The sequence below is a fragment of the Eubalaena glacialis genome, chromosome 5 (assembly GCF_028564815.1).
Source record: "Eubalaena glacialis isolate mEubGla1 chromosome 5, mEubGla1.1.hap2.+ XY, whole genome shotgun sequence".
Classification (NCBI taxonomy): Eukaryota; Metazoa; Chordata; class Mammalia; order Artiodactyla; family Balaenidae; genus Eubalaena; species Eubalaena glacialis.
The window spans coordinates 121,645,854-121,790,032 of NC_083720.1; the positions used below are offsets into that span (position 1 = coordinate 121,645,854).

The 144,179-nt window shown below is 36.4% G+C and overlaps 2 protein-coding genes across 2 annotated transcripts; one reads left to right on the plus strand and one right to left on the minus strand.

Annotated features, from left to right (window-relative positions):
* Positions 1-2,325: 2,325 nt before the first annotated feature.
* Positions 2,326-37,077, minus strand: ABCE1 (ATP binding cassette subfamily E member 1). The gene is made up of 18 exons (XM_061191630.1): positions 36,968-37,077; positions 31,551-31,683; positions 30,444-30,529; positions 27,667-27,764; positions 26,535-26,652; positions 26,037-26,174; positions 25,807-25,876; positions 25,492-25,588; positions 24,479-24,568; positions 19,823-19,944; positions 16,969-17,190; positions 15,903-15,962; positions 15,745-15,803; positions 14,356-14,466; positions 14,123-14,265; positions 13,882-14,004; positions 4,414-4,525; positions 2,326-2,842 (listed from the first exon to the last, which is right to left on the minus strand). Exons 2-18 carry the CDS (start codon positions 31,651-31,653, stop codon positions 2,795-2,797), a joined length of 1,800 nt encoding a protein of 599 aa, XP_061047613.1. The 5' UTR covers positions 31,654-31,683; positions 36,968-37,077; the 3' UTR covers positions 2,326-2,794.
* Positions 37,078-37,204: 127 nt separating this feature from the next.
* ANAPC10 (anaphase promoting complex subunit 10) lies at positions 37,205-118,288 on the plus strand. The gene is made up of 5 exons (XM_061191631.1): positions 37,205-37,311; positions 38,738-38,864; positions 54,149-54,239; positions 65,320-65,440; positions 118,002-118,288. Exons 2-5 carry the CDS (start codon positions 38,750-38,752, stop codon positions 118,230-118,232), a joined length of 558 nt encoding a protein of 185 aa, XP_061047614.1. The 5' UTR covers positions 37,205-37,311; positions 38,738-38,749; the 3' UTR covers positions 118,233-118,288.
* The last annotated feature ends 25,891 nt before the right edge of the window (positions 118,289-144,179 follow it).

Genomic DNA, 144,179 nt, shown 5'->3' on the forward strand with positions numbered 1-144,179 from the left:
AAATGGAGACCAGAAACCAGAGGGCACAGACATGAAGTGACACTAATGCTCTGCTCCACGAGAAGGGACAGATAGATAGATGGTCATGGTTGCCAGTCTCATTAGCTGAAAACTTGCAGATACGGGAGACAGACGGGCACATGCAGGGTTGGGAGCTGGATCTATCCACTACAATCTGCCTGTATTATCCTTTCCTCTCACTAAGCTCTTCAGTGCGCATGCTGACTTGTCTCTGACCTGTGTTCTGGTTCACATGGATTTTCTTACCATTTTTATCATTATAGGTGCTCCTTTCCCTGGGAGCTGCCTCCTTCATGTAGCCCCTCTGACTCTCCCACCCAGAACTACGTCTCTTCTGAACCACGTGGTGCTCATAATACACCAGGCACTGGGGTTGAGGGCTTGACGTATGTGTATCTAAATGAATGAGTGAAATGATAGAACTAAGTAGTTATCCAGTCTTCCTACAGAAACACAGAACCTCTATGGCGAGTAGATTCATTCCTTCAATACAGTAGGCAAACTACAGGCCAGACACCAAACTGCACACTGAATCTGTAAGCAAGAGAGAAAGCACTGGACGACTTCAAGATGCTATGGTGTAAAATTAGGTTAACTTAAATTACATAGATAACACTTTTTGTAACGATTGCTGCACACTAGGTGGACTATAAACAGTTTATATGTACAAAATTTAAATTCAAAAGGTAATGGGTGTATAATATATGTCTCCTTTATTCCCTGTTCTTAACCATCAAGTTATCCTTCCCAAAGCATTAACTTTCTTGAGTATCCTTCTGTGCATTTTAGTATTTTGTATATTTTCATATAAACAGTGGTGTATTATAATAAATTATGTTGCACCATGCTTTTTTGCTTAGAGATTTTCTCTAATCAGGATATACTGAGCAGTCTCATTCTTTTCAATAGCTAACATCTGCATTGATGTATTTGAGTTGGTAACAGATTTTATAAAAAACACCCTTTTCCTTGTGTTAACAATTTTGTCCTTTTCTACTGCTATACAAAATTTTAAGTAACATGTAAATCTTTTAAAATTTTCATTTACATGAAAAATAATACAATTGATACATATTTTATCAGCAATAAGTAGAAAGAACTGTGCTCTTATAATACAAATATTTTAAGGACATAATACAGAATCAGTAAATAAAAATAGCTTTTATCTTATTTTATTCAATACATTTGAAATAATGACTCACAAATTTAACCTATCTTTAAAAATAGGCAATACTTATTTTACTATAATCCCATATATGTACAAAACAAACCCTTTACATATTCACAGTTAAGTGCACAGAAAAAAAGCATGAAAGGATATATATTATTAAACATAAACACGGGTAACATTTGGGAGGGTAAAATAAAGGGAAATCGTAACTCTATTCCATATATTTCTGTAATATTTGAAAATTTCACAATAAACATGTATTTATGGATTACTCAGATAAAGCAATATTTTTAAAAGGCCTAATGGGGCTTACTTAGTTAAACCATACTTTCTATCCACTGTTTGCATATTAATTAAAGCTTCTATTGTTTCAAGAAGCTCTAAATTTTGTTTAATAATTTCTAATTTTCCTAAACTCTTTTCCTCACCTGTAGTATAAGTTAGTTCCAGCTCAGCGCATTAGGCAGAAGTATAATTGAAAGTGGTTTCACACTACAGGTATCCCACTGTTCAAGAAATTTTGATAAGTCTTTAGAACTCCTGCTACACACTATCCAAAACTAAGAAAAAAAGTCAAATAGATAATATCCTTTATATCCAAACCTGGAAATGAATATATCTGGTACCAAGGGATACTCTGTATTGCTATCTGGGGACCGCTTTGCGTTAATGTTGCCTTTAGGTAAGTGGCTCACAGCCCTTGGCTGCCCATCAGAAATCTGTGGAAGTTTAAAAATACACAGATGCTTAGGCTTAGGGGCCAACTCTAAAGATTTTGAACCTGTACTGTATTTTTAAGGGAAACAAATATTCTTTAAAATGCTTTTTCTAAAATCTTGATCAGTGATTACATAAAGGTATGTTTATAGAATGACATTACCTTGAGAATAATTACAGAACATAGAATCTTATGAAATGCTACATCTAATTCAGAGTAAAGTTAGGATTTTTTTTTTGGGGGGGGGTGTTGAAATGATTTTTTTGCTAAAGATATTCAAAAGCACCAAAAACATTGTCAACAATGCTTAAGTTGGTAATAGTCTTTTCCCAGCAGTGGTGTTCTGTAGTAGATAATCTACCTTTGGAAGTCTAAACACACTGACAATTTAATGCAAAGACTGAAAACAAATATATATAATCCTGATGTTTATTTATCAAATTTCATCAGTGGCGTCATTGACCGGTTTTTAAAATAAGTTTCATTATAGTGGCATACTTGGCAAACCATGTAAGTACAGAAACTTTTTTCAAGATTTTTAAAAGGGGGCAACACTGCTCAGCATTTGGTACATGAATATACAATACACCTACTGAATATCTTCCCCATACATCATGAAAACTTGGAGGTAATTTGTATAGCCTGAAATGTCTTCATATTAGAATGTTATGCACAAAAAGGGCCTTATCATCAAGAACAGAAAAGTGGCATTTGCCGTATTCAGACTACAATTTAAAACACAACTGGCTTTATGTTACAGTAAGTAAATTATACTTCAATCTCCAGAGCATGTGGGGCATAAAACCTGATCTAAGTTTTATATGACAAAAATCCCAGTAAATGTTTCTTTTAATAAATGGCTTATCGATATTCTCAGATTCACTCTAATCATCCAAGAAAAAGTAGTTTCCACTCTTCTTTTGTTCTACATCCTAAAAAATAAAATAGAGAAGCAACAAAAATCAACACCATTCTCCTATATGTAAGGGTAGGGTAGACTTTCACCTGCAGAATTACTTATCAGTGTTTGTAAGTGTCTATACAACCTCCTCTGCACTCACTGGCTGCTTCTGGATATGCCTGGTTCCACTACTTAAAGGCAAGATTACTACCTCTGCTACCCATCCCTACTGCCTGGACACCTTCCTGCTGCACACCTCACACAAAATTCCTTTACATAAAATACTTAAACATATAAAATTTTGTTATATAAAATAGTTTCCAAAAAAACTATTAAATTCCATTTTTATCATTTTAACTTTAAGCTTCTGGTAAAAAAGTAACACTGTCAGTTTGAGAACTGCCTATTACACAAGAAGTATATAAAAATAATTTTTCCCAGCACTGTCTACAGACTGGCCAGTAATGATCCATCTACCTACTTGCCTAGCTGCTTGCTCCCTTATTAGGATTGAGGTATGACTGTCTAGGATGAGTGGATATAGAGAAAATGATAAGTGTACCTGGGGACTGAACTAAGTCTCTACCCAAGAAACCTACAACACAAAGTGTTTGTAATGCTTCAGAAGAAATTCTTATGAAAATTAAGCTGTGCATAATAAGTGTTCTAACATTTAGTTCCTCTCTTCTGCTTAATATGCTTTTCAAAACTGAGAAAACTCTTCAAATTTAATTTAAAACTTGCCATTTCATTATCCTGGCCAGAGAGTAAACATTTATAAACAAAATATATAGTGAAGGCTAAAGGCATCCAGATATTATGTTAGGTGCTTAAGAATACATGATGTGCACCATGTCTCTGCCTTCTAAGAGGTCACGTTTTAGTAGCAAAGCTAGAGGAGTACAAATATGAAAGGACAGGTACGTGTTAACATACTTCTAAAGCTTCTAAGTATTAAGGACGATGGCTAGAGGGCCATGAAATGTAAGCAGCATTTTAAAGAGGCATTGCAGGGATACCAGAAACACAGAAATGCTTTTTTAGCATTCATTTTTCTTTTTTGAGCAATGAAGAAATGACTGCCTTCTAAAAACCATATTTCACACACTACATCAAGTGTAGGGTACAAAATTATTTTACATACTACAAAGAAAAAAAAAACCACTGCCAATTTAACTGACAAAATGTTTTTTCATTGTTTAGAATTTAATGCTCATTGAAGAAGTTTGTTTAGACTCTTAAAATATGCATTTTAATCATGTGTTGCTCTTCTGCGTGCACAAAATGTGTAAGAAATATTAAGGTATTTGTAAAAACTTCTGTTTCAAGTGTAATCTTTCTGAAGACACTAAATGGCAAACTCAACACAAGCAGTACAACAATGGGTGCAACTCAAACAGACAATGCAGCAATGGCAGCTACATCACAATTGCTGCCTATCAGACTGAAGTATGCCATCAGATACTAAAATGTGAAAAACATGAATCTTAGAATTAATGAAATGACATAAGATTTTAGTGACACAGCCTTCAATTTAAAACATGCTTTTCAATTATTTACACTGAGAAGTTATCCGTGATTTAAGGTAATTTTTCTACATACCTTAATCGAATTGAGTTTGTTTATTCTTGGCCTATAGTTGTTTGGATCTCTTCTGAATGTAATTTCAAGCTGAGACAAAAATTTATTCATGCCAGCCAAAAGGGTTTGAGGACTAGAGGAAAAATAAAATCTATCAGTTGTGACTGAATTTTACCCCCCCAGTTTAATTACTTTTTTAGGATGAAGAGTGTTACGAATCACTGTTCCCTCTAATTCCCCAATCAAAAGTCATCTGGATCATAGTATAGTCACAGTACATTATAAAGTCTATATTCAGAAATGTCTTTGCTTGGACTATGTAGTTTGTTTGGCTATATTTTTATGCAAAACAAACACAGTTTAAAGTGTTTCTGATCTGGAAAAAAAGTCAGTGAGAAGTACTGCTTTAGAAAAATTATTTGATTGAAGAATTTCAAATCTAAGATTTTTAGGGGAGAAGAGAATTTAACAGAAAAGGTAATATTTATGTTAGAAATTTGGCACAAAGCAGTATGTACAACATAATGGTGTTTAGTAATAACACCTTTTAAAATTTCTATACTTTATTCATCTTTTCTCACCCAAACTAGTTCTTAAATCATGTTAAGTCATATCATACATGTGGAACATTTTAAGCATTTTGTAAATACAAAGGGAGGATCACTATTTGAATAGCTTTATATAGTCTAAGAAATTTCCCTAACTCTCAAAGAAGTTGTGTTATTTTCAGTAATTGATATATAAATTTTAAATAGGAAAAAAAAAAAAAAAGGAAATCTAAGAAGTTTAGTACGTCTATTCCTTGGATGTATTCAAATAGCAAATCCATTCCTCCCTAAACCAGGAAACATTATGTTGGAATCACATGAACTTGCTGTTTTTACAGGTCAAATGGCTGAATATCAGGAATTTCATACAGTTCAACCTAATAAGGTTTCAGCACTAAAAGTGTAAAAAATTTCTCATAAAAATTTCTCATAAACTAATGTGAAAGTTCTTTATATTACAAGTACTCTCAATCAAGCCAATAAGGAAAAAAGGGGACGGAGGAGGTAAAATCATTCATTTTTAACTCTGCTGTACATTAATACCAGATATTTGGGGTGTAGTGAGCTTTACCACTAGCGGTGTAAATTGGGCAAATCATGCATCCAAATAATGAAACAGACAAAACTGAACCTGAAAGAAAAGGTGAGGGGCCCAAAGCTCCGCATGCTTATTCCCCTGGATCAGGAGTTCTATACCATAGTCTAAAAACCGCTATTCTACCCAGGGCCATCCAGTACCGAATATGAATAATCTTGGGAGTTACAAAATCATTTCTAGAATTTCTGGTTATCTCTTTCCTTATTAAAAATTAAAACGGTATGACATGTCTATATGTTGATTGGAAAATTTAAAATAATTTTCTGGGGAGATTCAAGATGGCAGAGAGTAGGTGGACGTGGAGTTGATCTCTCTCCACGGATGCATCAGGAATACATCTATAGATGCAACAATTCTCACAGAACACCAGCTGAAAACTAGCAGAAGACCTTGGACACCGAAAAGGAGTATAAAGATCCCTGTATAACTGGGTAGGATGGAAAAAAAGAAGGGAGGAGAAGAGGAAGCCGGATGGGACCGCACCCTGGGGCGAGGGAACTGAAGCAGAGGAGAGATTCTCGAATTTGGGGAAACCCCCTCTCTGACGGGGAAATCGATTGGGACAGAAGGGAAGCATCTCAGGCTGTTGGAAGAGGGTGAAGGTGCTGATCCGTAGCAGACAGGACAGAGTAAGAAATACACAGATGGCCTGTACAATGGCCCTACATGACCCAGACTGGGATGTGTGTTCACAGGTGTGCAATGGGGCTGAGAGCTGGTGTGTGGGGATTGGAGAACAGGCCCAGAGCGAGAAGTGCTGTTGGCTGTGGGAAGACGGACTGAGGGGACGGGAGGGAGGAAATCCACAGCAGGGAATGCCTATGGAGGAAGACTGCACTGCCATGGAAGCAGGGCGCTATTGCTAAGTCCCACGCAGGGGGAGGAGACACTATTGTAACCTCTCTCTCCCCACATGTCACCGCCTGCCAATGACAATAAAAGAAGCCCGCTCAGGGCTGGCTCTTGTGTGCTGGCTGCTGAGACATAAAAAAGCCCCCTCAGAGCTGGCCCTCACGTGCCGGTTGCGGGGCAATTAAAAAAAACAACCACCACCCTCTCAGGGCTGGCCCTCACATGCCTGCTGCTGGGTGCCAGAAAAACCCCGACCAGGGTTGGCCCTCACGTGCCTTACGCTGGGTGCCGGAAAAGGCCCTCACTCAGGCCGTATCTCTTGCACCCATGGCCGACGGCTCCCCTGTGCATTTGGTGCCGCTGGGGCTCCAAATGCAGATCCAAGCAGTCATACCACCTCTGTACCCGGTCCTCACAGGGCCAGACCCAAGAGCTCCAAGGCAGCCTCAGGACCAGACTCCTGTGGGCGGACCACATGTAGAGGTGGGGATAAAACCAAAGCTGAACCCCAGGGACGGGGTGACTAAGGAAGAGGATGGAAAATCTTTCCACTGGCAGCACAAGCTGCAGATTAAATCCCCACGATCAGCTAGAAGACCCTGCGTCTATGGAACATCTGAGTAGACCAATGAGTGTTCCCACAAATGAAAACGGTCCAGCTCTGGCAGCTGTGGACTTTGGGGGCAGCACACGTGGGAACTGGGCCACATCAGAGTCGGAGGGGTCCCCACAGGGCCCACAGCAGGTCCAGAGACCAGCCCAGAGGCAGAGGAGGGGCTCCTGGGGAGGTGGAGGGGGGCTGTGGCTCACAGTGTGTGCAAGGACCCTCACAGCGGAGACCCCAGGGAAACATAATTATTACTATTAATTTTATTGTTTTGATTCATTCTGTTGTTGGTTCTTTTTTTCTTTTTGGTTTGTTTTACTTTCTTTTTTTGTTTGTTGTTTTAGATTTTTATTTAGTCTTTTGGGATCTTTTTTTTATAACATTTTTATCTTTCTTTGGTATATATTTATATTTTTACTTTGCTTTTCTGTTGTTCTGTGTTCTTGTCCCGTATTTTTGTCAATATATATTTTTTAGTATTTCCATTTCTTCTTTGCTTTTCTGTTGTCCTGTGTTTTTCCCTTTTTATTTTACTATTTTTTAAATCATTTTTATAGGTTTGTTCGGTTTCCTTGCTTTATTCTTCAGTGGGCACACTGCTTTGCTTTTGTTTTTAGGTTATGTGTTTTTGTTAGTATTAATCCTAATTGTTTGATTTCATTTTTGAATTCTTCTATTTGTCTGGTTTTTCTCTTGCTTTTTTGTTTTATTTGACTGTTTTTCTTTTACATGTGTGTGTGTTTCCCTGTTTCTGTTTTTTTTTTTGGTTTGATTTTGTTTTTACCATTTCTCCAGGGTTTCGTTTGTCTTTTTTTTTAATACGTTTTCTATTTTATCTTTTTTATATTTCTGTTTCTACGCTGCTTTTCTGTTGTTGTCTTCTTTCCCCTTTTTCTTTGTTTTTTTAATATCATTTTTGTCAGTTTGTTTTGTTTCTTTGCTTCATTCTTCAGTTGGCACTCTGCTTTGGTTTTGGGTTCTTGTCAACTTTCTTCTTAATTGTTTGATTTCGTTCTTGGGTTCTTTTGTTTGTCTGGTTGTTCTCTTGCTATTTGATTTATTTGGTTCTGTTTTTGTTTCTTTTGTGTGTGTGCACGTTTCCTTGTTTCTGTTTCTGTTTGATTATACTTCTTACCTGTCTGGGGTTTTGCTAGTCTTTTTTTTTTTTTTTTAAATCCCCATTATTGCCAGGATGAGCAACTTGCGGGGTCTGGGTCCCTTGAGCAAAAGTCGGGCCTGAGGCTCTGGAGTGAGAGCACCAAGTCCAGGATGCTGGACCACTAGAGAATTCCCAGCCCCAGGGAAGATTAATCTCTGAGAGCTCTCACGGAGGCCTCTATCTGAATCCAAGACCCGGCTCCACCCAACTGCCAGCAGCTCCCAGTGCTGGACGCCTCACACCAAACAACAAATAAGACAGGAACACACACCCACCCATCAGCACACAGATTACGTAAAGTCATACTAAGCTCACAGATGCCCCAAAACATACCACCTGACACGGCCCTACTCATCAAAGGGAAAAGACTCAGCTTCACCCACTAGAACGCAGGCACCAGTCCCTCCCATCAGGAAGCCTACACAAGACACTGGACCAACCCCACCACTGGGCAGAGAACAGAAGCAAGAGGAACTACGACCCTGCAGCCCAGGGAAAGGAGACCTCAAATACTGTAAATTAGACAAAATGAGAAGACACAGAAGTGTCTTACAGGCAAAGGAGCAAGATAAAAACCCACAAGACCAAATAAATGAAAAGGAAGTAGGCAAACTACCTAAAAAATAATTCAGAGTAATGATAGTAAAGATGATCCAAATTGTTGGACACAGAATAGAGAAAATACAAGAAACATTTAACAAGGACCTAGAAGAACTAAGGAGCAAACAAACAGTAATGAACAACACAATAACTGAAATTAAAAACACTCTAGAAGGAATCAATAGCAGAATAACTGAGGCAGAAGAATGGATAAAAGAGCTGGAAGACAAAGTGGTGGAAATAACTGCCGAGGAGCAGAGTAAAGAAAAAAGAATGAAAGGAAGACAATCTCAGAAACCTCTAGGACAACACTAAACGCACCAACATTCGAATTATAGTAGTCCCGGAAGAAGAAAAGAAAAAGGGTCTGAGAAAATATTTGAAGAGATTGTAGTTGAAAACTTCCCTAACATGGGAAAGGAAATAGTTACCCAAGTCCAGGAAGCACAAAGTCCCATACAGGATAAACCCAAGGAGAAACACACCAAGACACACACTGATCAAACTAACAAAAATTAAATTCAAAGAAAAAAATATTAAAAGCAGCAAGGGAAAAACAAAAAATAACATACAAAAGAATCCCCATAAGGTTATCAGCTGATTTTTCAGCAGAAACTCTACAGGCCAGAAGGGAGTGGTAGGATATCTGTAAAGTGATGAAAAAGTAAAACCTACAACCAAGATTATTCTACCCAGCAAGGATCTCATTCAGATTCGACAGAGAAGTCAAAAGCTTTACAGACAAGCAAATGTTAAGAGAATTCAGCACCACCAAACCAGCTTTACAACAAATGCTAAAGAAACTTTTCTAAGTGGGAAACAAAAGAGAAGAAAAAGACCCACAAAAACAAACCCAAAACAATTAAGAAAACGGTAATAGGAACATACATATCGATAATAACCTTGAATGTAAATGGATTACACCCCAACCAAAAGACATAGACTGACTGAATAGATACAAAACAAGACCCATATTTACGCTGTCTAGAAGAGACCCACTTCAGACCCAGGGACACATACAGACTGAAAGTGAAGAGATGGAAAAAGATATTCCATACAAATGGAAATCAAAAGAGAGCTGGAGTAGCAATACTCGTATCAGGTAAAATAGACTTTAAAATAAAGACTGTTACAAGAGATAGGGAGGGACACCACATAATGATCAAAGGATCAATCCTAGAAGAAAATATAACAGATATAAGTGTTTATGCACCCAACATAGGAACACCTCAATACATAAGGCAGATGCTAACAACCATGAAAGGAGAAATCGACAGTAACACAATAATAGTAGGGGACTTTAACACCCTACTTATACCAACGGACAGATCATCCAAACAAAATAAATAAGGAAACATGAGCTTTAAATGACACATTAGACCAGATGGAGATAAATGATATTTATAGGTCATTCCATCCAAAAACAAAGGAATACACTTTCTTCTCAAGTGCACACGGAATGTTCTGCAGGATAGACCACATCTTGGGTCACAAATCAAGCCTTGGTAAATTTAAGAAAACTGAAATCGTATGAAGCATCTTTTCTGACCACAACGCTAGGAGACTAGATATCAATTACAGGAAAAAAAAACTGTAAAAAATACGAACACATGGAGGCTAAACAATACGCCAGTAAACAACCAAGAGATCACTGAAGAAATCAAAGAGGAAATAAAAAAAAACCTAGAAACAAATGACAATGAAAGCATGATGACCCAAAACCTATGGGATGGAGCAAAAGCAGTTCTAAGAGGGAAGTTTATAGCAATACAATCCTACCTCAAGAAACAAGAAAAATCTCAAATAAACAACCTACCCTTACACCTAAAGCAATTAGAGAAAGAAGAACAAAAAAACCCAAAGTTAGCAGAAGTAAAGAAATCATCAAGATCAGATCAGAAATAAATGAAAAAGAAATGAAGGAAACAATAGCAAAGAGCAATAAAACTAAAAGCTGGTTCTTTGAGAAGATAAACAAAACTGATAAACCATTAGCCAGACTCATCAGGAAAAAAGGGAGTAGACTCAAATCAACAGAATTAGAAGTGAAAAAGAAGTAACAACTGACACCACAGAAATACAAAGGATCATGAGAGATTACTACAAGCAACTCTATGCCAATAAAATGGACAACCTGGAAGAAATGGACAGATTCTTAGAAATGCACAACCTGCCGAGACTGAACCAGGAAGAAATAGAAAATATGAACAGACTAATCACAAGCACTGAAATTGAAACTGTGATTAAAAATCTTCCAACAAACAAAAGCTCAGGACCAGATGGCTTCACAGGTGAATTCTATCAAACATTTAGAGAAGAGCTAACACCTATCCTTCTCAAACTCTTCCAAAATATAGCAGAGGGGGGAACACTCCCAAACGCATTGTATGAGGTCACCATCACCCTGATACCAAAACCAGACAAAGATGTCACAAAAGAAGAAAATTACAGACCAATATCACTTACGAGCACAGATGCAAAAATCCTCAACAAAATACTAGCAAACAGAATCCAACAGCACACTAAAGGATCATACACCATGATCAAGTGGGGTGTATCTCAGGAATGCACGGATTCTTCAATATACACAAATCAATCAATGTGATACGCCATATTAACAAAGTGAAGGATAAAAACCATATGATCATCTCAATAGATGCAGAAAAAGCTTCTGACAAAATTCAACACCCATTTATGATAAAAACTCTCCAGAAAGTGGGCACAGAGGGAACCTACCTCAACATAATAAAGGCCATATATGACAAACCCACAGCAAACATCATTCTCCATGGTGAAAAACTGAAACCATTTCCTCTAAGATCAGGAACAAGACAAGGGTGCCCACTCTCACCACTATTATTCAACATAACATAGTTTTGGATGTTTTAGCCACAGCAATCAGAGAAGAAAAAGAAATAAAAGGAATCCAAATTGGAGAAGAAGAAGTAAAACTGTCACTGTTTGCAGGTAACATGATACTATACATAGAAAATCTTAAAGATGCCACCAGAAAACTACTAGAGCTAATCACTGAATTTGGTAAAGCAGCAGAATACAAAATTAATGCACAGAAATCTCTTGCATTCCTGTACACTAACAATGAAAAATCAGAAAGAGAAATCAAGGAAAGACTCCCACTTACCACTGCAACAAAAAGAATACCTAGGAATAAACCTACTTAGGCAGGCAAAAGACCTGTATGCAGAAAAGTACAAGACACTGATGAAAGAAATCAAAGATACAAAACAGATGGAAAGATATACCATGTTCTTGGACTGGAAGAATCAACATTGTGAAAATGACTATACTACCCAAAGCAATCTACAGATTCAATGCAATCCCTATCAAATTACCAATGGCATTTTCCACAGAACTAGAACAAAAAATTTCACAATTTGTATGGAAACACAAAAGACCCCGAGTAGCCAAAGCAATCAAGAAAGAAAAACAGAGCTGGAGGAATCAGGCTCCCTGACTTCAGACTATACTACAAAGCTACAGTAATCAAGACAGTATGGTACTAGCACAAAACAGAAACATAGATCAATGGAACAGGATAGAAAGCCCAGAGATAAACCCACGCACATATGGTCACCTTATCTTTGACAAAGGAGGCAAGAATATATGATGGAGAAAACCAGCCTCTTCAATAAGTGGAGCTGGGAAAACTGGACAGCTGCATGTAAAAGAATGAAATTAGAACACTTCCTAACACCATACACAGAAATAAATTCAAAACGGATTAAAGACCTAAATGTAAGACCAGACACTATAAAACTCTTAGAGGAAAACATACAAAGAACACTCCATGACATAAATCACAGCAAGGTCCTTTTTGACCCACCTCCTAGAGAAATGGAAATAAAAACAAAAATAAACAAATGGGACCTAATGAAACTTAAAAGCTTTTGCACAGCAAAGGAAACCATAAACAAGACAAAAAGACAACCCTCAGAATGGGAGAAAATATTTGCAAACGAAGCAACTGACAAGGATTAATCTCCAAAATATACAAGCAGCTCATGCAGCTCAATAACAAAAAAACAAACAACCCAATCCAAAAATGGGCAGAAGACCTAAATAGACATTTCTCCAAAGAAGACATACAGATTGTCAACAAACACATGAAAAGATGCTCAACATCACTAATTATTAGAGAAATGCAAATCAAAACCACAATGAGGTATCACCTCACACCAGTCAGAATGGTTATCATCAAAAAATCTACAAACAATAAATGCTGGAGAGGGTGTGGAGAAAAGGGGAGCCTCTTGCACTGTTGGAGGGATTGTAAATTGATGCAGCCACTATAGAGAACAGTATAGAGGTTCCTTAAAAACCTAAAAATAGTACTACCATTTGACCCAGCAATCCCACTACTGGGCATATACCCTGAGAAATCCATAATTCAAAAAGATACATGTAAATATTCCTGCAATTAACATTGTGGTACAACTGCCATGATATGGAAGCAATCTAAATGTCCATAGACAGATGAATGATTAAAGAAGATGTGGCACATATATACGATGGAATATTAGCCTTAAAAAGGAACGAAACTGAGTTATTTGTAATGAGGTGGATGGACCTAGAGTCTGTCATACAGTGAAGTAAGTCACAAAGAGAAAAACACATACCGTATGCTAATGCACATATATGGAATCTAAAAAAATGGTACTGATGAACCTAGTGGCAGGGCAGGAATAAAGACACAGACGTAGAGAACGGACTTGAGGACACAGTGGGGGTAAAGGGAAGCTGGGACGAAGTGAGAGAGTAGCACTGACATATATACACTACCAAATGTAAAATGGATGGCCAGTGGGAAGCTGCTGCATAGCACAGGGAGATCAGTTCGATGCTTTGAGATGACCTAGAGGGGTGGGATAGGGAGGACGGGAGGGAGGCTCAAGAGGGAGGGGATATGGGGATATATGTATACTTATAGCTGATTCAGTTTGTTGTACAACAGAAACTAACACAACATTGTAAAGCAATTATACTCCAATAAAGATTATAAAAAAAAAGAGCCAGCCAACTTGAAATAAATAAATAACTAAATAAAATAAGTTTCTAAGTGTTGGAACTTATAATTAGGTTTGAATAGTTTACAAAATAGTTTTACCTGTTTGCAACTGTGTTCTTGGATGGAACACCATCAAAAACAATGACTCGATCTGCTAGATAGGTGGCCATGATGAAGTCATGTTCCACAACAAAGGCTGTCTTCTTAGCATGGAGTATGAAACTAAAACACATGATTTTGAAATCTTAGTTTTATATCATCATATTCAAACACTATATTAAGCACTTTTGTCTGCCACTACACATGATCACAGGTAATACACTTATGAGCGTGACATTACCGTTTGACAACTCGAGCAGCCATCAGTCTTTGCTCAGAATCCAAATATGCAGATGGTTCATCAATTAAATAGACATCAGCAGGTTTGCCCAAACAAAGAGCTAAAGCTACTCGCTGCAGTTCACCACCAGATAATGTCTGCACCTATTTGCAAAAGAAGTTCAGTAAACCATGTAGAGACATCCAAAGTTTAAAATAATAAAATGATAAAACAACAAAAATTATTTAGAGTACCTCTTGATCGATGATGTTTTCAATTTGCAGAGGCTTCATTACATCAGTCACAAATTGTGGATGAGTGTAAGCATCTCTGATCTTTTCATGTAGTAGCTGGCGAACACTTCCCTGTTTTTAATGGAAAAGTATTGAAATTTTATTTCAGTAGAGAACTACTCTATGAATCTTGAGAAAGTTAAGCTACACAGCAAAAGTATATCAATTTGCCACCAACAGATATCGATAGTATTTTGATGCTTATCCATCAGCTATGACATGTTTTTTGAGATTTTAAAAATTAAAAACCCACCATGTCCAAGTTAAAAAAAACCAAAAATCTTAAAATTTGAAAGTAGTAAATGATGAATGTTTCAGGGAAGAAATCATTAGAGACTAGGAATACTTCTAAAGGTCAATATGGGTATCAAGTAATCTTTGGCAATCTGTGAGCTAACACAAAATGCACAATAATATGATAGGGATGAATTTAAGATGTCTTTTAAGTTGTTATTTGAGGAGAGGGCTGAGTTTGAGAACTTAAAAGCTAAGCTTATAGAAAGCATCAATGATAAAATTTTCATTGTAAGCCAAGCCATCTCAAATATTCCCAACATGAGTGAGTACTGAGGTACTGAGCATAGATACTGTAGTTAATTAGTTCATTACAACACCGCAGAAATCAAAGGAGGTTAATTTCATAATGTTTTAAGGCTCATCCATATTGTATCATGTATCAGTGTTTTATTTCTTTTTATGGCAGAATAACAGTGGCTCTACCATTTTTCATTCCCACCAGCAACGTATGAGGTTCTAATTTCGCTACATCCTCAGCAATACTTGTTATTGTCTTTCTGCTTTAAGTCATTATAGTGGGTGTGATGTGGTATCTCAATGTGGTTTTGATTTGCATTTCCCTAATGACTAACGATGCTGTGCATCTTTTCATGTGTTTATTGGCTATCTGTATATTTTCTTTGGAAAAATGTCTATTCAAATCCTTTGCCCATCTAAAAATTGAGCTGTAAGAGTTCTTTATATATTTTGGATACGAGTACCTTATTAGATACATGATTTGCAAATAATTTCTCCAGTCCTGTGGGTAGCCTTTCACTTTCTTGATGTCATTTGCAGCACCAAGACACATTAAGTTTTTGAAGATTTATTTTGGAAAAAGATGCCAAACAGACTTTAATAGAGTTTCCTAGTAGTGGAAATGAATAAAGGACTGTAGTAGTCCTAAGATCTTCCTTAGCCACCTTATTACACCTGTACAGAAACTAATTTGGAGAAAAATTTTGATATAGTGTAAGATTAATGATCTAGATATATATATATATATATATATATATATATATATATATATATATATAAACTCTTCTTCAATAACAAAATAACAGAATAACTCACGGTTGATTTGGGACTGATTTTCTGTGGCTTATAACTGACATTTAAAACTGGTACTTCCCCTGCAAAGTAATGCAAATAAATAAGACACTGAAAACGGCCCAGATCTTCAAAGTTTACTATGTGGAACAGAGTAAAAAGACTCAATATTACAATAGTACCTCCTTCATCAGGTTTAAGTCTCCCAGCAAGCATTCTGATAAATGTCGTTTTACCAGTACCTGGCAACACAACATACAAAAAATTGACTTGAAAGATGCTTCACATTTACAGTAAATCACTAATGTACTAATGGGTTTTAGCTGAGAAATTAGTTTTGAACAAATACACTGACACTACTGAATTCTGAAGGTTATATAGAAAAATACTTGAACTTTCATGATTCATCTCTCAAGTATCATTCTAAACTAATTAGGAGGAATATAGACTATTTAAAACTTATGACGGCCATTTTAACAAACGGTGGGTCTATAAAGTCTTGGGTTAGTTCTTGAAAGACTTACTTAGCTAAAATATCAATGCACACAATTTATTGTTAAGACAGGACAATAACTGTTATGATTGATACCATCATCATAAACGCCAGTTACATGAAATATTTAATTGCAACCAAGCTCAAAATTCCTGTTAACTAAAAACTGATACATTGCAACAATCTTCATAAAATTTTTTTCTTCTACAGTTTTGTAAGCTGTAAGTACACAATTCAAATCTTTTTCTAAAAATCATGAAAGCAATACCAGATATTTGGCACTCAAATTCATTTCATAACTATATTTATGATGATAATCTATTACTAAAAAGTGTTGGTAATACAACTATTTACAAAGTTAGATTAGCCTAAATTTAAATTAAGAAAGGTTCCAAGTGGAGGAATGCAAGGAAAACATTTTAAACTAGACTGCTTCAGAACTACCAATTTATCCTTTCCTTCCTAGTCAGTTTCTAAGATGAATAAGTGCTATTCGTATCAATTTATACATAGAAAAACCAGCTTAGAAAAAATCTTATTCTCACTGAAGGTTATGAAAATAAGAAATATGAACTCGATTAAATGACAGATTAAATCATATGTTGTCACAAAATGTGAACTACACTGAGAAATGTAGGAATTCAATCCAGCTCCCAGACCTATAACTGAGTCAAAGTTTTTCACGGAGTAACTAACACTCAGTTACTGGATAAACAGAACAAACTTCCAAATATCACAAAATAAGGAAAACTTACCATTTTCCCCCAACATCACCATGATTTCAGAATCTGTAAACTCTCCAGCTACAATTGCTAGCTCAAACTCTCCCATCTTTTTCTTCATTCCAGGATATTTATACATACACATCTTTTTAACTTCTTCTTCATTTGCTGTCTCAGCTACTTTAAAAACAAGTGATGAATCTCTGAATCTCAAGTTTTCTGTTGGAACGTAGCCATCCAAAAAAATGTTTATGCCTGTTGGAAAGTCATTGAAATAGATTAGTAAAGATCACTTAAAGACTAAACTTTTTCCACAAAAATAAATTATCATATAAAAGCCAAAACCCTAGGCTCTCTTGTGAGCAATCTATGCATAGATTTAAATTTCTGTGGATTTATAGCATGCAGTGTGACAACAGTGTTTCACGTACCTAATGCCAAGTTTAAATAACTCATGCATACAAACATGTCTACATACACAAAGCATAACTTTTCATTATTACGTGATTTTTATAAGATTTTTTCCGTCAGATTTTATGTGAAAGCCTATAATGCCATTTCTTCTGTATTTTAAAATAAAAAATTGTAATTTTTCTCTACAAAATGACAAGTAAAATGGAATATTTTCAGATTGACATAAAATAAATTAAAATAGTTTGAGCAATAATTTTTTAAAGACGATTTAAGTTATGAATATTCATTTTCATGTGAGACATAACCATACATTGAAGTTACGATTTACTGCATTTGTTTTCAGATTGACTTCGCAGGTTTGAAAGAAATTTATAATAACAAACTAATTTCATTAACCTTTTTTTTTGGCTTCACTGTACAAACACCATTATCTAAACAGATTTTAATAACTGAAAGTAAACTAACATACTGTACATGAAAATTCCTCCATACTGAAGTTGTTAAGAACCACAATGGCAGGTGCACAGAAATGGAAAAGTGGATTATTTGGGAAACAGTGAAAAGATCTGTTTTTAAAGTGTTAACTATTTATAAGAGAAGGACAGTAGGTGAAGTTTCAGAAGGTCTTGAAAGAAAGTCTAAGGATATTATTCATGTCATCTGCAATTAAGAACCACATCTAGGCCTTTTCAGCCTAGAACACAGGTGTTCAATAAATATTTATTGACAGAATAAACATGTGTTTATTCTGCCCAAATTAGCATTTTTATATCTTAAACTATTTAAAAATTACAAATGTGGGGTTAAAAAGATTAAAACCAAAAATTAAATAAAAATATAAACTTGAAGGAACCTTAGCGGCCATTTAGTCCAAGTGCCTAATTCATCAGGTAAGAAAATGAAAGCTCAGAGAAGTGACTTTGTAGAAAAAACACTAACAAGTCAGCTTTATACATTAATACTGCAATGTCTCTCTTGCCAATTTAAAAGTGAGTTCAAGCTAAAATTCCTTTACAGTTCATAAAGAGCTTTTACATATAATGTGTTAATTTCAGTATATTAAAGGAAAGCAGAAAGATTAAGTGCAGTTTGTTACTTGAATTGTTTTAACAGATAGGGTACATTAAAAACCTCACCAGGAACTACTTCTTGGCATAGGCTTTAGACATGGCATCTATAAATGGAATTATGAAAAGTGATTGCCAGGTACCCATGTCATTATCATCAATGTGATTCTAGAACTACTTTAGGCAGAGTCGGCATTCAATAAATACTTGCTAACTGAGGAGAATAAAACATTAATTGCTTCTGATATCATCTCTTAAAGACTACTGGAAAGAAAACTGGGCAATCTCACAAATTTTCCCTTAAAATGCCTACCTATCTCAAATGTATAGATAGGGACGTGAGAGCAATTCCTTCCCCACACCTTAAACTATTTATATACTTTTTATAAATTAAAAAAGCTACCACCACCTTTTATGCAGAGTATGATGCAATATAATTTCTTTCTCCAAAAGTTTCTTAGGTAACTCAAAAGCAATCTCTTTGAAGAGACAGCTTTAAAAAAAAAAAAAGAGCCTGTTCAACCTAGGGAGCTATAACGCTACATGAATAATTATTCTTGTAGAATATGGTATTTTTTCAAGATATGGACTAAGTAGTCCTTTTAGGTGTTCTAGATTGCCAGCTTAAGGCATAGCTGGAGAGAAGAAATGTAAAAAAGTAAAAATAGGAATGAGGAAGCAGTGAAGGGGAACAGGAAAGAAATTAAAAGGAAGAAGGTGTACCAGGTAGCGAGTGCACTGATTCTGTTTCAAGAGCCACTTAGTGGTAGGCTAGTTTTTACTTTTGCCTAACTTGCTTAAGGAAGAGACATGGAAAAGAGAGACCAGAGAGTCCTTCTTTCCTGAAAGTAAAAGGAGTAAGTGAAAATACACTTACTAAGCTATTTTATTAGAATTTTAGTCACTTACTAGACTATAATATACTTAACTATCTTATTAGACTTTTGTATAGTCTTAGTTTCACAAACTTAGGATACAGATTACAGATAAATTTGAAACATGAAAACAAGATGCACTAAACGAATTTTAAGAGTTTTCCTACTGGTATTGGCCCGTCAAAGATAAAGCTGAACATGACAAATAGTACACAGTAGTGATGCTGCAGAGGCCAAAATATAAAAGAAACTTTTAATATAGCAAATAAATAGAGCAAATAAATAGAGTGAAATTGAGAAAGCATTTTTACCCACAACAAAAACTTCTACAAAAAGACATAGGTTATGTTTAACAACTGATGTATATAACCTCATATATGTATATTCTATTGCGAGATTAAATTCCTTAAGGCCAGAGTTTTGGATAAGTAATATGAGAGCAACACTTAACTACTTAGCATCAACAGCAATACATTTTCTAAGCATTCGAGTGAAAGAGAATACAGCATTGTGAAAAGTTTTTCAAGTTACCTTCTCTTACACTAAAAGGCATAGTGACAACACCGTAAGCACTTGGTACGCCATATAAACAGCAGATGAAGTCAGAGAGATAGTCTAATACACTTAGATCATGCTCCACCACAATGATATATCTGAAAATCAATATAGATTATTTTAAAATGTAATATATATCATTAAAATTATATTTAATTATAATTAAAACTTTTACATAGTTTTTTAAAAAACTACAGTGTAAATTTCAGGAAGATAAATATATTTTTTAAAAATTAACCGTAAAGACCATATTAAGCCTAAGTTATAAAACATTTTCTTTAAGACTCATTATCAACGTTCGTACTTCAAATTGTTTTCCTAAACTAAAAGAAAAAAGTTAACATGAAATAGTGTATGAATATATGAAATAAATGTTTTGCTAATAAAAAACATATTTTAAAATAAACTTTACAAAGCAGAAACAATTATAATAGATTTAAATCAGACCTATTCTAAACTGTTTATTATGCTCTTCAACTTATGCATTAAACCCTTCTACTTGTCCTGTCTCATGCTAGCTGTAGTAAGGAATGCATAGAGAATACAACAGAATCCTCAACCCGAGAACTTTCACTTTAGCTGTGGAGACAAGGAATAGATATGAAACTATACCAAAAAACACTACGTTAGCAAAATGTTTTTACAGGTAATAAAAATCTAGTGACGGTAAGAAAGAAAATAGATTAGTGTGTGTACTGGAGCACTTTATGAACGGGATGGGCTATGACATGACTTTTCAAGTGGTAAGAAAAAAGTATTGCTAGTATAGAAACTATTAGGCAAATAATAATCATAAAGCTTTTATGCATCTTATTCCTATTCAACTTAGCTCAAGATGTTCAAAAAGCAATGTCCTACAGACACCTAAAATTCTAATTTATCAGCTTCCTGTACAAATAAAAACCAGCCATATTTTTATTGATGGAATCACTACTCCCATAAAAAAAAGACTCAATTTTATTTGCAATCATATATTGTTTAAATTGTCAAGCATGCCTAATTCATTCTTTTCTTTCTTTATCTAGATTCTAATTCAGGCTGTCATTTCTATCAATATTTTTATAGGCTTTTAACAAACCTCATTTTCTTCAGGTCCCCAGATGTGGCTCTCAGTTCCAAATGAAACACATACCATCTTCAGACTTTCTTTTAAGACCTTCCAAAACTTTAGCTACTATAGATCTTCCTCAATTTATAAGGTTACACCCTGATAAACCCATCGTAATTTGAAAATGCATTTAATATGCCTAATCTAACAACATCATACTTAGCCTAGCCTACCTGAAATGTGCTCAGAACACTTATATTAGCCTACAGTTGGGCAAAATCATGTAACATAAAGCCTATTTTATGATAAAGTGTTGAGTATCTCATGTAATGTACTGAAAGTGAAAAACAGAATGGTTGTAAGGGTACCAGCTGTTTACCCTCGTGCTCATGTGGCTGACTTGAAGCTGCGGCTTGCTGCCATTGCCCAGCATCAGAAGGCAATATCGTACTGCCTATCGCCAGACCGGGAAAACATCAAAATTCAAAATTTGAAGTACAGTTTCTACTGAATGTGTATTGCTTTCACAATACTGTAAAGTCGAAAAATTGGTCAACTGAACCACAGCATCTGTACTTCTTTTATTTCATTTATATATAGGACACACTGAAAAATGGCTCTTTCCTTGTTTCCTGAATAATCTACCCTTTCATCCCTGTGTGTCTAAGGGTGGTCTATCATCTCAATGGTCTAAAATCCTCACCTGCTGAAATTCTACATAACCCTTTCATGGTTCACCTCCAATTCTACCTCCAGTAGGAACACCCTTCTTAATATGCAAATAAACTTTTGAGCATCAATAAAAATGGCAAATCACCCAAGTGGGCCAATACTTATCCTGCCTTGGTATCTTTATTGGCAATGTTCCATTATTTGGAATAATTCTCTGCTTTTTTACCATTAAAATCTTCAAGGCCCAGTATAAGGCAGCATAGTTATTATCTAGTGGCTTTTAATGTGCTTTGAAAAGAAGAAAAAAATAAGTCACACCTCCTGCCTTCCCTACTTTCAAATGGAGCTTATGCAGAAGTCCAAAATGTTAAAAAAGATTTAGGGGAGCCACTCTGTTTTCTGAGGGTTTGGGAAGAAACAATAATCTGCATCATGAGAAATCTATGCTATGAAAATTTACACCCTACACTTAATTTTGGGTTATCTGTTGGTTTTTAATCTTCCTCTCTCATTACTGTTCCCCTCTCTAATCCATCCTCTATTTCTTGTTGTTTATCAGAGGGTATGAGCTTCAAAATCTTTTTACAGCATTAAAGACTAAATGTATGCCTTGATATGTTGTAGAATTTCAGGATGCAGATATACTTCCTGTAACTTTTTATTATCAGTCTATCACTACAAAGAGATTATTTTGACCCTATACCTATAAAAATGAGACCCAGCATATCTGAGAAAATGTCTAACAATCATTTTCTTCGCTTTGTCAATCTAACCTGTTTTGGCATGTTATCCCTTTTACAACTATGGTTACTGCCCTCTCATAATATAGAATGTAGTGATTTGGCTGAATATTGAAATACATGGCACCTGGTTGTAAATTATTATCCTTTTAGCTTTTTTATTACGGTTAAAGCATTATATAGTATTAAAAAAATTATGTGTAAATGTAGATAATATCTATGATATTCATTTCAGTAAAACAAAGGAATATAAAAATGTTTTATAAAAAGGTATTAGGGTTGAGAACTACTGACTTGACTGCGTGTGTATTCTTTAATTTACCTTATCCTGAAGTCCCTGAATATTGGGACATTTTATACTCTTACTTTCCCCAAAGAGGCTATCATAATGCCCTGGTCTATGTATGAAGTGAAAATTATGGCTACAGTTTGGCTCAACTAAGACTGTCTCTTTACCACTGATATTCCAAGTTTTACTTCAAGGTATGTACATGGATCATTTGCTCCTTGAATCTATGGAGTCAAGTTTTCCAATTCTGGAAAATACCCAGCCATGACCTTTTCATAGCTTTATTTTTCAGACTCTTATTAAGATATATGTAAATCACCTTCTCATTCTATTCTCTCTTATCCCATTCTCCATGTCTCTGAACCTCCCTTCTGTATTTCAATCTCATTCTCTCTCTGCTGTATTCTGGTAGCTTGCTCAGACCAACTTTTCAAGTTTCTCATGCTCTTTTCTGTTGTACCTAACCTGTCTAATCTGTCCAGTGAGTTTTCAATGTCATGACTATACTTTTAATTTCTAGATGTGTTTGGGTTTTTTAAACATTTAACTGTTGCTTTTTTGTAGTATCATATTCTTAGAGTTCTAAATCTTCATGTTTTAAATTATTTCAAATATTATTTTACAGTCTCATTGAGAATGTCACTCGAAGTTCCTGAAGTCTAAATCCTGCTGTTTGTTGTGTCTACTGACTCATTTGTAGACAGTTTCCTCCTATCAATTATAACCCTGGGCTTAAAGCTCTTGAGCCTTGACCTGTAGAAATCCTGTGTGACCAGGGTTGCGGGCATCTGCTTCCAGAGTGGTTTTGTATTTGCTTCATCTAGGTGCCACAGAACTGAAGACTCCAGGGCCCTCTTGTTATATGACTCTCTTAACACGGATGGCTCTTAGATGGCCCTGATTACATACATTTCAATTCCACACCCCTGTGAGCTGCCGGTCCCTAAAGAGATCCGAAGGGGAGCCAGCCCTCCATGTCCAAGGATCTCAGTGAGTGACAGGTGTATGTTTCCTTGACATCCTCCTGTGTTTGCTCTTTTGCTGAGAAAGCAGTCGTTTGAGAGTCCCGGCACTTTGTGTGATAATTCAATACAAGGCCTTGCTTCTTGCCCACAAGTGGTTGTTAAAGCTCAAGACTTACTACAGAGACAAGCAACGTCCCCTCAGGAAAGCCATCCTTGTTCTTCTCCTGTAATTTACAGTTCTCTCTTTGGTCTTTGATCCCTAGGGATTTCTCTTGCTCTCTTGTAAGATTAGCTATGAATTAAATCAGCTACTAAAGAGAGGAACAGACAAAAGCCCTGGGTTCTTGCCATATCATAAATTTGAAACCTAGAAATAACTAGCTTTTCTGACCTTAAAACATCTTCATCTGCAAAATGGGAATACCACCTAAAGATTCTTACTTACAAGATTACTGAGGCGCAAATGAGATAATGGATATAAAAACTCTGCAAACTACAAAAGCACCCTACAAATACAGGATGTTGTGATTACTTAACAGACGTTTTTAAGAACTCCCTTGTGCTCAGTAAGACCTGGGAAACGAGAATTACTCTGTTCTAAATTGTGTGTATGAGTGACATATCCACTTGAGGATCTGGTAAAAGTTAAGGATCTGCTTCCCAGAAATCCATACATATATGCCAAAATTTGCATATCACTACAGAGTATTCTTAGGCTCCCTGGAAACAGGTACGGTAGTAAATGGACCTTGCATTAAGAATCTCTTTTCTAGATAGAGGAAGGTTAAGTTCAAGCGATAGCTCCAAAAACCAAGATGGAAAACACGCACATGTATGTGACATTGATGGTCCCAGTGTTTAAACTTTGTGAAACTCCTCAAACAAAACAGCACAGGCATATACCAAATCTGTACTTACCTATCTGGATTTATTAGAGATCGTATAGTAATAGCAGCCTTTAAACGCTGCTTGACATCTAGGTAACTAGAAGGTTCATCAAACATTAAACTATGAAAAAGAAAAGCAAACATAATAATTTGAAAGGCAAGTATGATAAAATTCTATCTTGCATGTTATTTTAAAGCACTGAGATATAGTTTCTGATTTAACAACAACAAAAATCCCCTTATAATAATGAGGAGCCCACCCCATAATGGTAAAAATTTCTGTATTCTGTTCAGACGTAGAAGGAAGAAAAGAAATTACGAAAGGCAGGACTGCATATCAAGTCTGGGGAGAGACTCCCAGATTAGGCTAACTTACAAACTGTTATCTCCTCATGAAAAATATTCTGATATGTTCCGAAGTAATTCAGAGGGCTCTCTTAATTGGCTAAAGTCGGTTGCACTAAAGCAAACAGAGTTTTTGGAAAGGAGGGCTCTGCCCAGAATTACAGAATACATTATGGAGAAAAACTAGCCTGCATTGGATGCCAGAGTAGAAGTATGGAAAAAGATGAGAGCAAAAAATATCTGGGAGAAGAGAGGCATTAAAAGGTAGAAAGGAAACTCGCCTTTTTCACTTCCTTCTTCTCTCTCACATGACAAGCCACCCTGATTTAGGATAACCTAAAAGACCTGATTTTCCACTTGAGCTATGGAAAACCTTGCCGGCCTGGTAGGAGAGCTTCATCTTAAAAAAATGTCCTTCTTATGTATAAAAAGAGTTTACAAAATAAACAGCTGGCTTCAGATTAAAGAGCTCTAGAACCCATAAGTTGTAAGGTACTTACCTAAATGAATTTTTTTACCCCTGATGGAATAACAGGGAAATGGGCAATGGATGCACAACTGCTTCAACATCTGACCTCAAAGTTAGAATATTAGATACTCTTTCTATTAATTTCTCTCAAACCACTGCTCTATTAGCAGCATTATAAATAAAAACTCTAAAGTAAGGATAAGATTTACAAAAAGTATAAAGTAACCTACATATCAGCTTTCTGTATACAAACGACAGCACAGGCAAATCTCTGCAACTCTCCTCCTGAAAGATCTTCAACATTGCGTTCTTTTAGATGGGTTAAATCTACAAAGAACATAGAGGCATTGTGTTCAATGTTATTTTATTTTACCTCTTCAGGGTAAAATGTATATTGCAAATCATTCTGCGTTTGAATATTTCTGTTGAAAATACGACAACTACTAGAGATTTTTCCATTTATTTCAGTAATCCATATAAAGATACCTATCTTTATGAGTTAAGTTCAGGGCCTATTAAAACACATACACAAAATAAACACTTACCGAGCTGCTGACATACAACTGCTTGTGACTTTGTTTCATCTTTTCGGTCCAAAATAGACCCCACTGTCCCCTGCCATAATGCATCAGAAATAGTATTATTTTCCTTCAATACTAAAATTCCTTCACTATTAAAAAGAGTCACAAAATAAAACAAGTTTACTTTGATTTATCTTTTATACGTCCACCAATATTTGTAATACCCACTAAATTCCTCCTAAAAAGCAACTAACCTTTGCAGCCTTGGGAATCTGGTCTACATACTGAGGTTTGATAATGGCTTTTAGGTCATCTTCAAGAATCTTGGTAAAGTAATTTTGCAATTCAGATCCACGGAAGTAAGTCAAAATTTCTTGCCAATCAGGTGGGTCCTAGAAATATATGTATAATTATCTGAATTTAATAATATAATAGCAAAGAGGATGAATGTTATACAAAATAGAACACATATCCAAATAGAATACCTCTGCTTCTAAGACAATATTAGAGGTGGATTTAATTTCAAATCAAGAAACACCAACTCATAACAGTTTACGAAAGCTCAGAATTATCAATTAAGCAGCATTAACAGATTTTACCTAAAAAGGAGTTTCATTTATAGTTTCTCAGCATTAATTCCAAATAATCTTGAAAGTAAGAACATTAAAAAATAAAATCACACATACTCTCTCCTTCAATAGCCTCATAAAACTGAACCAAGACATTCATTTTTATAAGGTGGTAATACATACATCATATTTTCCAAGGTTTGGCTTTTGCTTTCCTGCTAAAATTTTTAAAGCAGTTGACTTTCCAATACCATTAGTTCCAACTAATCCCAAAACTTCACCCGGACGAGGAATAGGCAACCTGTCATAAGTGTACAAAAATAATAAGACAACTCAGACTTATGTAGAAAAAGCGACGTAATACCAGAATGATGTATTTTAATGCACTTGCACTCCACACACATTCATTAATAAGCCAAAAGAGATATATGCCAGATATTATTGGCTATTAGGAAAAAACAAAAACAGCAGCCAAGATTAACTTAAACTGTTGTTAGAAATGCATCCATGACTAATATTACTCCAAATTTTACTTATTCAACTTTCACTCAAAGTCTATTCTAAAGTAACAATTTTTCTTTACAATACAAGGCTCAGTTTTAATGTATAATAAAATGCTTTGGTAGAAAATTGCATAGCAGGTGCAACCTCACACTGTCTTTCTTTTTTTTGGCCTGCCATTTACTTACAAGGAGAGAAGTGCCACATCAACCAGAAATATTCCACTTCATTCTCCTTGCTGCAGTAGGCCCCCTTAAAGCTGGCAGGTTGAGAAATACCTTTTTATTAGTGAAATCTAGACTCCTAGATTCAAAATATTAGTGTTCAGCAGATTAAAAACCTCAAAGAATGCCTGTTATTAACAATATATGTCGAAGTCCAGAGTAATATTCTCTGTAGATTATGAGATTAATAGATAAATAAAATCAAGATGAGTTCCCTTAAAAGTAATTTTGGGGATAAGGATATTATTAACAACAGTGATTCTCACCCCCAGTTGTATATTAGAATCACTGGGAGCCTTTTCAACTTACTAAGGTCCAGACTGTACATCCAGAGATAAGATGTAATTCAACTGGGCTGAAATTACCTGGGCATTAGTAGTTTTAAAAAGACCCTCAGGTAATTTTAATGTTAGCTAGAATGAACCACTGACATATACAATATGATTCTGCATGATGTTATAATACTGTATTTTGCTTTAGTGGATGCAAAAGTTAATACCACTTTTTTCCCATTTTTGTCATTTCTCTGAAAATTCCAAATGGATTTACTCTTGACTGAAGTAAAGAAGAATGTTGACTTGGAAATATACCTGTGAAGCTTGAAGGCGTTGGCACAATATCGGTGTGTTGTTTCTTTTTCCAAGTTGCTTGGTAAATTGACAATTGATAAGGCGCCAAAGGGGCACTTCTGTTATTTAAAGTAAAGAATTAGTTTTGTTAATTTTTAGAAATATAGGCATGACTAAAATGAACAGATGAAGAAATTTTTATAATTTATCTTCCAAAAGTGGGAGTTTCACACAGACGTAAAGTACTGTTTCATTTCCTATCCTTTGCTTAAAAAAGTTAAGTTCCTTGAAGGCAAGAATCATATCTAATAATTCTGTACTCCCCCTAGTGACTGGTATAATCCTGGACATTTAATGTGTTTAATACTTACTGAAAAACCTTACAGAACTGGAGGCTTTTGTATGAGAAGGTTAAGAGCAAGATAAAACACGGTTATTGAGCATACAGTTCCATATTCAGTCAATGAGAAATGCCTTCCCTTTATCTCCTTCTTCCTGTCTCTGTATGCTTCCTTTTCTACCTTGTAAAGTCCTTTAAGGTCATGGATTGTACCTTTCTTGGTCTATTTATGTCCCAACAACAGCTAGCATAGTATTTGCACAGAGCAAGGACTAATGTCTTTCCATTGTGATTTGTAACCATTCCATACGAAAAAGATACTTCACATTCCAATTGAGTAAATTCACATTAGGAAAAAAAAAAAAAACCTCATAGAAAAACTTATTCAAATAATAAGTGACTATCAATCAGATAAATGCCCAAGGAACAAGAATGGCAAGAATTGGAAGGTGATTTAAGAGTGGTAACGTGGCTAGAAAAATTTCTCAGAAGTACAGACAACTATAAAGGTACAACCAAAGAGTATAACCTCAGATTAGAAATCTGTTTGGCAGAACTGTTCAATGAGCTCAGGGGACTAGTTCAAAAGTCTCTGTATATAAAGATTTCAGGGAATTCCCATTTTCTAAGTTATAAGAACATAGAGGTTTAAAAAACAAAACTCTTGTTTGTTTTCTAGCAAAATAATCACCAACCTCTAACAAAAATTATTAATTCTTTACACGAGACTTTTTTTGCAAATGGAATTACCTCCATTTACAGAATCCTCTATTACTCCATCAATGTACATAAAATGCTTATAGGCTGCAAGTAATTTAAACTTCTCTTAATCTACAAAGAAAAAAATAGCCACATTGCTCATATATGTGGTGCATTACAAGTATCTTAGTGTTCAGGGGGTATACACTACCCGCCCCCCCCCCAAACAATTCATCACATCAGTTTCTTTTCAGCCACTGAAGTGCACACCCCAAGTTCTGGAATCTCATTTTTCTATACCAGTGAAGAAAGAAAATAAAATCAAATATATTGTTCAAAATAAGATTTCCACCACCCAAAACACTGGCAGGCAAATAATAAAAGATTAGTAAGGGGGCTTCCCTGGTGGCGCAGTGGTTAAGAATCTGCCTGCCGATGCAGGGGACACGGGTTCGAGCCCTGGTCTGGGAAGATCCCACATGCCGCGGAGCGGCTGGGCCCGTGAGCCACAACTATTGAGCCTGCGCGTCTTGAGCCTGTGCTCCGCAATGGGAGAGGCTGCGACAGTAAGAGGCCCGTGCACTGCGATGAAGAGTGGCCCCCACTCGCCGCGACTAGAGGAAGCCCTCGCACAGGAACGAAGACCCAACACAGCCATAAATAAATAAATAAATAAATTTATTAAAAAAAAAAAAAAAAAAGATTAGTAAGTATTTGCTGGAAGAAATATCTCCTGCTTATACTTTCAAAACAAGAAAAAACGCTTTCCGGTACCAAGCTTGGTACTTCTGGATACTTAACTGAGGATTCAGAAACCAATGTAAAATACACAAGCCTTATCAGAAAAAATAACAGGTGGTATCCATATTTTGGGAAATCTCCTTTCTAAAATATATTATCTGTAAATAAAAATAACTAATTTAAGAACTTTATACACTGGCTCCTAAATATCTTTTATGAACTAAAGTTGGAAATCCATCATTCTTTAGTAAAACGCCCTATTCAAACCATTCAATGTAACAAAAACTGAGGTATTTTGAAAAATTACACTATTGGGATAAATCCAACAATAGAAGAATGTATAACACAGCAAAAGCAGTACTTAAGGATTAGGTTAAATTAAAAAAATTTTTTGGCTGTGTCCATTTTTATTTAAAAGTGTGAATTTAAAATTAAACACAGGGACTTCCCTGGTGGCGCAGTGGTTAAGACTCTGTGCTCCCAACGCAGGAGGCCTGGGTTCGTTCCCTGGCCAGGGAACCGGACCCCACATGCATGTTGCAACTAAGAGTTTGCATGCCACAACTAAGGAGCCCTCGAGCTGCAACTAAGACCTGGCACAGCCAAATAAATAAATTAAAAAAATAAAATTAAACACAGACTTGAAAAAAATGTATGTAATATGACTCATATTTTTTGTATTTATATTTCAAAAAAGTTCTGGTAAAGACTTGGAGATTGTCCTTCTCATAAAAGGGTGAAAAAAAATTAATTTTGGTTGGAAATGGCTTTACGAAGTTGCATACAGCAAAGATAACTTTTATTTTATTATTATTTTTTAAGGATAACTGTTAAGTGGGATGGTTAATTAATTGAAAAAGCAATAATAATATTGATATAAGAACACTATTTTTCTGAATTTGTACTCTTTATTCAGTGTTTTATATTTGGCTCTTTAAAAATAGTTATAATGTATTCAGAATTTTTAGATTTCATTTTTAGGTTACAAATTTGATCCAATAAATAAAATATCACTTACTTTAATACAAATACCACAACCAATACAAAGAGTTTCAGAAATCCACGCTATTTTGCTCTGGCAGACAACCTCTATGCATAATTTTCCTGGCAAAGGAAAAGACAGAATTAAGTCATTTCTCCTGATGTTCTAATTTTCTGAACACGGTTATTTGGGCAATTCTGGCTCCAAATTTTCAATAGAATCAAATTTTCAAAAACAAAGGCCACAGAAAGAAATACATTTGAGATAACGTCTGAAATCAGTGCTTTGTATAGATTATTGAACTTAACTACTTATATGAATACTCTTGTCAGGCAAGGCAGAGATGACTCTAATATGCTTACTTGTTTAATCTACTACGGGAAGAAAATATGCTAATAAAAATACGGCAGATCCTAAAACAGCTTTACTTTTAAGCTGACTGACCTGAATATATAATCCATAAAATATGCCTTGAAAATGGTAATGTACACCAGATAAGGGAATGAAATACGTTAGCTAAATCAGGGAAGCTCCCCAAAGGTTATGTGGCTATCTAATACACAGACAAAATTAAACCTGGCATTAGGGATATTAATAATGGAATTTCTGAATAGCACGGTAGACTGTAACACATGACATCTAAATTTTCTTTTAAGAATTAGTAAGCTTATACCTCACTAGTATATTTAAAGTAAAAATTATTTAGTTTAGCCCTTAAAGACTACCAACAATTCATCAATTCTGAATGGTCATAAATTTATTTAATCTTGAAAATATAGCAAAACCTCATGAATAGTCATTCATATTAAGCTTTTTTTTTTTTTTAAGGAGAATACTATCAAATATCAATACAAACATCTTGGCAGTCCTTTCTTCATGACTTAAAGTAACCATAGGATTTTGTAGAACAGTAAGAATCTCAGTAATTTGAACTCTGGTTTGATTTTGTATTCAATGAACTTAAACAGGATCATTTAGTCACAAAGCATTAAAAGAAATTTAGAACAAAATCTGGTCTTATTTTTACATTTTAAAGAAACTAACGGGGGAGAAAAGTATATACTAAAGCCTAGAGAACCATGAAGACAGTGTATTTCTTTTAAAACCTTCTCTTATCCTTAAATGATCCACAGAACAGCTTACCCATTCGAACCACAGGGCAACACTTTTTGCACTCCTGCCGACACTTCTTAGGTTTACATTTGTCATGGTTGACAATAGCAATTCTTGTTAATTTATCTGCCATAATTCTAAGAAGTAAGAATATCCAGTTCCTCTATTAAAGAAAAATTAACAAAATTATGGCATAGTCAATGCAATTAGTTAAGAGAAATAAGTCACAGGCATAAAAAGTTAGACAGGAGGAGATAAGTTATCACTATATTCAGATATTAATACCTGGAACTAGTTAAAAAAAACTAGTAAAAGCAATAAAATAATTCGGTACGGTTGGAAAAACAAAATTTTACATATATTCCATTCATCAGAAGATTTATATAAAGAAGGAAAAAATACCACCTTCAACAGTCAGAAAAAAGAAAAGATCTAGGGATCAACTTAACAAGATATATATACACATGTGCGGAAACTTTCAAAATACCACTGAAAGATACAAAAGACCTGAACAAGTAGAATGACATGCTGTCTCAGTTTTCACAATAAAGAATAGTCAATATCAGAGATTTCAACCTTCCCTGAATTTATATATTTAATCCAATCTCAAGGAGAAAAAAAAAAAACTGAATCAGACAAATCAAATCTAAAGCTCTTATGCAAAAAGAAAAGTAGTAATAGCCAGGAAAATGGAAAAGAGCAAGGGGGAAGGGGGAACCTACACTTGACATATGAAAAAAATGATATAAGGCCTCAGTAATTGATGCTGATACCAGTGTATGAACACAGACCAATGAAACAGAATAGGAAGACTTGACATGAAAACATACATATGATAAAGGTGTTTACTTCCTCCCTCAAACTAAGCATCACTTCATGGCTTAGCCATCTGACGACAATGCACTACTGATGGAAATGGCAAATAATTATTAAGGGTGTAACCATCATGTTGGTCAACTGGAAAAAGTAAAAACTGCTTTACCTGGGAATTTACAATATGGCCATGATGAATTTTATGTTAACAGCACTGAAATGAAAAGGAGACCAAGTAACTATATGTATATACTCACTTTTGGAGCTTTTGAAAGTCTTGATATTTAACAGCACCATCAATTATGTAGTTGAGGTCAAAGTTAACTTAATCTTTTATAATATTGGGCTTAGTGATAGACATTAATTTTCTTAGAACGTGATTAAAGTAAGTAATTAGAAAAAGTGCCTTACTACTCCAGTTTATTCCAATATGTGATGAAAGAACCTGAAGCCAAAAGATTATTGACCAACAAAGACATTCTGTTGGCTTTTTCTATCCATGACTGTGATCCTCTATCTAGATTTTTCTTGACAGACTGCTTCCTCATATAGAACTCTCCAGTCCTTCTCATACCCCCTCAATATCATTAGGCTTGGAGGGGAATAAAAGATCTCGCTCCTCAGTACCGCTCCCAGACGTTTATCTCTCCCTTCTCACTAAAAACAGCCACTTTTGCCTCTTAGGTCATCCACCCGCTTTAGTCATTTACCAACCATCAGATCACTCCCTCCCATTCTTTGAAATTTCAGCCCATAGCTAATGTTCACTCTAACAACTCTTGTCATATCTCTTGGTGATTTCAATATGTTCATAGATGATCCTCCTATTAACAGCCTGTCCTCTCAGTTCATTAACCTCTCTCCTCTAGTGATCTCGTCTTTCACCCTACCTTAGCCACTCATTCCTTTGGTCAAATCCTTCACCTTGTCATTACAAATAACTGCATTTTTTCCATAACCTACCTTTCAAATACTCCATTCTCCCACCACCATTCCTATCTTTTCAGTTCACCTCTCTCATACACAACAATCCAACAACCCTTTGAACTCCTCTATTCCTCAGACCTAACACTATCTCTCAATTCTACCACATCTCCACTGTCCTTCAGCCTTTTGTATCTTTGTATCTCTGTACCCACCTAAAATTCCATCGTCAATCACTTACACCCTTATCTATAATCCTGGTTAAGCACAACTCTTCACCTGCACACATGCAGCGGAAAATGGGAAGAGAAAAAACAAAGCCATGCTGACTAGTATCATCGTAAGTGAAACTATGCCAACCAGCAACCATACTATGTGTATTTCCATAGCTAAGTCCCTTTGCAAACTAAAAGATATCTGCTAAGGAGAATGTTCCAACAATTCTCTCTCCTGTCTTGCACATCATCAACTATTCTTTCCACTGGCTTATTCCCATCAGCATTCAAACACTACATTATCTGACCCCATCTTCCTCCATTGCTTCATTTCTCCTTCCTTTTATAGTGAGACTACGTAAGAGTTGCCTACAGTCAGTGTTTCAAATTTCTTTCTAGGTATTTTCTCTGGAATCCATTCCAGCCTTTAGTGCCCATCATTCTATCAAAACAGCTTGTCAGGGTATCACTGTTCTTCACATGGCTAAAGCAAATGGTTGTCAATCTTTGCTTCAGGGTCTTGGCACTTTCTGCTCCCTCTGACTATAATGCTATTTCCCCTAGTGAGTCACATGGCTCACTCCTTCAAGTCTTTAATGTTTATTCTCAGTGAGCCTTCTCTAGCTATATTACCAAAAAATATAAAACTCTCGTTTTATTCTTCTCCTTAGCTCTTTCTACTATATGACATAGTATATATTTCATATATATGTGCATATATGGTATATGTACACGTTTACTGTGTGGATGTATATATATGCATTTACATATTCTCTCTCTACACACACAGACAATATTTTTCCCTCTCCAAGCAGAATGTACTCCATCATGAGTGCAGGAATTTTTGTCTGTCTGTTTATCCCAGTGGCTGGACCAGTGCCTACCACATAGTAGGAGCTCAAACATTTCTGTTGAATGAAATGAGAAAATGAATTTAGACATAGTAAATCATTTTCCTGTAGGTTAAAACAACTTCAGGAGTCTTGCAAGTTACCAATATTTTACAGTGACAGTTATCCACTAAAGTATATTATTGAAAAAAAAAAAAATCACCCAAAAGGTGACTAAAATTTTATGTAATAAACAGTTACGCTGATAGGTTCACTTTACCCCTTTATAACCTTTACAAACTGGTCCAGGCAAGCCTCCTAAAGATTAGAATAAGAAGAAAATAAATGACTTTTGAACTGCTACAAAAAAGCTATCATTCTGTAAGAGACAACTCCCTAGAAACTGAAGATTCTTTAGTTAGCTATTAAAATAAAACCGGACACCATACTAATTATGGTGAATGAGCATGATGAATTCCCCTATAGGGGATAAATCTTCATTGATTTATCAATGAAACTGCTTACGTTAAAGTTTATTTCTGCCAAACTACTAAAATGTTTCACCTACTATTTCAAACCATTTAAAAAACCAAATGACTGTAAAAGGTGATTTTTATAAAATAAAAACCTACCAGAGATGGTTAATAAGCTGATTTATATAAAAAAGTGATAAATTATAATGCATTTAAGAAAAATGAATACAGATTCTTTGTAGAACTGTTAATTAACAGTGTAAACACTATTATTAGTTAAATTTCTATGTTAGTTTCAAGAATTGAGAAGAAAGATCCCCTCCTTTTTTTTTCAATGAGAAAGACATAGCACATGAAAGCTTGGAAGGGAAGACTGTAGTAACTGACTCCTTGAAGATATTTCAAATCTGAAAACTGTGCTCAAAATAGGTACTCAAGGGACTTCCCTGCTGGCGCCGTGGTTAAGAATTCCCCTGCCAATGCAGGGGACACTGGTTCGATCTCTGGTGCAGGAAGATCCCACATGCTGCGGAGCAACTAAGCCGGCGAGCCACAACTACTGAGCCTGCATGCCACAACTACTGAAGCCCACGCGCCTAGAGCCCGTGCTCCACAACAAGAGAAGCCACCGCAATGAGAAGCCCGAGCACCACAACGAAGAGTAGCCCCTGCTCGCCGCAACTAGAGAAAGCCCGCGCGCAGCAACGAAGACCCAACGCAGCCATAAATAAATAAACAGATAAACAGATAGATAGATATAAAAACTTATTTAAAAAATAGGTACTCAGACAATGACCTTCACTGTCATTATTCCAGCTGAGAGGAAAAAAGTAAGTGAGATATGGAAACCATCTGCAGTCTAAGACCAAAATTATTTTAACACCCTGTGAAAACATTTGAAAGGTTGCTGTTAACGAATGATGCTTATGTCATGTGAGATATTCTAACCTACGCTATTGCAGGTCATTAATTTTATAAAACATGTAAGTTGGGAGTGGTGCACAACTCTGGCTTCAGAGTCTTAAATTGAAGACAATTAAAAGGGACACTAAATTAATAACTGCTTTCTCCTTACCCCACCCCAGCAATTATATTAAATATTCTTCCTAAAAAAAATTTTTTATAGGGGAGAACAAGGCTTTTCACTAAAACAAAAACAACACTCTTTGGTTCAGATACAGATAAGAGCCCTTGATTAACACTGACAAAGCATTATCGTCAAGCAAATGGTATAGAATGAATATTCTCAGTATCAGGGACAAAGGTACCGAGGACTGCAACACACATGCCACTGTCATAAATGCCTAGTAAGCAGTCCTGTGGAAGAGAAGGCGAAAAACCCTCAAGCAAAACAACACACACTGTTCTGAAGGCTATTTCTCACTCTTACGATTTTACCGTAAAAAATGAGAAAACGGGCTTGCGTAGTTTATGGGATGTGGGAATCGGCTTTAGCCGTCGTGCCTACAATGCACGAACCACTGAAGGGAAAATAAAGGGCCTTTCAGTAAAGACCTGATCTCAAGGAGTTTAAGATATGATAAAGGAGAAGACGGAGAAGTCACCAAGGGGGAAAGTGCTATAAAAGCGTACCCGAAATGTTAAAGGCGTTCACCTGGGAGATTATTTGAGCTAACCCTGGTTACAGCAGCGTACACGCTGCTGTGCGAACAGTGACGTCTCGCCATCATGTCTACAGACGGGGAGCGGACAAGCAGGATTCGACTTCATGGCGGCAAAGATAATTCACTCATTCCACAATCCCCAAACGGTGGAAGAAAAGACTTCCACAGGTGCCAGGGGAAAAGTGGGGGTAGTAGGGGACGCTCTACGTTCTGAAGGCGGCTGTAGGATTCAGCCCTAGGGCAGGAGCGGGGGAAAGAGGGGAGTGGAGGCTGGACCGCTGAGGGGATGGCAGCTAAGGCCATCTTCGTGTCCCCTGGCGGGGGTGGCGGGCCGCAGTGGCAGAGAGCCGAGTCAGCTGGAGGGAAGCGCGAGGCGTCCCCAGCTCTCGGCGGCGCCCGCGCTCCGGCGGTTCCAGCTGTCTCGCCCAAGCCGGCTGCCACGCGCCGCTGCCGTCTCCACCGCCGCCACCTGAGGCCTAACCAAAGGCTCTGGGAGAACGTCCCTACGGTGTGTAGACCGTGGCAGACTACAGCTAAAGGCCAAACCCTTCCAGGCTATTCACGTACCTGGAGAAATAGATTCCCCTTGCGGAAGGGAACGCAGAAGCCAAATCAGTTCTTGCTTTCACTTCTCGGCCACACAACGTGTTCCTACGGCCACCGGCCAAAATGGCGGTGCCCAGCCGCCGCCTCACGCATGCCACAGTGACGTAGTGCGCGTGCGCGACAGGGCGCGCTGGGCGGAGCCCTGTAGGGAGGTAGGGCGAGACGGCGGGGACTGACGTCATTGTGCTGCGACCCCAATTGACGTTGTTGGGGAAGCGAGGCGGGCCTGGGAAGCTGAGTGGGAGTGGCGCGGAACTGCAGCGGTTCCTGAAAACCTGAGTGGCGGCAAGCCGGGTCTGCGAGCTGTAAGTGCGTGGGCTTTCCCCGAAGTGGAGAATGGTTCTAGCTTAAGCAGACGGGTTCTCTTCCCCAATGTCAATCTCCTTTTACGCTCTCGATTTCCTCAAAGCTGGTGGGTCAGGAATGGATCCTTAGCCGCTGCCTATTCTCGCAGTTCGGGCAGAGGTGTCAAGCAGAACCCACAGAGTCTGGTCCAGACACTGCTCGTGGTGGCGTTCTCTCCTTGGCCTCAGCCCCTGAACGGTGTGCCCACGAACCCGTTCTTCTCCGAGTTCTGTGCTTTATCCACTTGGTGGCGTCCAATACCAAGTTCGGCAGTTGAATTCTGCTCCAATAATAGAGATGGGCCATTTTTTTGGACAATTTGACATTTTTGGACATTTGGCAATGTGGCCACAGGTTTGATCGTCTCATCCCAGACCTTACTTAACTTGCAGGTGGCAAACACTTTACGATTGAAGCTATTCATTCATCCATTTATTCATTCAGTAAATTGCTGATGGAGCGTTTAAACCTCAGGCCTTTCCGAAGTTTGCAGTCCAGTGTCTATTATTATTTAAAGAGTATCAAGTGCCTGTGTGGAGATTAGGGAACAACTGAGATCTGACAGGAGGTGTCAAGGAGATGGTATACAGACCTTTTGGCACAGGTTTATAACAGCATTTACGTATAACGATGTTCAGTAGCTCTAACTTTGCACTACCGAAGCAGTGTTACATGTTGTTCACAATCCACTATTTTTTTTTTTTCACGTTTGGATATGCCTACCAAGATTAACAAAAGATGTGAAAGATGAAGTAAACTTGTGGTTTAGAATAGGCTAGTTATTCACTTCTAGACCTTAAAGACGTTTTTCTGACTTTATGTTCTATGGTAAGAGCACATATAAATGGAGCTTTTGACAACTAATGAGCAGATGTGATTTTTCTCTGCATCACTTAACGGATTATTTAAAACGTAGGCCTATATTTACATATTCCTGGAATAAGAGTATTTCAGTCTGACTTTTCTAGGGAAAAACTTCATTTGGATTGGAATTTTTGCTCATAGAGGTATACAACTGCATAGCATTATAGTATTATAGATCAAATCAACCCATTTGACAGGAAAGGAAATAAAGCCCAGACCTGCCGAAATCTAGGCTAGTTAAAGGCGAGGCTGAAGTTGACACCCTGATCCTGTGCCCTTTGACTACTATAGTCTGCTGCTTTGCACAACTTGTAAGTTATAATATGTTATATTTTAGAAACAAAAACTGAATTCCCAAGAGTTTTTAATTACAGTGATTATGTCAACTGCTTTTGAGAAATAGATGATTAATATCCAGGGTATGTTAGTGATCGATTTGGCTATTAAATTTTTACTTTTACCTTTTGTAGAAAGATGCTCAGGTCTGGGTATAATGTGGATATTCTTTTTTTTTCTACATAGAATATTTTTAAAATGACCACACCAAACAAGACACCTCCTGGTGCTGACCCTAAGCAGTTGGAAAGGACTGGAACAGTACGGGAAATTGGGTCACAAGCTGTTTGGTCACTCTCATCTTGCAAACCAGGTAAAACAAAACAAAACAAAAATGCTGTTCATAATAACTGCTGAAAGTTTTCTTGTGCACTGGACTGACTTTAATATTCTTTCTGTTAAGATGCTTTATTTTAATTCTAAAATAAATCTAATTGGATTTTCATTTGTTATATATCTTCTCAATTGCTTTACTAGTATCTGCTTCAGTTTAACTGCACATGTCATAAGGTCCCTCCCTCTTTCTTTTTTTTTTTTAAAAATATTTATTTATTTATTTAGGCTGTGCCGGGTCTTAGTTGCAGTACAGTGATCTTTGCTGTGGCACTTGGGATCTTTAGTTGTGGCATGCAGACTTAGTTGCAGTATGCAGACTCTTAGTTACAGCATGCATGTAGCATCTAGTTCCCTGACCAGGGATCGAACCTGGGCCCCCTGCATTGGGACTGTGGAGTCTTACCCACTGAACCACCAGGGAAGTCCCTCATAAATTCTCTTTTTACCCTCTCTCTGGTATCATTCAGTTATTTGGTTAGCTTTTTTTTTTTTTTTGCTACTTCTCTGGACAGGATAAGTGGTTGATACATTTTTTGAGTGATTACATATCCCCCAATAACTTTATTTTACTCTTGGTTGGGATAGAATTCTTGGGTGGCAGTCCTTTTCTCTCAAAAATTTGTGGATCCTGTTTTACCATTTTCTTTTTTGTCATGTTGCAACTAAGGAGGCTACGCCTGTCTCTCTTACTTTCTAAGTAACTTGTTCTTCCTTTCTGGCAGCATTTAAGCTTTTTCTGTTTATTCTTAGACTTCAGGACTTTTGCCAGGATGTGCCAGGATACACGTGTATCTTTTCTCATCTGTCTAACCTATAATTTGATGGGTATTTTCAATCTGTAGACTCAAGCTCAGAGAAAGTTTTTTAGCTTGAGGAACGTTAATGATAATGTTATTGATTTGGTAGTCACTTTTCCCTCAGAAACTTCTACTATTTACATGTTGTCTCCTGTAGTGTCTTCCCACTCAAGCCTCTTCTGTTTCCCCTTAAGATTCTTTTCTCTCTCTTTTTATGAGTAGCTGGGGATATACAGAAAAACTCACCCTTTTTGTGTTTATAGTTCTATGAATTTTTTTGTTTTTAGTTTTTAAAAATTAATTAATTAATTAATTTATTATTTTGGCCGCACTGCGTGGCATGTGGGATCTTAGTTCCCTGACCAGGGATCGAACCCAAGCCCCCTGCAGTGGAAGTACGGAGTCTTAACCACTGGACTGCCAGGGAAGTCCCATAGTTCTATGAATTTTAACAAGCACATCACAAATATAGAATATTTCTGTCATTCAAAGAAATTTCCTCATGTCCCTTTGTAGTCAGTCTTCTGCCCCCTCCTAAACCCCTGACAACCTCTGATCCATTTTGTGTCCCTTTGGTTTTGCCTTTTTCAGAATGCCATATAAACGTAATCATACTTTATGTAGCTCTTAGGGTCTAGCTTCTTTCGCTTAGCATAATGCATTTGTGATTGTTCTATCAGGAGTTGGTTCCTCTTTTGCTGATTACTGTTCCACTGTACAGATGTGCCACAATTTGTCTACCTATTCACCAGTTAATGGACATTTAGGTTTATGGTAGCCAGCTTCCCAGATGGTCCCAGTGATCCTTGTTTCCTGGTATTCATGCCCTTCTGATGACCCGTCTCACACTGTGTCTGAGTTAGTCTCTGGGACGAGGAGAATATGGCAGAAATGATGGTATGTGACTTCTGAGACTAGATCATAAAAGACGTTGTGGCCCTGCCTTGCTCTTATTTGGATCACGCACTCTAGGGGAAGCCAGCTGCCATTTTGTGAGGAAACAAGGGGACCTGTGGAGAGGTTGGTGTGGCAAAGAAACAGGGCCTTCTGACAATAGCCAGTGGGGAACTGAGGCCTTTTGTCAACAGTCAAATGAGTAAGCTACCTTAGAATGGATTCTACAGCTCTAGTCAAGCTTTTAGTTAATTACTTCAGATAACTTGACTGCAAACTCATGAGAGTCCCAGAGCCAAACTGCCCAACCAAGCTGGTCCCAAATTCCTATCCCATAGAAATTGTGAAGTAATGCATGTTTGGTGTTTTAAGGCGTTAAGTTAACTAAGATAAGGTTGCTTCCAATATTTGGTGATTATGGATGAAGCTGCTATAAACATTCATGTACTGGTTTTCTTGTGGACATATATTTTCATTTTTCTTGAGTAAATACTTACGAGTAGAATTGCTGGGTTCTATTGTTTTTATTTCTTCCTTTGCATTAGCTAAGACTTCCAACATGATGTTGCGTAGGAGTGGCAAAAAGGGATATCCTTGCCTTATTCCTGATCATAGTGGGAAAACTTCTATTTTCTCGCTATTATATATGATGTTAGCTGTTGTTTTTTTGTAGATAATATAAAGTTGAAGAAGTTCCCTTATATTTCTAGTTTGCTAATAGATTTTGTCTTGAATGGATGTTGGATTTGTCAAATGTTTTCTCAACATCTAATGATATGATCATGTGGTTTTTCTCCTTTAGCCTGTTGTTTGTTTTGATGGATTACGTTAGTTAATTTTAGAATGTTGAACCAGCTGTGCATACCTGCAATAAATTCCAATTGATTGTGGTAAATAATTCTTTTTATACATGGATTCAATTTGCTAATATTTTCTTGACAATTTTTGCATCTGTGTTCATGAGAGATTGTTCTTTAATTTACCTTTCTTGTGATGTCTTTGTCTGATTTTGTTATTAGGGTAATGCTGCCCTTATAGAGTCAGTTAGAAAGTATTCCCTCTGATTCTGTTTTCTGGAAGAGATTATGCAGACTAGGTATTATTTCTTCCTTGAAAGTTTGACATAAGTCACCAGTGAAACCATCTAGGCCTGGTGATTGCTTTTGGAAGGGTATTAATTTTTTATTCAATTTTTGTAATAGATATAGGCTTATTCAGATTATCTGTTTCTCCTTGTGTGAGTTTTGGTAGATTGTGTCTTTCAAGGAATTGGTCCATTTTATTTATCAAATTTGTGGGCATGAAGTCTATAATACTCCTTTATTACCCTTTTTATTGTCCATGGGATCAGTAGTGATGGCCCCTCTTTCATTTTTTATATTAGTAATTTGTGTCTTCTTTCTTTTTTTCTTGGTTAGCCTGGTTAGAGGTTTATTGATTTTATTGACCTTTTCAAAGAAACAGCTTGTGGTATTGGTAATTTTTCTCTATTAATTTGCTGTTTTTAGTTTCATTGATTTCTTCTCTGATTTTTATTATTTCTTTCTTCTGCTTATTTTGGATTTAATTTGCTCTTCTTTTTCTAGTTTTCTAAGGTGAATGCTTAGATTATTGACTTTAGAGCTTTCTTCTTTTCTAATACATATATAGTTCATGCTATAAATGCTGTAAATTTCAGAAAGTGCTTTCTGTTAATGGTTTCTAGTTTAATTCTGCTGTGGTCTGGGAGCACACTTTGTGTGATTTCTATTCTTTTAAATGTTTTTATTGTGTTTTATAGCCCAAAATGTGGTCCATTTTCGTTAATGTTGCATGTGAACTTAAGAAGAATTGTGTATTCTGCTGTCATTGAATGAGGTAATCTATAAATATCAGTTTGATCTAGCTGATTGACTGTGCTGTTCAGTTCAACCATATACTTGCTGATTTTCTGCCTGATGGGTAAAGGTTAAGATTCAGAGGCTAAAATTTCTTTAGTGTCTTTGTTTATGTCTCCCTTGTTATCTTTGGATTTCCCTAGAGACTCCTTAAATGGCATCTAAACTTGCAGTTATTTGAATTTAACCTCCTGATATTATGTTGGAGCCCTGTTGATATGGTGGTAAGTTATGGGGGGAATGGAAGTGTTCTATAATCCTTTGATTAGATCTCAGTCTTTTAGTGGGCCTGTGTTCATGGCTGTGACCTTTACAAGCACTTCTCACCTTTTCTTTCCCCACTTAGATGAGACAGGAAGGCTAGAGGGAGATGGAGTTGGGTATTTTCCCTCCCCCATGTCCAGCTCTGGTAAAACCCATGTTGCTTAGGTTCTGCTAAAACAGTTTTCCTTTAAGTCAGGCCTTTGTTAAAGGGGAAGAAAATGCTTTTGGTGTATTTCACAAAGATTACTTTCCCCCTCTATCTGCAGAAAGCACTGGAGAATTTTCTCTGATCTTTACCCTGAAGAGAACCTGGTGGGGCTCCTAGAGGTAAAATTCATGAAAATGTGGAGTCCTCTCTAAGGCTGGGCTTCCAGGAGCTTTTAATCTCTCAAGCTAGTCTGTACTCAGTCTCTAGCAATTAGTGAATTAACAATTACTCAATTACTCTTTAAGTTTTCCTACCAGTTGCTAACTCTAGTGGTGGTTTCTGCTCCTGGTAAGATGTGATTCTCTGCTTTCTGTTCTCTTCAGTTTTTTGGGTGGTGGTTTGCCCTGTGACCTCTTGGGGACCTAAGAAAAATTATTGGTTTTCAGTTAGTGCAGCTTTTTTGCTGTTGTTGTGAGGATGAGAGTGACATTGTCCAAGCTCTTTACATGTCAGATCGGAAACTAGAAGTTCTTCCTTTTACTTTTAAACTGTATATATCTTTTTATTTGAAGTGGATTTCTTATAGACAGCATATTATTGGGTCTTGCTTTTTAAAATCCAGTCTGACATTCTTTATCTTATAATTGGGAGTGTTTAGACCATTTACACCTAATGTACCTACTGATGTAATTAGATTTAAAACTACTACCTTGGAATTTGGGGGTTTTTGTCCATTTATTCCCTCTTTTTTTAACCTGATTTTGGATAAATTCAGTATTTTTTATGATTCTGTTTTATCTCCACTATTGAATCATTAGTTATACATCCTTTTTGAAATTTTTGAGGGATTGCCCTAAGGATTACACTGTACATCTTTAATTGTCACAGTTTACCTTCAAGTAATATTATACTACTATAGATATGGTATACAAATCCTTCAGTATACTTCCAATTTATGCCCATGCTTTATGCCATTTTTGTTATGTATTTTATTTGTGCATATTTTAAACCCCCAGAATATATTGTTGCTATTTTTGTTTTAAAAGGTCAATTATATTTTGGAGTGATTAAAAAACAAACTTTATGCTTACTTTAACATTTTCAATTTTGGGAACTTTTTATTTCTTTGAATAGATCCAGGTTTCTGTCTGGTATCATATTCCTCCTGCCTGAAGAACTTTCTTTACATTTTTTGTATTTCAGGTCTGCTAGCACTGTTTGGTTGAAAAAATTTTCATTTTGCTTTTATACCGTGATATATTTTCCCTGCATGAAATTCTAGGTTAGCAGGTTTCTCCTTTTACTACTGTAAAAATGTCATTCTGTATCTTCTGGCTTGCATAGTTTCTGAAGAAAAGTCTGCTGTAGTTAATGTGGCTTTTTTCCTGGCTGCCTTTAAGATTTTATCGTTAATTTTCAGCAATATAAACATTATGTGTCCACGTGTATGCGTGTATGTGTGTTTAATCCTGCTTGAGATCCACTGAGATTCTTGGATCTTCTGATTTAATGTCTTGCATTACTTTATGAAAATTCGTGGCCATTATTTCTTCAAGTAATTCTTTTGCCCCATTCTCATCCTTCTGGGAATCCAGTTATACATATGCTAGACCATTTAATTTGCTAGACCATTTGGTATTTGTCCCCTTGCTTTTAGGTGCTCTATTTTTTCTTTTTTTTTCTCTTTGTGTTTTGCTTTGGGGTTTTTTAATTGGCCTAGCTTCAAGTCTACTACTTCTTTCTTTGGCTTTATTGAGTCCATCTGTCTAAGGAATCTTTCATCTCTGATATGGTGTTTTTTATTATGGCTTTTTCATTTGACTCTTAAAGGAGTTTTCTCCTATGTTGAAATTCCCTGTCTTTTCCTGCATTTCATCTACCTTTTCCCCTAGATTCTTTAACATATTAATCATAGCTATTTAAAGTCCCCATTTGTTAGTTTCAACATCTGGTTCATCTCTGAGTCTATTTCTAGTGATTGCTTTATCTTTTGATAATATTTGTTTCTTTTGCTTGTTTGTGCATCATAAATGTTTACAGAATGCCAAACATCACATATAGATTAGTAGATACTGAGAAAAATGGTATTTATGCTTTGAAATGGATACCTGTTTTCCTCTGTCAGCCTTTTATAGTGGGGGTTAAGTTAGTTAGGAATTGAGCTGGGTTTGAGTTTGTTTGTTTGTTTTATTATGGTTACTTTCAATATCACAGGCTTCAAATTCCTCTAAAGATGCCCAGTACTTACGGCGGGGCTGTTGTGCCAGAGGAGTTTTCTTAGTGTTCCTCCTCCACGATCATTTTCAGTTATCTCTGTATCCCTGTGCTTCAGAGGGTGTCTCTCTCCATCCTCTTGCCCTGCCTCCAGCAGTAAAATGCGATGGTTGTAACTCAGTGCAGGGGATCAGAGGCAGGACTTCTTCTCTGTTTTCCTGGTCTAGCTTCAATCCTAGACAGCCCTTGCATGTCTGACCTGCAGGTTGGGACTTTCTCAACATTTTGGTCCCTCCTACCTATGATAGTGAAATTCTGGACTTTCCTAGGAGAGAGTTTTCTGCCCCATCCCCAGAGGAAGGAGTGTTTTCTGCTTCTTCCCCAAGTGTAGAGGGTTTTTCTTTTACTTTTCTCCCAGCAAGGATGGGTCTGTGCAGTTAGGGTTTTTGCTTTTCCTGCAGTGGCAGTCAGTTCCCTCCTCCAGGCATGTACCACTGACATAGGCTTTCCAATCTCTTGCTTCCCCCCCCAAATGTCCTCTAATGTGTACAGTGAGGCCCTCAGAAAAGAGTCTGAGAGTCAGAGTGAGTTCACCTTGTGTTTGAGACTCCCAGGGCTGCTATACTTTTATGATAGCCCACGCTTAGCCTTTAGCAATTTGTTGAAATACTACCTGATTTCTTCTTCTATGTTTATTTGGTCGCTGATCCTTCCTTCCATGCTCTACCACAGTTGGGACAGGCTGTCCATCCTTTCTCTCCTAACCTGGGAGCTGACCCTTCTTGGATTTCAGGATATTTGGTTGCTGCGTGATTTTAAGCACTCATGTTTTCAAGAAAAATTATGAGTTTGTAGTTTATCTAGCCTTTTCTTGTTGTTTGAGTGAGGATGGTGCCTTTTTCTAGCTTCATGTATCCTAGACTGCTTCAGAAGTTTCTAATATTCTTTTTTATATACATATATTTTTAATTAATTTATTTATTTTTGGCTGTGTTGGGTCTTCATTTCTGTGCGAGGGCTTTCTCTAGTTGCGGCAAGCGGGTGCCACTCTTCATCGCGGTGCGCGGGCCTCTCACTATCGCGGCCTCTCTTGTTGCGGAGCACAGGCTCCAGACGCGCAGGCTCAGTAGTTGTGGCTCATGGGCCTAGTTGCTCCGCGGCATGTGGGATCTTCCCAGACCAGGGTTTGAACCCGTGTCCCCTGCATTGGCAGGCAGATTCTCAACCACTGCGCCACCAGGGAAGCCCCTATTATTTTTTAATTTTTAAAAAATTTTAAAATTTTTGGCTGTGTTGTGTCTTCGTTGCTGCGCGCAGGCTTTCTCTAGTTGCGGCGAGTGGGGGTTACTCCTCCTTGCGGTGTGCAGGCTTCTCCTTGAGGTGGCTTCTCTTGTTGCGGAGCACAGGCTCTAGGTGCACAGGCTTCAGTAGTTGTGGCACGCGGGCTCAGTAGTTGTGGCACACGGGCTCTAGAGCGCAGGCTTAGTAATTGTGGCGCGTGGGCTTAGTTGCTCCGTGGCATGCGGGATCCTCGCAGACCAGGGCTCGAGCCCGTGTCCGCTGCATTGATAGGTGGATTCCTAACCACTGTGCCGCCAGGGAAGCCCTCTAATATTCTTTATAGCACCAAATATTTCTGTGAATTTGCTCAAATTGAGTATCTTCTATTGCTTTACTGAGTAGCATAATTTGACTGGTGCCATACTGATGTCAGTAACAGGGTAGGAATCAGTGCCAGTTCACATTCTTTCATGCTGTGGGGCTTGGCAGAGGACAACACATAGAAGTCACTGGTCCCCTGAAGTTGCCCCACTGCTCTGACATCTTGGAGGTGCAGAAGAGAACAATGGTTGACACTACCAGAAGAATGGTGGGAATCACTTAAAAATGTGTTGGGTATGAAAGTCATGAAATTCATCATTGTGCTGTCACACATTTTACTTCTGTGATTTTCAGCTTTGTGTTCATCAGTGAAATATAATTATATGATTATCATTTTGCATGTTATGAATGACTGAATACTCTTTATTAATGAGAAACAGCATGAGAAAGTTAGTTGTTTAACCTTTACTTAACCTTACTTCTCTATGGTCAGATATTTTTCAGTTCAAGTCAGCAGACAGTTGCTGAAATCTGTAACACTGTTAGAGATTAAAAAATAAAAAAGACACACAGACCTTGTTGTCAAGGAGTTCACGATCTAATGGAGGAATTATATCTTTAAATTAGTCATTATTATACAATGTAATAATTTATAACTTTTATTTCGTGCTTACTAAGAGAGGTTCTGTTGTAAGTACTTCACATGTATAAAATAAACAACTGTCTCAGTAAAGTCTCTAAAAGTCGTATGAAGTATTTACTCTTATTTTTTATCATTTTCCAAATGAGGAAAATGTAGTACAGACAGATTAAGCAATTTGGCAGATATCACCTAATAAGTGGGAATGCTGGGATTCAAGGCAGTCAGGATTTCACTAGGTCATACTGCTTCCCCCTAAGCATGAGCTCAGTGCAGTAGTGGGCCAAAGGAGAAAGTGATTGACGCTGCTTCAGAGGATCAGAAAAGTCTTCATGGAGATGATGCGTATCTGGCATGATGGGGCAAGGTAGAATTTCACTGGGGAAGGACATAAAGGCAAGAGGAACAGTATGTGCAAAGGTGTATAGCTTAGCAAAACATGGTTCTTTCAAAGAATTGTGAGTAGCCAGTAAGACTAGAACAGAGGGAAGTGGCATAGGTGAAACTAGCTAGTTAGGAAGAGGCCTGATCATAGGGGGCTTTATTAAACAGTTCATACCTGGGAGTTCCCTGGTGGCCTAGTGGTTAGGATTCTGGGCTTTCACTGCTGTGGCCTGGGTTCAATCCCTGGTCAGGGAACTGAGATCCCACAAGCTGCGCAGCATGGCCAAAAATATAAAATATAAAATTAAAAAAAAAAAGTTCATACTTTATTGTACAGAGAGTATGAGCCGTTGAACAATTTAAAGTAGCAGAATGAAACAGTGTTTGTTCACATTTGAGAATTGTGAAGGATGGACTGAAGTGAGGCAAGATTAGAGGTAAAGAAATGAGTTAGGAGATACGCAGTAATTCAGGTGAGCACTGATATAAGGGAGAATTTTAATAAACTTTCAAAATGTTAGTATCAGTCTTTGGGAGATACAGATGTACCTCACTGCTACAGTATGGTTGGTGGTAGATGGCTTTGCAAAATTATTATTTTATCTTTGGAAATACTGGTTCAATATTTCACTCAGATTGAAGTTGAAATGTATTTAGTAGATTCAGCTTAATTGAATACACATCAGAAAACAATCCCACCGTTCAGCACAATTGTCAGTCTCTGCCCAAGAGACTGGAAAAACTAAAGGTCAGATTTGTGGGGTTGCTGGCATTATAACAGAGTCTTATTATAATAATTTAATCATTTAATTTCATAAGCATCAAATTCATACCATGTTGGGAAAGAAAATTAGGGGAAAAATAAGTACATTTTCTATGTTTGACTCTATATGTGATATTTTATAAGCCAACAAAAATAAGGGATTTGATGAGGCTGTATTTTGTGAATATCTAGAACATAACTTTCCACTTGACCCATATCTTCTACCAAGACATTGCCTTTATGAGTTAATTTTGAGAAGCATAATTGGGTGGTATAAGTTCTATTTTTCTTAAAAAAAAAAAAATAATAACCTGACTAAATTTTAATTTTTTTTTCATGCTATAACTGACAGTTATGATCATTGAGTTAAAGAATTTCTGAGTTGAATAGCAGTATGTGCTTTGGAGAAAATAAAACAGTAATATAATAAATAGATCAAGGAGGGCCTCTCGTGGAAAGTGAAATTTGCGCTGACATGTAAATGCTAAGAAGAATCCACTATGCAAAGATTTCAGAGAAGAACCTTCCTGACACAGGGAACACCTAGTTCAAAGGCTCTAAGCTAACTGGTTTGGCATGTTTGAAGTTCAGAAAGAAGGCTAGTGTGGCTGGAGAGTTGTAAGGAGGTAAAGTGGTAGAAGATGACATTGGAGATATAATTAGACATGGGTCAGATTATGTGAACTCTGGTAGGCCTTGGAAAAGAATTTGGATTTTAAGTACAAAGAGAAATCACTAGAGGTATTAAGCAGGGGAGCGAGATGATCTGATACAGAATTTTTAAAAGACGTTTAGGTTAACTTAGTTATTATATGAGTTAATAAATATTTCATGATTTAATATATATAAAATGCTTAAAAATGTGCATGGCACATATTAAGTGTGATATCAGTGTTTGCTATTATTATTATTTTATTGATATGGGTTAATCTTTCAGATATGTTAAATGAAAAGAAAAATGCAAAGTGTAGAAGTATGTATAATATGCCATCATTTGTGTAGAGAGGAAAAAAGAATATATATATATATATATATATTTGCTTACATCTGTGCAAGGGTATGTAAGATACTGATAACTTGGATTATATTTGGAGAAGGGAACTAGATGCTGGGGGGAGAGAGACTTCACCATGTTCTTTTTTGTACCTTGTGAATTTGATCTAAAGTGAATATACTACTTAGTCAAAAAATAAAACATAAATTAAATCTGTTTTGCTTAAATTTTTTGAAAAATCCACACTTTACTTTTTTAATTAGTATAAATTATTATGATTTTAATCAGGAAAAACAATACTGGATAGTTTTCCGTTATCTGGAATGGCTGGATGATATAGGATTCCAGGTAAATTTGCTGAGGAGCAAAGAGTAGGTGGATTCAGTCTTTTACAATGTAAAAGGGTCGTGTGGAGAACACTTAACAAAGGTCTTCATAGGAGGTAAGGCAGCTGACTGAGAAATGTTGAGTGTGATGAGAATTCAGGAGAGCTTCTACTTCATGAAGTACAAAAGTGGTTAAAGGGGATTCCACAGTGATTTTCTTGGTGACCTTAACTAAAAGGGCAGTGGCTGTACTGGTTCTAAGGCAAGGGGGGCATCCCTATGTCACAGGGTCCAGTTGCTGGCTATAATACCCTATGGGTCAATGGTGGGCCCCATGTTTTTGGGTGAGTAACTCAAGGGCATTCTCTTCCCCTTTTCATATACAAAAAGGAAAAAGGGAATCTGATAATTGGGATGCCCAAAGGCAGGTGGGTTTATCAAACTCTCCTTTAAGGCCTTGATGGCCATGTCCTCCTGTTCTCATAAAATTGGGTCAGGGCTGTTATCATTAAGTAAAACATATAGAGGCTTTGGCCATAAAAGAGAAATTTGGAGTCCAATTTCAGCAATAACCAACTAGCCCGAGAAAACCTTGAAGTTGGCACTTAAGGGTTTTGGGAAACTTAGGACACCATGAAATCTATTGGGATCTAGGTGTAGCCCTTGTTCTGATATCAGATGCCCTAAATATCAAACCTGAATTTCGGCCAACTGCAATTTTTCTTTGGCAATCTTATGTCCCTTTAAGGCTGAAAGCTTTAGCAGGTGGATGCTGTTTTCCTTTGAGGAAGCTGAGAAGGAGAACAAAGAAGCAAATCATTCACATATTGCCACAAAGTAGAACCCCTAGGGAATTTTATACCTCCAGATCAGCTTTTAGCATTTGTGAGAAAACAGAAGGACTCTCAGTAAAGCCCTGAGGCATTACTATCTAGGTGAATTGTATTTCTTCCCAAGTGAAGGCAAAAAGGTATGGGCTTCAAGTGGAATACTAAAGAATGGACTGCATAAATCAATTACAGTTAAGAATTTACTCATGGTAGCAATGGGCATTAGTAACATATGAGGCTTAGGAATAACAGGGTGTCCAGGGATAAATAACAATGTTGTTTATTGCTGGTAGGTCCACCCTTAGGTTTTCTCACCAGTAAAATGGGAGCGTTACAGGGACTAGTAAACGGGATAATGAGGCCTTGAGCCTTGTAATCTTATATTATGGGCTTTATGGCTTGAAAGACTTTTTTACTTATAAGGTATTGATTAATTCCAGGAAGAGGTTTTGAGGGGTCTGTTTGAATCTTGATGGGGGGGTGTGCTGTGAATTTTGTTAACGTCAGTTGGAGATTTTGTCCATAAGGTGGGTGGTAGCTGATAATAGGGACAAATGATCAGTGTTTCTGGAATCTGCTCTAGTACCATCAAAGATGGAACAAATAAAAGATGTCAGAGGGTCATTTAGTTCACCTGGTTGTTTATTCTGATGACTACTGTCAGTTTCTAAAATTATTTCCCCCTTTTGGGAGAAATTCCGGCATGATAATTCTCTAAGAACTTTCGGCCTAATAAATGAATAGGGGTGGAGGAACTGAGGGGAAAAAAAGTGTCTAACTCTCAAAGGGCCTAAACAAAAGGGAACAAGTTCAGAGACAGGAACCTCTTGAGGATCGTTACAGAGTCCCACTATTTGAACTGTTTTAGTTCTCTGAGGCAGGGGCTGTTTTATAGTAGTGGGGTGTAGAGTGTGGCTCCAGTGTCAGGACTGGAAGAGATTCCTTCTCAGTCTGGAGAAATGTTTCTCCAAACTGATTGAGAGGATTGGGAAGAGCCCCTATAGTTCTTCAGAGCCCTGTCATTGAGAATTGGGAGGACGTTGGAAAGGCTGGTTAGAGGGCTGAAGGCACCCAAAACGCTTAAATTTGTAACTGTTTTTTCCAGTGTCCTGACTTTTCACAGTAATAATAGAAACTAGGAGGGTTTTGGTTCTGTTTAGGAGTCTTCATTTGCTGGAATTGAAAATTAAGAATTTAGGCAGTCTTCCTTTGAGGTGACTCATCTAAAATGCAAGAGAACTGGTTTACCAGGTTAACTAAATCTGGAGTGAGCATAGTTTCCCATTCCATCTTGGTCCTTTTTATTAGACGGGAAAGGTCCCAGTTCAGCCCATTAACAAACATAGTTAAAAATGACCTGGGTGGAATCAATATCTGAAGGAAGACCAGAATTTTCTTCAAAAACAATTAGAAGTTGATTGTAATAATCATAAACAGGTTCATCAGACTTTTGTATGCAAGTCTGAATTTTGTTCCAATCAACAGACTTTGGAAAAGCCTCAGGAATTGCTCGATGAAGTTGCCTAGCGATTGTTCAAGCCTGGTCATATGATAATAAGTTGGTGGACTGGTCTCTCAGTTGTAATTCTAGAGAACATTCAGGATTTTTCCAGTTAGCAGTTTTCAGTTGCCGGGCCTGGCCGTCACCAAAAAGCTATGAACTAGTTGATAGGAGTCAGAGAAACCAGGTTGATAAGTTTTAATGACTGTATTAAATTCCTCAGCAAATATGTGAGGATCTTCAGTTACTTTGGGAAAACTTTGAATATGGCTTGCAGTTCAGTTTTGGTCCAGGGAAATAAGAAATTAAGGGTCTAGCCTCTGGATCCTTAGAAGGCTTAATATTAAAGGGGCAGGTTCTGACAAGTTCAGAGGAAAAGGGAGTTGGGAAAGTTTAAGAGAAAAGGGGAAGGTTGGTGAGAGAATTAGTATGGGGGAATTAAAGGAATAGAGGAGGTGTGGGCAGCACAGAAGGGAAGGAGGAAGATGGTGCCAGAGGTGGAGTCTGGCCACCAGCAGCTGAGGGAGGGAGAGAAGACAGTGCCTGAGGTGGCACCTAAGACAGCCAAGGAAGAAGAGCCTGAGGCTCCAGGAGCCATTGTATCTTTCTTTAGTCATTTGTTCGCCTCAGTTAATCTTAAAATTTTATTTTGCAGAGAGGCAATTTTAGACCCCTGATAATGTTGAGAAGGTTCAAAATACCAATCAAAATAAGCATTACACTCAGTTCTGGAAATTTTTGAGCTATTGTAGTCCAATTCAGTTCTAAGGAAATTAAGTTAGGGATTTCAAAAGTTCTTTGTAATAACCATTTATATTCTAAATTGCCTTTGGTCAGGTTGGTCCATTTAGTTAGAAATGTGCCTGAGGAAGGACCTTGGCTTTTAAACAAAATCATCTGGAGTCCTCCTAGGGGGTGGGTACCCTCAAAATGTTTAGATAACTAGGATCCCATTTCTCAGAAGTTTTTCTCTGGAGTAAAAGAACAATTTCCAAACAGCTTACAGCACAGACTGCTCAATTCCAACAGCTTGCAGGCTAATCCCAGCCAGTTCGAAGGAGACAGCTTGGTTTTAGAAGGAGCCAGGCCAAAGACTTTTACAGCCAATGTCCATAGGACAGCCCCTTCCAAAGGAGTAGGATGAAGAAAACTGGAACAGTTTCAGAGAAACAGCCCCTGTTCCCGAATGAATGGGCCAAAGGTGTTTTCAGTCAGATTTGGTTGAAACAGTCTGATCTCAAAATTAGACTGACCTGCCAAATGAGTACTCATATACAAAACAAAGCCTTAACCAAAAAGATGAAACCTTAAAATAGATCCCGAATAAAGCCTGGAGAGCTTCAAATGCAAAGAGGGCGTGTGCTCAGATCCAAGAGAAAGACTTACTTTCAAACTGCAGGGTCAGTGAGAAAGCAGTGAGTGACAGTGGGTTCAATGGTGGGTACTGCACCTGTTTGCTTACCAGCCTTGGAACCACTGGGGGTCTTCTCTGGTCCTCGTAGAGGCCACCAACATGTTGATCTGAAATAAATAGTCTGCCAGATATTTTTCCAGCAAAGATGGGTTTACTTAGGATCAGCAGAGAATTGCAATTCAGAGTCTGCAACCATGGCAAGCCAAGTGCAAGTTTCCACACTGAAGGGAAGTAGCACGCTTTTACAGAGAGGAAAAGGAAGTTGGGAGGGCTATAGTAAACAGAGAGGCCGTGGCTTTTCATTGGCTGAGTCCTTGCCAAGAAAGGAGACTTTCTTCTTCTTCTTGGGCTCTGTTATGGTCACAGGGTATGAGAACTTCCCCTTCTGGTCTCCCAAATCTATTTAATTGAGATTTCTGTTTATTAATTTTTTATGCTTCTGAGAAGTGAGGTCTGGTTAAGAGGATTGAAGAATTTTGGTTAATTTAAATTTCACAGTACTCACTATCCTCTTTATCAAACTTTCTGGACAAATATATGTGGTAATTTTGTATTTTGAATATATGGCTCTTTCTTTATCGTGAGAATTTATTGTTGCTTGTGGTGTTTTCAGGATTTGGAGTGGATCAGTTACGAGATGACAATCTAGAAACTTATTGGCAGTCAGATGGCTCCCAGCCTCATTTAGTGAACATCCAATTCAGGTAATACATTTTTGAATTTTTCAATTTGTATAGGTTATAAGTAGACAAAGAAATTGATTTTATTTTCATAAAATTTAAAGAAATATAGAAATTATATTGAAGTGCACTTAACTCTGCTTTTTATAAGCCTTAGAGATTACTTTTCGACTCAACTAGATTATAAGTGTTTTAAGTTTATTGTCTTATCCTTTATGAATTCTTTTTTTATTTAATCAACATTTTTTTATTGAAGTGTACTTGATTTACAATGTTATGTTAATTTCTGTTGGACAGCAAAGTGATTCAGTTATACATATATATACATTCTTTTTTTTAAATATTCTTTTCCATTATGGTTTATCATAGGATATTGAATATAGTTCTCTGTGCTACACAGTAGGACCTTGTTGTTTCCTTTATGAATTCTTTGTGGTACTTTACACAGTTCCTTTTATGTAGATATTTCTCATATATACTTTTCAATATGATTTATTTCAGAAAAGTATGCTTTACTTATCACCCAATGCAATGCCTTAATGCATTGCGTTAAGTACACCAGGAGTGATGATAAAAAATTTATTCTAACTTATTACCTCTAAGGACACTTTCAGTTTTGAAATGCTTACTTTTGGGGGGAAATGGAAAACAGCCATATGTTTGTCGTTTGCTTTGAATATATTGACAGATGGAAACCAGTTAACTTGCTTATCTTGCCCCATTTACACCATCTATTTTAACATTCTGTAGCATTGTATTTCTAGTTTGTTTTTATTGTCCTAGGATACAGATCAGCACATTTCTTATGAAAAAGCCCAATAGTAAATATTTTAGGCCTTGTGTGCTAGCTGGTCTCTGTTGCAGCTACTCATTAATGTCATTATAGCATGAAAGCAGCTGTAGGCAATGCATAATGACTGAATTTAGCTGTTCTAATTAAACTGTATCTTACAAATGTAGGTGGTGGGCAGGTTTCAGCCAGTTGGCTGTAGTATGCCAATTCCTGTCCTAGGGTATTAAATATGTATACGCCAGAAATGAAGATAACAGCTAATATTTTTTTAAAGACTTTAAATACCAGATATTTTGCTAAATGCCTTCCCTGTTTATTTCATTTAACCTTTACAGCTATTTTTATCTTTATTTTGTAGTCTTAGAAGCAGAGATTTAGATAAATCTCTTATAACTTGTTCTCGGTATCTCATATAAGTTGAATCATAAAATATTTGTCCTTTTGTCTCTAGCTTAACTTAGCATAATGTTTTCATGGTCCAGCCATGTTGTAGCATACATCAGAATTTCATTCCTTTTTAAGTCTGAATAATATTCCATTGTATGTATATAGCACATTTTGTTTATTATCAATGGACATTTGGATTGTTTCCATCTTATGGCTATTGTGACTAATGCTGCTATGAACATGATGGACAAATATCTATTTGAGTCCTGGCTTTCAGTTCTTTTGCACATATACCCAGAAGTAGAATTGCTGGATCAAATGGTGATTCTATATTTAATTTTTCAAAATACCACCATACTGTTTTCCACAGCAGCTGCACCATTTTACATCCCGAACAGCAATATACAAGAGTTCTGATTTTTCCACATCCATACCAACACTTGTTTTCTATTTTTTGATAATAGCCATTGTAATGGGTGTGAAGTGGTATCTCATGGTTTTGATTTGCATTTCTCTAATGATTAGTGATGTTGAGCCTCTTTTCATGTGCTTATTGGCCATTTGATATCTTTTTTGAAGAAATGACTAAGTCCTTTGCCCATTTTTGAATTGGGTGTTTTGGTTTTTTGTGGATTTTTAGGAGTCCTGTATATATTTTGGATATTAGTCCCTTATCAGATATATGATTTCCAAATATTGTCTCCCATTCTGTGGATTGCCTTTTTATAAAAGTGCTTAACTTTGATGAACTCATTTTGTCTATTTTTTATGCCTTTGTTGTCATATATCCTTGTTTAGTTTTTAAATCCTTTTTTAGAAGTTACTGGTTTTGAGTTACTAATATTTTGTTGAAAAATTTTATGTTTATATTCTTGAGGGATATTAGTTTATCATTTTCATTTATTATAGTATCTGAGTCTCATTTTGTTACTGGGTAATATTGGCCTGATAAAATGAGTTGGGAAGTGTTTCTGCCTCTATTTTTCTTTTTCTTTTTTTTTTAACCATTTTTTTTAAATTGAAGTATAGTTAATTTACAATGTTGTGTTAGCTTCAGGTGTACAGCAAAGTGATTCGGTTTTACATATATGCATATATATATACTTTTTCAGATTCTTTTCCATTATAGGTTATTACAAGACATTGAATATACTCTGTGTTATACTGTAGGTCCTTGTTTATCTATTTTATACATAGTAGTGTATATATGTTAATCCCAAACTCCTAATATATCTTCCCTCCCCACCCCCCCACCCCACTATCCCCTCTGGTAACCATAAGTTTGTTTTCTATGTCGGTAAGTCTATTTGTTTTGTAAATAAGTTCATTTATATCATTTTTAAGATTCCACATATAAGTGATATCATATGATCTTTGTCTGACTTACTTCCCTTAATATAATAATCTCTAGGTCTATCCATGTTGCTGCAAATGGCATTATTTCATTCTTTTTTTTTTTAACTTTGGGTTTATTTATTTATTTATTTATGGCTGTGTTGGGTCTTCGTTTCTGTGTGAGGGCTTTCTCTAGTTGTGGCAAGTGGGGGCCACTCTTCATCGCGGTGCGCGGGCCTCTCGTTATCGTGGCCTCTCTTGTTGCGGAGCACAGGCTCCAGACGCGCAGGCTCAGTAATTGTGGCTCACGGGCCTAGTTGCTCCACGGCATATGGGATCTTCCCAGACCAGGGCTCGAACCCGTGTCCCCTGCGTTGGCAGGCAGATTCTCAACCACTGCGCCACCAGGGAAGCCCTATTTCATTCTTCTTTATGGCTGACTAATTTCCATTGTGTATATATACCACATCTTCTTTATCCATTCATCTGTCTTTAGATATTTAGGTGGCTTCCATGTCTTGGCTATTGTAAATAGTGCTGCAGTGAACATTGGGATGAATGTATCTTTTTGAATTACAGTTTTCTCCGGATATATGCCCAGAAGTGAGATCGCTGGATCATATGGTAACTCTATTTTTAGCTCTTTAAGGAACCTCCATACTGTTTTCCATAGTGGCTGCACCAATCTACATTCCCACCAACCGCATAGGAGGGTTCCTTTTCCTACACACCCTCTCCAGCATTTATTATTTGTAGATTTTTCTAAATATGGCCATTCCAACTGGTATAAGGTGATACCTTATTGTAGTTTTGATTTGCGTTTCTCTAATAATTAGCGATATTGAGGATCTTTTCATGTGCCTGTTGGGCATCTGTGTGTCTTCTTTGGAGAAATATCTGTTTAGGTCTTATGCTCATTTTTTGATTGGGTTGTTGTTTTTTTTTGATATTAAGCCATATGAACTGTTTGTATATTTTGGAAGTTAATCCCTTGTTGGTAGCATCATTTGCAAATGTTTTCTCCCAGTCTGTAGGTTGTCTTTCATTTTTTACATGGTTTCCTTTGCTGTGCAAAAGCTTTTAAGTTTAATTAGGTCCCTTTTGTTTATTTTTGTTTTTATTTCCATTACTCGAGGAGATGGATCCAAAAAAATCTTGCTGCGATGTATGTCAAAGAGTGTTCTTCCTATGTTTTCCTCTAGGAGTTGTACAGTATCTGCTCTTACATTTAAGTCTTTAATCCATTTTGAGTTTATTTTTGTATATGGTGTTAGAGAATAGTCTAGTTTCATTCTTTTACATGTAACTGTCCAGTTTTCCCAGCACCACTTATCTTTTCTCCATTGTATATTCTTGCCTCCTTTGTCGTAGATTAATTGACCGTTAGTGCATGGGTTTATTTCTGGGCTTTCTATCCTGTTCCATTGATCTATATGTCAATTTTTGTGCCAGTACCATACTATTTTGATGACTGTAGCTTTGTAGTATAGTCTGAAGTCAGAGAGTGTGATTCCTCCAGCTCCATTCTTCTTTCTCAAGATTGTTTTGTCTATTCGGGGTCTTTTGTGTTTCCATGCATGTTTTAAAATTTTTTGTTCTAGTTCTGTAAAAAATGCCATTGGTAATTTGATAGGGATTGCACTGAATCTGTAGATTGCCTTGGGTAGTATGGTAGTTTTAACAATATTGATTCTTACAATCCAAGATATCTTTCCATCTGTTTGTGTTGTCTTCCGTTTCTTTCATTAGCATCTTATAGTTTTTGGAGTATAGGTCTTTTGCCTCCTTAGGTAGGTTTATTCCTAGGTATTTTATTCTTTTTAATGCGATGGTAAATGGAATTGTTTCCTTAATTTCTCTTTCTGATCTTTCGTTGTTAGTGTATAGGAGTGCAAGAGATTTCTGTGTATTAATTTGGTATCCAGCAACTTTACTGAATTCATTGATTAGCCCTAGTAGTTTTCTGGTAGTGTCTTTGGGATTTTCTATATATAGCATCATGTCATCTGCAAACAGTGACAATTTTACTTCTTTTCCAATTTGTATTCCTTTTATTTCTTTTTCTTCTCTGATTGCTGTGGCCAGGACTTCCAAAACTATGTTGAATAAAGGTGGTGAGAGTGGGCATCCTTGTCTTGTTCCTGATCTTAAAAGCTTTTAGCTTTTTACCATTGAGTATGATGTTAGCTGTGGGTTTATCATATATGACCTTTATTACATTGAGGTATGTTCCCTCTATGCCCACTTTCTGAGGAGTTTTTATCATAAATGGTTGTTGAATTTTATCAAAAGCTTTTTGGCATCTATTAAGATGATCATATGGTTTTTATTGTTCAATTTGTTAATGTGGTGTATTACATTAATTTGTGGATATTGAAAAATCCTTGCATCCCTGAGATAAATCCCACTTGATCATGGTGTATGATCCTTTTAATGTATTGTTGGATTCTCTTTGCTAGTATTTTGTTGAGGATTTTTGCATCTATGTTCATCAGTGATATTGGCCTGTAATTTTCCTTTATTGTGGTATCTTTGTCCAGTTTTGGTATCAGAGTAATGGTGTCCTTATAGAATGAGTTTGGAAGTATTCCTTCCTCTGCAATTTTTTGGAATAGTTTCAGAAAGGTAAGTGTTAATTCTTCTCCAGATGTTTGGTAGAATTCACGTATGCAGCCATCTGGTCCTAGACTTTTGCTTGTTGGGAGTTTTTAAATTACTGATTCAATTTCAGTACTGGTAATTGGTCTGTTCATATTTTCTATTTCTTCTTGCTTCAGTCTTGGGAGATTGTACCTTTCTAAGAATTTGTTCATTTCTTCTAGGTTGTCCATTTTATTGGTGTATAGTTGCTTGTAGTAGTAGTCTCTTATGATTCTTTGTATTTTGTGGTGTCAGTTGTAACTTTTCCTTTTTCATTTCTGATTTTATTGATTTGGGCCCTCTCCCTTTTTTTCTTGATGAGTCTGGCTAAAGGTTTATTAATTTAGTTTATCTTTTCAAAGAACCAGTTTTTAGTTTCATTCATCTTTTCTATTGTTTTTTTTTTAGTCTAAAAGGATTCATATAGAATCACTATTATTTCTTGCTTAGATATTTGATAAAATTCACCATTGAAGCTATCTGTTCCCAGAGTTTTCTTTGTGTGAAGTTGTTGGGTTTTTTAATTAAACATACAACATCTTATTTCTTTAATTGATTTTCTATTCTTGAATCAGTTTTTTTTTTGCCATAGCACAGATTTTCTCTTTCATTACCAATTTTTCTCCCATGTTCATTGAGTCATTTCTCCCCCAAGAAAAATAGTTTTTTTATGCCTCAGTTGTCAGCAGATTTTTTTATTTTTTATTTTTTATTTTTTTAATTTAATTTTTATTTTATATTGGGGTATAGTTGATTTACAATGTTGTGTTAGTTTCAGGTGTACAGCTAAGTGATTCAGTTATAAATATATATATATCCATTCTTTTTCAGATTCTTTTCCCATATAGGTTATTACAGAATATTGAGTAGAGTTCCCTGTGCTATACAGTAGATCCTTGCTGATTATCTATTTTATTGAATCAGTTTTGATAATTTGTTTTTTTCAAAGAATTTGTCCATTTTATCAAAATTATCTAATTTATTGGCCCAAAGTTGTTACTAGTATTCAGTTATTACAGTATTGTGATTTATAAGAAGAATACATGGTTATTCAGATGTCTCATATATACTTGGTCTTCGTTCATAGTTCCTGGCTCACAGCTCCCTGAACCCTTGGAATTTCCTGAATTTTAAGAGCAATGGGATAATATTTGACTTCTTGCTCTCAGGCTCTTGAAAACACTTTAGGGAAGGTGACTTTTGGATTCCACTCAAGGGTGGGGGCTGGTTGTGGGGAGAACTAGCCATATGATTAGCAGGTTGGAACTTTCAGTTCCACCCCCTGATTTCCAGGGAGGCGAGACAATGTTTTCCAGTATGTTCACATTATTATTTCCTATTGCATATCCTCTTCTTCAGCTTTGGTACTACTTAATCAAGAGACGACATCTATGTCTCCCCTCTTGAAACTGGTCAGGCCTTTGTGGATTTCTTGTCTAATAGAGTATGGATGTTATGATACTGTTATTTCTAAGGCTTGATCATAAAAGGCAATCTGCCTTGTTCTCTCTCATTTATGTGATTCTCTCCCTTGATACCCATCTACCATGCTGTGAGAAAACCCACATCAAATGGAGAAGCTCATAAAAAAAATGAATCAAAACCCAAGTTCTCAGCTAGGCTCCCAGCTGACAAGTATCACCAGCTTGCCACCGTATTAGTGAGCCATCTTGGAAGCAGGTCCTTCACCTCTCAAGTCAAATAGCCATACCCAATGCTGTGTGGAGCCTTCCCTTCTGGGCCCTGCCCAAATTCCAAATTCATAAACAAAATAATGATTATTTTTTGAAGCCACTAAGTTTTGAGGTGGTTTGTTATATACCTATAGGTAGATATTTATGTTTTCTCTTTTTAAATTATTATTTTTTAATTCCATCATCTCTGTCTTTTCTATATCTGTCTTAATTGACTGATTTTTCCTCATTATGGGTCATATTTTTCTGATTCTTTGTAGTAATTTTTGATTAGATGCCGGGTATAGTAAATTTTACCATGTTGAGTGTTGGATTTTGTTTTTTAAAGACGATTAGACTTTGTCCTGGCAGGCAGGTAAGTTCTTAAGAATCAACTTGATCTTTTTGAGGCTTCATTTTAAGTCCCTTTACTGTGGTCTAGAGTACCTTTTACTCTAGGGTGGAAGTCAGCAAACTTTTTGTAATGGAGTAGATAGTAAATATTTTAGGCCTCGCAAACTATGTTTTAAGCTGTGGCAACTGCTCAGCTTTGCTGTTGTCGTGCAAAGGCAGCTATGGACAGTATGTAAGTGAATGCGTGTTGCTTTGCTTCAATATTACTTTTTTTACAGAAATAAGTGGTCAGTCACATTTGCCCTCTGAGCTGTGGTTTGCTGATCCCTGCTCAAGGGCAGCAAGCCTCCAATTTTTTTTGGTTTCAGTACCACTTTAAACTTTTATTGAGGTCTCCAGAGATCTTCTGTTTATTTTTTTATATCCTCTCAGTATTTACCATATTGGAAATTATAGCTGAGGAATTTTAAAGTATCTATATATTCATCTAAAGTTAAATAATTAACCTATTATGTTAACATAAATAACATTTTTAGATGAAAAATAACTGTCTCTTCCAAAACAAAAAATAGTGAGAAGAGTGTTATTGTTTTACTTTTTTTGTGAATCTCTTTAGTGTCTGGCTTCAGAGGAGACAGCTGGAGTCACACATATGCTTCTTCATTAAATCTTTTACAGTATCCCGTGTCAGATCACATCTGGAAAACTCCACTGTATACTCATAAAAGAATGATTCTGAAAAAGGCAAGTAACATCTTAGTGTTATTAGGAAAATAGTTGTGACCTTGTTGATGCCCTGAAAGGATCTTGAAATCCCCTACAGATCCCCCATAGATCCCCAGACCACTCTTTAAGATCACTTCTCTTGGGCAAGATTAGCCTCATGGAATACAAAGGCTTGATCCTTCTGGGATCTCAAATGAATGTCCTAGACATTTGAGGAGCTATTTGGATTCTCCACTTTGGTTATTGGGAACTCTAATGTTTGGTTACTCTGTGCAAGCTCTGGGAATTGTTTGGCTTACTGTTTCTCAGTAATTGTTCTTCCCCCAGCAACTGTTCTTTGCATGTCTTTGTGGAGTTTCACCCTATCTATGCCTGTGTAGATTGGTGTTCAAAGACTCAAGGGGACTCCAGGCAGATTTTTGGAGTTTTTTCTCAGTATAGCTCCTTCCTCAGTTCAGTGAGACTGCAAGATTCTTTTAGGCTTTTCTCTGCCTGCATAGCAGTTGGGAAATTGCCATCAGTCAGAAAGCCCAGTTATTCATAGGGCTCACCTCATTCGTTTCCTTTCTCTCAGGACTTACAGGCCTTTGCGTCTTGTCATTCAGTGTCTGCAGACGATTGTTTCATATATGTTGTCTGGTATTCTAGTTGTTTATGGTGGGAGGGAAAGTCCTGTAGCACAATGTATGTGCTTCCTTCCCACATGCATTGCCACTGGACAAGCAGCATGATTTTCTAAGCAATAGTATTTTTAAAATTTACCACGAGATAAAATTTATAAATAATTTTAAAAGGCTTTATGGAGTAACAGTTTTAACTTTATGGGAGGTCACAGTTTCCTTTGCAAATCTAATGAAACTACATATATAGCATAAGTTATACATATGATTTCTGGGGCTACATAGACCCGAGGGTAAGAAACCATGATGTAGCTCAAATTTAAAGAATTATAAACATCTACATGTTACTGTTAAATGGTGTCAATGACAATGCTGGATAAGCTAAGAACAATTAATTAATAGGAAGGTGATAGTAGTTAAGATCATATGAGGCAGGCAGACACATGCGTAAACTACAACACTGCCCACCTACTAGCTTTGTGACCTTAAGCCAGTTATTAACCTGAGTGTTACTTTTTTTTTTAAATCAGTAAATAGAGGTGATAATAGTTCCTATATCACAAGGTTAAGGAGTCAATGAGATAATACATATAAAGCATTTCTTCTGGGCCAGACACAGAGTATTCACTTATTCACTTGCTATTTCTGCTGTTGCTGTTGTGTTTATAATCATTAGTGTTATTATTATTCTTTGCCTTTCTAACCTAACCCTGGTTATCTTTAGGTTCAGCGACTAAGTTATCCTGAATTTAATAACTTAGAGATGAAATTATTCTGAGCAAAAAGTTTGGTCCTTTAGATTTGCTTTTGTTTAAAAAAAAAAAGAAAGAAATCCTTAAGGGTAACCTTCATGATCTTTGATCTCTCCATGATAAGAAAGACCTTTCACTGCCTGTTTATGGCTGGTACATCAGGGAAAAGATCTTTTGTATGCCCTTCAAAATTTCCCCTTCTTCCTTGCCCTTCCCCTCCTGTCTCCTTCCTGGCGCAGCAGACAGAGAACGATGTCAGTTTGATACCGCTGGCCTCTTTTGAAAATCTGGTAATGGTATTTATCCTGTCAGCAATTCCTGAGTATTTAGTGTTTTACATCTTGATCTGTCTTTATTATTTGAGGAAAAGTCCTTAACTTTCCCCATTCCTTTCTGATGAAAAGCTTGAGCTATAGAAGTTTGGTCCCCTCACTAAGAGCTGTAGATCCCCTGCTGTTTTTATAGACTGACTTTTGACACAGGCTACTTCTGTTCAAGGACCTCCTTATTAAGTGAGTGCCAGTTGATATCAGATCTTAACTTTTAAAGCACGTTTAAGTAGACTTCTTTCTGGTTTTTTTGGTTGATATTTAAATTGTCTATTTTTTCCCCCTAATGACCACAATAATACATACTTATTTTAAAACATTAATCAGAAAATATAGAAATCATAAAGAAGAAAATAAGTTTCACAGCATCAAAATAGTTACTTTTACTATTTTTGTATGATACTATCTAGGCCTTTTTCTATACATATGTAGGTCTATATGACTTTAAAAATTTTTTTGTTTTTCCCAAAATGCGATCCTTTTTTATATTCTGTTTTGTAATCTGCTTTTTTTCCCTACTGTAACTACATATCTATGTGTATCTTAAATAGTTGTGTAGTACTTCATTAAATTGGGTATATTGTAATCTGTTTAATTCGGTATTGAGATGATATTTAGGTTGTTTATAATTTTTCAGTAATTTAACTGCAGAACAATAAAGATTTCTCTTCATCTGCTTTAGAGTAGTTGTGTTATTATTGTCTTTTAATGCATTCTTAGAAGTTGAATTTGTGAGTCAAAGGCTTTGTACCTACTAAATGGCTATGAAAGTACCTTTTTCTAATCAAATTTGGGTATTATCAGTTATTTTCATATTTCCCAATATGATAAAAGACTAATGTCTATGTATGTTTTAATTTCTCTTTCTTTGATTATTGGAGATTGAACATATTTTCATGTTTTCTGGCCACTTGCAGTTTTCTGAGATCAATTTTTGTTATGTATTCTTTGCTTATTTTTCTAAGATATGTATGTTTTAAAAGCAGTAGAATTTTATTTCTTGCATTAAGTAATAAGATTATACTTTCTGTTTCTGTTTTTTTAAACATTTTTCTTTTTGCTAGAATTAATTTCTCACTTAGCTAGTTATTTTCAAGTATTAACATAGGAAATTAAGTAATTAACTACTAACTAGTAAAGAAAAACAAGCTTGTTAGAATAATTTCTTTGTCTAAAATACAAATGAGGAGAACTGAAAACTCTTAATGCTTGTTTGCGGTCTAAGGTACCTATTTTGGCTTAACTGTTTCTTCTTTGCTTACATCTATTTCTTGACCATGTTCTAGGTAAGAGATGTCTGTAAAAGTGTAACATGTGTATCTATTTTTTCACATGTTCTTCATTTTCATCATTGTTAAAATTAAAGAACATGGAAATTATTGATTCAAAACTCATTTTAGCAAACTATATGACTTTTAAAATCAGAAGATAACATGTTTTGGATATAATCTTTCCACATGATAAAAGGCTTGTTGTTTTTACTTTATTGCTTTAGAAGAAAAACAACAGTGAAGACATTATGTATTTATGCGGACTACAAATCTGATGAAAGCTATACTCCAAGCAAGATCTCAGTCAGAGTAGGAAATAATTTTCACAATCTTCAGGAAATTCGGGTATGTCTTTAAAATTTTAAAAAATATTTTGTCCTGTAATGTTTGCTCTTTAGAAGATGGTCACTTTTGACATTAAACAGATTAAAATGTTATTATATAAAAGGAAAATTGTTAATATTTTAGAGAACATATTTTAAATTTTTTATATTTTTAATTTTCTTTTGAATTCTGATTGTCATCTTTATTTTTTTCCCAACATCTTATTATGGAAATTTTCAGACATACAGAAAATCTGAAAGAATTAAGTAGAGAACCCCAACATACTTATATCCTAGATTCTACAGTTGTTAATGTTTTGCTATATTTGCTTTATTATAATCTGTCCATTATCTAATTTTTATGTGCATTTCAAAATAAGTTGCAGATATTTATACATATCACTCCAAATGCTTTAGCATGGTATATGATAACTGGAGTTATTAATATTTGCTTAAGGTTTATTTTTTAAGGTAAAATTTATATAAATTTTGCATAAATCTTAAGTATATTATTGGTGAGTTTTGACAAATGCATACATCTGTGTAACCCCAACTCTTGATAAAATTTAGAACATTTCCATTACCCCAGAAAATTCCCTCATATTCCTTCCCAATCTCCATCTCTATCCTAGCCTTAGAGGTAACTCCTGTTGTGATTTTGTTTAGTCATTCATTCATTCATTCCATAGAGCAGTTTTGCCCGTTCTAGAATATCATATAAATGAAATCATACAGGGTATACTTTTATGTAAGACTTCTTTCACTCAGCCTAATTTTTTTGAGATTCATCTATGTTGTTGCGTGTATCAGTACTTCATTCTTTTTGCTTCCTGAGTTGTAATCCATTGTTTGAATATATCACAATTTATTTATCCTCTGATAACTTTTTGAAGACAGTAAGACAGTGCTTTTGTGACCTGAATTTTATTAATCCCCAAATATTTACATTTCAGAGATATCATCAATGATTTTGAAATGTATACTTGGAAAGTTCTGGCCCTTAGCATTTTTTCTTTTCAGAAAATCATTGAGCTCAAATAATCATTAAAATCTTTTAAATTAGGTGGTTCTGAGAGATCTGGGAAGGATGTGTGATTTTTGAAAGACTTCCAGTTACTTTGTGGCCTGGACTCTTATTTGACTTAGTGTTTATATTTAGATCCTATCTCTAGGATCTAAATATTTGTATTTCTTCCCTGAGTTAGTGATAAAATGCATAATAAAAATCACATATACTTTCATTGCTTTCTCATTAAGTGCAGTGTTGTTCTCTTGTGAAATCTGCTTATGTGTGAACATATAATGAGTAAGGACATAGTCCACAAGTACTTTTTGTTGTTTGTTTTTTTGTCCTTCTTTGAGGTAAGTTCATCACTTCTTGAGAGGATTAGCTGGTTTTCTTCCAGTTATCTTCCTTTACTTTTAAAGAATAATCCTATAAATTTTCTTGAGAACTAATCTGGTTTTGAAAAATTGTCATAAATAAGATTATCTTCTTCTAGTTTAAAAACATTTCTTATTTTGTCTGACAGACTATACTGGTTAATATGTTCTTCCCATGCTTGAATAAATTCATAAATAGATCAGCTCTTAATTTTCTTTAAATTGTTTTTCATTTTTCACTTGTTTCATTCAGAATCTTTTAAATTCTTTTTATTATCATAATCATATTGGACCAGTTGCTAGACCTTCTTTTAGTCATGTATTTGATACATTTAATTAGTGCTTAGTGCTTAAAGACCTGAGATATTTACTTCTTATACTTTAATTGGTAAACATTTTATATTTATCACATGATTGAGTCACTCATATTGAGAAGCTTTTAGGGAGCAGAGTCAGCTTGTTTTGGTTTACAACTAAAGATGTGTCATATACTTCTCCAGACAGGTTGAAATATGTGAAACACTAGAAATAAAAGGTTTTGTTGCAAGATATGTGTGGTATATATTTGTAATGTCCACTAGATGTCACTATTGTCCTGTAATTGCTGGTCTCATAAGCTTAGTGATAAGTTCAAGACCTTAAGTAGTCTTAGTTGTACTAGTTTTTCCTAGAGTATATATATTTAAAAATTCTTTAATTCATTTTGGGAACTATACATCTTCATATCTGATCTAGGTTTAGATCAGATTTATGTATTAAATTTACGTATTAAATATATGTTTGTATTTTGTAAATTAGAGAAACTTTAAATATTTGGACCATTGTAGAATACTTTTAATCTAGTCTTTGCTTCTATTATATCATTTAAGTCATGAAACATTAGTCATATAGAATAAGGGCTCTTTTAAATAGTCTCTTAATTTTATTCTAAGTGTGTAGTGACCGCATAGCCTCATGAGACCAGTAATACTAAATATTACCAGGTGATAATGTAAGTTGTTTTCCTGAAAAACTTAATGAACCTACTGCTTTTCTGCCACAGTTCTCACTAAGGAACCATAATTTTTGGATTTTGCTTTAAAATATTAGTGCCGCCTTTGCAGCTCATGGTATAAAGAATACTTTTATCTTTAATTATACATCTTTATATGTGATTTACTCTGTGTACCATTTTTCTTTTATAAGTTTAAGAAATTAAGAATCTGATAGCACTTTGTTTTTTAAGGAAAGATAAGCAGATCATGAGTTTATTTTCTAACATTATTCTCCTATAACATCTAAATTGTTACTCTAGAAAAGTCTTTGCTTTTTCTAACTTACATACTAAGACGAGAGATTAAAATAGTGTGAACTTCTATGAGGTTTTTAGGACCATCATTTTATTAGTTATAGGCCTGATTGACTGAGTGGAAAATCCAACGAAATCTTTTTATATTTTTCCATGGATGCTTGCCCACTGGAGGGTGTAGTGTGTACTGGAGTGTTTTAATAGGTTTTCCCTTTTTACTAGAAATTATGGATTTGTTTACTTGAAACACTCTAAAACCTACTTTCTTTAACTTTATTATTGATTTGAAATAGCAACTGTTAAAAAATTATAGTTCAGGGTGAGGAAAGCTAATAGGTTACCCTATTTATTCAAAAATTATTGGTTTTCTATCATATGTTTCCCTTCATCTCAGTTATGAAACATGATATTATATCTAGATCTTTGTTACCTCTGTTGAAAAATCTCTACAAAAAGATCAGGCCCTTCCTTTACTATTCTAGAATGCATATTTTAACCTTTATACCTGAGGAGGGACTTAAAACTAAAACAGAAATGAAGTTTAGACTTTTCTGCCTAATGGATGCAAGATACCAACACTGGGTTTGGCCAATTAGAACATTTTTGGCACCAGAGTTGAATTTATTTACGCTGTTCATTCTACTTTCTTGTTTTCAAAATTATCTATCCTATGCAAATTGGAAACCAACAACCTAAGAACGTTTTTGAAGATGTTTATAATTTATTGCTTCTGCACAAGAGACTATTTCTATATGGAAGTGAGAATTTAGCATTTCAGAGTCTGTGTCATTATCTTTTCAAAATATTTCATCTCAGTTGTGTTATTTTTATGCCAGAAATAATGTTCATGTTGTCCAGGAAGTTATTTTGGAGATGTTTTCGAATAAAGACATAGTTGCTTTTTAAATGTTTAAATCATTTGTATTTTAGCATTATGTTTTGGTTTGATGTTGTTCTTTTCCTTTGCTCTCAGAAGGGAAAATATGTGTGAAGGAAATTTTTTGTTGTCTAGAGTGAGGAACCAAAAGAATACTATATATTAAATGTGCCCATTTTAACATTTTAGAATACATCTCCAGCTAAAATCCGAGAAAACTTAAAGTCCTTTTTAATTTTCTAACTAGTTATTTCTCTTTTAAAAAACTGTTGTAGAAATTTTTATTCTTAAATATAAAACCAAAATCATTTATTAGACATATAGTGACAGCTCTCAAAATTATTTCTATACAGTTTATGAAAAACAACTTGGTAACTTAAGGTTAAGCAGATGTTTTCAGCATATGTGAAAGTTGTCCTTTGGTTCATTGTTAGCATTTTGCTTCTAAAATTTGTAGCCACAAAAGGATAAAATATTGATGGAGCACAAGATTGAGCACTGAAGTGAATATTAAGCCTTGTTTTTGTCTTCAGATAATCAAGCTGTTACCAAGTGATTCTTTTTTTTTTAAGAGGAGGCTTGAAACAAGTCTTCAATGTTAAGAGAGCTGTAATGATATTTTCCTTTTCTTCCATGTGGGTGAGCATTTTGGCTCTCTACCTTGTGTCTTAAATCAGTAGTGTGGCTATGGGAGTCCATATATGGTACTTTGACAGAAGTGGTTAATAAGTCAGCTCTTCTGTTAAAATAACATTTACTATTATAATTTGCGTTCCATTAATGTGTGTGGTAGAGTAAGGAGATGCAGACAAACGCTCTGACTCTCTCCATTGATCTTAAAATCTACTTATATTTACTTTCTTATGAGGGGCCTATTTTAAACAACTTGTTATAAAGTAGAATGATTTAGGCAGTATCTACAAACATAAATTGGTTTGATAAGACAGAGTGTTTAATTTATTGAGCCTTTGGAAAAAATAGTTTTTATTGAATTTAGCCAATTTAAAAGAAAATATTTTTAAAAATTAATTTTTATAACTAACTTTAGGACATCTTTGAAATGAATGTAGAATGCTTTGGTGAGGTACACATAATTTTTAGGCTGGAAATATTGTCTCTTATCCCTCTCTAAGAGTAACATATGCAATTTAAAAAAATATTCGTAATTATAAACATTACTTATTTCTAAAATGGAGTTGAGGTATCTATGCATTTGGGGTACATTTTCTCTTGAAACTAAAATATGTTACACAGTAGAGTATCATATATATTTTTAAGAGAGAAAAACATTCTTGTATCTCTTGATTTTTGTTTGACCATCAACTTAGACTATAGATTTTTTTGACAAGCCTGGCATTCCTATATAAGACAGATTCATGCTTTGTTCAGTAAATATTTATTTAGGGGCTGCTAAGTACCAGGCACTGTGTTAGATACTAGGGATACAGCAGAGATAGGCATGGTTTCTGCCCTTAAGCACTTCGTAGTCTGGTGGAAGAGACAGGCAAATAACTCAACAATTACAATATAGTCTAGTAAATACATGCAGGGGGTATGGGAACACAATGGACTATTAGGAATATTAGTTAAAATTTTTTTTTCTAAAAGAGGTGGTGGTTCAACTGAATCTGAAGGATAGATGTAAAGCCTACTCAGGTGGAGAATAAAGTGGAGGTGTTCTAAAAGGGGGCACGGTGAACATAAAGGTATGGGAGCATGAGGGCCTGGCATAATGGCAGAACTGCCAGTAATGTCGTGTGCTTGGAAGCTGGGTAGGTGTGAGGAAGCCGCAAGAAAGACTGGAGAAGTGTTTATTCATTCAACACATTTACCGTGATGGTAATATGGCCTCTGTACATAAGGAATATACATTCTTGTAGGGAATAAATATATAATTGTTCCATTGAATATATATAGGCGAAAGTCAGATTGTGCTTGCCATCAGGATTCTAGGGAGTTTAGACTTTAAATGAGGAAACATTGATCAAGTTAAATCTTGGGAATGATGGGGCTGGAGCAGTGTAAAGACCAGGTATGTAGTGTCCAGGTGCAAATTATGAGGCTTTAACTAAGGTGATGGCAGTTGGGTTCAAGAGGAAGGGATGTGTTTGGAGTAGAATCAAAAGGACTTGTGACTGATTGCTACCTGGGGTTTACTGGGAGTGCGGGCAGGTGGTTCAAGTAGGTAGGAGGGGGCATCTAGACTTCTTCTCATGTCTGGCAACTGGTTGGATGTTGCGATTAATCAGAAATGGAATGCAGAGTTAAGAAACACTGGGGGTAGGGATAGAGAGAAAGTTTAAGCTAATGAGATTTATTTTTGCCACTGACTTCTGGTATCTTTTCAGATGGAGGGACTTTACAGTGGGTAGTCAAGTATATGGATCTGAACCTGAGGAAAGAAGTCTAGGTTAGAGGTGTAGATTTGGGAATCATCCATGTGTAAGTAGAAGCTCTGGTGTGAGTTTTGATTTCATTCAGGGAGTGTGTATAGTTGGAAAGAAGAGTACCAGGGCTGGAACTGTGGAAATGCCAATATTCAAGGATAGAAAAAGATCATCCAATGAAAAAAGCTGAGAGGAACTGCCAGAGATGAGGAAAAAAAATCAAGAGAATATGATGTCACAGAAGCTGATAATGGTCAGGAATCCAGTTAGATAGGGACTGAAAAGTTTCCTTCCTAAGCCTGTGTGACGTGTTGTAATAGGCAATTTATTTAATGCAGTTCTGAACTAAGACAGTTCTTGCAAGTAGTTTAATCACTCTTTGGAGTGATAGTTTCTAAATTTATAGATTTGAGACTAATTAAGTTATTTGCTTTCATAGCAAGAATTCCAACTTTTCCTATCATACTATTTGTGCCAAGTAAGAAGATTCTGATGGGTATTCTTGTTTTGTTTCATAATTCTTTGTATTGGAAGGTTTTGTACTGCTGATGCATACTTAAAGGGAACTATGAAATTGATGAGGTTCCTTTCAAGAGCATTGCGCTGTATGGTTGCTCTTTTCAGGTGTTCTTTCACAGCAGTTATGGAAGAACTGCACCTTTTTTTTTGTTGTTGTTGTTTTGGGGGTTTTTTTGGGCAGAGTGACAGTAGTAACAGCCAAGGGCAAAGAAAACAAACAAACAATTAGAAAACCCTTTATTAACCCTATGGCAGGATGTAGTACAATAGAAATAGGTACTTTACTTACAAATGTGAAAATGAGATGGATCATCAACCCCTGTTATATAAGGAAAGCCTACTTAGTATGACCAGCCAAACAGGCCACGGTTGGGCATCTGGCTGAGAACCTAGCACAGTTTGGAAACAGTAGGCATTTAATAAAAAGTTGTCAAATAAATATACCAGTGGTCAGTCCATAGGCTTGTCACTGACCCTTGCTTGTGTAGTTTGCTTCAAAAGGATTATCGGAATAAATCTGATCGATTCCTTCTCTCAGAAAATTTTTTTTTTAATTTTAATTGTGATAAAAAAAGAAGATAAGATTTACTGTCTTAACATTTTTTTTTTAACATCTTTATTGAAGTATAATTGCTTTACAATGGTGTGCTAGCTTCTGCTTTACAACAAAGTGAATCAGTTACACATATACATATGTTGCCATATCTCTTCCCTCTTGCATCTCCCTCCCTCCCACCCTCCCTATCCCACCCTCCCTATCCCACCCCTCTAGGTGGTCACAAAGCACCGAGCTGATCTCCCTGTGCTATGCGGCTGCTTCCCACTAGTTATCTATTTTACATTTGGTAGTGTATATATGTCCATGACACTCTCTCACCCTGTCACATCTCACCCCTCCCCCTCCCCATATCCTCAAGTCCATTCTCTAGTAGGTCTGTGTCTTTATTCCCATCTTGCCACTAGGTTCTTCATGACCTCTTTTTTTTTTTTTCCCTTAGATTCCATATATATGTGTTAGCATACTGTATTTGTTTTTCTCTTTCTGACTTACTTCACTCTGTATGACAGACTCTAACTCCATCCACCTCATTACAAACACCTCCATTTCATTTCTTTTTATGGCTGAGTAATATTCCATTGTATATATGTGCCACATCTTCTTTATCCATTCATCCGATGATGGACACCTAGGTTGCTTCCATGTCCTGGCTATTGTAAACAGAGCTGCAATGAATATTTTGGTACATGACTCTTTCTGAATTATGGTTTTCTCAGGGTATATGCCCAGTAGTGGGATTGCTGGGTCATATGGTAGTTCTATTTTTAGTTTTTTAAGAAACCTCCATACTGTTCTCCATAGTGGCTGTATCAATTTACATTCCCACCAACAGTGCAAGAGTGTTCCCTTTTCTCCACACCCTCTCCAGCATTTATTGTTTCTAGATTTTTTGATGATGGCCATTCTGACCGGTGTGAGATGATACCTCATTGTAGTTTTGATTTGCATTTCTCTAATGATTAAAGATGTTGAGCATTCTTTCATGTGTCTGTTGGCAATCTGTATCTCTTCTTTGGAGAAATGTCTATTTAGGTCTTCTGCCCATTTTTGGATTGGGTTGTTTGTTTTTTTGTTATTGAGCTGCATGAGCTGCTTGTAAATCTTGGAGATTAATCCTTTGTCCGTTGCTTCATTTGCAAATATTTTCTCCCATTCTGAGGGTTGTCTTTTGGTCTTGTTTATGGTTTCCTTTGCTGTGCAAAAGCTTTTAAGTTTCATTAGGTCCCATTTGTTTATTTGTGTTTTTATTTCCATTTCTCTAGGACCTGGGTCAAAAAGGATCTTGCTGTGACTTATGACATACAGTGTTCTGCCTATGTTTTCCTCTAAGAGTTTGATAGTGTCTGGCCTTACACTTAGGTCTTTAATCCATTTTGAGTTTATTTTTGTGTATGGTGTTAGGGAGTGTTCTAATTTCATACTTTTACATGTACCTGTCCAATTTTCCCAGCACCACTTATTGAAGAGACTGTCTTTTCTCCACTGTATCTGCTTGCCTCCTTTATCAAAGATAAGGTGACCATATGTGCGTGGGCTTATCTCTGGGCTTTCTATCCTGTTCCATTGATCTATATTTCTGTTTTTGTGCCAGTACCAAACTGTCTTGATTACTGTAGCTTTGTAATATAGTCTGAAGTCAGGGAGCCTGATTCCTCCAGCTCCATTTTTCGTTCTCAAGATTGCTTTGGCTATTCGGGATCTTTTGTGTTTCCATACAAATTGTGAAATTTTTTGTTCTAGTTCTGTGAAAAATGCCAGTGGTAGTTTGATAGGGATTGCATTGAATCTGTAGATTGCTTTGGGTAGCAGAGTCATTTTCACAATGTTTATTCTTCCAATCCAAGAACATGGTATATCTCTCCATCTATTTGTATCATCTTTAATTTCTTTCATCAGTGTCCTATAATTTTCTGCATACAGGTCTTTTGTCTCCTTAGGTAGGTTTATTCCTAGGTATTTTATTCTTTTTGTTGCAATGGTAAACGGGAGTGTTTTCTTAATTTCACTTTCAGATTTTTCATCATTAGTATACAGGAATGCAAGAGATTTCTGTGCATTAATTTTGTATCCTGCTACTTTACCAAATTCATTGATTAGCTCTAGTAGTTTTCTGGTAGCATCTTTTGGATTCTCTATGTATAGTATCATGTCATCTGCAAACAGTGACAGCTTTACTTCTTCTTTTCCGATTTGGATTCCTTTTATTTCTTTTTCGTCTCTGATTGCTGTGGCTAACACTTCCAAAACTATGTTGAATAATAGTGGTGAGAGTGGGCAACCTTGTCTTGTTCCTGATCTTAGTGGAAATGGTTTCAGTTTTTCACCATTGAGGACAATGTTGGCTGTGGGTTTGTCATATACGGCCTTTATTATGTTGAGGAAAGTTCCCTCTATGCCTACTTTCTGCAGGACTTTTATCATAAATGGGTGTTGAATTTTGTCGAAGGCTTTCTCTGCATCTATTGAGATGATCATATGGTTTTTCTCCTTCAATTTGTTAATATGATGTATCACGTTGATTGATTTGCGTATATTGAAGAATCCTTGCATTCCTGGAATAAACCCCACTTGATCATGGTGTATGATCCTTTTAATGTGCTGTTGGATTCTGTTTGCTAGTATTTTGTTGAGGATTTTTGCATCTATGTTCATCCGTGATATTGGCCTGTAGTTTTCTTTCTTTGTGACATCTTTGCCTGGTTTTGGTATCAGGGTGATAGTGGCCTCGTAGAATGAGTTGGGGAGTGTTCCTCCCTCTGCAATATTTTGGAAGAGTTTGAGAAGGATAGGTGTTAGCTCTTCTCTAAATGTTTGATAGAATTCGCCTGTGAAGCCGTCTGGTCCTGGGCTTTTGTGTGTTGGAAGATTTTTAATCACAGTTTCAATTTCAGTGCTTGTGATTGGTCTGTTCATATTTTCTATTTCTTCCTGGTTCAGTCTCGGCAGGTTGTGCATTTAGTAATCTCTTATGATCGTTTGTATTTCTGCAGTGTCAGTGGTTACTTCTCCTTTTTCATTTCTAATTCTATTAATTTGAGTCTTCTCCTTTTTTCTCTTGATGAGTCTGGCTAATGGTTTATCAATTTTGTTTATCTTCTCAAAGAACCAGCTTTTAGTTTCATTGATTTTTGCTATTGTTTCCTTCATTTCTTTTTCATTTATTTCTGATCTGATCTTTATGATTTCTTTCCTTCTGCTAGCTTTGGGGTTTTTTTGTTCTTCTTTCTCTAATTGCTTTAGGTGCAAGGTTAGGTTGTTTATTCGAGATGTTTCCTGTTTCTTGATGTAGGCTTGTATTGCTATAAACTTCCCTCTTAGAACTGCTTTTGCTGCATCCCATAGGTTTTGGATCGTCGTGTCTCCATTGTCATTTGTTTCTAGGTATTTTTTGATTTCCCCTTTGATTTCTTCAGTGATCACTTCGTTATTAAGTAGTGTATTGTGTAGCCTCCATGTGTTTGTATTTTTTACAGATCTTTTCCTGTAATTGATATCTAGTCTCATAGCGTTGTGGTCGGAAAAGATACTTGATACGATTTCAATTTTTTTAAATTTACCAAGGCTTGATTTGTGACCCAAGATATGATCTATCCTGGAGAATGTTCCATGAGCACTTGAGAAAAATGTGTATTCTGTTGTTTTTGGGTGGAATGTCCTATAAATATCAATTAAGTCCATCTTGTTTAATGTATCATTTAAAGCTTGTGTTTCCTTATTTATTTTCATTTTGGATGATCTGTCCATTGGTGAAAGTGGGGTGTTAAAGTCCCCTACTATGATTGTGTTACTGTCGATTTCCCCTTTTATGGCTGTTAGTATTTGCCTTATGTATTGAGGTGCTCCTATGTTGGGTGCATAAATATTTACAATTGTTATACCTTCCTCTTGGATCGATCCCTTGATCATTATATAGTGTCCGTCTTTGTCTCTTGTAATTGTCTTTATTTTAAAGTCTATTTTGTCTGATATGAGAATTGCTACTCCAGCTTTCTTTTGATTTCCATTTGCATGGAATATCTTTTTCCATCCCCTCACTTTCAGTCTGTATGTGTCTCTAGGTCTGAAGTGGGTCTCTTGTAGACAGCATATATATGGGTCTTGTTTTTGTATCCATTCAGCCAGTCTGTGTCTTTTGGTGGGAGCATTTAATCCATTTACATTTAAGGTAATTATCGATATGTATGTTCCTATTCCCATTTTCTTAAATGTTTTGGGTTTGTTATTGTAGGTGTTTTCCTTCTCTTGTGTTTCTTGCCTAGAGAAGTTCCTTTAGCATTTGTTGTAAAGCTGGTTTGGTGGTGCTGAACTCTCTCAGCTTTTGCTTGTCTGTAAAGGTTTTAATTTCTCCATCAAATCTGAATGAGATCCTTGCTGGGTAGAGTAATCTTGGTTGTAGGTTTTTCTCCTTCATCACTTTAAGTATATCCTGCCACTCCCTTCTGGCTTGCAGCGTTTCTGCTGAAAGATCAGCTGTTAACCTTATGGGGATGCCCTTGTGTGTTATCTGTTGTTTTTCCCTTGCTGCTTTTAATATGTTTTCTTTATATTTAATTTTTGATAGTTTGATTAATATGTGTCTTGGTGTGTTTCTCCTTGGATTTATCCTGTATGGGACTCTCTGTGCTTCCAGGACTTGATTAACTATTTCCTTTCCCATATTGGGGAATTTTTCAACTATAATCTCTTCAAATATTTTCTCAGTCCCTTTCTTTTTCTCTTCTTCTTCTGGGACCCCTATAATTCGAATGTTGGTGCGTTTAATGTTGTCCCAGAGGTCTCTGAGACTGTCCTCAGTTCTTTTCATTCTTTTTTCTTTATTCTGGTCTGCAGTAGTTATTTCCACCATTTTATCTTCCAGGTCACTTATCCGTTCTTCTGCCTCAGTTATTCTGCTATTGATCCCATCTAGAGTATTTTTAATTTCATTTATTGTGCTTGTCATCGTTTCTTGGTTCCTCTTTAGTTCTTCTACGTCCTTGTTAAATGTTTCTTGCATTTTGTCTATTCTATTTCCAAGACTTTGGATCATCCTTACTATCATTATTCTGAATTCTTTTTCAGGTAGACTACCTATTTCCTCTTCATTTGTTAGGTCTGGTGTGTTTTGACCCTGCTCCTTCATCTGCTGTGTGTTTTTCTGTCTTCTCATTTTGCTTATCTTACTGTGTTTGGGGTCTCCTTTTCACAGGCTGCAGGTTCGTAGTTCCCGTTGTTTTTGGTATCTGTCCCCAGTGGCTAAGGTTGGTTCAGTGGGTTGTGTAGGTTTCCTGGTGGAGGGAACTAGTGCCTGTGTTCTGGTGGATGAGGCTGGATGCTGTCTTTCTGGTGGGCTCATCCACGTGTGGTGGTGTGTTTTGGGGTGTCTGTGGCCTTATTATGATTTTAGGCAGTCTCTCTGCTAATGGATGGGGCTGTGTTCCTGTCTTGCTAGTTGTTTGGCATAGGGTGTCCAGCACTGAAGCTTGCTGGTCGTTGAGTGAAGCTGGGTCTTGATGTTGAGATGGAGATCTGTGAGAGATTTTCGCCGTTTAGTATTACGTGGAGCTGGGAGGTCTCTTGTGGACCAGTGTCCTGAAGTTGGCTCTCCCACCTCAGAGGCACAGCCCTGATGCCTGGCTGGAGCACCAAGAGCCTTTCATCCACACGGCTCAGAATAAAAGGGAGAAAAAATGGAAAGAAAGAAAAAAAGAGGATAAAATAAAATAAAATAAAGCAATTATAATAAAAAATAAGAAAAAAAATTATTAAGAGTAAATTTATTAAGAAAAAAAATTTTTTTTAATTTTTAAAAATAGATTTATTAATTTTTTATACTAAAAATAAGAAAAAAATTATTTAGAAAAAATTTATTAAGAAAAAAAATTTTTTAATTTTTTAAAATAAAAAATGTGAAAAAACTTATTAAAAATTTTTTTAAAAATAGAGAATAAGGAAAAAATTATTAAGAAAACATTTATTAGGGGAAAAAAAAAATTTTTAAGCCAAAAAAAAAAAAAACAAAAAAAAAATCGGACGGACCTAACCCTAGGACTAACGGTGAGAGCAAAGCTATACAGACAAAATCTCACCCAGAAGCATACACATCTACACTCACAAAAAAAAGGAAAAGGGGAAAAGTTAATATATCCTGCTCCCAAAGTCCATCTCCTAAATTTGGGATGATTCGTTGTCTATTCAGGTATTCCACAGATGCAGGCACATCAAGTTGTTTGTGGAGCTTTAATCCGCTGCTTCTGAGGCTGCTGGGAGAGATTTCCCTTTCTCTTCTTTGTTCGTACAGCTCCCGGGGTTCAGCTTTGGATTTGGACCCGCCTCTGCATGTAGGTCCCCTGAGGGCGTCTGTTCCCCGCCCAGACAGAACGGGGTTAAAGGAGCAGCTGATTCGGGGGCTCTGGCTCAGTCAGGCCGGGGGGAGGGAGCGGTACGGAGGAGGCGGGGCGAGCCTGCGGCGGCAGAAGCCGGCGTGACGTTGCAGCAGCCTGAGGCGCGCCGTGCGCTCTCCCGGGGAAGTTGTCCCCGGATTACGGGAGCCTGGCCGTGGCGGGCTGCACAGGCTCCCGGGAGGGGCGGTGTGGAGAGTGACCTGTGCTCGCCCACAGGCTGTTTGGTGGCGGTAGCAGCAGCCTTAGCGTCTCATGCCCGTCTCTGGGGTCCGCGCTGATAGCCGCGGCTCGCGCCCGTCTCTGGAGTTCGTTTAAGTGGCGCTCTGAATCCCCTCTCCTTGCATGCCGCGAAACAAAGAGGCAAGAAAAAGTCTCCTGCCTCTTCGGCAGCTGCAGACTTTTTCTCGTGCACCCTCCCGGCTAGTTGTGGTGCGCTAGACCCTTCAGGCTGTGTTCACGCAGCCAACCCCAGTCCTCTCCCTGGGATCCGACCGAAGCCCGCGCCTCAGCTCCCAGCCCCCGCCCGCCCCGGCGGGTGAGCAGACAAGCCTCTCGGGCTGGTGAGTGCTGCTCGGCGCCGAGCCTCTGTGCGGGAATCTCTCCGTTTTTCCCTCTGCGTCCCTGTTGCTGTGGGATCCGCGCTGATAGCCGCGGCTCGCGCCCGTCTCTGGAGCTCGTTTAGGCGGCGCTCTGAATCCCCTCTCCTTGCGCGCCGCGAAACAAAGAGGCAAGAAAAATTCTCTTGCCTCTTTGGCAGCCGCAGTCTTTTTCCCGGACTCCCTCCCGGCTAGCACCGAAGCCCGAGCCCCAGCTCCTAGGCCCTTCCCGCCCCGGCGGCTGAGCAGACAAGCCTCTCGGGCTGGTGAGTGCTGGTCGGCACCGCTCCTCTGTGCGGGAATCTCCGCTTTGCCCTCCGCACCAATGTGGCTGCGCTCTCCTCCGTGGCTCCGAAGCTTCCCCCCTCTGCTACCCGCAGTCTCTGCCCACGAAGGGGCTTCCTAGTGTGTGGAAACCTTTCCTCCTTCACAGCTCCCTCCCACTGGTGCAGGTCCCGTCCCTATTCTTTTGTCTCTGTTATTTCTTTTTTCTTTTGCCCTACCCAAGTACGTGGGGATTTTCTTGCCTTTTGGGAGGTCTGACGTCTTCTGCCAGCGTTCAGTGGGTGTTCTGTAGGAGCAGTTCCACGTGTAGATGTATTTCTCATGTATCTGTGGGGAGGAAGGTGATCTCAGCGTCTTACTCTTCCGCCATCTTGCCCCTCCCTAGCTGTCTTAACATTTTTGAGTGTAGTAGCATTACACAGTCCAGTCCAGTAGCGTTAAGTATATTCATATTGTTGTATAACAGATCCCCAGAACTTTTTCATCTTGCAAAACTGCAAATCTATGTCCATTAAACAACTCCTCCTCATTTTCCCTTCCCCTAGCCCCTGATAACCACCAGTCTGCTTTCTCTCTGAGTTTGACTACACTTAGATACCTCATATAAGTGAACTCATGCAGTACTTGTCTTTTTATGACTAGCTTATTTCACTTAGCGCAATGTCTTCAAGGTTCATCCAGGTTATAGCATGTGATAGGATTTCTTTCCTTTTTAAGGCTAAATCATATTCCATTGTATGTTTATCCATCCATCTGACAATGGACTCTCGGGTTGCTTCCGCCTCTCAACTATTGTGAATAAAGCTGCTATGAGCATGGGTGGGCAAATATCTCTTTGAGACCCTGCTTTTAGTTCTTTGGAGTATGAACCCAGAAGTGAGATTGGAGAATCACATGGTAGTTCTATTTTTAATTTTTTACCTCCCTCAGAACTATGACTCACAAGAAACAGGCACATTAGCAGCAAGACTTGATGCAGAAAGATAGTGTTTTGGAGAGGGTGGGTAAGGTGAAGGGCGTTTGCCAACTGAAGCTTTAAAGTTAGAAGAATATAAAGTATGAGGTATGGGAGGAGGCAGGATGGTGTAGAATGACTAGAGTGGATGTAAAGACAGAGACAACCAGGGGAAAGAAAAATAGGCTGGAACAAGTGGCTGGTGCCCCAACATGCTTCATTTCCTGACCTTTCTCATACCTGGTTGTTTACTTTCTCCTGGGTTCCCATGGATATATAAACTTTTCGGTAAGCCCCCGCTTCCTGTAGAAACTTTTGAGTGAATTTTTATTCTTGGCAACTAAAATGACCCTGAATAGAACAGTAGTTGCAACTGAAAGAGCTGCAGCATATCTTGCTGAAAAATGCCTGCTGAAAATATTTATCGTAATTTAAAAATACATCGAATTGAGATGAGCCTATTCAAGAACTTTCATTTTTTTTCCTCAGCCTCTTATTTTACATGTGGTAAATGAAGAACTAGTAATCTCCAAAAATTAGAGGCAAATAGGTGATTTTTTGATGGGACCAATGTTGCATTCAGAAGAGAAGAATCAGCATGTCGATTTTGACTTAGATTGGATTGACCATTATAGAATCAGTTTTGAATTATTGTGTTCACCATTATTTGTGTTTATTGTTACCTCTGCTGTTTATTAAGTACTTTCTACATATATGTCACTGTGCTAAGCAGTCACCACTCACTATTTCATTTTGTCTCTCCAAAGCTCACGTGGTAATTAGATGTTATTATCATCCCCATATTCAAATCAAGCTGAGGCTTAGAGAGGTGAAACGGATCTTTTGCTGTGTGGCTCACTCTAAACATGAGAACGTTAGAACTGAAAGAAACTTTAGAGGTAATTTAGTTCATCAGAATCTCAAATGCTGAGCATACAGGCAGGTAACGCAACACCAAGAATCCATGCCTTATCCAAAGGGGGACAGCTGCTATTCAACTGCAGCCTTTCTTGCCACAGGGAATATAGGCGCAGGGTTGCCAATCTTTTAATTTTTAAAGAGAAATCAGAAATCTGGATTTGAATATGAAATTTCCCAATTTTAAAAACATGCTAGGCAAACAAGGTATATCCACTGCTGGATGTGGCCACCAGTTAGCAACTTCTAATCAAGTACGATGCCATTATTTACAAATGAGACACCAAGAGGCGAAGCAAGCTGCCCAGTGTCACACAGCAAGGCAGTGCTTTAGCTGGGAATCAACGTACAATACGTATTCCTTTCATTTTTTCTCTTTAAAAAAAATCACATTAGATTACAAGTTACCAAAACATTTCTTCAAGTTTTTCAGAAAAATCGAAGTGTGTAGCTGGGGAAATGAGCTAGTTAGTGAGTGATAGGATAGATTAACTATTGATTTTTGAAATGTATTTAAAAATTGTTTACTCCCTTGATCTATCCTGTTGAAAATTGATTGCTACTTGCAATGCTAATGCTGTCGGCATAAATGTTTATAAATATTTGTTTTTCTTTTTTTGCTGATGGCTTTTGCTTAATGATTTTATAAAGAGCTTTAGACAGGGTATTTTAGAGAATAAAATTTCTAAGGAAAAAAGAAAAAAATCTCCAAGTTTCAGAATAAAAGAGTGAGAATATTGAGGTAGAAACTCTGGGAATATAAGCCAATAGATACTTTCTTCTGTGGCCCTTTTCCTTCATAATCGAATCAAGAAAAATCATCATGCAAGGGTTTGTAGGTTTTTTTGGCGGCGGGGGACCTTTCCTCTTTTATTTGCAATTATAGTTGATGGTAGAAAACAGAAACAGTAGTCCAACTATCTCAGTGCCATTTTTAGAACAAATTGTCTAGTTTGAATTAGCTTAAGAATGATAATTAGCTAATTAAATGGTCTACAGCTAGTCTTGATCTCTGGTGCTTAATTAAGTAGGACAGAGGGACTAGGCAGAGGAGACCCTCAAGGTACTTCTGATAAGAAAAGAAGATCTAGAATCAGACTGAGTGATACCATAACTTTGAGACAGTAGTAGGGAAATTGTTTAGATATTAGCTGTCTAACAATTTTAATTGTCTGAAGTCTTTTATCTTGTTTTAAATTAATATGGTGTTTCCTAAGAAGCTGTGTAAATTTACTATTGCCTATTTTTAATAATGAAGATTATAAATTCTTATTCTGGGTTTTATATAATCTGTAGGTTCCCATTCTTTGCCACCAAATGAACAAAATTATCACATAGTTACAGATACCTCAGACTGAAATATATAATACCAAGAGAATGAGAAGACAAGCCACAGACTGGGAGAAAATACTTGCAAAAGACACTTCTCATAAAGGACTGTTATCCAAAATGTATAAAGAACTTTTAAAACTCAGTAAGAAAACAAACAACCTGATTTAAAAAAATAGGCTAAAGATCTTAACAGACACCTCACCAAAGAAGATATACAGGTGGCACATAAGCATATGAAAACATGCTCCACATAATTTGTCATCGGGGAAATGCACATTAAAAGGAGATACCACTACACATTTTGGTAGAATGGCAAAAATCCAGAACACTTACAGTGCCCAGTATTCACGGAGATGTGGAGCAACAGGAACTCTCATTCATTGTTGGTGGGAATGCAAGATAGTGCAGCCACTTTGGAAGACGGTTTGGCGGTTTCTTACAAAACTAAACATACTGTTACCATATGATCCAGCAGTCATGAGCTTTGATATTTACTCAAATGAGTTGAAACTTATATCCACACAAAATCCTGCACACAGATGTTTATAGCAGTTTTATTCACAATTGCTGAAACTTGGAAGCAACCAAGACGTTCCTCAGTAGGTGAATGGGTAAACTGTAGTACATCTAGACAATGACAATAGAATGTTATTCAGCATTAAAAAGAAATGAACTCTCAAGTCATGAAAAGACATGGAGAAACCTTAAATGCATATTCCTAAGTGAAAGAAGCCAATCTTAAAAGGCTGCATACTGTATAATTTTAACTATGTGGCATTCCAGAAGAGGCAAAGCTATGGAGACAGTAAGAAGATTAGGTATTGCCAGGAATTGGTGGTGGTGGGAAAATGAATAGATGGAGCAGAGAGGATTTTTAGAGCAGTGAAAATACTCTGTGTGATACTATCAATATAATGATGTACATGTCATTGTACATTTGTCTGAATCCATAGAATGTACAACATCAAGAGTGAACCCTAATGTAAACTTTGGACTTCAGATGATTATGACGTGTCACTGTAGGTTCACCCTTGGTAACAAGTGTACCACTCTGGTGGCGTATGTTGATAATGGGGAAGCTATGCATGTGTGGAGACAGGGGGTATATGGGAAATCTCTGTACATTCCTCTCCATTTTGCTGTGAATCAAAAACTGCTTTAAAAAATAAAGTCTTTATAGAAAAAGGAAAGAAAATATGTAATATACTCTCTATCTCCCCACCACTGAGGGTAAGCAGTTTTCTTAGGGTTTAACTGGCACATTGACTCATATAAAATAATGATTACAACAAACTGACAACTCCTGTTTTCCCTACTTCTTCCCTGAAATAGCATACTTGCTAAATAAGCAAATGAGATTTCATAATAATAAGTACCCTGATATTTTTCTGTAGGAAAACATCTCTAATTTTATAATAGAAATCAATAAAATAATTATAAAAGAGACTTATAGCCAGTAATTACTAAAATTCTATTTTAGAATATTAGTGTATCTACTTATCTGTATTTAGAAAGCAACTTTGAAAGTACATAGATTCTAACTCTGTAAAATGTTTAGACTAAATAGTGTTTTTACTCTAATTCTTAAAGAATCCCAGTTAAAATAGTCTTATATTCTTTAGCTTACTGTATTTCAGTTTTGTATGAGGTAACCTAAGTATTCAGATTCGGTAAACTCCTCTGAAGTTGAGGAAAAGGTACTCTGTGAGTATTTAATGGTAGATAGTGCCTTGAGAGTAAATTAAGTTTTTCACGCAGAGTACATCATCCTTTGAGATCCTGTTTTTTATGTTTTTTTCCCAAATTAATTAATTAATTAATTAATTTGGCTGCATTGGGTCTTAGCTGTGGCACACGGGATCTTTCGTTGTGGTGTGAGGGCTCTTCGTTGTGGCGTGCGGGCTTCTCTCTAGTTGTGGCGCACGGGCTCCAGAGTGCGGGCTCAGTAGTTGCGACACGTGGGCTCTCTAGTTGTGTCGTGCAGGCTCTAGAGCGCGCGGACTCAGTAGTTGCAGCGTGTGGGCTTAGTTGACCTGTGGCATGTGGGATCTTAGTTCCCCTACCAGGAATTGAACTCAAATCCCCTGCATTGGAAGGTGGATTCTTAACCACTGGACCACCAGGGAAGCACCTGAGATCCTGTTTTTGCTTTTTTTCTCACTTAATTGTAGTGAATCTGGCCAATCACTATATGTTGTTTACATGGTGTCTCTTTTGACACTAACTATATACAGTGATAACTGTGGCCTTTGACTTATTCCCTAATTGTACTTTCTTTGAGATTCATGAGAATAATGAATAGCCCTTTAAAAAAAAAAGATTGCATCTGTTTTCATTGTCTACTAAGTATTATACTCATTTTATATGTAATTGCTAAACCCTCAAAACTTAATCTGAAAGCTTTCTTTTCCTATGTTTTAGGAATTATAGTAAAGAGGTGTTACACACAAAACTTGTGTAAGAAATGACTGTGATGCCAGTAGTCTCAAAAGCTTATTTATAGATCTTCAGACTAATCTTCTAAGAGTCGAATTTCATATATTTTTTTAATTGGGAATTGCTTGAAGACATACATGTTCTTTAGCTATTATAACTATTATACTTCGGCTGCATTATTTTATAAAATTGCTTTTATAGAATTTATCTTTACTATTAATCAATCGGCCTACTTTGAGACACCTAAGAAATTATGAAATTTGCTGTTGTAATTGTTAGGAATATTGTTGAGAATGTAGTCTACTATATCACAAAGTGGCCTTTTTATACATATCCAGAGTAAAGATTTCCTTCAGATCTGAATTCAGGAAAAGCAGTTTGGTTTTCATTTTGCACACACACACACACACACACACAAACACACACACACAAGTTCCTCTGCTTAAGAGCTTTCAACTTGGGACTTCCCTGGTGGCGCAGTGGTTAAGAATCCGTCTGCCAATGCAGGGCACACATGTTTGATCCCTGGTCTGGAAGATCCCACATGCCGGGGAGCAACTAAACCCATGCGCCACAACTACTGAGCCTGTGCTCTAGAGCCCGTGAGCCACAACTACTGAGCCTGCGTGCCACAACTACTGAGCCTGCGTGCCACAACTACTGAGCCTGCGTGCCACAACTACTGAAGCCCACACGCCTAGAGCCTGTGCTCCGCAACGAGAGAAGCCACCACAGTGAGAAGCCCGCGCACCGCAATGAAGAGTAGCCCCCGCTCGCCGCAACTAGAGAAAGCCCCCGTGCAGCAACTAAGACCCAATGCAGCCCAAAATTAATTAATTAATTAATTAATTAATTATTTTTTAAAAAAAGAACTTTCAACTTAAGGACTTCGGTAGATATGAAAACCTGCCTGTTGTAAGGGGGCAGTGGGTCCGGGGAGAAGTATGTCAGCTCTGTTAGTTACCAATAGGTGGTATTAGCAGTTGCTTCTATAGTTAAAACTGTGCACATGGGATTAAATGGACTTAACGATAGCTCTTTGGAATCTAATCTGTTTCTAAGTAGAAGAACCTCCGTACTGTCAGAACCAGTAATGGTACTCACTTTGCTTTGACTGCCAGGAACCGTGGAGCCAAATTTGTGACCTACTTATAAACAATTCTATGTATATTTCTGTACCCTAATCTTACCCTTCTGCCATTTATTTAAGAATTTTATGCCATATTTCTTATCAGCTGCCACAAATCTTTGATAGCTTCCACTTGCACAGGAACAGTATCTGTCAATCACCCTCATGCCTAAGTACCTGGCACCTAGGTGCTCAGTTAATATTTGTGCAATTTTTTTTTTCTGCAATGGCACTTGTATTTATTTTAAAGATAGTGTAGGGGCATCTGTTTTAGCTTTACTTTGCTAAAGAAAAGCGTTCTAGGCAGATTAGTTCTTAAACTGATTCTACCCTGGCAGCCCCACTTTCTGGTGTAAGCATAAGATCTTAGAGAAGATAATGACTAAAGGGAATATAATTTACTTTGGGAGAATCTAGGAGACTTATAACTTGCCTCGTATTCCTGGCCCAATGGTGATAAGCTCAGGTTAAGTGTGATAAAGAAGGCACTTTAGAGAGTAACAACAGACTGATGAATGAAAAGAACTCTCTGCCTGCCTTCACTCTTCAACCATAGTATCTAGGTAGCTGCGTCACATTTAAGATAATAAAAAGATAAAAATCAAGTCAAAATTATTCTCAGCTAGTTTGTAAAATCTGGTTGTTAAACATTAGCTTTATCCATTTAAAATTTTTATCATTTCTCTGTGGAAGAATAGTGAAAGGCATTGAGAGATTTTCCTGGCTTTAAAATACTTATTTTGAGTGAAGAGTTGCCTTGTGTTGAGAGAGAATTGTTGAATGCTAATATGGAATTCAAATTTGAAAATTTTCTGTTGACTAAGATCAGGATTATCCATAGCATGGAATTACCATGACTCACTGAACTCAATTTAACCTGAAGTCGTAGTCATTTGAAACTTGCTGTGATTCCCCCAGAGTCATATTGTACTTGCCCTTGAACGCATAGTTCTCTAACCTTGGCTTACAGGGGCAAAAACCCAGTCTGTTTCGTATGCTGTAGTCTGGGTTTTAAGTATTGTATTTAAAGTGGGACAGAAGGATGAGACTTAAGCCAGAGGAAGGAACATGTTTCTAGATTGTCTTTGCCACATGCTGCTTTAATTGTAGGTTTTGGAGTCTGTCAGATCAGAGTTGAAATCTTGGTACTATTATTACTTCTTTATTTTGTTATATAGGGCATTTTCTCTGTCCTTTTGGAGCCTCTGTTTATTTACTTAAAAAAATGAGAATCACAATCTTGTTTGGGTGGTTGTGAAGATTAAATGAGATAAGCTGTGTAAAAACATCTGCAACATAGCAAATACTTAGTAAGTTTCTCAGTCAATGTAAGTTTATGTCCTTCCATCCTCCTTTTTTCCTTAAGTTTTGTAATGGTTGCTTGCTTTATCCTTACTCATGCAAGATTGCAGAAGGTTAGAAAGTGCTAGATAAATGTGTCTTATCTTTATTAAGGCATGTTATAGTAACGGAAAGTAGATAGGTTGTCTTGCATTCAGTTCCTCACTGCCAGATCTAAACATGAAGGGTTGCTTTTTAAAAATTTAATGTTGATATTTGGCATTTCAGTATCAGTTGTCCACAGTTGGATAGAGCATACATCCCATGCAGGTTTTCTAGTTGTTGTTGTTGTTGTTGTTTTTTAAACCTTAATGAAATTTCCATTGGCATTGGATTAAACGTACAGATTTAATCCTTTGAAACAACAGCACCAATTGGCATTATTTTGTGACTTTAGTAAAGGAGTAGTTTAGCAGTTTTAATCTTTCGGATATGATCCAGTTAATAGCATAAAATCTGTTGGATCACATGTTGGACTATTGTGTCAAGATATTGGATCTTTCTTTACTAAGGTAACAGCTCACTAACGTGGATACTTACTTCGATTTTGTACTCTGTTCTTGAAATTTTTTGTGCTTTTGAGATTTATTTTGATGTATTTAAAAAATAAGCAAAGCTGACTTCATACTGATGACTCTGAATTCTACTTCTCAGTCTTTATACTTTCTCTGGAGGATGTATTCTTCTGAATTAATATAATATTTATAGTAATACATTTATAGAGTAGGGGGTATAAACAGTCATTTAAAAAAAATTATTTATGTACATCTTAACTGCCACAACTTTTAGCCAAACCAGTATTTTCATAAAGGTTTGTCTATCCTGATTGCACAAATATTTTTACAGACATTTCCACTAAGCAGTGAATGAAGCCCTGAGAGTCACTCTAGCCAGTCTGAAGGCACCCAGAGCAGAGAATTTGAGAGTAGTATTTGAGTTTTGGAAATGCACAGAGTGTGCTCTTCTTGGTAGGCGTTTGCTTTTAGGGCAGTTTGGCCTAACAGTTGAATGAATTGCTTCTGTTTAAAATTTATAAAGCAAAAATAGAGATAATCACAATACAATTTTTGCTAGAACATATTTTAAATTGACTCACTAGATCAGATAGTTTAAAAATTACTTGATGAAAAAGTTATTTAAAACTTATTTTAAAAATCCTTCTTTGCAAAAAATTGATACCTTGATACGTGGTGTTAAGATAGCTTGTTACTTCTTTGTGGCCCAGCATAATAGACAATACTTTTGGCTTAGAAACTGGGAGTATTGGGTGTGACAGTTTGGATGAGTTTGTGTGTATGAGCAGGTAATATATGGGGGCAGGCCTGTGTGTGGAAGACCACATGTACCTTCATATATGTGAGAGTACATTTGGGTTGGAAGCGAAATGAAAAAAACTGGAGTATTGTCTTACTGTTAATAAAACTTTAGTGTTGATGTAATTAAATGGATACCAGACACCCATATTCATTCATTCATCTTTTTCTAGTTGTTGCTCAGTAATAATTGGGCATCATTCTTTTACAGGATAGTTTTGAAGCTTGAAAGTACTCTATGGTCCAGTTATTACAAGATGATACTGTGAGATGATGGGGGATTATCTCATATTTCTTAGGCCGAGTGATGTTGAAAGACCGCACTTTGGCAAACTAGACACATCTGGTTTCATATCTCAATTTTGCCACTTACTAGGTTCCTCATGCATAGAATAGGGATAACAATGCTTTTTCATTGGGTTCCTGAGACAATTAAGTAAGATAAAGTTTGCAAAGTACTTATTCATATTGCCTGTCACAGAGCAAACACCCAATGATGCAAATTCTCTTTTGTGTTTTTTAAAAGTAATATTTGACAACATAAAGATTTTTTGAATATTTGAAGTAAAATACAAATTAATTTCCACAATAGCTTCTGGGGCAGTAGTAGTGCTTTCTGCACCTTGGGAGAAATCTTGATAAGAGTACTGGATGTTGCATACTAAAGGGTTGTCATATTCTTTATTTCGTTGTATAAACCATATAAGCAAATGTAGACATAATGGCTGATTATTGTTTTTTAAAAAGCTTCAACATTTTTATGATAAACTTCCATAAAATAGAAATTACTCTCTGTAATTTGTATATCATAATTTACAAATCAATTCAATTTGAGGCAAATGTAGAGTTTCTATCAGATATTAAACCACCAGTTTGGAGAAAATGACATTACTATGGCATGTTATTAAGATAAACTTAAAATCCCATTAGATACCAGTATTGTCATGTTTCTGAGGTTAATTGGGTGCATTCAGTTATAGGTTATGAATGGTCCCACTTGAATAATCCACCAAGCTATCAGGCAGAAAGACCAATAGTTGACGGGACTAATTGACCTTGTCAGTATAATAGAAACACTTACAAATAAAATTCTCTTTGCCAACAACATTGCAAATGAAAACCCCAGAAGAAACTGTTATGTTCTGTAACTGTCCTGGAATGCTGTGATTCAGTTAGCAGATTGTGGATGGAGGTGGGTCATGGTGGGTGGGAGTTGGGGAGATGGGGGATGTAAAGGATAGGAGGGAGAATTTCGGAGGGAAATTAATTAGGCAAATGTTAGAGAGAAACACACAGTTTTAAAATGATTTTAACCATCTTGAATCTCTAAAAAGTAGTGTCTTTTAAGTTTTTTTTTTCACCCTTCTTGTTCTATATCTCTAGCTGTTTTGTACAAATTTGATAGTCATTATTGCAGTGAGTTCTTTTCTGAACAGTAAGAACGCATCTTTGACAAAGCACAGTGCTGTAATGAGGATGAAACATATTTGCCATCCTACAGTCTTGCTTTATTTAAATATTTTACCAGTATAAGATGGATATTATCTTATATCCTTGATTTTAAAATAGCTTTCTGTTTTGTTTGTTTGTTTTTTGGTACAGGTTTGGATTTGTGCCAGAGTGGGGGAAGGGAGGAATGTTGGGAAGAGACACAGAATGAGAAAGAACACTCATTCCATGACAGATTTTGATGATTTGGTTTTCCCTCTCTCTCTCTTTTCTTTTTGGGGGGGCGGGTAATGATGAAGCCCATGTATTTTATTAAAGAACCCCCAAAGCAATATATCAGTCTTTCTTAAAGAATGCAAGTGTTTTCAAATGCTTTAAGAAACTTAGTGAGCCAATTATAGGCCTTGGTCTTTAAAGGAATAAAAAAACTTTAGCTTAAAACTCATTTTGGGTAATATGGATTTCCAAAATCAGCTCTGAGAAATTGTGCGGCAGATATCAGCCTTCATTGTAATACTGTAGGAGGGTGATAACAGTCTTGTTTCATTTTCCTTTTTAAAAAAAGACACCTTTTACACTGTAAGAAAAAGACAGTCAAAATGTTAAGTGGGCTTCAAAAATGGTAATAAAAAAAGATTTATAATGGAAAAGAATTGGTGGTATATTTCACCTAGAGTAAGAAAGACAATGTGTAATAAGGGATTTTGTGGTTTTACAGCTCAGTGCATGTGTTTGAAAGCTGTTCTCTCAGCAACGTGGGTGGCAGGTTATGCTACCATATAATGTATTGTAGTTGGCTCTCCACACTTGTCAGGGTTAGTGTTCAACCACTCGGAAAATTTTCCCATTGTTCTATCATGTGAACCAAGACTAGTGTTGAATTCCCAATAACTTACAAAAAAAAAAAAGGTTTAATTAGAAAGTTTGGCATTTGATTACATCTTATTGTTTTAATACAGTGCTATATATTTTAGTATTTTATTTAGTATTGCATTTATTTTTCAGGCAGAAAATATCAAAATTAAAACTTCATCTTATTCTTTTTTTAAAATAGATTTTACAGAAATTTGTATACTGAATCTTGCCCCTTTTTTCTGTCTTAACACTCTATTTCCATCTTAAGCATTTTGCTTTAGATGGACCATGGCTCTTGGCAGCTAGTGCATTTTTAGCAAATAATACTGTTTCTAGTAAGAGTTGCAGGAAAAAAAAAAAAAAACTTAGTGTGAGGTCCTTGTAAACTGAACCTTTGGAACATTACTTTATTTCTCTTTTCCCCCCTTTTGTGCTTCTTCTCTATTTGTGTAATGGTTATAAATTACATCCTTTGAAAAGAAGAATGAAAAATATTTTGTTATTTTCGTAGTTGATTTTTTTCTTTACCTATTATTTTAAAAATACGCAGAGAAATAAGCAATTATGGTATTGAAATTCCATTGTGCCAGCACCTCCAGAGCATAATCCAAAAAAAATAGAAAACCGCCTGCTGGGTTGTCTGCAGTATGCTTGTGTGAACATCAGGGTCTGCTGTTCACACGTCACTTTTTTACTGAAAATTCCTCTCGGAATAAAGACTCTGTGTTTTCTGAGTGTAGTGAAACATTTGTTGGTCCTTAGGTTTTAAATTTGTGAGGAATTCTGTTTATAGGCTAAGTTGTCATAGATGTATATTACATGACTGTTACTGGCACATCCAGAAGTAGAGAAAAGGCTTGTATGTTTATATACTATAAAATAATAAAAAACTTTAAATGAAATTATATAGTATTAAAGGTGAGAAATAATGAGCTTTTGTTGAAGATATATATGAAGGATTGATTTAAATATTGACTTTTGCCCTCTAAAATCTATTTTATTTATAAAGTGAAGTGTATCTTGGCTAGATGAATATAAAAATATCATAAATTTGTCCTGTACTTCAGGACAAATTCAGATATTTGAAATTCAGGTACTTAAATACGATGGATTCTTGACAATATTGAGTTAGTAAATTTTTGAAGTGACCCTACGTAATTACTCTAATCAAGGAATGTATTAGAAAGTATATTTTTGGATCCTTAGGTTAATTCTTTCACTTTTAATCTTATTCACTTCATTCATTTTTATTCTTGTTATGCTGTTGGGTATCTTATTAGGCATAGACAGCAAATTTATAAAATGTAATCCAGTATGTTGACAGCCTCAACCTTTCACTCAGATTCATAAAATATCAAAAAGAGAAAGCATTTACCAGATAATAGGGAACTTCAGGTTTAAATTTGGTGAAATGGAAGTTGATGCCCACAGTCTGCCATAAGTTTTATCTGAATCACTCAACGTCGTTTGTTTTTTTCTTAGAAACCTTCCATGTAGAAGTTAGTAAAGGAGTAAATATACACATGTTTTGGCTGAAACTGAATTTTTATCCATTTCAACTATTTTTCATTGAGAGAGAATTTCGGGTTGGTTTGCCTCTGAATTTCACTCTGAGTTTCTTCATCAATTAAAATGCACTTTTACATTTTACAATAATTGTATGAGCCTTTTAATTATTGTTTCTTCTGATTATTAGAATGAGATTACTGTCTATCTGAGATCAGTTATTGCATTTAGTCAATAGGTCCAGTAAACAGTGATGCTTGCTAATCTCTCACGTGTTCTCCTCAATTTGCTTCTTATTACTTAGTTGTCTTAACCTTTCTTTCAGTCCTGTAGATGGAAGAAATTGTCATCTAAACAAGATATGTCTCACACATGCCTCCAGGAAAGGGGAGTAAAAGCACCAAGTCCTTAACATACTAGTTTTCTAAGGGCCTAAGATGCCTGAGTCTCCTGATTGCCACGAAGCCTAATTGCTCACGGGGCAGCCTGGCACGCTGCCATTTCCCCACTGGGCTGTTTGTTGGTGCTTGTGAATAGAACAGAAAGAAATGTCTTTGCTTTTTCTACTCAGTTGTCACTGATTGCAGTTTTAGGAAACTAGTTAACATTTTTCTTAAAATGATAGTAATTCATGCCAAGGTGAAGTCAAACTTCATAATAACTAAGCAACGAGCAGTAGAGTTAGTTCAATGCTTTTAAAATTCATGTGAAATAAAATTCATTACTTCTTACTCCATAATATTCATTTTGTATAATCCACCTTAACCATTCTAGACAGATGTTCTAGATTTGGATAAACAATTTGAAAGTAAATTATAAGGTGGTTCTTTTTTATACTTTTTGTACTTTTGTACACAGAATCTGTTATATATATGAATTATAGGACCAATGGAAATCACAGACCTTGCAAGCAAAGTGTGTGTGGGACTACTTCAGTTGTTTTGAAAACCTGTTATTGAGAACACTAGAGATGTTTGCATTTTAATTTCCAATATAACTGGAGGTGTATATTGGGTTTTCACCTCTGCCTGGACCTATGACAAGAACCTCATTTGTTCCCAATGTCATGCTTTACCTCTAGGCACCGTAACTAATAGGAAACAATGAGTATTGTGGGACTTTCACAGAGTTGAGTTACTTTCTTCTTTTTCTCCCAATCCCCTTCAGAGTTCCACATCTCTTTAAGGCATATGTATTTCAATTACACTTGAATTGCAAATATTATTCACTTGTACTCATCTCAGAATATATTTTTGCCTTATTTTTTATTCCAGAGAGACATACGTCAAGACTACTTTATTACTTCTGTAATGTTCAGAGTTTTGGCAGGGAAATTACTTTCAAGTCCTGGCTTCATCCTTCACCAGCTAGGTGACCCTCAGCAAATTATATAACCTCTCTATGAACTTCAGGTTCCTCAGCTGTAAACTAGGGCTGTGGTGTCGGGATGATTAAAACAAGTGTCAGTTAAGTGCCTTGCACATGGTAGCAGCTCACTAAATGGTAGCTGAAAGGAGCAAAGCCTTGAAAACTGGTAATGTTTTCATAGGCTGTAAAAGCATGTGCTTTTCTATAGAATCTCATGAAATTGGGAGTTTCAGCTGTATATAGCTATTGGATATACATTTATATCTTTGGGTTGATAAAGATCCAGGAGCATGAGCTTTGGAGTCATCTGCTGGGGTTTGAGTTCCTGTTCTGCCACTTAACGCTGAACCTTGGAAAGTTAGTTTCTCTGGGCCTCAGATTTCTTGTGTATAAAAGGAAGATGAAAATAGTGAACTCATAGGGCTATTGCAAGGCTGGAATGACTCAGTACCTGTAAAATTCTTAAAACAATGCCTGGCAAAGAGTAAGCGCTCCAAACATGTTATTTGCTGTTAACTGTTATTATCTCATAGAAGAGGAAAAGTCACAAAGCCAGAATACTTGAATGGAGTCAGCCTTAGTTAATGGATGTCTCTTTCATCCACTCCTGAATAATTCCCATTACCTTGCTTTCCCGTCCCCTTCAGAGCTCCATATCTCCTTAAAGTGTATTTAGGATTATACTGCAGTCAGAATTCTACTTTTTAGTCATTACCTCCATAGAATTATGATATCCTTGCAGTAAAAGTCTTTACATGTCTCTTGATCAAAAAGTATTTGTTGAGTTTATCACCTGCTTCTTATAGGTCTTGCCTTAGTTAGCTTTTTAACAGTCCTTCTGAAGGCAGCTTGATTGTGAAAAGACTTTTTGAAGGCTTCATTGAGATACTAAAACATCTTTTTTCTTATTTATTTATATACTTATTTATTATTTATTTCCTGCTTTATTGAGATAGTATTGACATATATGTAAGTTTAAGTGTACAGTGTGATGATCTGATACACACACACACATATATACAGTGAAATGATTACCACGATAAAGTTAGTTGACACCTCTATCCCCTCACATAATTACCATTTTGTGTGTGTGGTAATAACATTTAAGATCTAGTCTGTTAACAACTTTTAAGTATATAATACAGTATTGTTAATTCTAGTCACTGTGCTGGACATTAGCTTCCCAGCAGTTATCATTTTATAGCTGGAAGTTTGTTCCTTTTAGCCAACGTCTCCCCAGTTTCTTCCACCCCAGCCCCTGGCGATCACCATTGTACTCCTTGTTTCAATGAGTGTGGCATTTTTACATTCCACATGAGAACATACTGTATTTGTATTTCTCTGAACTATTTTTTAAAAGGTAATTGGGTCTCCATGTATCCTTCTGCTTCAATTGGATTTTTTAAATAAGCAATTATTCACTTAGTGGTTAAATGATTTACATAAAAGGTATTTCATAGTGATTCTTTGGTATCTTAAATTGCTGATTCCCCCATCTCTTTTCCAGTGTTTTGTAATCCAGCAGTAGGCCATCAAACAGCCTTCTCCTTAGATGTAATTCTGCCATGTATACTTAAAGGCTATCTTTAACCTTTCCTTGTTGTGAGTTTATTTACTATTAAGATTTATGGTGATAGGATGACAGTATACGTTTTAAATTTGCTGTACCTTAAAAATTACTCATGTATGTGAAAAGTCTAAATTTGTAAGTGTCTACATAAGGTTTTATCATATCTACCATGCATACAAATTCTGTTTCTCATTTTTGTTCTAGGATAAAAGACAAGTGAATACAAAATGTAAATGAAATATGCATTTGTTGATTTTAGAGCTCATTTAATAGCAAATCATAATTTACTTGGAAGCTCAAATACTGGGAAAAAGCTAAGCCTCATACGTGGCAGGAGGAGTACTGCAAGTGTATGCTGGTGTTGCTGCAATTGTTTCTGTTGGGTGCTTAGTGCTGTCTCCTCCCCAAAGTCCATAAAGCACACATATAGTTTATGTGTGTATATACCCTGTCTAATGTAAGAAATTGAACTTTATGAGCGTCCCAGAGCTGGGCGTATACCTCCTCCCTTCCCTACCACAGCCCTGTCCATACCTTTTAAAGGTAACCACTCCTAACCTTTTATGATAATTTTCTTAGTTTTTTAAAAAAGAGTTCTACCACCTTTGCATGCATCCCTAAGCAATAGATAAGTGCCTATTTTTGAACTCTAACTGGTTTAGACTTGGTATTGTCAGATTTCTCCCTTCCTCCTCCTTATTTTTTTTTTTTTTTTTGCCAACTTGATGAGTCTTATTCTTTAATTTTCAGTTCTACTAACTTTAACTTTTTTTCAGTTTAACTTTTCAGTTTGATTTTTTAAGTTTAAGTGTATTTTTGCTACAGTAAAGTATGTACATAGGTTGAAAGCCTGAAAGGACCACAACAGCACTTCTCTCTCTGTTCCACACCCCCATCCTGTTCCTTGGGAGCAGTTCTCTTATTCTTAGTTATTTTAGCCATTTGGGGGGTTCTTTTTGGTATTTGCTTTCATATTTCTCCATGACATATGTGCATGGATAGCTATAGTAGTTATGTGCAGTTCTACATAGCATGTGTGCACATATCTATAAAGACATGATCGAATGATGTCTTACTATGAAATATCAGGATTTAGCCCTATAATCCTATTTCTTCTCTTATATACTTCTCTTCATCCTCCTAGTATAGTTTTTCACGCTACTTGCTAAATCATTTTGCATGTTTTCACGGTCATGACCACGTATTGTTTTTATACCTGAGTCATGCTTTAAATTTCCTTTTCAGGCATAATTTTGTTTTCCTAGAATTAATGATTGCCTCATTTTTCCCTGAATTTAAAAAATGTTATCAGTTACTGATATATCCCTAAATTCTCTGACGGATCTATCAGAAACCTCTGGAAACATACATACTCTTTCGGTTTCACATTTTTTTCATGGAAACATCCCTCCTGGACCTTCAGCCCAGCTACTGTGTCCGTGCGCCAGTGGAAGTTCATTCGGGGAAGCAGAGCACTAGTGTGTGTGTGTGTGTGTGTGTGTGTGTGTGTGTGTGTGTGTATGTATGTATGGGGACTGGTATATAGTAGGAGATTTGTTTCCAGGATTTTGCCTTACTCAAGTAGGAGTTGGTTAAATAAATTCTATAAGGCTGGTTGTTTTCACATCTGATGCCGGAGCTTGACACCCACGGGGCAAGGAGTCAAAAGTGAAGATGGATGTGTAGCGGTGAAGGGCAAGGGCAAGCTGGAACCCAGGAGCACCAATTCGAGGAACTGGGATCCACGTCAGTTCTCACTGCCTCCCACCTTGTGATGCCAGCATCCTGCAGAAGGAGCTAATACCCTTTGTCATGGAGCAGACACATACCTGGCCTGGGAGTCAGAGAAGCTGCAGGAGGACCCAGGGGAAGGTGGAGCAATTGTAGGCCTGGCTGCTGCCCCATGACAGTGGGGTGTGCCAGCAGATAGTGACAACTTGTGTGATCACTAGTTTGGGGATCTACAAAACTTGTGGAATCACCTACATCAAAGCACAGAATGGCTGCTGCTTCACATCTGCCTTCGAAATCTTGCATGCAAATATCTCTTCTGCCTCACCTAACCAGAAACATGCCAGGAAGGGAATTCTGGGAAATGTAGTTTAGGTTAGCCTAGTTGGCACGTTACAGAGCCACCACAGGTGGCCTTGAGAATGTTCCTCTCAGATATCTGACCGCAGGGAGTAACTGACTGATGGCCCCAGCTGCTGCTTTCTGGTATCCATCACCACGTCTGTGCCCCCAGCCAGTGAGTGAGCACAGCAGGGGTATTAACGGAGGCTCATTCCTGGGGACTCTGGAGTCTTCTGTCAGGCAGCCGTGGCTTAAGGACTTCTTGACAGCCTTGCCAAACTTTCCCTAGAACTGCACTGCAGTCTAACACATACACCCCTCCCTCCTTCCTTCCCGTCTCCTTCTCCTGGGCCCAGACCTGCATGGTGTCTGACAGCTCTTCCAGCCTCCCCTGGCTCCCTCCCCATTTTCTTTCACAGATGTTTCCTTTAATAAATTTCTTGTATATCTGTTCATGTCTTGGCGTCTCTTCGGAGGACTTGGACTTACAGCCATCTTCTTAAGACATCCCTTCAACATCATCTTGGGAATTTCCTTCACTTTCTTCTTTGGTAGATTCCTTTTTCCCTGGATCCCATGTCTTCATCTTTCTTGATTTACTTCCTCTTTTCGTGAAAGGCATCCTCCACATGGAAGGTAAAAATGTTGAAAACTTGCATGACTGAAACCTTTATTTTAATCTCACCCTCGAGGGATGATTTGGCTGGGTATGGAATTCTTGTTTGGAAATAATTTTTCATCAGAATTTTAAGCACATTCTCCATTGCCTCATAGTTTTCTGTGTAAATGTTGAGAAATACAATGCCACTTTTGATTACTCATGCTTTGCATGTGACCTATTTTTTTCTGCAGAGGCTTTTAAAATCTCTGTACCTTTGATGTTCAGAAATTTTATGATGGCTATGCCATGGGGTATGTGTCTGTGTGTGTGTCTGTGTGTGTGTGTGTGTGTGTGTGTGTGTTTCCTTCATTTTACTGAGTGCGCAGTGGTTCCCATCAATGTGGAAACACCTGTCCTTTAGTTCTGGGAGGTGCTCTTATGTTTCTTCATATTTTTCCTCTATTTTCTCTGTTGTCTGTTTCTGAATTTACATTTGTTAGCTGTGATACTTCCTGCATTGAGCCACTGATTTTCTCATTGTTTTCTCATATTCCAAGCAATTCATTTAACTTTGTATAATTAAAAATGTATGTATATATATATTTCTAAGACCTCTTTTTGTTTCTTGGTCTTTTAAAAAATAGCATTCTGTTCTTGTTTTAAGGATGCATTCTATTATGTTGTGGAGGATATTAATAATGCTTTGTTTTGTTTTGAAATTTCTTGTCCTCCCTTCACTGCTTCTCTTGAGAGTTCCTCTTTGGTTTTGCTTGTTTAATTTCCATTTTTTGTTTTTGTTTTCTTTTTCTTTTTCTTTTTTTTTTTTTACATGCCTGGAGATCCTTGGCTATTTTCTCATAGCCTAGGAGAGAGACACAGATTAGCAGTTTGGAAGCAGTTTGTGCTCATGATAGAGTTTGATGCTTACCAGGCCTTACAGCACTGTGGTCAGGCTGGTCCCCTCACCTCTTTGCACACATGCCACCTTCTCAGTGAGGCCTGTTCTGACCACCTGACTTAAAAATGCACACACCTGCCCCCTGGTACTTCTGATCCTTCTTTCCCTGCTCTCTTTTTCTTCCTCAGAGCACTTTTATTACCTAATATATTATGTAACACCTTATTTATTATATTTGTTGTTCATTTTTCTGTCTTCCCCCACTAGAGCATCGGCTCCATGAGAGCAGAGATTTTATTATTTTTATTTTCATTGATATCTTCCAACCATCTGGAATAGTGCCCAGCCCAAGATAGGCATTCAATAAATATTTATTAAACTGGGGACACTCAACACTATGTGTAACTCTTTTCTTATGGACGTTTTCTTTTTCAGCTTTTCTCTTTTCCTTATAGTATGATTTTTTCCAGAAAATAGTAATTCATTCTCCGGCCTTGGAGGCATGGGGCAGGGGATAGGAGGTGGGATGCAGAAGGAGCTTCAGGGTGATCTGCCTGGGAGTCAGCATCCTTATAGCTGAGCAAGCTGAAGGGAGCTGAGGTTCACTGTTAAGTATGTAGATGTTCATTCACTTTTTAAAAAAAAAATAAGGTGCTGCCATCTAGTCTGGCTTTACCTGAATCTAGAGCCTCGCTTCTTTAACTTGTACTGATAGTATAAACTTGTAGTTTTCTGTAGGAGTAGGGAAGGGATGGTCACCTGCCTACTTAAACTGGGGGCTGGTGAGAATCTTGGCATCAAACTGTTCCTTATATGGACTTCAGCTAGTTTTATTGTTTGCTTATTTGTTCATTTTTAACCTAACCTCGGCACCCCTACCTTCAGAACTACCTGGTGCTTTCACTTTCAGAGATATTAGGGTACAATGCACCCTGCTTCTTCTTAACCTCTCCTATTCCCTTTGCATTTGTGGATTTATACAGTTTTCAGATTCTTCAGCTGTCATTTTCGTTGGGTTTTGGGAATCCATTATTTCCTAAACTATTTTTCAAAGCATTTGTAAATTATATTTGTCAAAATGGTATGTGCATAAGAATTGATGGGTGATTAGATGTATTTCCTGAACATAAAATACGTTAGTTTCCAATAAATTTATCATTTTCTCTTACTACACCTGTCACGGTTTCCAGTATCCAGTACACAGTAAGTGTACAGTTTGTTGAGTGATGAACGGATTTGACTACTGGATTCAAGCTGTAGTGTGATGGCATTTTAATATATTGCTTGGAAAGTTTGAGGGTAAAAGTACTTTGTATGTGTTTATGTACTTGTGTGTTCTCTAGTGTCAAGAGAGATTTGGAAAAAGGTATAAACCTAATTGGAATCTGCAGTTAGCATTTAAGGAATAGAGTGGGGGGATTGGAAAGTGGAGGCAAAGGAGTTGAGAATAGTTGTCCTCATTAACCATGAGTCCTAGGTTTCTGAAAATGAAACAAACAAAATCTTGGTAAAAGATTAGGTAGTTACTGAACTTCAGACTTAAAGAAAAATTAGTTAGGGGGACCAGGATCTCATGTGACAAACCAAAAGTTCTTTTATTATTCTTATATTTACAAATATAAAAAGAATTAACTAAACTGGAGCATATCTAAGATGCTTGACCCATTTTAAATGACATACAATTAATGTCTCTTTGCCATCTCTTGATCTTCGGAATATTTTCAGAGTCAGTTTCCTGCACAGTGTAAATTTGCTTTTGCCTTACTGCAGGTTATATGGCTAAAATGTAGGTCAAGGACCACTCAACATGAGGCTGAAGAGGTAAGCAGAGACTAGATCACGCAGGGCATTGTCAACCATGTTAAGGATCATGGATTTATTTTTACTATAATGAGAAACTAACGAAAGGTTTTTCAAGTTAACATTTTTGTCAAATGACTCTGCTGCTAATCTGAGCTTAGATTGGGGGAAGACAGAAGTGGCCATGGCAAGACTAGTTGAGAGGTCACTAATAATCCTCGGCAGCAGATATTGCTGAATACCTGTGCCACATTCCTCCATCTCTCTTCCTTGCCCACAGAGACCACTTTTCACAGTAAAAACAGAAAATGCCTGATACTCCATTTCCAACTCCCCTTTCAGTTAGTGCAGAGGCATGTGATCCAGAAATGCCCAATGGGAAATCTGATAGCTTCTGGAAAATATTTTCCTCCTTAATTAAAAGAGGAGAAAGGCTTTTTGGACATTTGTTGTCTGAGAACATGACGCTTGCAGCTGCTGCAGACATCAGACACAACAGAGCATGACAGAGCAGAAAGGTCTGGGCCTTTTTTTTTAAACTTTTTATTTTTACATGGATACAAAAAGTCGACATATCATAAATGAACAGCTCACTGAATTTTCACGAAATAAAGACACCTATGTAATCAGCAACAAATAAAAATCCAGAAACACATAAAAATCCAGAAACCTTCTTTATGCTTCCTTATGCTCCCTCAAGGCTAGCCATTATTCTAACTTCTAACAATATAGATTACTTTCACCTGGGTTTTTTTTTTTAATCTGTTTGGTTTTTGTTTTTATTTTTCAATTTTTCACTTTAAGAGATGGCATCGTATTTTGCATATGCTCTTTTGGGTCTAGCTTCTTTTACTCACCATGTTTGTGAGAGTCATATGTTTGGGTAGTTTTAGATTGTTCATTTTCATTGCTATAGAATATTATGTTTTGTGAATATACTCCAATTTATTCATTTGACTGTTGGTATATATTTGGATGGTTTGGCTAACTAGTGTTCCTGTGAGTATTTTAGTATACACACTGTTGAATATATGTATGCATTTCTGTTGGGTATATACCTCTTTGATTTGTAGTAGCTCTTTAAATAGTCAAGATAGGTGTCCTTTACTATACATATATACATTTCTATACATTTCCCAATCAGTGGCTTGTTATTTCCACTCTCTTAACGGTATCTTTTGATGAACAAAAGTTCTTAATTCTAAGATAGTTAATCAGTATTTGTTGATTGGTGCTTTTTGTGTCCTGTTTAAGAAGATTTTATCTACTCCAAATTTTCAAAGGTATTTTATTTTCTTTCGGAAGTTTTATTATTTTACCTTTGACATTTAAATCCAAATTCATCTGGAGCTGATTTTTATTTATGGGGAGAAGTTAAGAAGTCAAGATTATTATTTTTTCCCCCAAATGGAAATCCAATTCATCAGCATTGCTTGGAGAGACCATCCTTTCCCTACTGCACCAATGTCATCTTTGACAAAAATCAGATGACTGTAAATGTGTGGGTCTGTTCCTGAACTCTAATCTGTTCCATTGGTCCATTAGTCTGTCTTTGCACTAATCCTACACTGTTTCAGTTATAACTTTATGTTGACCTTATATCCAGTGACCTTGCTAATTAACCTTTCTTATTAATTCTAATAGTTTATAGATTCTTTTTGTATTTTCTAGATGTGCAGTCATATAATTTACAAATAATGTTATTTTTTCTTCCCTTCCAATCCTTGTTCATCTTCTCTCCTTCCTTCTATCCCTCTCTCCTCTGTTCCCTTCCATTTTCCTTGAATTATTGTACTGTTTAAGACCTCCAGTACAATGTTAAATAGAAGGGGTCATAGTGGATGATTGTCTTGTTTATAATCTCTTTATGAAAGTTTTCAATATTTCTCCATTGTATACGATGAGTACTATAGGTTGTTTGAAAGATGCTCTTTTTCATATTAGGGAGATTGCATTCTGTTCCTATTTGCTAAAAGTTTTAAGATCATAAATGGGTATTGAATTTGTCAAATGCCTCTTTTGTGTCTAACAAGATGATCATATGATTTTTCTCCTTTTTTTCTATTAATAAAGTCAATTACATTGATTAATTTTTAAATGATAATCCAACCTTGCATACCTGGACTAAACTCCACCTGGTTTGATTTGATTTGCTAGTATATTGTTCTAGATTTTTTTCATTTGTGTTTCATGAGAAAGATTAGTCTGTAATTTTTCTTTCTTATAATATACTTTCTAACTATTGGAAACAAAGTTATTCTGGCCTCATAAAAACATTTTTAAAATGTCTCTCCCTTTTCCATTCTCTAAGCATTTGTGCAGAATTGATATCATTTCTTTAAATATTTGGAAGAATTGAATGGTAATGCCATCTGGACCTGGAGTTTTGTGATGGATCTTAAATTATGAGGCGGTTTCCTTAATAGATATAGTTCTATTCAGATTTTCTATTTCTCCTTTCTGTTAGCCTTGATAAATTGTATTTTTCAAGGAATTTGTTGGCTTTGTCTTCTGATATATATGATCTGTTCAATCTGACAAATTTCTAATTGCAGATATTTTCAGCTCTACCATTTCCATTTAAAAAGTATATTCCAATTCTCAGATGAAATTATTTCATTTATTCATCTTTCCCTATTATTTCTTAACTCTGTTAATAATAGTAATTTTTGATTGATTGCTAGACTAGACTCTAGATCTGTTCTGTTCAGTAGAGTATCCACTAGCTCCATGTGGCTTTTGGCTAATCTTAATTGAGATGTGGTATAAGTGTAAAATGCTGGATTTTGGAGACTTGGTACAAAAAAAAAAAGGATGTAAAATAGCTCAGTAACTTTTTATATTGATCACATGTTGAAGTGATATTCTGGATACTCTAAATATAAAATTAATTTGTGCTCTTTGTGCTTTTTAAAATGTAGCTATTAGAAAATTTAAAACTACATATATGGCTCACATTTGTGACCCACACACTTTTTCTATAGGACAGTGCCACTCTAGATGCTGTTTTCTTTTTCTAGAGAGTTCAATTTTCCAGAGCTAGGCAGATGGGCTGAGAAACTTTACTCCTCTCAGCCTCCAAGTTGAGTTGACTTGTGGCTGTACTGCAGCTTTGGTAAGGTTCCATCTACCTCTGTTCTGTAATACCCCTATGTCATGGCCACTCAAGGCTGTCATTTAGGGGCCTGGTGTGTTCACTGGGCAAGTTCTAGACTCTCAGACTTGTTTCCTCACCCCTGAGAGATTGCCAGAAACTCCGCTCTTCTTCTGAGAGACCCCTTGATTATCCCTTCAGCCTCCCATTCCAGACAACTTCACAATGTGGCAAATATTTTGAGGGGAAAATAGGCCATGTGCTTAAAGCTCTTGAAGTCTCTAATTACATCTTTTCTGAAAGACCACTAGTCATAGCTCTGCATGTTTCTCTGACTTCAAGAAGCAACCCTCTATCTGGGCAAAACCATGATCTGCAGCATCTTACCCCATCCTAGAATCAACAAATGCCCCTATGGTTAAAGTGGGTACAGAAAGACCGGCAACCTCTCTGAGGTTCTCTCCTCACCAGAACCTGGCATCCTCTAGTCCTCTTTGTTTTAGCGGCTCTCTGATAACTCTGAAGTGATGACTTAAAAAATTTTGCCTATAGTTATTCTCAGTAGGAACACTGTCTGCTTCAAACTACTTCATTCTCTTGGATTTAAAAGAGATATACTTAAAGTCCAGACCTCTCTGGTGTGGCTTCTATCGTGGAATCTTTCTACCTTACCTTGCCTTGCCTTCTGTAGATAATGCTATCCTTTGCTCTAGAACCTTTAAAAGTTACCTCTTAAAAAAGAGAATATAAAATTTTGAATCATCAGCATATAGCCATTTAAGGTACTTGAAGTCATGGGTCTGGATACAATCGTATAGGACAGTTGTGTAGATTAAGCTCTGTATTGTGAGACTAGTTTTAGGTCAGAACTGTGAGGAATGCAACACTTAAGGAAGAGAAAGAGGAGTCTCCAGAAAGACAAAGAAGAGATGAGAAAGGTAGGAGGAATATCAGAAGAAGGTGAAATCACAGAGGCCACAAGAAGAGAACATTTCAATAAAGAGGGTGCATCAAATTATGTAGAAAGGGTAAGGAAGTTTGAAGTGAAAAGGACCCTGTGGATTTAGCAGTAATGAAATTTATGTTATCTTATTACCTTACAACATTCTTATGAAGAAAGCATAAAAATTATATGGGAATAAAATTTATCCTAATCTTATTTATGATCTACAAAAATGACGATTTCATATGATTCAGCCTGATAGATGGAGAAGTAAAGGTTTACCAAAGAGAAGTAATTTGCTTAAACTCAAGAGTAGACACGAAATTCAAATCTTGGTCTTCTTTTGACATCTGTGGTCTTATGTCCTTTTCACTGCACTACATATTTTTATCTGTTGCTATCATTTCTTAATTATTCATTACTTAGATAAGTCTTTTCTCCCTCTTTTTACAAAACTAAGTCATAATTTTATTATGTGTGCATGTATTTGTTTATATTGGCTATTCTTCTTTTCTTGTCTTAAAGGGACATTATTTTTTCCAGTTTTATTGAGAAATAATTGACACACATCACTGTATAAGTTTAAGGTGTACAGCATGATGGTTTGATTTACTTATATTGTGAAATGATTGCCACCATAGATTTAGTTAACGTCCATCATCTCATGTATTGATAGATGGTGAAAAGAAGAAAAAAGGATTCTCCTTGTGATGAGAACTCTTAGACCTACTCTCTTAACAACTTTCCTAGGTATCATACAGCAGTGTTAGCTATGGTTGTCATGTTGTACATTACATCCCTAGCACGTATTTATCTTTATCTGTTTTTCTTTTTAATGGTAGTTAAGTCTGGTTAACTTGTTGTTGTCCTCCAAAGATTTTCTGCAATTTCTTCATAACATTTCTTTACCATTTTGGCTTTTGATGAAATTATTGTTTTTAATTGACATTGACTTCAAATGTAATTCAGAATTGTTCATGTAGATTAGAACACTCTCTCTAGGTCTTGTCTTTTTGTTATGCCTCTTTTTTTTTTAAACAGGTAATTTTAAGACCAGTTAAACTATGTAATCTTAACTCTCCAGGAACTCTTTCTGGAGGAAATTTCTCTACATAGAAACGTTTTCAGACTTACAAGTCCAGAATTAATATCTTGACCCTCTGTAGCAGAGTGACTGATTTTGACCTCAAAGTGACCTTCTGAGGTGGTCCCTTCTTCACTAGGGTAAAAGAGCTTGCTTTCCATAGTGAGCTCTTTGAGTTGGATTCTGTCTTTCTTGTTAAGCTGTCTTTGTGGTATCCTTACTTTTAACACATTTGGAACTTCTGAAGTTTCTTTTGGATCATATTAGACTTTCTTTCGCTACAAGTAGGTCATGATTGCTGTTAACTGATTCTGTTCCTTCCTAAGTGAAAGGATGGTTAAAATGCCAGGATCTGCTGCTTCTTGTGGTAACAGTTCTCATATTGAGGTTCTATAGAATTTCATCAAGTCACAGCTATGGTTAATGAAGGAGCAGAAGGTAGTGAGAGTGGAGAGCAGAGGGCAACTTTCTTGAAGCAACTTTCAAGTCATTGTTCTTTATTCCATTATTTTCCAGGGATATGTGATTAGCAATAGGAAAGGACATGTGAACAGCTTTGTATTCAATATTTGATGTTATTTTTATTAACAAATGACTTCTTGTTTTGGTTTTTTTCTTTTTTTAAGGTAAGCTTTGTTTATGGTGGAGTTAATACTTATATATATCCTTAGAGGATATATATCCTTAGAGGATACCCTTAAATAAATCAAAGCCAGAGTAGAGTTGTGACTTAGAGGTTGCTGATAGGAAGCAGAAGATCCTGGTGCCAGGCGGAGAGATCGCTTCATAGAGAAACTCTAATGGATTGTATTTATAAACAGTTTTCACTGATAGCAGCTGATATCAAGGAAGGAATGTTGAGGAAAGGTAGTAGCTCCTATTCAGAAGTGACTTGGTGGGCTTTGGGCTGGCAGCAGTGCTGATGTTGTGGGCCATCACATGGCTTGTCCTGCCACTAGGTGGAATACCTACTATGTAGGCTGCCCCTAAAACACATGTTTTATAAGTAACTAATTAAATTGACCAAACAAGATCATGGTCAAGTAATGAAATGAAGTGAAATGAAATGTTGAAGAAATATTTATTTCAAACTAACACTAAGAATTGTCTCAGCTTATTATAGCTGTTTGGGTTAGTTATAAACACCTGTAAAGCAGTGTTTTTAATGCAGAATTTTCACCAGTCTCATATAAAATTTTCAATATTTATTATTTATTTGCTACCCTTGCAAATAAAAAAACTAATGTTTTCTATTTCTGTGTAAGAAAATTACCACAAACCTAGTGGCTTAACACAACACGTATTTATTATCTCACAATTTCTGTGAGTCAAGAGTCTAGGCATAGCTTAGCTGCATCCTCTGCTCAGGACCTTACAAGGTTGCAATCAAGCTGTTGTCCAGGGCTGCAGTCTCATCACAGGCTCAACTGGGGAAGATCCACTTCCAAGCTCACTCAGGTAGATGTATTTTTAAGCACGTAATTTCAAGTACCCTTTTTAGCTGAGCTTTAATAAGTCTTAACTTTTTTAAACCTTAAATTTATCTGTCTTTACTGAATTACCAGTTATTTTCTCTGTCACAAATTCTCTTGCTGTGTTTAATAAACCATGTTATCTATTTTGTGTACAAAACAATGTTTAAATGATGTTATATAAAGCCTTAAAAGCCTTAAAATTTAAAATATAAATAAATCATGGTCAAGCATATAGTTAGGTGAAATCTAGAATTTAATAATAAAATATATGAAAGAATTCTTCTGAGAGAGAACTGATTTGGCAAGGTGGGGGGTCACTGGTGACTTTGACAAGATTGGATTCAGTGTGTGGACAAAATTTAGATTGGAGTGGGATAAAGATAACTAGGAGGTGAAAAAATTTTTAAACTTTTAAAGGAGTTTTACTGTGAAAAGAAATAGAATTGGGGCAGTATGTGGAAGAGGACATAGGATTAAGAAAGGGTTTTATTTTTAATGTTTAAGATGACAAATATGGCACGTTTATAATGCTGATGACAGTGATCCAGGGGACAAGAGAAAATGATTTGGAGAGGTAGTGACTACGGTGGGAGCAGAGTCTTTGGCTGGGAAAGAAAGGGTGGGATCTATTGAGCAAATGGCAGAACCGTTCTCACAAAGATGCAGGGGCAGTTCAACTACAGTATAACAGCTGGTGGGAAGATGGTAATTTTTTTCTCTAATTGCTTCTATTTTCTTAGTGAAATCAGATATCAGCTCAGAGAGAGAAGATTAGAGCAGGTGTTAGGATTTGAGGAGAAGCTCAGAAACAGCTATCCCAGAGACAGTGAAAGCAAATTTTCTAAAGGAATATAGTAAGAATTTTGCATGGTGCTACATATATACTTGTCTTAAATGTAAAGTGAGAACCAGTCAGCATGTTGATTATTTTTCTCCAATAGACATTGAACAGGAAGAGAGTTAGGTTTAACCAGGGTTGTTGTTTTCTCCCTCAGAAAAGTATGAAGCAGTAAGAGAGGAACATTGGATTTCAGTATATAAAGGGTTTGATTATCATAACGAATTGTGGGGTATCATTGAGATACCCCATCTTCAATGGGAACTGAAGATGTTGAATGGGTTAACGAACAGTAAAAAAGTAGATGGAATCAGTAGTCTAGCTGTTTGGCTAGGGTTGATGCTATGGCAGTGGAGTCACTTGAGAAAGCTGGTGACTTGGGCTATAGAGATGTGGATGCTTGAAGTCAAGATGTCAGCAATCTTGCAGCTACTGCCCATAATCCAATATAGAGCATGATGGTGGAGGAGGGATAACTGAAGTGGAGTGAAGATAAAAATTATTGGAAATGAAGAAGTTGAAGAGGAGAATCTGGATCATTAAATGGATCGTCTCTGTGGATATTGAAATCACCAAGAAGGAGGATTCTGTTACTGGAGGAATGGAATACAGTCAATGACATGTTAAAATCAGGTACTGAAACTTTCTGAAACTATTCCTCTTTTGAGTTCCTCTCCCAACCACCACCAAATTACAAACAGATTTTTTAATAAGGTAAATACGTTTATTGAGAAAAGCATAGATAAGACATAAACTTAATAAAATGAGAATGATCCATATTCTCACCATTATAGATATTTCCTATTTATACTTTGGTGAATATCCTTTCAGACTTTTGTATCCATACAAAAAAATCATATATATAAGATCATGCAATACATGTTATTTAGTACTTTGCTCTTTAAAACTAACCAGAGGTAGCTGCAAATAACTGCAAACATATGAAGAGATACATCATTTTGAATTGCTATCAGGTATTCCAGGGTATGGATGTACCATAATTAGTCACTGTTTTACTATTGCTGCATAACAAATCACACTAAAACTTAGGGGTGTTAAACAATAATAATCGCATGGTTTCTGTTCAGGAATTTGGAAAGAGCTTGGCTGGGCATTTCTCTCTTGGAGTCTTTCATGCAGTTGCAGTCGTATGTCAGCTAGGCTGACTGGGACTGGAGGATCCACTTCTAAAGTGGTTCACTCATATGGCTGGCAGGTCGGTGCTAATTGCTGGCTGAGGCCTCGGTTTCTTTCTACATGGGCCTCTCCATGGGGCTTCCTCTTGTCATGGTAGCTGGCTTCCCACAGAAAGAATGATCCAACAGATGCAGTGCCTGTTGTGACCTATCTGCAGATAGTCACTTCTGACGTATTCTATTTGTTGTACAAAGTCAGCCCTGATTCATTGTAGGAGGGGACTACGCAAGGCCGTGAATTACCAGGGACCATCCTAGGGGCTGGTCACCACAACCACCCTTCTACTGGTGGCCATTTAACTTGTTTCCAAGGAGTATTATTATACCTAGCATCTCTGTGTCCTGTCTTAAGTATTTCCCTGTAGTTTCAGAAGTGGAGTTGCCAAATTACTTTTCAAAAAGGTTATTATGCCTATTTAATTTCCAGATCAGTCTATGAGAGTATACATTCCCCTCACCCTCACCAATACTTAGTGTTTGTAATTACTTTAATCTTTGCTAATCTGGTAGACATTTTATATCTATCTATCTATCTATAGATAGATAGATATAGTATCTATTTAATTATTAGTGAGATTGAACAGTTTCCTTGTGTCTGTTGGTCCATTGCATTTCTCTTTTCTTTTTGTGAATGGCATGTGCGTGGTGTATGTCTATTTCTCTATTAGTGTTGATTTTTTTCGTATATTATTACTGAGATGTTAGTTCTTCATTGTGAAATTTACAAGTGTTTTTTCTCACTTTGCTATTTGTATTTTAATTTTCTTTTAGTCTTGTAGATATTTTTGATGTTCATGTAGTCGTCTGTTTTTTTTTTTTCATCATATTTGGGTTTTTGAATTGCTTTGGAAGGTGAACCCTACCAAAAGATTATAAACATGTTCCTGTATATTTTTTCTAATACTCTTGTAGGTTTGTTGTGATTATTAATTTATATAGTATTAAAATTAAATATTTAAGAATTTACTTTTGTGTTTGGTATAAATATCTAAACTTTTCATTTAATCAACCAGTGTTACAGTGCTGTTTTTTGATCAATCCATCCTTTCTTCACTGTACATGTTAGTTTTCTACTCATTATCCATTCTCCCTAACCTTCTCCTGTTAGAACTCCAATTTTATTCAGCTCCCTACCCTGCAGAAAGTAGCCATGTGCTGCCACCTTCCCCAACCCTTGGAAGTGAATCCTAATTGAGCCAAACCAATCATGGTGATTCCACTCCTCTCCTGATTGACTTAGGGATGGATATTTAATAAGAGCTTCAGGGAAGATGTGCTTGTTCTTAAAAAAGGGATCCAAGAGGGGAACAGTACTTGATTTCTTCCTCTGGAGAAGAAGTCTAGGAGAAATTAAGTTTGGGACAATGCTAGCTCACCCACATTGGAAGAACAAAAGGAAGATAGCACCTTGGTCCTAGATAGCATTTTTGAGCTTCTGAATTAACCTCTCCTGTGACTGTGTTAAATACTCAGGTATTTGAACTGTGTGAGGTGATAAATGTCCTCATCATTTAAGCCTCGTTGAGTTAGATTTTATGTTACTTGCAGCCAAATGCATTCTGATACACCTGCAATGAAAAATGCAGTACCATACCATTTATTTAATATAGCTTTATACTAGATGTGAGTACCTGGAATTATCAGCCCTATTCCTCATCCCCATTTTTCTTTTTCACATTTTAACTCTTCCTACCCCACCCTTTTTTTCCAGAAAAACTTAATAGATATTTCTGTCTCTGCTTTCTTTTTGGTTTCATCTGTGAAATGTATTTTTACCATCTGCTTGTATTTAGAATATTTCTTAATCACTGCGTTAACACACAGATTTGTCTTTTTAAGATAATATGTAGTTACTTAGGTTTTGAGGGGTTAAGTAACAGCTTTAATGAGATATAATTCACATACCATACAATTCACTGATTTAAGATGTATACATTTTTATCACCCCCCCCAAAAAACCCTGTACTGATTAGTAGTCACTTCCCATCCTACCCCCCAGGACTCAGCCCTAACAACTGCCAATCCACTTTCTGTTTCTATGGATTTACCTACTTTAGACATTCATATAATAGAATCATATAGAACATGGTCCTTTATGACTGGCTTATTTCACTTATTTTCAGGGTTTATCAGTGTTCTGCATACATCAGTGCTTCGTTTCTTTTTATTGCCGAATACAGTAGTATTTGTATTGTATGCATATACCCCAATTTGTTTATCCATTTATCAGTTGCTAGACATTTGGGTTGTTTCCATCTTTGGGCTATTATGAATAATGCTGTTACAAACATCTGTGTACACATTTTTGTGCGGACATATGTTTTCATTTCTTGGATATAAACCTAAGGGTGGAATTGCTGGATCATATGGAAACTGCGTTTAATCATTTGAGGAACTGCAAGACAGTTTTCTAAAGTGGCTGAACCACTATACATTTCTACCAGCAGTGCTTTAAGGTTCCAATGTCTCTACATGATTTGGGGTTTTTTTGTTTTGTTTTGTTTTGTTTTAAATTAATTAATTAATTTATTATTTATTTCTGGGTGTGTTGGGTCTTCGTTTCTGTGCGAGGGCTTTCTCCAGTTGCGGCAAGCGGGGGCCACTCTTCATCGCGGTGCGCGGGCCTCTCACTGTCGCGGCCTCTTGTTGCGGAGCACAGGCTCCAGACGCGCAGGCTCAGTAGCTGTGGCTCACGGGCCCATTTGCTCCGCGGCATGTGGGATCTTCCCAGACCAGGGCTCGAACCCGTGTCCCCTGCATTGGCAGGCAGATTCTCAACCACTGCGCCACCAGGGAAGCCCTGGGGGTTTTTTTGACTCTAAGAAAGAACCTGAGTTTTTATGTGTGTGTATTTTTTATAGTGGTAAATATACGTAACAAAATTTACTGTTTTAATGATTTTAAAGTGTATAGTTCTGTGATATTTAGCATATTCACAATGTTGTGCAGGTGTCACCACCGTCCACCTCCAGAACTTTTTTATCTTCTCAAACTGAAACTCCATATCCATTAAACACTAACTCCCCATTTCCTCCTCCCCCAGCCTCTGGCAGCTGCCGTTCTACTTTCTGTCTCTATGAATTTGTTTCCTCTAGGTACCTCATCTGAGTGGAATCATACAGTATTTGTTCTTTTGCCACTGGCTTATTTCACTAGCATAATATCTTCAAGAGAATCTGAGTTTTTTTAAGGTGGTGTTTGGTACAGGCATCTTTTATCATCTTATTTTATGCTGTCTATATATCATCCTGCCGTGTCCTTATATAATATTATTTCCTTTTTTCCCTCTCTGTAGAGGAAATCTCTAGATTTTGAAATCAGCACCCTACTTTTAATTCTCTTATTGTACCCTTTTGTAGTTCTTTTTATGTTATATGTGTATATGTATAGTTACGTATATGACATAAAGGGAACTGTGTTATGGTGAAGAGATTAGTGGCCAATTTTCTCTTGCCCATATTTCTTTTATTTTATTTTTTTGGTATAATATAAGATTTTGGACAAAATTATTATTACTAAATTATCTTTACATTATGTAAACATTACATTAGTGTTTAAAAGCATAGACTCTGGAATCTCACTGCTTGTTTGAATCACACCTCTGCCACTTGCCAGCTGTGTGACCTTGGTGAAGTTATTTAAACTTTCTGTGTCTCAGTTGTTACATTTGTCACATCAGGATAATAATATTACCTGCCTCATTGCTAGGATTAAATAGATTAACTCACTTAGTGCTCTTAGAGTAGTACCTGGCACATAATATGTGCTATATAAGAGTTTACTGTTATTATCATTAGCATTCCCCTTGAGGAATTATTGTTGGCATTTACATTTTATTTTATAAAAATTAATTTATTGTTTTTGGTTAACTGTGTGTGTGGTTTTTTGTTTGGTTGGTTTTTGGTGTTTGGTTTCTTCCTCACTGCTAGGATTTTTATTATGTCCTCTTTCTTGAAGTCTTATTGTCATGTTTAAGTTATATCTGTTTGTACTACTCTGAGTAGTTTTTTCAGGTGTGATCCGCTGTCTTGTTTACCACTATATTTTCAGTCCCTAGAACATAGTTTGGCACATAATAGGTGTTCAATAAAGATTTGATAAATGAATGTGTGAGTGGAGTCCTTGCATATCTATTAGGCTCTGGCAAAAGGGGGCCTTAGAGGGAAATTGCAAGGCAGGAAGAGGAAAAGGGGACTTGCTTCTTTCTGTTTGAATCCTGTTTGCTTCCCATCATCCCAGCAATGTTTCTTCACAGCAGCAGGTCCTTCTTCTAGCAAGGCTTGAGTCCAGTTTGCAGTTTCTCTGACTCTCAGGGTACAGTCGTCCCTCGGTATCTGCAGGGGATTGGTTCCAGGATCCCTCATGAACACCAAAATGCAAGGATGCTCAAGTTCCATCTATAAAATGGCATAGTTCAGTGGGCCCTGCGTATCCAGGGGTTCTGCATCCACGGATATGGAGGGCCGACTGTACCAACTCCTGAAGCCACACATCTGAAAAACCAGCACTGCTAGCCAGTTGGCACCCCCTCCTCGAGGTCTGTATACCAGCCCCACAGGGCCCTTCCTCCAGAAACCCAGCACCAGCCCAACAGCTCCCTCGTAGAGATCTAAGTTCCAATCCCTCTCATGAACTTCTCAGTCTTAATTTGTCTCTTTGCTTTGTTCCCCAACCTTAGAACTGCACTTCTGGTACTTGTTCCCTCCATGATACCTTAGTATTCTCCTTGGCCTCTTCATTTCTCTAGTTAGCAACTTGATTCCTCCATAGAGAATTCTCTCTTAAAATACCCTGTGTGTCTCCTGACTCCACCCTGACTGAGACAGCTTATCTGTCTTATGAAATTATGTCACCTTTCTGAAGGTAGACTCTATCAATAACTATTCTGTATGTCCGGGATCAGCAACTGCAGCCTGTGGGCCAAATCGAGCCTGTGTCCTACTTTTGTAAGTAAAGTGTTATTCAAACATAATCATACCCATTCACTTTCAGATTGTCTGTAACTGTCACTTTGCAAAGGCAGAGTTGAGCAGTCATGATAGAGACCACATGGTCCACATCACCTATAATGTTTGCTGTCTGGTCCTTTATAGAAAAAGTTTGCCAACCCCTATCCTACATCTATAGTTAGCAGAATTTTTGGTATTTAGTAGACATGCCAATAAAAAATGTTAAGCAAGGGAATATATAGAGGAAAGAGCCAAAAAGGGAGATGGTAAAAAGAAAGAACAAGGAGGAATATAGAAAAATTTACATTTGAATGGTGATGAAAATTTTATTTATTGAGGTCCAGATCAGATATGGGGGAAAAAAAGAAAGTTAAATTGGGAAAATTTTACCTTTCATTAATTTTCTGTTTAAAAATATAAAAAATAATGTAAATGAATTTTACTCAAAATATATTAACCTTTTAATCAAACTGTTATGAAAAAAACATTGAAATTATATCTACCATGTGTACTCTAGTTTTTTTAAGTCCATGAAATAAGTTAAAATATGGCAGTATCAGAATAATAACTTTTTAGAGTTGACTGAGAATTTTAAACAGGGCACAATAGAACTGAAGTAGACACATAAGTTGGTGTTTATGACTTTTGGGCAATGTAGTTGATTGTGAAGCCATTTGAGAGATGTTAACAGCTACACATACTTTGTAATGTACATTTAGTGACTGAGATCAGTAAACTTTTTATGTTCTGAAGAACTAGTTTACTGATAGTATTTATTGAATAATTTACTACATTTACAATTCTGTACATATCATGCCCCAAATCATATGCTGTAAAATCTTAGTATAACTTGCAGTACAGTGAAGCATTTAAAAAATACTCTGAAAATAACATTGAGTCTTTCAGAAATAGTGGTTGAATTTGTCAAAAACATTCTATTAGTAAGGAGTTGAGTAGAATTTTAGTTTTACTTTTTGGTCATTACTGAGATTCATTATTGTACATTTACCTAGAGAATAGATTATCCCAACCAGAGCTGCTTTCCCCCTCGTCTGAACTCCTGTGTGTATCTATTGTAATAGTTTCCTGTTGTTGCTACAAAACATTACCATACACTTAGTGGCTGAAAACAACACACAATTATTATCTTACAATTCTGAAGGTCAGAAGGCCAAAATGGGTCCAATGGATGAAAATCAAGGTGTCAGCAAGGTGCATTCTTTTTAGGAGCTCCTAAGGGAGCTTGCTTTTTCCAGCTTTTAGAGGATGCCCACATCCCTTGGCTTGTGGTTGCGTCACTCAGCCTTTGCTTCCGTCATCACATCTCCTTTACTGTCTCTCTTATGACCCTGTGGTTACATTGGGCCCACCCAGGTAATCCAGGATAATCTTCCCATCCCCAAGTCTTTAACTTAGTCAAATCTGCAAAGTCCCTTTGCCGCTGTAAGTTAATGTATTCAGGGGATTTGGGGAGGAACATGGACATCTCTGGGGGCCTATTTTTCTGCCTACCACATCTTTCTTCTTTTATTTAGAATCATTGAATGTCAGAGCTGAAAAGGACATTGGATGAAAACTTGTCCAATCCCTTTACTTTACACATGAAGAAGCTGAATGAAACCGGAGAGGCTGTTTGTCTGCCTCTAAGCGCTTTTTAGGTGTGAAGCAGGCCTAATTTATGTTTTGTATGCCTAACTATACTAACAATAATACCTTGAACATTTTAAGTACTCAGTAACTATTTATTTCCTGAATGATTAAAAGGTTAGTGATAGAAACCAGATATATCTGGTCTCTGACTCAATTATTTTAAATTAGTGCTAATAAAAGTTTATAAAAAGCCACTGACTGACAATACCATAAAGGGTAGAGATTCATTTATTCTTATATTTTGTAATTAAAAGGAGGAAATTATTCCTTCTTAAAAATAACTACCTTTTTTAGTATTCCATTTCTCTGTCTCTTGTCTCTTGTTTTTCTAGAGTAACTCATGGAATCCGGATTTAGTTTCTTTGATATTCATTGCCATTGGGCTGGGTTGATAAGATAAACCTGTATTTTCTGTAATGCATATTTTTCATCTGTGTCTAATATTTAGGATAATTTAAAAATCTATATCTTTTAAAAACTATTTCATAACTTTAGGAAAAATTTTAGAAATTTAGGTTTACTTTTTTACTTATAATTTTTCTTCCCTTGTTAAGGAAGGATAGTTTGGACTCTTGGTTAAAATAAAATGAAAAAAAATTTTTTTTAATTAATTTTTGCCTCATTGGGTCTTCGTTGCTGCACATGGGCTTTCTCTAGCTGCGGCAAGCGGGGGCTTACTCTTCATTGTGGTGTGCGGGTTTCTCATTGCGGTGGCTTCTCTTGTTGCAGAGCGCGGGCTCTAGGCGCGTGGGCTTCAGTAGTTGTGGCACGTGGGCTCAGTAGTTGTGGCTCGTGGGCTCTAGAGTGCAGGCTCAGTAGTTGTGGTGCACGGGCTTAGTTGCTCCGCGGCATATGTGATCTTCCCGGACCAGGGCTTGAACCCATGTCCCCTGCATTGGCAGGCAGATTCTTAACCACTGCGCCACCAGGGAAGTCCCAATAAAATGAAAAAATTTTTTAAGTTTATCTGGCATTTCTTTTTGAAAAACATTAAAACCTAGATTTTAGGTTTAGATTGTCATTCAGATAGATAAATCACTTACTATTTTCCAAGAAAAAAAGCTTTGTCTGATACTTGTGCAATGACTGATTTTCTTTTGTTAATATTCTTGTAGTTTATATAGAATCTGATTTATTGTTATGTGAGTTTGGATATATGAGGCATGGTTCTTGAAATAAAATATACCAGAAGCATTATGTTCTAAGCATTTAGAGTCTTTTCTTACTTGTATCAGCATGGTTTTTCATTGGCCCTATACATTTATACATGTCTAAATCTTATACATGTTTCTACAAATACTAAGATTGCAAATAATTCTATTTTTATTTTGTCTACAAGGATGGTACATGTTAAGTGCTTAACAACTGTAAAAATGGACCGTGGTAAAAGTGCCCAATAACTGGTAATGTTTATTATATTGTCATGCTCTCAGTGAGAAAAATGTTAATTATAAGTCAACTTTAGAATACATTCATTATAATAAATTATATTCATTGGGTGAAAACATAATCGGACTTTTCTTTTCTTGGCAGCAACTTGAATTGGTGGAACCAAGTGGCTGGATTCACGTTCCTTTAACTGATAATCATAAGAAGCCAACTCGCACATTCATGATACAGATTGCTGTTCTAGCCAATCATCAGAATGGAAGAGATACCCACATGAGACAAATTAAAATATACACACCTGTGGAAGAGAGCTCCATTGGTAAATTTCCTAGATGTACAACTATTGATTTCATGATGTATCGCTCAATAAGGTGACCTTGAAATAGAACAAAAGTCATTAAACATATCTTTATCTTGTCAGTAAATATTAAATCTGGTATCTTTATTGAAAAATGCATCAATTATTTTGCAATTTTTTATGCATTGAAAAGTATTTTATTGTAACTTTAATAAATAACTTTTGAGTCATACTATGTTTATTTTCTTTAACATATAATAAAGCTCACATATTTTATAATTATTAAAATGAATTTGAGCCAATTGTTAAATTTTTCCTTATATCAAAAGAAAACCAGTTGAACTGAAAAGTTTTAAGATATACACAATTTTTTACTAACTAGGTAGTTATTTCATATAGTGATCATGCATTACAGTAATGATTTACTGCCTGTTTGGGAACAAAACTATGTTTTACCAATAGATATTATCTTTAATAGGCCAGAATATTATTTTTTTCTATCCAGAGGAAGCTTCTTCTATTAATACTAGAGCTTTTTAAAAACTGTGTCAAAATAAGCTTAGCATTCAGTGTGTGATGAGAACCATTCTGATTTGGGGAATGTAATTAATTATGTCATAATTATTGTACTCCCATGAAATATTTTTAACCCTAGGGTTGTCTATATCCTGATATTATGTCAGCGATTACCAATATAATCTGCTGTTTATCCTAATTCTAATGCTGTTTATAGAATAGTTAGTTTCAAATTTGTGTCTGACACTGAAGCATTCCCTAAGGGATAATGTAGCTCACGAAAATTTTAAAAATATATGAAATTGTTCTTTACATATAAAAATATTTTAAAGTCCCTTAAATGAGTTTTCTTTCCATGCTTTAACATGAGTCGATTTGATTCTGTGTATCTCCCCCGGCACCACCCGCTACCCCATATCTTTACTTTGGGGGAGACAGAACTTCTCCATATTGGCTCTTTTTTTTTCTTTTTGTGGTTGTGATGCATGGCTTGTGGGATCTTACTTCTCTGACCAGGGATCGAACCCGGGCCCTTGGCAGTGAGAGCATGGAGTCCTAACCACTGGACTGCCAGGGAATTCCCACCCCATATTGGCTCTTGTTTGGGAAAGATTCCTCAGAGGTTCTTGCATTACTGGGTAGACTTAAATTAGCAAAATTAGAAGTCTTAAATTAGCAAAGTTTAGGAAATAATTATGTGTTTGATTTATTCTGGCAGAGTACTAATTTACATGGATGCTATAAAAAATGAAGGTTTCATTTTTTTCACTCAGCAGAATCTCAGCTCTTTTTTCTATGAGTTCCACAAAGTGTTTGTCATTTTCATTCTGTTGTCTTTAAAGTAAGAAGCATGGTAAGTGACTGTATGATCACCAAAAAGTCTGTAACCAAAACTCGTTTGAGATCAGTGAATTACTCCCAAGCATAGATGTCGGATGCTGGGAAGGGTAGAAGAAAAACAGATGGATAGGAATTAAAAGAAAAGGAGAGAATCAAGAAAATAAGAAGAGCAATATATACTTGGCACTGTATTGATGTTCTGCGTTAGTCTGATAAGGAAAACATTCATGTAAACAACAGGGTCTTAGTCTAAGAGGCAGAGAAATCTAATAAAAAGTACAGGAAGTTTTATTAGTAATAATGTTACTACTTGCTAACTGCTTTTTAAAAATTTGCTTAAAAGAAAAAAGGAGGAGGACTAATTATCATTTACCTGATCCAGTCTGTTATTTCCTACTATTAATAGTTTGTGAAAAACTCCTAAAATTAGGAAGAATTAAGAAGAATGTTGGGAAAATCAGTATGTTTTCTAGTTCTACTCCCTTTCCCTGTTTTTCGTAAGCCAGCTGAGCACCTCATTAGGCATGGGAAAACTTGGTAGCCCAGGATTATAGAGGTAATGCTTCCCCTTATTTTAAGGATTATCTGAAGTTCTGATACACCATGTATTACATTAACAACACATAATTATCTGAAGCAGTTTCATTTCTCTCTTTTTTTTTTTTTTTTTTTTCATTTCTCTTTTGAAAGAGCAAATTATATAGCCAACAGAAGATTTGTATCTAGAATATATAAAGAACTCTTCTTATCACTTAACAGGAAGAAGACAAACAATCCCATTAAAGTGAGCAAAAGATTTAAACAATCATTTCATCAAAGAAGACACATGATTGGCAAATAAGCATATGAAAAGATGCTCAGCTTCATTGGATGTTAGTGAAATGCAAATTAAAATCATAATGAGATACCATTTCACAGCCACTAGAATGACTGTGGTTAAAATGACAACGAGGAGGGGGAAGGGTAAGCTGGGACGAAGTGAGAGAGTGGCATGGACATATATATATAATACCAAATGTAAAATAGATAGCTAGTGGGAAGCAGCCACATAGCACAGGGAGATCAGCTTGGTGCTTTGCGACCACCTAGAGCGGTGGGATAGGCAGGGTGGGAGGGAGATGCAAGAGGGAGGAGAAATGGGGATATCACGTATAGCTGATTCACTTTGTTATACAGCAGAAACTAACACAACGTTGTAAAACAATTATACTCCAATAAAGATGTTAAAAAAAAATAAGACAATTGCACGTGTTAGCAAAGATACGGAGGAAATGGACCTCATGTCAAACTGCTGATGAGGATGTAATTAGTGTATAACCACTTTGGAAAACAGTTTGGTAATTTCTTAAAAAGTTAAACGTATACCTGTGTATGGGTATTTACGCAAGAGAAAAGAAAGCGTATGTCCGTACAGAGACTTGCACATGAATGTTCATAGCAGCTTTATTTGTAGTACCTAAAAATTGGAAACAATGCAAATGTTGATCAATAGGAGAAGATATAAACAAATTGTGGTAAATCCATATAATAGGATACTACTCAGTGATAAAAATAAATGAACAGTTAATTAATACATGCAACAACATGGATACATTTACAAAATAATTATGCTGAAAGTAAGAAACCACAAAAAAGAGTATATAGTGTATGATTCTAATTTTTTAAAAAAATTCTAGAAAGTACAAACTCATCAAGTGATAGAAAGCATATTAGTGTTTGCATAGGATGGGGAGCAGACAGAAGCAAGAAGGCATGAATTATTTGGGGGGATGACAGAAATGTTCACTATCCTGACGGGTACTGGTTTCACAGCTATATACATATGCCAAAATTTATCAAACCATACATATGTGCAGTTTATTGCATGTCAATCATACCTTAATAAAGCTGATTTAAAAATAGCTTATTCTACCTGTTTCACATAGGAATCACCCAAAGAGGCTAGATTTGACATAGTTATATTTCTTACTGTATAGGATCTGAGAATAAGAAACTAACATTGAAAAGCCATTTTAACAGTTAGTAAAACAATGACAACAAATTCACGGATTCATCCGTAATCAGTATACTTTTTGAGTATTGATCAAACTGCAGTTATAAGATTTAAATATTTAAATTATACATGTAATTGAAGTATTAGACACTTTAAAAATCAGCTTATTACCTGAGGAAATACTATCACAAGGAACTCTCTGTATAAAACTGTGGAATTTTAAAATACAGCAGTTCATTGAAGGCTAATAAATACCCAACTCTAAAAAGACTAATAGATATTGAATGTTGAATTAGACATAATAAGGAAACCAAAGTGAATCTGATGCAGACTTTGCTTTCCAGTTGCTTCTAGTCTACTAGGGGAAATAATAGGTCTCCGATAACCAGATCAGAAATTAGACTGGTAAGATCTCTAACTGGTGGATGGAAAAGAGACAGTTACTTCCTACTCAGGAGTTAGAGGTGAAGCTAAAAGAAGGCATTGTGGAGGAGGTGGAATTTTAGAAAGAAAGACTATTTGTAATATCAGCTAGTTATTCACTTTTTAAGCCTATTCTCGAATCCAAACTATCATTGTTTTTACATGAATAACAACAATTAATTTGAAACAGATGATTTGTATGTTACGAGTCCAGTGATGTTTTGTACATTTGCTCTCGTTTGAAAGGTTCCAACAATTAAAACACAGACCAATCTTGAAAAGTAATTTTAGACACCATGCCTTCTGTTCTTTTAGCCATTATGACTACTAGTTTAGTACAGATTAATACACTGCAGTATAAATTTTTATGAGGATAAAATTTTATAACTCAAATACAAATATTTGATATGTTTCTAGTGTTTTAGAAAATTTTACTTTAAATTCTTAATAAAATGTTGGCTTATTATATGTCATTTTTAATTGAATTCTTGGTTCAATTACCTTTTAAAAATGATAAAAGTTACAAAATATGTTAAAGCATTAGGGAAAATAATACTTTGTAGTTGTGGTTATTTGGAGACACTTTTGCTTTGTGGAGCTTTTAAACCAAGTTAATCTTCTTTTGCCCACATTGTTTTGACTTTCCCCACTTCTACTATGACTCCCTAGAGTATGGTGTTTGGAAGTGTTTGCTGTACAAGGCTGTTTACCAGCCATCTACAAGGAAGCTCTCTGTGCTTCATGATCTGCCATTTAGTTGGGCCTGATTCTGTGCAATGGTGTCTAGAAAGCGTTAGAGAGAGGAAGACAACAAAGGAAAAAGCCTCAGGGATTAGTTTATTAATTATCCATGATAATGATTTATTCTATTAACAGGACATATCTTAAGGCTAATTAATTACAACTCCCCCCCACTATAAATCTAAGAAAATGTCTATAACCCATGGCAATTTTGTATGAAAAGTTGAAATTATTTTTTAGTAATACTAACCAGTCTATATTTCAGTTTTATGTGAAAGCACCCTCCCTTTTTTCTATGGCTAATCCTGCCACCATTGTTTGTCTTCTCTTGTCCTTTCTGGTTAAAAGAATCAATTTACTATTTTGCCAACATAAGCAAAATTACAGTTACACCAACTTAAAGGTATTCTATCTGCTTATGAAGTCTTTTTCTGAGTGAATTGGTATTTCAGGAAATGGCATTTCACATCATGTATAATTGAAGCTCTAGTATTTACCATCTCAGTTGTTTTAATTACTGCATTTGTGGCCGTAAGCTTTCCACTGATGCAGTTCAATGGTGACCATAAGATGTTTTTCCACTATGTATTTGCTTTTCCGGTGTTGAGAGCAAATTACGATTCTCTCCCTGTGGTCCTAGAAATAACTCCCCCAACTGTTTTTATAGACTTTATTCTGAGACTAGCTCTCCTCTGTACCCTGGCATTCATCTATAGCTGGAGATCCAGATTTTAACAGATCATTTCCTGTTATTACTATAGCAGTATCAAAATACTGATCACTTACCAAGAAGCAAAGTATCCAAAACACTGAAGTAGAGAGTTCAGCCAGCTGTTTGTTTTTCAGCTGTTAAAATTTATAAGAATCACATGTTAAATGAATATGGAGACATAATGAAATAGAGGGTAGGCTCAGTAAAAGGAGGATGATAAAAAGCCATCCAGCTATTAAGTTATAACACACTCAGGTGTCTACCAAGACAAAGGAAAGGAATTTTAGTATTTATCTTAAAACAGTGCTTATTTTTAAGGTAGCATTCAGTAACTGACAGGAGATGCAAGGAAGTCCTTATCATGAAATTCAGAAGTCTTCTTTCATTTTTTTCCATCATCCAGGCTGTTTAGAACAAAATTCATCATTTCTTTCTTGAAATGTTCAACTGTTAGACTGGTATTTGGGTGTAATTTTGACTCTTCTCCTTCATCTTTACATACTCAGTAACTGTAAGCCCTGCAGATTCTTTTTCCACATTAATTATCACTTTTGGTTTCACCCCGTTCACATCATTCTAGGTCAGTTCAGTCTTACCAGAAAAGAAACGACACCGGATAAAACTTTCTAATGTTGCAAACTGGAATAGATGCTAACCGCCCTGTAAGTTCTTTAATACACATGCACATTTCCAGAGGTAGGAAATGAATATCACGCTAAATGAGAAGCTCCAGTGCTCTCTTAACCCTGTCCAACTAGTTCTAAGCCAGTCTACTAGACCCACTCTTACTCCTGATTCTAGTTCTGAATCCCTTAGCTGCTGGTAGCTACTTCTTGTTTGTTCTCTCTTGGCTCTTTGGAATTTCATGATAAGGACTGTTTTTGTAGCTTCAAACTTGTCTCCCTCAGTGTTGTTTCCTTAGGCCACGTTGGGTAAGTTTTCTTTATTTTGATCAACTGAATAGTACTCTCTATCCTATACTATCTCTAACAACATAGCTGATCATGTTAGTAACACTGTGCCGATGAAGAAAGATAAATACAGGTTGGCATATGACATTTACTAAGGCTGGAAAGCATGCAATACATTTTATAAAGATACATTTAGAGGGGAATAATCCACATGTCATTTTGTCATTATTAAGGATACTTGATTACTCATCCCTATTAAATAAAAAAGATGTTGACTCTACAATGCTGTGATCAGTTGTACTGCATATAGTCTCCAGGAGAAAAATATTGCATGTTTTTTCAAACAATCAACATATACGATTGAATGCCTTATATCCTGTGTAGAACACAAATAAGTAGAGAACATGTTTCGTATTCAGAAAGAATTTACAGTCTAGCTGATGATAGCTAGGAACACAGAGACATTCACACATACTTAACAAAAGGTAATATTGACTGAAACAGATAAGTATTATTTTAATAAGAACAAATATCACCAATGCCCAGGGTAGTCAGTAAGGTTCTTATGGAAGAGAGAGAAATTCATGTACATAGGGGTATCTGAAGAGGCCGTCTTCTTAGGTTATGTACAAGTTGAGAAATAGTGAAGATGAAGGTCAAAGTATCACCTTCTTTTCTAATAGACAACAGATTGAGGGACGTGTTTTTAAGTCTTAGCTAATTTGGGCTTTTCTAATAATGAATCCTTAAGATTCATGTCATAGCTGGTTGCACTGAATGGGTCGGGGAGCTCCCTAGAAGGAGAATGGAACTGAGCCATATAGCTTCAATTATTCTTCCTATATTTACAAATCAAATGCTTACCTCCTTGGGGATGGAGTAAAGGGGTGGAGAGAGGCTCTGAGTAAAGGAACTGAGTTTCCTTTTAGTTGGGAATCATCAGGAGTGGGGAAGAAGTGTTCCTAAATTTACACTCTGGTTCCAGAACAATGTGTAGATTTAAGTGGAGAGAGATAAAATGGGAGAGCATTTTAGGCATGGAAAGCTGTACACATTTGTGAAGGAATGAGGTTATATTCAGACTACAGTAAGCAGGGTGTTAACTTTAGTAACTATGTAACATCAAGTTACAAGATGGAAGAAAGATAGGGCAGGGTGGGGTCAAAGTTTAATCTTACCCTGTTATGTATAGGGTAACTATAGTTTTATACCCATACCCTTATATTCCTCTTATATTTAATGTTATATTAAAACTTTGGAGGAGAAAAGATGCAATGTGGGCAGCCTAACACCCACCACCATTATAAGTTGTGAAGGAGACTATGGAATTAGAAACTATTCTTTGAAACTAGTTTTATGTAAGTCAAAATATTTAGTTAATATTTGTCTTACATAATTAAGATTGGACCTTGGAGAACACTATCAGAAGTTTGCCTGGATAAACAGTTGGGTGGAAATCTGTGCTTTTCCAAAGGGCATTCCTCAGAGGATGATGCTTGTGGAATCACGGAAATGTCCACCCAATTTGGATCCACTGTGCCAGGTTCCCTCCTTCCATTCCAGAGGTTTAGATAATAAAGGAAATTCTTAGAAAAATCCACTTGTAAGCAAGACCATCAGAAATCATACATAGCCCCACATAAGGCTCTCAAGTGGCCATTATAAAAAATTTGAGTTCTTGGAATATGGCGTGTTATGTGTTTAAACAAAATCATTAGTAGAAATACAACTTGATTCCTTTGGGTCCAATTTGTGCTTGTCTTACATCTAATTACTTTTGGATTCAAAAATAAGAAAGACTTATTTTAGAAATGAAGAAATCTTTGAAACAGTATTATTCATACTATAATCCCTTTTAAAGATATGTCAGCTGAATCATGAAATGTACTAATGATATGAAGAAACAATATAGTGTAAGCACAGTTTCTTGTTTTAAATAATAGTAACCATTTTGCATATGCTCTTTGTGTAGCTAGTGAATATAATAAGAGGAAATATTATTTTAATGGAAAGGTCCTGTGTGTGAAATTTTCTATTATTTGCAAGCTAAAAGGAAGTGACTCAGTAATATGGGAATTATATGAGCACTTGAATCCTATCTATGTAATCTTTGGTCAATTTTATCAGCCTTTTTCTTTTTAATTGTGTGTGTGTGTGTGTGTGTGTGTGTAGCATAACGTATATACAGTGAAATGCACCAAACACTAGCTCAATGAGTAAGGTCAAAGTGGACACCCATGTCCATGCCAACGGGTAACATACCTTCTTGGAAGCCCTCTTCATGTCCCATCTCAACCTCTATTCCCTTCCTCCTTTCCAAGATTACCCTCTACCCCTAATCAAAGGGTGCAGCTAAGTTTTACCTATGTTTAATGTACAATAATATACATTATATCCATATGTATATACAAATGTGCAATATATTTTCTTTTGTATTGGTTTCCTTTTACTCAGCATGATTTTTGTAATATATATTTAGCATGTAGCTATAGTCTGTTCATTTTTACTGCTATATATCTAGTATTCTATTGTAGTAATATTCCATAATTTATTTATTCACTCTACTGATGTTGGTTATTGTATTTTCCCATTTGAAGCTATTACAAAATAATGCTGTTATGAAATTCTAGTACCTGTCTTTTGACTCATGTCGTATGTGCATTTCCATTAGATATGTATATAGGAGCCATATAGTACCTTGCACAGAGGGTATACGTATGCCCATTGTTTGTAGATAATGCCTGATCATTTTCCAAAGTGTATGTATCCATTCACATGTCAACAGCAGGGAATAAGAGCCCTGCTGCTCCATATATTCACCAATCTTTAGTATTGTTGATCTTTTAAATTTTAGCCACTTTGTGAATGTAGTGTTACGTTATTGTAGTTTTAATTTTCTGTTCCCTAATAACTAATGAGGTCAAGCCACTTTTCATATGTTTGTTGTCTATTTGGATAGCCTCTTTTGTGAAGTATTCTAGTCTTTTGCTCATTTAAAAAATTTGTCTTTATTTTCCTTATTGATCTATAAAAGTGCTTCACATATTCTGGTTATAAATGCTATGACAGTTATAAATGTTGTAACTATTTTCCCCTACTCTGTGGTTTGCCTTTGCATTCTCTTAAAGATGGGATCTCTTAATGAACAGAAATTATTTTTAATGTAAACCAATTTAATAATCCTTTCCATGATGTTAAGTGTTTTTTGGTGCAGTAAGAAGTCTTTGGCAACCTGAGCATTATGAAGATATCCTCTTACATTATCTTCTAAAAGCTTTATTTGCTTTGTTGTAGATTTAGATCTGCAGTCCACCTTAGATGATAGGACTTATATTTCAATTTTTTTCTTCTCTATATGGATATCCAGTCGACCCAGCACCATTCACTGAAGACCGTAATTTCCCATTGCTCTACAATGTCACCTTTATTTCAAATCAAGTGTCTATATGTGTATGGTATATTTTTGAGCTCTCTATGCTATCCAATTTGTCTATTCTTGCATCAAAACCATACTGTCTTTATTACTGTTGATTTGTAATACATTTTTTTAACATCTTTATTGTAGTATAATTGCTTTACAATGGTGTGTTAGATTCTGCTTTATAACAAAGTGAATCAGCTATACATATACATATATCCCCATATCTCCTCCCTCTTGCGTCTCCCTCCCACCCTCCCTATCCCACGCCTCTAGGTGGTCACAAAGCACCGAGCTGATCTCCCTGTGCTATGCAGCTGCTTCCCACTAGCTATCTATTTTACATTTGGTGGTATATATAAGTCCATGCCACTCTCTCACTTCGTCCCAGCTTACCCTTCCCCCTCTCCGTGTCCTCAAGTCCGTTCTCTGTGTCTGTGTCTTTATTCCTGTCCTGCCCCTAGGTTCTTCAGAACCATTTTTTTTTAAATTAAGATTCCATATATATGTGTTAGCATATGGTTTTTGTTTTCCTCTTTCTGACTTACTTCACTCTGTATGACACACTCTAGGTCCATCCACCTCACTACAAATAACTCAATTTCGTTTCTTTTTATGGCTGAGTAATATTCCATTGTATATATGTGCCACATCTTCTTTATCCATTCATCTGTCGATGGACACCTAGGTTGCTTCCATGTCCTGGCTATTGTAAATAGAGCTGCAATGAATATTTTCGTACATGACTCTTTCTGAATTATGGTTTTCTCAGGGTATATTCCCAGTAGAGGGATTGCTGGGTCATATGGTAGTTCTATTTTTAGTTTTTTAAGGAACCTCCATACTGTTCTCCATAGTGGCTATATCAATTTACATTCCCACCAACAGTGCAAGAGGGTTCCCTTTTCTCCACACCCTCTCCAGCATTTATTGTTTGTAGATTTTTTGATGATGGCCATTCTGACTGGTGTGAGGTGATACCTCATTGGAGTTTTGATTTCCATTTCTCTAATGATTAATGATGTTGAGCATTCTTTCATTTGTTTGTTGGCAATCTGTATATCTTCTTTGGAGAAATGTCTATTTAGGTCTTGTGCCCATTTTTGGCTTGGGTTCTTTGTTTTATTGCTATTGAGCTGCATGAGCTGCTTGTAAATTTTGGAGATTAATCCTTTGTCAGTTGCTTCGTTTGCAAATATTTTCTCCCATTCTGAGGCTTGTCTTTTTCTCTTGTTTATGGTTTCCTTTGCTGTGCAAAAGCTTTTAAGTTTCATTAGGTCCCATTTGTTTATTTTTCTTTTTATTTCCATTTCTCTAGGACGTGAGTCAAAAAGGATCTTACTGTGATTTATGTCCTAGAGTGTTCTACCTATCTTTTCCTCTAACAGTTTGATAGTGTCTGGGCTTACATTTAGGTCTTTAATCCATTTTGAGTTTATTTTTGTGTATGGTGTTAGGGAGTGTTCTAATGTCATTCTTTTAAGTGTAGCTGTCCAGTTTTCCCAGCACCACTTATTGAAGAGGCTGTCTCTTCTCCATCGTGTATTCTTGCCTCCTTTGTCAAAGATAAGGTGACCATATGTGCGTGGGTTTATCTCTGGGCTTTCTATCCTATTCCATTGATCTATATTTCTGTTTTTGTGCCAGTACCATACTCTCTTGATTACTGTAGCTTTGTAGTATAGTCTGAAGTCTGGGAGCCTGATTCCTCCAGCTCCGTTTTTCTTTCTCAAGATTGCTTTGGCTGTTCAGGGTCTTTTGTGTTTCCATACAAATTGTGAAATTTTTTGTTCTAGTTCTGTGAAAAATGCCAGTGGTAGTTTGATAGGGATTCCATTGAATCTGTAGATTGCTTTGGGTAGTATAGTCATTTTCACAATGTTGATTCTTCCAATCCAATAACATGGTATATCTCTCCATCTGATTGTATCATCTTTACTTTCTTTCATCAGTGTCTTATAGTTTTCTGCATACAGGTCTTTTGTCTCCTTAGGTAGGTTTATTCCTAGGTCTTTTATTCTTTTTGTTGCAATGGTACCTGGGAGTGTTTCCTTAATTTCTCTTTCAGATTTTTCATCATTAGTGTATAGGAATGCAAGAGATTTCTGTGCATTAATTTTGCTTCCTGCTACTTTACCAAATTCATTGATTAGCTCTAGTAGTTTTCTGGTAGCATCTTTAGGATTCTCTGTGTATAGTATCATTTCATCTGCCAACAGTGACAGCTTTACTTCTTCTTGTCCGATTTGGATTCCTTTTATTTCTTTTTCTTCTCTGATTGCTGTGGCTAAAACTTCCAAAACTATGTTGAATAATAGTGGTGAGAGTGGGCAACCTTGTCTTGTTCCTGATCTTAGTGGAAATGGTTTCAGTTTTTCACCTTTGAGAATGATGTTGGCTCTGGGTTTGTCATATATGGCCTTTATTATGTTGAGGTAAGTTCCCTCTATGCCTACTTTCTGGAGGGTTTTTATCATAAATGGGTGTTGAATTTTTTCAAAAGCTTTTTCTGTGTCTATTGAGATGATCCTGTGGTTTTTCTCTGTCAGTTTGTTAATACGGTGTATCACATTGATTGATTTGCGTATATTGAAGAATCCTTGCATTCCTGAGATAAACCCCACTTGATCATGGTGTATGATCATTTTAATGTGCTGTTGGATTCTGTTTGCTAGTATTTTGTTGAGGATTTTTGTATCTATGTTCATCAGTGATATTGGCCTGTAGTTTTCTTTCTTTGTGACATCTTTGTCTGGTTTTGGTATCAGGGTGATGGTGGCCTTGTAGAATGAGTTTGGGAGTGTTCCTCCCTCTGCTATGTTTTGGAGGAGTTTGAGAAGGATAGGTGTTAGCTCTTCTCTAAATGTTGGTTAGAATTCGCCTGTGAAGCCATCTGTCCTGGGCTTTTGTTTGTTGGAAGATTTTTAATCACAGCCTCAATTTCAGTGCTTGTGATTGGTCTGTTTATATTTTCTATTTCTTCCTGGTTCAGTCTCGGAAGGTTGTGCTTTTCTAAGAACATGTACATTTATTCCAGGTTGTCCATTTTATTGGCATATAGTTGCTTGTAGTAATCTCTCATGATCCTTTGTATTTCTGCAGTGTCAGTTGTTACTTCTCCTTTTTCATTTCTAATTCTATTGATTTGAGTCTTCTCCCTTTTTTTCTTGATGATTCTGGCTAATGGTTTATCAATTTTGTTTATTTTCTCAAAGAACCACCTTTTAGTTTTATTGCTCTTTGCTATTGTTTCCTTCATTTATTTTTCATTTATTTCTCATCTGATCTTTATGATTTCTTTCCTTCTGCTAACTTTGGGGTTGTTTTGTTCTTCTTTCTCTAATTGCTTTAGGTGTAAGGTTAGGTTGTTTATTTGAGATTTTTCCTGTTTCTTGCGGTAGGATTATACTGCTATAGACTTCCCTCTTAGAACTGCTTTTGCTGCATCCCATAGGTTTGGGGTCGTTGTGTTTTCATTGTCATTTGTTTCTAGGTATTTTTTGATTTCCTCTTTGATTTCTTCAGTGATCTCTTGGTTATTAAGTAGTGTATTGTTTAGCCTCCATGTGTTTGTATTTTTTACAGATCTTTTCCTGTAATTGATATCTAGTCTCATAGCTTTGTGGTCGGAAAAGATACTTGATATGATTTCCATTTTCTTAAATTTAACAAGGCTTGATTTGTGACCCAAGATATGATCTGTCCTGGAGAATGTTCCATGAGCGCTTGAGAAGAAAGTGTATTCTGTTGTTTTTGGATGGAATGTCCTATAAATATCAAGTAAATCCATCTTGTTTAATGTATCATTTAAAGCTTGTGTTTCCTTTTATATTTTCATTTTGGATGATCTGTCCATTGGTGAAAATGGGGTGTTAAAAGTCCCCTACTATGATTGTGTTACTGTCGATTTCCCCTTTCATGGCTGTTAGCATTTGCCTTATGTATTGAGGTGCTCCTATGTTGGGTACATAAATATTTACAATTGTTATATCTTCTTCTTGGATTGATCCCTTGATCATTATGTAGTGTCCTTCTTTGTCTCTTGTAATAGTCTTTATTTTAAAGTCTATTTTGTCTCATATGAGAATTGCTACTCCAGCTTTCTTTTGATTTCCACTTACATGGAATATCTTTTTCCATCCCCTCACTTTCAGTCTGTATGTGTTCCTAGGTCTGAAGTGGGTCTCTTGTAGACAGCATATATGTGGGTCTTGTTTTTGTATATATTCAGCCAGTCTGTGTCTTTTGGTTGGAGCATTTAATCCCTTTACATTCAAGCTTATTATCAATATGTATGTTCCTATTACCATTTTCTTAATTGTTTTGAGTTTGTTTTTATAGGTCTTTTCCTTCTCTTGTGTTTCCCGCCTAGAGAAGTTCCTTTAGCATTTGTTGTAGAGCTGGTTTGGTGATGCTGAATTCTCTTAGCTTTTGCTTGTCTGTAATGGTTTTAATTTCTCCATCGAATCTGAATGAGATCCTTCCTGGGTAGAGTAATCTTGGTTGTAGGTTTTTCTTTCATCACTTTAAATATGTCCTGCCACTCCCTTCTGGCTTGCAGAGTTTCTGCTGAAAGATCAGCTGTTAACCTTATGGGGATGCCCTTGTGTGTTATTTGTTGTTTTTCCCTTGCTGCTTTTAATATTTTTTCTTTGTATTTAATTTTTGATAGTTTGATTAATATGTGTCTTGGCGTGTTTCTCCTTGGATTTATCCTGTATAGGACTCTCTGCACTTCCTGGTCTTGATTAACTATTTCCTTTCCCATATTAGGGAAGTTTTCAACTATAATCTTTTCAAATATTTTCTCAGTCCCTTTCTTTCTCTCTTCTTCTTCTGAGACCCTGTAATTCGAATGTTGGTGCATTTAGTGTTGTCCCAGAGGTCTCTGAGACTGTCCCCAATTCTTTTCATTCTTTTTTTTTTATTCTGCTCTGTGGTAGTTATTTCCACCATTTTGTCTTCCAGATCACTTATCCTTTCTTCTGCCTCAGTTATTCTGCTATTTATTCCTTTCAAAGAATTTTAAATTTCATTTATTGTGTTATTCATCATTGTTTGTTTGCTCTTTAGTTCTTCTAGGTCCTTGTTAAACGTTTCTTGTATTTTCTCCATTCTATTTCCAAGATTTTGGATCATCTTTGCTATCATTACTCTGAATTCTTTTTCAGGTAGACTGCCTATTTCCTCTTCATTTGTTTGGTCTGGTGGGTTTTTACCTTGCTCCTTCATCCTCTGTGTGTTTCTCTGTCTTCTCATTTTGCTTAACTTACTGTGTTTGGGGTCTCCTATTCACAGGTTGCGGGTTCATAATTCCTGTTGTTTTTGGTGTCTGCCCCCAGTTGGTAAGGTTGGTTCAGAGGGTTGTGTAGGCTTCCTGGTGGAGGGAACTAGTGCCTGTGTTCTGGTGGATGAGGCTGGATCTTTCTGGTGGGCAGGTCCACATCTGGTGGTGTGTTTTGGGATGTCTGTGACCTTATTATGATTTTAGGTAGCCTCTCTGCTAATGAGTGGGGTTGTGTTCCTGTCTTGCTAGCTGTTTGGCATAGGTTGTCCAGCACTGTAGCTTGCTGGTCGTTGAGAGGAGCTGGGTTTAGCGTTGAGACGGAGATCTCTGGGAGAGCTTTCGCCATTTGATATTACGTGGAGCTGGGAGGTCTCTGGTGGACCAATGTCCTGAACATGGCTCTCCCACCTCAAAGGCACAGGCCTGACACCCGGCCAGAGCACCAAAACTCTGTCAGCCACATGGCTCAGAAGAAAAGGGAGAAAAAAACAAAGAAAGAAAAATAAAATAAAATAAAATAATTAAAATAATAAATAAAAATAATTATTGAAAATTTAAAAAGTTAAAAAGTAATAAAGAAAAAAAGAAAAACAAAAAAAGAAAGCAAGAAGAGAGCAACCCAACCAAAAAACAAATCCACCAACGATAACAAGTGCTAAAATCTATAATAAAAAATTAAAAAAGGACAGACAGAACCCTAGGACAAATGGTAAAAGCAAAACTATATAGACAAAATCACAGACACAAGCATACACATACACACTCACAAAAAGAGAAAAAGGAAAAAAATGTAAATATCGTTGCTCCCAAAGTCCACTGCCTCAATTTTGGGATGATACATTTTCTGTTCAGGTATTCCACAGATGCAGGGTACATCAATGTGATTGTGGAGATTTAATCTGCTGCTCCTGAGACTGCTGGGAGAAATTTCCCTTTCTCTTCCTTGTTCGCACAGCTCCTGGGGTTCAGCTTTGGATTGGCCCCGCCTCTGTGTGTAAGTCACCTGAGGGCGTCTGTTCTTCGCTCAGACAGGACGGGGTTAAAGGAGCAGCTGATTAGGGGGCTCTGGCTCACTCAGGCCGGGGGAGGGAGGGGTATGGATGCGGGGCGAGCCTGCGGTGGCAGAGGCCACCATGACGTTGCAACAGCCTGAGGCACGCCGTGTGTTCTCCAGGGGAAGTTGTCCCTGGATCATGGGACCCTGGCAGTGGCGGGCTGCACAGGCTCCCGGGAGGGGAGGTGTGGATAGTGACCTGTGCATGCACACAGGCTTCTTGGCGGCTGCAGCAGCAGCCTTAGCATCTCATGCCCGTCTCTGGTGTCCATGCTGATAGCCGCAGCTCGCGCCCATCTCTGGAGCTCGTTTAGGCAGTGCTCTGAATCCCGTCTCCTCGCGCACCCCGAAACAATGGTCTCTTGCCTCTTCGGCAGCTCCAGACTTTTTCCCGGACTCCCTCCTGGCTAGCTGTGGCACACTAGCCCCCTTCAGGCTGTGTTCATACAGCCAACCCCAGTCTTCTCCCTGGGATCCGACCTCCGAAGCCCAAGCCTCAGCTCCCAGCCCCCGCCCACCCCGGCAGCTGAGCAGACAAGCCTCTCGGGCTGGTGAGTGCTGGTCAGCACCGATCCTCTGTGCAGGAATCTCTCCGCTTTGCCCTCCGCACCCCTGTTGCTGCACTCTCCTCCGTGACTCTGAAGCTTCCCCCCTCTGCCACCTGCAGTCTCCGCCAGCAAAGGGCCTTCCTAGTATGTGGAAACCTTTCCCCCTTCACAGCTCCCTCCCACTGGTGCAGGTCCCATCCCTATTCTTTTGTCTCTGTTTTTCCTTTTTTCTTTTGCCCTGCCCAGGTAAGTGGGGAGTTTCTTGCCTTTTGGGAAGTCTGAGGTCTTCTGCCAGCGTTCAGTAGGTGTTCTGTAGGGGCTGTTCCACATGTAGATGTATTTCTGATGTATTTGTGGGGAGGAAGGTGATCTCCACGTCTTACTCTTACGCCATCTTGAAGGTCTCCTCTGTAATACATTTTTATATCAGATATATCAAGTTCATCTGTTCTTCCTTAACACTGTCTCAACTCTTCTTGGTATTTTTCATTATCATTATATACATTTTAAATTCAGCTTATCAGGGTACATGCGTGCACACGTGGACACACACACACACACACAAACTGGATAGAATTTTTATTGGGATTGCTTTGAATCTATAGATCAATTTGATAACTTACACCTTTACAATATTGTCTTCTAAGTTACAGAAGACTCCATGTATTTGCCTTTAATTTCTTTCAATGATGTTTTATAGTTTTCTGGGGAGACATCTTGTACATCTTTTGTAGATTCATTTCTAGGAAGTTGATATTTTTTGATGCTATTATGGATGATAATTTTTTTTTAAAGTTTGTTTTGGTAAATTGAAATAAAATTGATATTTTATCTTGACTTTATATCTAGCAACTTTCAAATTTACCTCTTAATTAGAATTTTCTGTAGATTCTTTTGGATTTTTTTTACATTTCTAAATGATGTCTGTTTTATTTCTTCTTTTCCTTTCCTTGTACCTTTTATTTATTTTATTTCCTTATTGTACTAGCTATATCCTCCTGTAATGTATTGAAGTCTGAGATGTTAAATTAAAAACATTGAGAGCAGTCATTCTTATCTTGTTTCTGATCCCAATGAGAAAGCTTTCAAGATTTCACCATTTTTGTATGATGTTTGCTTAGGTTGTTTTTGTTTGTTTGTTTTTTGGTGTTTTTTTTTTTTGAGAAACTCTTAATAAGATTAATGCTAGTCCTCTGTATTTCTAGTTTACCAAAATTTTTTGTTCGTTTTTAAATCATGAATGAATATTGAGTATATAAAACGATTTTCTAGCACCTGTTGAAATATCCCTAAGATTTTTTCTTTATTTTATAGTATGTTGAATTATATTGGATGATTTTTTTACTGTTAAATCAACCATCTTTCCTGGAATAAATCCAACTTTAATATGGGCATTATCCTTTTTTATGAATCACTGGATTTGCTAAAAATTAGTTTAAGACTTTTTCATCATGAGTGAGTTGACCTGTGATATTCCTTTTCTGTACCGTCCTTGTCATTTTTTTGGCTTCACAAAATGAACGGGACAGTTTAAAATTTTTTCTGTTTTCTGGAAAAGTTTGTGTGAGATTAGAATAATTCCTTAAATGATTTATAAAATTTACTGTGAAGACATAATTTTGGGTTTGATTTCTGATTCTAAATAGATGGAGAACTATTCAGATCTTTGCACTTCCTTTTGTGTAAGTTTTAATAATTTGTATTTTCCTGGGAATTTATCCATTTTTATCTACATTTTCAAATTTATTGGCATAACATTATTCATAGTGTCATTTTATGATATTTAGACTGTCTGAAGGATCTGTAGTGTTAGATTTCTCATCATTCCTGACTTTGGTTACTTGTGATGTCTCATTTTTCCTCTTGTCAGTCTCAGTCGAAACTTATCAATTCTGTTAGTCTTTTTGAAGAATTAACTTTGAGTTTTATTTATCTTCTCTATTGAGCATATTTGTTCATTTCATAATTTCTAATCTTTATTATTTTCTTCTATTTTCTTGGGCTTAATTTGCCTTATCTTTCTAAGTTTTTGAGATGTTTACTTAGATTCATGATTTGCAGCGTTCTTCTCTAAAATATGCACTTAGAGTGGTAAATTTCCCTCCAAGCACAGCTCTAGTTGGTTTGATATGTTTTAATACATAATTATCCATTATCTTCAGTTAGAATATTTTCTAATTACTGTAAGAAGGTTTCTCTTTGGCCCATGGGTTATTTAGAAGTACATTTCTTACTTTTCTGTCCAAATATATGGGGATTTTCAGAGTATTATTTTATCATTGATTTCTAGCACAATTACTCTGTGGAAGGAGAATATTTTTTGAAATTCATTGAAACTTGCTTTAATAGCCCAGCATATGCTCAATTTTTATTCATGTTTCATACAAATCATATTTATTCTGTAGTTTTTTAGGTGCAATCCTCCATATATATGTCAATTAGGTCAGGTTTATTAATTGTGTTGTCCAGTATTATATATTCTACTGATTATTTTGTCTGCTTATTCTATCCATCAATAAGAAAGTTGTATGAAAATCTTCCACATGATTGTGCATTTGTCTACTCTTTCTAATAATTCTGTCAATTTTCTCTTTATATATTTTGAGGCTGTGTTATTAAGTACATACACACTTAGAATTATTATATCTTTCTGATCAATCAAACATGTATTATGAAGTGTACTTCTTTGTTGCTAATAATGTTTTTGGCCATAAAGTCTGCTTTGTTTGATTTAATAAAGCTATGCTAGTTTTCTTTTGATTAGTATTTGAGTGTTATATCTTTTTCCATTCCTTAACTTTCCACCATTTCATTCCTTATATTTCTTACATGTTTTCTGTAAATATAATATAATATAATTGGGGTTTTTTTTTCCCGACTCAGTTTGACTCTCTGCTAGGAATAAATCTATACAGCTTATTTGGAAGATATTGCCTCTCAGACCATTGCAAGTAAACATCTTGGAGAGAGATGAGAGAAAACTTTAGAAAGATACTCTTGGGCCAGATTTTGGAGGGTTTTTTAAAACGAAGTAAAAGGTTTGGCCTGTATCTTCTTTCAGGGAAACATTGACGGATTTTGAACAGATAGGTGAGTGATATGTGTTTTAAGAAGATTAAATTAGTAAGATTCAACTGGAGCAGGAAGCACCGGAGGCAGTAAAGATAGGTTCTGAAACCTTTTAAATAATGTAGCGTCTAGAACAATGGTACTTGATACATGGTAAGCTTACAGTCAAATACTTAATGATTAAATGATAAACCCAGGTGTGGTGTGATGAGGGGCCAAATAGGAAGTGGCAAAAATAACTGGAAATATAAAATAGACAAGATTCATTGTCTATTTACCTGTGGCTAGGCCAAAAGTTTAAGTTTAGGTTAAAGATAATCAACAAACAGATATTGATATCAGGCTAAGATGTTTATATAGGTGTCTACTGTGTGGGGGCCTCAGAAGAATAAATTAGGTAAGGAGACAATGGTGAATATATTGATCATTAATTTATAAAGCATTACAAATAGTTACATATAGGGGAAATTATTAAGATGAGTAAAACATTTTTCTTCACCACCACCTCTACCAACATTCAAACTATCCTGTTAGCTTTGATATGTAGGCCAATATTCTCCAGATCCTATATAGGTAGTTTCTTGCTCTACATCAATGTTTTTGCAGGTACTTTTGAGGAAGGAGCCTCAATTTACACATTTCCAAAAGGAATTTGTAATAGTTATCAGAATTTGGGGGAATTTTAGACTAATTAGTTATATGATAATTCTCTTGGTTATGGTTATTTAGTAGTCTCTAACAGCTATTTCTAGTGTGTTAATTTCTTGGGTTTTAATCTGCTGTTTTTGGGCTACACAATCTACCTATAGTGTGTAGATAGATAGATAGATAGATATAGATATAGATATATGTTTTCCCTATAGATATATGTTTTCTCTTGTTTTTAAATCTTGGATTGTGAGCTTATCTTCAACAAGGCTTTATCTATAAATTCCTGTGCAGTCTGGGTTAAGAAGGTTATCCCAGGATAGCTTGAGGTTTACTTTTGTATGCTTAGGGGATCCCTGGCTTAGGATTTCGTCTTTTGTAATTTCTTGACTTGTGGCTTCCTAGACGACATGTGACATAAATTCAGTCCTCTGTGTTGTGCAAGCCCATATTATGAATTCTCAAGAGATTTATTTTCCCCACTCAGAGCCCAAGCACAGGTAAGATAGTTTCCCTATTGTCTTTTGTTTTCTTTTGCTGGTGGACAGATTTTTTTTCTCCCGAGAGTTTAGCACTTCCAGTTTTATGTGGGGAATCTTAGTTTCAGTTCTCCATCTTGCAAGAGCCAAGTTATTGTCTATCCTCTGCTTTCCCTTAGAAACCAAACTCCTAGATTGCAGCCACTCCTCACCACCCACCATTGAGGCAAGCACAGGGTAACCTACTCATTGTCAGTCAAGTTTTCAGTTGCTTCATTATTCCTGGCACCTGGATATTTTTCTTTTATATGAGCTTAGCTGTGCATTTTTTTTTTAAAGTGTGTGTAATTTTCCCCAGCATTTCCAGTTGATGTAGCAGGAGGGTTTTTAGTGTATAATCTGCCATATTGCTGAAACTCGAACTTGAAATCTTTCCACATCTATAAAGTTTTTTAAAAATATCATTGACTTTACTTTTCATAGTTTGAGTGGCCTTAAAATGGCATATTTTCCCTCTTTTGATTTAATAAAAAAATGGTACCTAATTCTGATATTACTAGACCTTGCCACATCATAAATTCTACTCAGAGGCACAAAGGGAATAATTAACTCTGAAGATTGATAGAGGACTAGCTCTTTTATCTTGGTCTGAGAAAGTAAACTTGAGAATACATCCCATGTGAATAAATAACACCAAATTCAGTATGGTGATTACCTTGGGGCCCAGGGGAAAGAGGAATTGAGAAATGAGATCATTATGGAGGTTCAATTACATTTGTAATGTTTTCTTTCTTAAGCTGAATAGTGTATACCCAGGGGCTTATTATATTCTTTATATTTTTTAAAGTATATATCTGAAACATTTCATAATAGAAAATGATTGTAAAAGGAATTATCTCCATAATGAAATTGTACCATATCTTCTTTCATTCAATGGAAGATACACGGGGCATTTGTCATTGTCACGTGCATTTGTCAAGTGAAAAGATAGTTTTCCATCCTCACGAGGTTAAAGAGTAAGTTACTTCAATTACTGTTAAGATTTAGTCATTTCCATATTAGACTCATATGATGCAGCAGAGCAAATAAGTCCGTGGGCCACAACTACTGAGCCTGCACTCTAGAGCCCACGAGCCACAGCTACTGAGCCCACGTGCCACAACTACTGAAGCCCACATGCCTGGAGCCCATGCTTCTCAATAAGAGAAGCCACCACAATGAGAAGCCCACACACCACAACAAAGAGTAGCCCCCGCCCGCCACAACTAAAGAAAGCTTGCGCGCAGTAAAGACCCAACGCAGCCAAAAATAAAATAAATAAATAAATTTATTTAAAAAAAATGTCGTATGACTGACCATAAATTTTAACATGTCCAGTGATCATGCTCTTTCCAACTTGGGGAGTAATTCTAGCGTTATCCAGAGCAACGGGATAAATCTGGAGCATCTTCTGTGCTAAAAAGGCCTTTTTAAGTGTTTTTGCAACCAAATTCTCTGCTGATTTTCTTTGTTCATATTGATTACAAGCGCTACTGTTTAGTGATCTTGTTCACTCACATCTCTTAACCCTGAAATAGGAAAGAGGAAGGAAGGGTTGGCATATAGAGGGACCCCGGTTCTTTCAAATGTTTACTTAGGCCTGGTACTCTACTTGATTCCTTGTGCAGACTCCCTCTTGTCCTCATAACAACATTAAAAATAGTTAACATGGGACTTCCCTGGTGGCACAGTGGTTAAGAATCCACCTGCCCATGCAGGGGACACGGGTTTGATCCCCGGTCCGGGAAGATCCCACATGCCGCGGAGCAACTAAGCCCGTGCACCACAACTACTGAGCCCGCATGCTGCAACTACTGAAGCCCACATGCCTAGAGCCCATGCTTTGCAACAAGAGAAGCCATTGCAATAAGAAGCCCACACACCACAATGAAGAGTAGCCCCTGCTCACCGCAGCTAGAGAAAGCCCGCGTGCAGCAACAAAGACCCAATGCAGCCAAAAATAAATAATAAATAAATTAATTAATTTAAAAAAATAGTTGACATTAACTGAGCACTTTCTTTGTGCTAGTTGTTATGATAAAGCATTCTTTATGTATTATTGTATTTAATCCCACAATATTCCTGTAATTATCATTATCCCCTTTTTAGAATGAAGGGAACAGGTTAATTAGTTTTATTAAATTGCACAGTTACTAAAACTAAGTTGAATATTCTAAGTAATTCTGAAGTAGCTCTCCTCTCTCTGTTAAATATATAATATATATGAAACACACAGAGAGAGAGAGAGAGAGCTTCTTTTGTTCTATATTACATCATCTAGTTTGGATACCACATAGCAATAACTTAATATTACTTGAGCATCAGAAAGATTGATGTAGCTGTTATGAAATGTAGGATTTAGCTGATTTCTATTTACAAGCAGTAAAATTTGAAACAGGAAAAGACAAGTAATGGTTCATCAGGGTACAGGGGTGGTTGGAGGGCAGAATACTTGTAAGAATAAACTGCCTCAGGCCATGGTAAAATACCTATTGATGCTGATGGTATGTGTGGATAAGACAGGTATGTGGCCTCTGGTTTTATGTTTTCTGTCATACCAAAGACTATTAAAAGGATAATATTGTCCTGGGAGTCTCACCTTTGACCTAATCAAATAAAACCCTCCCCCCATCACTACTGTTAGGAGAGAGGGGGTGGTGCAGGATGGAGACACAAAGATTAAAAAATATAAAAAGTTGCCCCGGCTATAGGAAACATCCTATTTCTTTACAGATTGAGCTCACTGCTTTTCAGAAAAAGAGAAAGAAAGAAGGAAGAAAGGAAGGAGGGAAGGAGGGATAGAGAGATGGAGAGGAGAAAAGATGGATCAAACACAGAGAAAATTATTCACTTCTATTTCTGTTACTTAGCGAAGAAGATGCTTGCATGCCTCTTTTGCGACTTTATAACTTTGAAAAGAAATCAAGTGATTTCATTTTAACAGAGCCTTGTAAATAGCAAGGGATCTCATTCCCCCAAGCTTTCTTAGAGAAACTCACATATCTCCAAATTTCTTCTTGAACTATTATTTCTATTTCATACTGAGGCTTGTATTTATTTTGGCCTGTTTCAGTAATTCTGGGCCTGGGACACTTAGACATTTAGGGGCCCTTCATTGGATTAGGAATAAATCATAAACGAGTAAGTATAATCTCAATTAAAATAGTACTTCCTCTGTCCAATTTACCACTGACATCTATGTGATCGAATCTAAATCCTACTATGCGGGACTCCCCTGGTGGTCCAGTGGTAAAGAATCTGCCTTGCAATGCAAGGGACGCGGGTTCAATCCCTGGTTGGGGAACTAAGATCCCACATGCCTCAGGGCAACTAAGCCCGCGCGCCGCAACTACTGAGCTCACGCACCACAACTACTGAGCTCACGCGCCTCAACTAGAGCCCACGTGCCGCAAACTACAGAGCCCACGCGCCCTGGAGCCTGCGCACCACAACTGGAGAGAGAAAACCTGCACGCCACAACTAGAGAGAAACCCGTGCGACACAATGACGAACCGGCGCACCCCAACAAAGATCCCGCGTGCCGCAACTAAGACCTGACGCAGACAAAAATAAATAAAATAAATAAATAATAAATAAATCTTTAAAAAATTAAAAAATAAAATAAAATAAATGCAACATAGCAGCAAGTTTAAAAAAAATCCTACGATGATAATATTATAATAATTATTAATAAATTAATAAAACATTGGCTCATAAGACCCAGAGTCATGATTATGGGTGTGAGCAGATGTTTTCTTTTGCCTTCAGAATTTCACAGGTGTCCAAAAACATTGTAAAGATGCAAGAAGGGGCCAGTCTAAGGACAGGTGCCCTGGGGTGACCAATAAAGAGCTCTCTTTGCATGAATATTTTGCTGTTTTGTAGTTTTAAAAATTCGCAATTAAACTAAAATTAGGTCTTGTGGAAAATTGTGAATCTCTTTTCTCCAAACTTTCTTAGAAAGATTCAGGTATTTTCAGTGCTCTCCCTGATGCCAGATTTTGAGCTCTCTATTGTCTGATTCCTTGGGCAGCTGCTACCTTACTACCCCTTCCCTTATGTTTCTGATGAGAACAGTAGAAAATTTTATTAGAAATCTTGCAGTTCTTTTGAAACTCTTTCATAAAAATTTCTTTTAAAAAATGTATTCCATTTTATGTACATAGAACAGGAAAGTGAATTATTCAAATATTTTGTAATGTACTTTATTGTTTACAAAGCACATTCATGCCCATTGCCTCATTTAGATGTTTAAAGCGAATTCGTCAGGTAGTTAAGGTGGGTCGCCCCATGAGACAGATGAAGCTGAAACCACTGGTAGTAAATGACCCAGGGCTTCTGACTCCTCACCTTGCACTTCTTCCTTATTTTAATTTATTCCTTGACCAACTGCCAATGAAAGGCTTCCATTTAAATGTGGATTCTTGGGTTTTCATATCTAATATTAACTTTTTGAAACTTTACGGAGTCATTAGAACTATAAGGGTTAATTGAGGGACAAGCAATAGTTGATGACAGTCTACCTCCATTAACTGACTTTGTTTTTTTTTCCTGTGTTTGTTCTGGGTCTCAGAAGTACAAGATCAAGTGTGAATGGGGTATGGGGAGCCTTTGTCACTAAACAAACACTTAACTGATTGCTGCTGGATGGTAAGCATATAATAAATGGCAGCTTCAAAGAACATTTCAACATAATACAGAGGGAGATTCTTAATTCAAGATTATAAGATTTAAACACCTTCATTAATGGGAGCCACGTGGGGCTGCACACACTTTGGGTCACTTCTTTCTAGAACTTTGGTGCTCAAGATATTCCTGTGTCATCCCACGAGAGCGGTGTTAGCTCCAAGTATGCAACTGTGATGCCCAAAGGTTGTGAACTCTAACACCATTGTGTTTATTTTTATGAGAATTAGGTCAAGATTAGCCTAAGCAGAGGCACCAAATAATTTAGGATCACAGCAAAATGGGAAATAAAATGTGTTTTATACTGAATCTTTACAGATGGATTTTGCAAAGAACAGTTAGTTAACCATAGATCCAACTGGGGGTACATTTTTAATGATTTGCAGGTAGTTTAGGGAAAAGCTAAATAAAAAAATTCCAGCCCCAACTGCTCTTCTAAAATGGGCTAAGGACTATAGCTGTGAATTGAAATAACCTGTGAATTTTTCTAACCAAAATAAAAATACCAGTTATGAAATATTTCTTTTACTCATTGCCAATTCTTTAATAGTCCATTAGGTATTTCTAGGAGGTGGAGTAGTTGAAATGAAAATTTGAGCTCAGAAAGCTGAAAGGCCAGAATCTTGGATAAACTGGCTGAGGTGAGATAGAACTGGGTGT

Excerpts from the sequence above, each read along its gene's own strand:
- ANAPC10 (XM_061191631.1), top strand. The coding sequence starts at position 38,750 with ATGACCACACCAAACAAGACACCTCCTGGTGCTGACCCTAAGCAGTTG. Across the intron at positions 38,865-54,148 it reads ACTCTCATCTTGCAAACCAG|GATTTGGAGTGGATCAGTTA; the intron begins GTAAAACAAAAC and ends TGGTGTTTTCAG. Across the intron at positions 65,441-118,001 it reads ACAATCTTCAGGAAATTCGG|CAACTTGAATTGGTGGAACC; the intron begins GTATGTCTTTAA and ends TTTTCTTGGCAG.
- ABCE1 (XM_061191630.1), bottom strand. The coding sequence starts at position 31,653 with ATGGCAGATAAATTAACAAGAATTGCTATTGTCAACCATGACAAATGT. Across the intron at positions 25,877-26,036 it reads AGATTCCCAAGGCTGCAAAG|GGGACAGTGGGGTCTATTTT; the intron begins GTTAGTTGCTTT and ends GCATTATGGCAG. Across the intron at positions 25,589-25,806 it reads AGTTGTATGTCAGCAGCTCG|ATTTAACCCATCTAAAAGAA; the intron begins GTAAGTGTTTAT and ends TGTTCTTTGTAG.